Source organism: Rhododendron vialii, chromosome 9a (assembly GCF_030253575.1).
Source record: "Rhododendron vialii isolate Sample 1 chromosome 9a, ASM3025357v1".
NCBI classification, from domain to species: Eukaryota; Viridiplantae; Streptophyta; class Magnoliopsida; order Ericales; family Ericaceae; genus Rhododendron; species Rhododendron vialii.
This window is the reverse complement of record NC_080565.1, coordinates 7,142,121-7,283,391: the sequence shown is the minus strand read 5'-3', so window position 1 is coordinate 7,283,391 and position 141,271 is coordinate 7,142,121. Positions and strand designations below refer to the sequence as shown.

The 141,271-nt window shown below is 37.9% G+C and overlaps 6 protein-coding genes, 1 long non-coding RNA gene and 1 other non-coding gene across 10 annotated transcripts; 3 read left to right on the top strand and 5 right to left on the bottom strand.

Annotated features, from left to right (window-relative positions):
• Positions 1–7,474: 7,474 nt before the first annotated feature.
• LOC131300313 (uncharacterized) lies at positions 7,475–11,304 on the bottom strand. Its single transcript, XR_009190919.1, has 5 exons — positions 11,187–11,304; positions 10,918–11,003; positions 8,315–8,427; positions 7,984–8,079; positions 7,475–7,844 (listed from the first exon to the last, which is right to left on the bottom strand). It is a non-coding gene; the product is annotated as an uncharacterized LOC131300313 (long non-coding RNA).
• A 47,530-nt stretch (positions 11,305–58,834) lies between these two features.
• On the top strand, positions 58,835–59,523 carry LOC131301661 (tubulin alpha-2 chain-like). The gene is made up of 2 exons (XM_058328038.1): positions 58,835–58,923; positions 59,026–59,523. The coding sequence occupies exons 1-2, from the start codon at positions 58,835–58,837 to the stop codon at positions 59,201–59,203; spliced, it is 267 nt and encodes an 88-aa protein (XP_058184021.1). The 3' UTR covers positions 59,204–59,523.
• A 20,596-nt stretch (positions 59,524–80,119) lies between these two features.
• LOC131300733 (histone-lysine N-methyltransferase family member SUVH9-like) lies at positions 80,120–94,845 on the top strand. 2 transcript variants are annotated; one of them, XR_009191045.1, is made up of 3 exons: positions 80,121–81,077; positions 82,249–83,497; positions 94,411–94,845. XR_009191045.1 is itself a non-coding variant. In XM_058326699.1 (2 exons), the coding sequence occupies exons 1-2, from the start codon at positions 80,285–80,287 to the stop codon at positions 83,424–83,426; spliced, it is 1,971 nt and encodes a 656-aa protein (XP_058182682.1). In that variant the 5' UTR covers positions 80,120–80,284; the 3' UTR covers positions 83,427–88,016. The 2 variants fall into 2 exon arrangements, 1 of the variants encoding a protein (XP_058182682.1); XM_058326699.1 differs by lacking the exon at positions 94,411–94,845 and having other exon boundaries at positions 80,120–81,077; positions 82,249–88,016.
• On the top strand, positions 85,082–85,550 carry LOC131299563 (uncharacterized 16 kDa protein in middle repetitive insertion sequence WIS1-like). The gene is made up of 2 exons (XM_058325149.1): positions 85,082–85,123; positions 85,218–85,550. Exons 1-2 carry the CDS (start codon positions 85,082–85,084, stop codon positions 85,548–85,550), a joined length of 375 nt encoding a protein of 124 aa, XP_058181132.1.
• Positions 88,836–88,943, bottom strand: LOC131302143 (small nucleolar RNA snoR100). The gene has a single exon (XR_009191618.1). It is a non-coding gene; the product is annotated as a small nucleolar RNA snoR100 (small nucleolar RNA).
• A 2,454-nt stretch (positions 94,846–97,299) lies between the features above and the next one.
• On the bottom strand, positions 97,300–113,896 carry LOC131301432 (phragmoplastin DRP1C). The gene is made up of 16 exons (XM_058327732.1): positions 113,407–113,896; positions 112,162–112,225; positions 111,345–111,449; positions 108,717–108,818; positions 107,743–107,793; positions 107,583–107,644; positions 106,337–106,427; positions 106,148–106,212; positions 105,737–105,931; positions 105,526–105,645; positions 105,340–105,410; positions 103,169–103,394; positions 102,350–102,400; positions 100,083–100,335; positions 99,649–99,788; positions 97,300–97,920 (listed from the first exon to the last, which is right to left on the bottom strand). The coding sequence occupies exons 1-16, from the start codon at positions 113,536–113,538 to the stop codon at positions 97,795–97,797; spliced, it is 1,854 nt and encodes a 617-aa protein (XP_058183715.1). The 5' UTR covers positions 113,539–113,896; the 3' UTR covers positions 97,300–97,794.
• A 2,468-nt stretch (positions 113,897–116,364) lies between these two features.
• Positions 116,365–125,136, bottom strand: LOC131300904 (microtubule-associated protein 70-2-like). 2 transcript variants are annotated; one of them, XM_058326922.1, is made up of 11 exons: positions 124,683–125,136; positions 123,954–124,039; positions 120,541–120,606; positions 120,280–120,450; positions 119,996–120,166; positions 119,719–119,874; positions 119,451–119,597; positions 119,244–119,315; positions 118,627–119,154; positions 118,361–118,548; positions 116,365–116,919 (listed from the first exon to the last, which is right to left on the bottom strand). In XM_058326922.1, exons 1-11 carry the CDS (start codon positions 124,888–124,890, stop codon positions 116,880–116,882), a joined length of 1,833 nt encoding a protein of 610 aa, XP_058182905.1. In that variant the 5' UTR covers positions 124,891–125,136; the 3' UTR covers positions 116,365–116,879. The 2 variants fall into 2 exon arrangements, with proteins under 2 accessions (XP_058182905.1, XP_058182907.1); XM_058326924.1 differs by lacking the exon at positions 119,719–119,874 and having other exon boundaries at positions 124,683–125,108.
• A 5,212-nt stretch (positions 125,137–130,348) lies between these two features.
• On the bottom strand, positions 130,349–139,125 carry LOC131300078 (alpha-(1,4)-fucosyltransferase-like). The gene is made up of 3 exons (XM_058325736.1): positions 138,470–139,125; positions 132,122–132,295; positions 130,349–131,134 (listed from the first exon to the last, which is right to left on the bottom strand). Exons 1-3 carry the CDS (start codon positions 138,935–138,937, stop codon positions 130,565–130,567), a joined length of 1,212 nt encoding a protein of 403 aa, XP_058181719.1. The 5' UTR covers positions 138,938–139,125; the 3' UTR covers positions 130,349–130,564.
• Positions 139,126–141,271: the final 2,146 nt, after the last annotated feature.

The following is a 141,271-nucleotide window of genomic DNA, read 5'->3' as shown; positions in this document are numbered from 1 at the left end:
GTTTCGAACAGTTTTTTATTGAACGGTTCAAATAAAAATGGCTCAAATCAAGCCTTTCACGGTCATTTTTTTTGCTAATTTTTAGCGAGCACCCTTAAAATCACATTTTGCACACATTGAACGGTTCGGATCATAAAAATTTGATCGGGAACTATGAGATTGAATTTAAGATGTTTTTTTAGGTATTTTTTTGGGTGTCCTTTGAACCGCCCTAATATATATATATATATGTGTGTGTGTGTGTGCGCGCGCGCGCGCGCATGTGTGTGTGTTCACGCTATTTTTTTTTATCGGAGAGATCACTAAATAGTACTCCCTCCGTCCCTAAATAAGTGTCTGGCACGCAAAACTAGACTTTACAAAATATGTATATTTTTATTAAAAAATTTAATTTTTTTTCACAATCTAATAGAACTCATTGCTATCTATTAATTTGTAAAAAAAAATTGATTTTTTTAACAAAATAAATGCTCCTTTTCTAAGGCCTAGTTTTGCGCGCTGAACACTTATTTAGAGACGAATTAAGTATTTTTTTATATATTTTTTATTTAGTCCAAAAATACCCACTTTTCAAAACAACTTGTTTCCTTTATATAAATAGATTAAATGGTATTTTGCATTAAAACAAGTGATATTTTCGAATAGTGTGAACTCAACATACTTCTTTCTTCCTATTTTACATGCTCTAACATACTAGCCAGAATGTCTTTCTCCATTTAAAAAAAAAATGTCTTTCTCTGGACTGAGGGACTGTGTTGTGCAGTTTCGTGCTGCACAGCGTGTTGTGCAGCCGCCGGTGAGGCTATTCCGATATCAATTCGACGATCGGAGACATTCACCACATCGAGCTCATCGAGTACAAATGTGCCAAAAATCAACTTGATCAAATATTGTTAAGTGTCTCATCGGAATACATAACTTGAAAAAAATAAATCCTAATGGATATGAAACACTGGATCAAAACCACTAAATTAATTTTTTTCAGGTTATATATGTTCCGATGAGACACTTAACGACATTTGATCGAGCTGATTTTTGGTGCTCCAGTAGAATTCGATGAGCTCTATGCTGTGAACGTCTCTGATCGTCAGACCGATGCCAGCAAAGCCTCGCTGGTGGTTGCGCAGCACGAAGCTGCACAACACAATCCCCGGACCGTCTTTCTCCATATTCCTCTTGGTGAATCCCACTTTGAGTGACACCAATAATCTAAATAAAAATTCTTACTTAAAATCCATTTACACATTTACACTCATAATAGAGGTGGGTCCTACATATACTAGGTGTATAGTATGTGCATATTTCATCCCTATTATGAGAGTGAGTGCGTAAGATGACGTGTATTTTGGTGTGGAAGTAGAATGATTGTAACCTAAATCGTTTAACCAATGGAACCTGCAACGAACTTTATCCTTGCGAAAAGAAACGTACTAAAAAATTGATTGAAATGTTAGAATAAGAATTAAAAGGAAAATGATCTTAGTGCAGCTGTAATCAACGCCATTATCAACTGACAAAAACTAAAGTTATGAAGGTGACCGGACCAAATAAAAGATAGGGAAAATTTTAAAATAGTACCTGACCTTTTACACAAATTACGAATAGGCATCTGACCTTTTAATATTATCAAAAAAATACCTGATCTATTTAAAAATTTATTAATTTTTCACCCGCCGTTAACTTTTCATCCAAAAACAGATGGAAATGCTGAAATGGCCTATACCTGACCATTTAGAGGGAAACCAATATACATTTTGGAGGAAAAAAATATTACTCTACTAATTTCTCCCTCCAAAACCCACTTATGGGGCCATGGAGTTCCAATAACAATTATTTTTATTTTTTCTATAACTTTTAATTTTGTTTTTCTTTTCTTTTTTTTCGGGTTTGTTACTTTTGCGCCAACCTTTTCTAACTTATTGATTTGTCTCAACAAGACGAATTGAAAAAGTATATATATTTTTTATTTTTGTCCAAATATTTTAGAAAATAACCACTTTTAAGTAAACAAAATTGACTATTTCCCAAAATATTTGGATATATATATATATATTACTTTTCTAATTTGTCTTGACGAGAATCAAGACGAATCAGAAAACAAAAAAAGTGAGGCGCAAAACTAAGAAACACGGAAAAAATTCAAATAAGAACAAAATTAAAAGTTATAGAAAAAGTTAAGTGGAATGGGAATGTCCCAAAATTTCCAAACATCTCCTTCTTCTCCTTCATTTATCTCACACCATCTTAAACTCTGCCAAAAAAAATGGCACACAAATTTGATTCCCAAAATGTGCAATAACTAGTTCAACAAAAATAAACATTTAGAATAACCAAGATGAAGTCTTGTAAGCATTACTCTCATAACAAACCATTGGAACTCCATGACCCCTCAGGTGGGTTTTGGCGGAAGAAATCAGCAGAGTAATGTGTTTTTTTTTCCAAAATATATATTGGTTTCCCTCCAAATGGCCAGATGTCGGCCATTTTAGCATTTCCGTCTGTTTTGGATGAAAAGTTAACGGCGGGTGAAAAATTAATGGGTTTTAAACTAGGTCAGGTATTTTTTTGATGATATTAAAAGATCAGGTGTTTGTGCGATTTGTGTAAAAGTTTAGGTACTATTTTAAAATTTTCCCTAAAAGATATGTCAAGACAAAAATGGGGCCACCGTTTGCAATAATTCACAGTACTGAATACCTTTAACGATTATCAAAATTTTAACCGAGCATCTACACATATCGGATAGAGCTGATGTTTCGCGTTGCCTACTAGGTTTTTTTTAAAAAAATAATTGAACGGCTAGCTCAAATCATCTGTGAATGGGTCCCACACGACATGCGGTAGCTGTAGCTGTAGCTGTAGCACTGCCCTGATCCCGCAGTGAACTTCATCCGTGCGGAAAAAAAAAAAAGTACTCAAAAATTGATTGAAATGTTAGAATTAAAAAGAAAATGGCCTTAGTGCAGCTGTAATGGCCCCGCAACGCCATTACCAACCGACCAAAATAAAGTTATGAAGGTGACTGGACCATATTAAAAAATGTCAGGACAAAAATGGGGCCACCGTTGGCAATAATTCTGTAACAACAGTATTTTTTTTATGATATTATTAATAGCATTAATAATATTATTAAAATTATTTTTTTAATACTATTATTTTCTTTAAAAATACAATTATGCATGCATTTATACTACATGCATGCACGTAGCATGCATGCACCACTCCATCTCCCTCGCCTCACTGTCTCTTGCAGCCCCTCTCTGTCTCTCCCTCTCTCACAGCCCACAAATTTCCATAGCTCACTCTCTCTCCATTTCTTTTCCTCCAAGAAAATCACATTCATTCCCACATGCAAAAACCAAAAAAATCCTTCATCATCAAAGAAAAATCCGAACTTAATTCGTTCTTATCCACCTATTGCTTCATCTTTAACCCCAAACTCGGCTCCAATTCATCCATTCCAAATTCTATGAACCCAACTCTATTAAATTCGATCATATCCTTCCCTTTCAAAATTCACCTATAAATACTCCACACCAATGACCCCCGGGCACACCACGATACTCCCCACACTCCACCAATCCAATAGAAGAGAAAAACGTAAGAAAACCAAGCTCCCATCCATAGAATTTTAGAGAGAGAAGTAGAGTGAGAAAAGTGGGTTTTTATCCTAGACCCAAACGAAATTCAATTCAACACTCCCAATCACTTCCCTCCACTCTTATAGATAGGTTTGAAAAAATTACGCATCGACATGTTTGACCTGTAAAGCCCCGAGACTAACTAAAAAATCACAAAACGTAAAACAAAAGGAAAAGAAACACCGTTACAAGGTACATTTGAAGTATCAACTCTCTGTACTGTAGGTGGGAGTGAGGTAGGAGTTTTGTCTAGAGGTGTCAAATGGGCCATGCCGGCACGACACCACACGGGCACGGGGTAGCACGGCACGTCACAAGCACAGTATTGGTCTGGCACGGCACGACACAACACGATTGTAGTGGGTCCGGGGCACAGCACGGGCACGGAAATGGGCGGCACGGCACGGGCACGGCACGAAAGTTGGCCTGGCATGGTACAGCACGACACGGGCACGGGCACGAAAAGTGGACAAGAACGGCACGGCACGGCACGGTTCTAGCAAGGCACGGGCACAGGCACGAGCATGGGCACGACATGGGCACGAAAGGGCAAGGCACGAGGCACGGGAAAAAAAATTAAATAGGCCAAATGGCTTTTTTTTTAAAATTTTAAAAAAATTAAACAATTTCTATTCCGTTAAAAATATTTGTTTACCTTTTTTTAAAGGTAAACAACTAAGATATTTAATTTTTTTTAAAAACAATTTATTAAAAAATCATGTTTTTAAAAAAATCATTTTTTTACTTTTAAAAAACTATCAAATTTTATTCGGTAAAAATATTTGTGTTGTTTTTGTTAGTAAAATTAAATAGGCTTTGGACCTTTGGTTTGCAAATTTAACATTACAATACAAAATAACAAGTAAAATTAAAAAAACTTATCAAAATATTTATGGTGCAAGAGTAATTTAATATGAAACCAAATGTTAGGGCAGACTAAAACGACATGACTTAAAACGGCACGGCCCGGCCCGATTCGACACGACACGATTAAGTAAATGGGCCGGCACATCTTGACCCGATTGAAAACGACATGGTACGACATGATTTAAGAACACGGGCCGGCACGACACGACATGATTTAAGAAAACGGACCAGCACGACATGACACGATTGAAAATGGCACGACACGACACGATTTAAGAAAATGGGCCGGCACGACACGACACGATTTCAGAAACGGGCTGGCACGACACGACACGATTTCAGAAACGGGCTGGCACGACACGACACGACACGATTGATAAATGGCACGGCACGGCACGACACGATTTAAGTAAACGGGCCGGCACGGCACGACACGACACGATTTAAGTAAATAAAGTAAATGGGCCAGCACGACACGGCATGAAGTACGGTTAGCACGAAGTTAAATGTGCCGTGCCGTGCATGGCACGGCCCATTTGACACCTCTAGTTTTGTCTGGTTGAACTTGTGCTAGCTGAGTAGGGCTACAGGGCTGTGTTGGACCCATGGCAGGTCTTTGGACTCCTGCCCTAGTAACCGGCATAAATCCCCTAGATGCTGGGGTCCGACCCAAAACCTGAGACATCGAACCTACTCGAGATGGAATAGTGCTAGGTGAACCACCAACGCGAGGTCCTTTTTGATTATTTTAGTACGAGAAATTATGTACTCCCCTAGTGGAATTAAACCCAACTATGTAAGTACCTGTTGAATTTGAGGTGCTTGGGATGGCACAAACATTTGAGGCTCCTCTTCCCTATGAATAGCTGAACGATTGTTGGTAATTTTCCCCATAAGGATCCGTTAGAATGCTTTGTTGCTGTTGCGATGGTACTGTTTCCTACAGAATAAATTAAATTAGGGACAAACTACTAAAAAATTGAAAGTACTACTAGAAGCAAAGTAGTACAGATTCTAAAGTTAGAGAGTTGCTGAAAATTAGTAGTTCTGCGAGTCAAAATGATAAAAGATTAAGCATCTAGTAATAATGTTGAGGGGCCTCAACTGTGCCAAAAGTGGATGGACCAGCACCGTATGCGTGTCCTGCTTGTAACTGAAAGTTGTCGAGAGCCAGAGACTTGGGTACTTCTTTCTCTGCCATAACAGTGACACAAAGTCATCAGCTGGAAAACAGGTTGCAGCAATGTAGCCCCACTTCGGACAAATAGTCAAAGAGAGTATTTCACTTTGAAGATCAACGTAGAAAACAAACTATCCATCAAACTCCCTAATATGGAACTAATAAGCCTGAGGTGGGTCTTCTTATCACCTAAAAGAGTACCAAATACAAAACAAGAAGTAAAAGTAGGAATCTATGTAATCTAGTTACAATTGCAATAGGTCAAACAGAGCCAGCCCAGCTGGATATATACCCGGAATTTTCTTTTGAGGCCCAATTTTACGAGTATTCTCGCTCCCACACTCTTTCCTCATGTCGGCTGTACAAAAGCAGTAACTATGATCTATGATCTATCTAACCAGGTACCAAACTCCAAAATAAATTGTAAATCATGACTCGAAAGCCTTCGATGCCCATAATAAAAAAGCTTCAAGTACATTAAAAAATGTAGTGGTTCAGGAATATCAGAATCAGCAATTAAAGAAATTAACATCTATTTCTCTCCTTTTCCCCCTTTTTTGCTTGGTCTTGTTCAAGTCAGTCTCAAAATAATTGCAGTTTAAAGTACATAATCCTACAATACTATGAAAAACAGTATAGGGTTCATGTACATCCATAAACATCTGTTAAGTCTAGCAGATATGCATCACTTCTAAACAAGAGAATCTGTCTGCGTTGTATTTCGATCTCGACTACTATGTAGTACTGACTCCAAGGATCACAAGTTAATGCTCACAGTACGAACCAAAAATAGCTGTTTGCGAGCCTCTTTCTTAGTAAGAATTTGGCTATCCTCTTTCTCGCATATAAAGTGGATTATGAGAGAAACTTAATGTGTCCCTTCGAAGCAAGTACCAAATGTAGAACATTAAGGCTCCGTTTGTTTCGATGTAAAATATTTTCCATGTAAAATATTTTTTTAGAAAACAAATTTCAAACTTTTATTTTTCGGTGTTTGGTTGGCACTTGAAAAATACTTTTAGAAAAGAGACAAAATAGTGTAAAGGGAGAGAAGAGGCTTAAACGGTAGAGAGATCTGAGAATATTGGAATTGAACGTTGGTCAAGATTCATGATCGAGGAAACTGAGCAGTGAAAATTGCAGTAAAAGGCAACGGGATCATTTTGAAAAATAACTTACGGAAGATTTAAGAGTAAGTCATTTTCATCCAATTAATAGAAAATGTTTTACATGTAAAATGTTTTCCTTACTTTTTACACAACCAAATACCAAAAAATAGGTAAAATATTTTACCGGAAAACATTTTACCTCCAAACAAACGGAGCCTAACATCCAAATGGGGGGCCACAATATAATTGCTGCAAAAAAAAAAGGATAGAAAAGAGTAGGCCCATTACGCTTTCACTCCAGCTCATACAAACAGGATTTGATAAAAGCAGAAATCCAAGGAAAATGTTGCTGAATTTGTGATGAGACAAACATAATGATAGCAGCATCTCAAACTTATATACCTAAAAAAATTGTTTCCTCCCTTGCACACTGGAAAGTGGTTTGATCACAATCATGTAATGCCAAAGTGATACGAGCGCTTCCCTCCACAATGTTATAATCCAAACACGACCTAAATGAACCGCCATCACTTCATACAATTTTGGTCACCCAAGATCCGCCCGCCTTTAGAAGCCATGTTGTAAGCTTATATCAAACTAGGTTTTGGCGGTCATGGTCACATGAAGATTTTGTGCCCGTGGAATATCTAAAATAGGATTATTTGAAGGCAAAACTGTGCGCAAAAGTGATTTATCAAAATTTACAAGTACTTGAATAATTTCAAAGTTCAGTAGCTAAAGCAAAAGATTTGTACATATGCTAGATGATGCCTATGCATTGAAAATTGACATAGTGGTAACTTGCAAATTATTCACACCAAAAATTTGCCTTGATGTCTATTTTGCTAAGATTCCGTGATGGCATTAGGTGGGAGCACTATTCTTTCTTGTCTTTGTGTTTCAGAGGCTTCACGGATTCATCTCCTTCCATGTCGCTGTGGCATGTAGACAAACGCCTTTTAAGTTAGACTGTCACAAACTCACCACGCCATCACCTCCGGTGGTTGCTAGTGTCATTCCACCGATGTTCAACTCCATCTTCCAAACCTGATCACGGAAATATAATATTTGTAAGGGACGATTCAACAAGCACATCCTCCCCTACATTATAGGCGACCCTTTTTTAAGCAACTACAAAAAAGAAATTAAGAAAAGAGAGCTCTTCAAGACCAGAGAGCAATGTAACCTTTTCCGTTAGAGCTTTCCATCAAGATTGGGGTTGAATCCAAGGTGCCATATTGCAATTCGCTTGTGAGTCCCAGTTGCTATTACCTCGTATGGCCTAAAAAAGAAATATCAACCCAAGATAAGAGTCATCTCAAATAATGGTGCTTCTAGCTTGTTTCTTTTTTATAAGGAACCAGTAAGAATCAGAATCAGAATCATGGTATGCTCAAGCAAAACATTGCCCTGAAAATATTTTAGTATTTCAAAAGGCCGGAATCGCAGGCATGAGGTTATTTTTACATGTGCCACGCACAAAATAAACTTGTATTAGAAGATGGACCCAATGTTACCTGAAAATATTTGGTGCCTAAGCAACAGCATAAATCGGATTGCCCTTTTCCTCAGGTAAAGCAAACTCAGCAACTGCGAGCCATCTTTGGTGATCCTGATCAAATTCCCAAACCTGCAGACAGATATCAGTCATTAATATTTTTCTGCATCAATCTGAAGATGATTTTTGCCAATATATTCTATATGTCTATTTGATCATGAGCCCAATAAGCATGTCTAATATTTGTGCTCAATATATAACAATGCTCAAGCATCTGATGCGCAATACTTAACAAACACTTGTATTAAAGACTAAGAATATCTACCCTGTTGTGTTGTTTGACAAAGAATTATAAGAATAAGACACTTAGAAAGAGATACGATCACATCACTCAATACCAATACATGTGTTGCGTAAGCCAGCCCGGATCACATCACTCAATACCAATACATGTGTCACGTAAGCCGGCCCAGATACTTGAGTTATAAAAAAAAAAAGAGCCAATACGTGCGTCCGTGAGACATGATACACAAGTGAAGTCACTACGTGACACTTCGTGCCTTTGAATCTGAGCAATCTAGTTTTAAATAATTGTCAATAGTATCCCCAACAGAACATTCACGCCTAAAGTATAAAGGACAGAGAGAAAGAGACAGACTCAACTTCTCAAACCCAGCAAGTTGCAGTCCCAGTTAACTTGCCTAAACATGGTAAGTTGAAAATGAAATTTTAATTTATTGGTTATAAGCCGGATAGAGAGACAAAGAGGAAGTGTACTGAATCCAAAGCGAGACTCATATTCAGTTAATATATGTAGCTCTCACCCAATGAAAGAAAACAGATTAAGACACGAAAAAGAACCAAAGAAAAATCTGAATTCCAGATAATTTACACATCAATCGGCAAAATACAGGAACACATCCCCTCAGTTGTTATTCTCTCTGTTAGGTGCTTTCTTCTTCTCCATCGTCTTTGTGCGTGAACAATAACAAATAAGTAAATTGAATGCATACAAATGTAAATACACGCGCACACACAGTCACACACACACAGAAGGAGAGAAAGAAAGAGAGGACCTCCCACCGCTGGCATAAGTGACTCAAATCACCCGGATCTTTAAGCTATCATGAACATAACAAGGAAATTATATCGGAAATTGCATGCAACCAAACAATGAGGACTAAATCTACTTTAATAAGTGATAAAATCACTGGGAAAAATGCACTCTAAAATTTATCTTTTCGCGTACTTGAATCCATGATGAGTCGCCCAAATCAAAGCGACTTGATGCCAGACAGAAAGCAGAAGAACGCCCGACCAATGAGGAAAACCAAAATCCACCCAAATCAAACCTTAGTCACAACTCATTCTACCCAAAATTGAAAAGAAAGAACTGTAAAAATTAGGCGTGAACAAACCAAATCCTCAATCTACATCAACGAAACGCAACAGAGCTATTGGGATTTGGGAAAGAGACAAGGGGAAAGAGACAAAAGGTTATTCCTAATGCGCATTTACTAAACAGAAACGTACTGCAAGCCTTAAATCGCCGGAAAACTTAATCGATTCACAGCGAAACGATTCAATGTTTCCAGCCAGATAAGACCGATCACCTGAATTTAACGGCATCGGAAGCATGGCAGAAGACCTAGGCGTACACCCAAAGCGTGATCGATAAGAATGGCAGATGAATAGAGTACGGGAGAGCAAGAGAGAGGATAAAACCTAGATCAATCGTTCCCATCATCAAGACCTAAGATTGAAATAAGTGGCGTCATCTGGTACAAAGCAAAAAATATACGGCTCAAATGAAGACAACATTCATCTCTACCCTTTGACAAAAAAAAAAAAACCCTGAAAGCTAGTCTAGAACACCTCCAATCCGGGGGCTCAATTGAAAAAATTGGACAAAAATTCCCTACCCTTTTAACGTTCTTTTATTAGAAGGTTAGAAATAAGCACATATAAGCATATATAATGTGCACAAACATTACTGAGACCTGGAAGAATACACATGCTTTCATTTCATAGATTCAGAAATTGGAAACTCAAGAATGAGCGAAAATGAAGTAGCATAACTGAGTGGGAAAACCTGAAAGTGGACCAATAATCCACAACCGTAAAGACAATTGGATATGAGGAGCACAAAACTTACACTATTTTTTACAAGCACCCTTTTTTTTTAACCCTATAAGATCAAATATGTTGCTATGATACCATTGGCGAAAAAGACATAATCGTAAACTAATAACTATTGATAGAACAAATTCATTGGCACAAAGTCCTTGGAAAATGGGTCCAAAAGCAAATCCAACGTCCAAAAAATTAATAACATTTGTCTACTTTTATAAACAAAAGCATCTAGTTAATTACTTGGCCATAAGGATAGATCCAAACGATAGCAGAATTGGCCATGACAGCAAAAAGCTTCAAATTCTGCAGCAGTGATAACAGCAAAATATGTTATGGTGGTGTTGCTCAAATCAATCAGGTTCCTTACCTATCATAGGAATCAGGCGCCAATTCGAAGGGATATTACATGCAACCAAACAACACGCACAAAATGCACTCAATTAAAAAAAAATCATTAAACCGGAGGAAAAAATTCACTGTAGAATTTACCTTCTCCCGTGCTCGAATCCTTGATCTCAGTTACCCAAATCACAACCGACCCTATGCGAGGGAGAAGGTAAAAGGACCTCCAACAACTGGCACAATACAAATTTCAGCCCGATTACAGCTCAGTCTACGTAAAAGCTTGCACAGAAGGCAACTCCTAATCTCTATATTATGCGACCAACAAAAAGCAACAGGGGAGGGAAAAACAAAACCTTAGCTCACAACGATCTAATTTTTCCAGAGAGAAAAGAGATGAGGTCCAGATCGATTACCTGAACTTAATCACATCAGAAGCATCGCAAAGAGACCTAGCTCACAGGCTTACCGTGATCGAGAAGAATCCCATATCAACAGAGACGAAAAGGGTAGAAGAAAATAAAGCGAGACCTGGAGTCCTGGATCCTCCCGACCTTGAGGATGTAAGGCACGTGTTCCCATCTGGTCCACAATAAAAAATATACAGCTCAGATCTAAACAGCATTCATCCCTGCCCTTTGACATAAATACCCCTGAACACATAACTACAACACCCCAAATGCAGGGACTTAATTGGAAAAATTGGAGCAAAAATTCCCAACCCTTTTAACGTTCTTTTATTACAAGGTTAGATAAAAGCCAGTCAGCCACATGATTGAGATTTTGTGACTGTGAACTTTATGGCCCATTTAGATAGAAAAAGTCTCAAACAAAAAACGAACAATAACTAGAGAAAATGACGGCCTAGGAATCTTAAAAACTAAAAAGGCCGCAAGTGCATGTTTTGAAATCCGCTTGCCTAGTCCTAGCCCATGGGCGAGACTTGGGCTTATATTTTTGAAATGGGTCCATCCGACAACAAAAAAGCCCGAGCCCAAGCCCGAGGGTGGCTTGGGTAGTGACTATGCACACTTTGCCCGGCCCGATGACAAATTGACAATTCAACAAGATGCCGTACTTTTATTTTATCCTATACAATGCTTATGCCCGATCAAATAAACGGATCCAAAAGGCTTGTGGACATTAGCTTGTTCGGTTTACAGAACTAATAGCAAAGGCATATACAGTTCATGGTTACTTAGGTCATCCACAGTGGTATAATCAAAAGTCAGTTGTTGTTAAAGTTAATAATATTTATGCAAAAAATGACTCACAATGGTATAATCAAACTTAACAACATCCTTAGAAATAATCAAATTTTGGGCTTTGGATATTCAAAACTAGCAACCTTTTTCAATAATCAAAATTTGTGAACCCCACACTACATAAGTTAATTGGTTTCAAAATTTATATACGTGTGTATTTCAACTAGAATTTTCTTCTTCTCTTCTTCATTTGCTCTATATCTTCTTCACTTCAACCACAAATTGTTTCTCTTTCTTTTCCTCCAAAAATGAAGCTCATATTTCTCGATCATCTACAATTTAACTCATCGTTGCTGGATTAAGGTATTTCACTCTTTTTTCTGTTTTTATTTTAGGCTGCATTCTTATGAATTTAACTTAAACTTAACTTAAATATGAAAATTGTCTTTATTTGAATTTTTTTTCCATTTGTTAGTTTTGCACCAAATTTTTATGGGTTATTGATTCGTCTCGACTAAAGGAATCAGAAAAGTAATTTTTTTTATTATTTTTACCTAAGTATTTTGAGAAATAATCATTTTTTAGCAAAAAAAGAAGAAGACTTTTTTGACTAAAAAATGGTTATTCTTTTTTTGTTTCTCCTCCTATGGTTGAGCAAATGAAGAACCTTGCAAAAAGAAGAAGAAGAAGAATCTTGCATTCTTTTTCAAATTCAAGAACATGTCTGATTTTTTTTGAAAGATTAAGAAAGTGGTGGATTTGTGATATAGGCCGCAGAAATAGGAAGAAAAAAAAAGTTTCGGTATAGTTTTGATAGATAACACTAGGAAAAACACCATATGTTCGATATATTTTTGCCCAAAAAAACGTAATGGAGGGAAGTGAATGGCAGAAAACAGATGGGGAGAGAGAGATTGTGTGAAATTGTAGTGGACTCCTTATTTTGGTTATGGACTAAAAGTGACCATTGTAAACCTCAACATTGTTAAGCTTAACAACCTCTTAAATGAATAATCAAAAGCTGACGTGTCAACTTTTGGTTATCCATTTTTAATTATACCACTGTGGATGGCCTTAGTCATCAAATTAATAGAGATGGGACGGGATTAACAGTTCAACACCTCCTATGATAGTGTGTGTAAATATATATACAAAATATATCTAATGAGGGATCCTGCATGGGCTTACCGTGCGGGACTCCCCTTTTTCGATCGAATTGAGATGATCCGAGCCGCTCACTGTGTTCAGAATGTGATTTTAAAGGTATCTGCAAAAAATCAGCAAAAAAAATGATCGGGAAGGGCTTGATCCGAGCAGTTTTTTACTGAACCGTTCAATAAAAAACTGTTCGGATCAAGCCTTTCCCGATCATTTTTTTTGCTGATTTCTAACGAGTACCTTTAAAATCACGTTTTGATCACTTTGAGCGGATCGAATCGTCGCAATTCGATCGGGAAAGGGGAGTCCTGCACAGTAAGCCCGTGCGGGAACCCTTAGGAGATCCGGACTGATATACAGAATATATCTAATGAGGGATCCCGCACGGGCTTACCGTGTGGGACTCCCCTTTCCCCATCGAATTGAGATGATCCAAGCCGCTCAATGTTATAGGAGTAAGATTATAAACTGATAGATGTTTAATTAATTCATACTATAAAAACTTTATTTATCTAATCTAATACTTAAGATATCTCAATTATTTCATTAAATTGATGAAAAAGTTGTAAAGATTATGTAGGGAAGTACTTTATTGTTTATCCAAGATGTAGAACATAACGTTTATTGTAACGGATTGAAATAGAGTGAGTATATGACAGTTACATGACAAAAATGAATAAACGATTTACATATATGGCTGATCTTTCAATAGCCAAACTTGGAAATTGAAAAAACATAGAATTTCTCTAAGCTTAATTAATGAAAAATTCTCGTGATTAACGCAATGATGATCTTTGTCCTTTCATAACGCAATCAAATACTCGTAGTTAATTCAAATATTAATGTCGATCAATTACAGTAGCTTGCTTTGCTTAAATGGAAATACTCGTAATTACCACGTGATATATGATACTCGATAAAACAATCAAATAGCGACAGTTAATCTGAATATTCATAACTTCGCCGTTCAAAAAAGAGGAAAAAAATATGAATATTCATAACGGCGTCTAATTGTAGTAAATTAATCATGCGATAGTAATAACGAAGTAAATTTTTTGATACACAGTGATTTCAGTTTATCGCGTTTCGGGAACAATATAAACTCTGTAACCCAGTCTTCTGCACATGAATACGCAAAGTTGGCCGCCAAAAGTAAATTTTGTCCTAAAAAATTTTGACCCATTTTCTTCAAAGAGTACGCAATAAACCACGTATGTTTTCCATCTAAAATAGTATGTGAAATCTCGAGTTTTTTTCTTTCTTCCTCTCTGTCTCTATCCCTTTGGCGCAGTTCACTATGGTCTCATGGGTTTTCTTAAGGGGTTTTCCTTTTCTTGCTCGTCAAGAATTCAGACGGGTTTTCCTTTTCTTGCTCGTCAAGAATTCAGACAAGACAGGAGTGGTTTAAAGCCAATTCTGAACTAAAACTCAAGGTGCAGCTGATTTAGGCCGCCAAAAGCTTACAAATTTTGGGAGCCCGTCTTTAATCTTCGCTTTAGACTCCAAAAAAAACAGTCAGGGTCAGCTTTGGCACACATCGTTCATGTTATTTTTCGTTTTGGTAAGTACGTTGTTCATGTTATATCATCAAGTGTGTACAAAAGTTTTCATTCTCAGTGGGCCTTATATGCAATCCGGGCCCACATTGGCGTTACATAACAAATTGTACAAGGAATGTTAGTAAATAGTTTACCGGTAAGAATCATTTAAACTAGGCCCATTACAGCAAAGCACTTATTTGGTACATTAAATAGGCAAAACAAACCAAGGGCTGTATAAATTGGGACCTAGCTAATCTTTCTGTTGTACAAACTGAAAGAGAGCAGAGAGGGAAAAATGGTTTACGGTCGTTTTTTCGATCTTCTTGTATCGATGATGGGTGGTCTACTCTTCCTCAATCTGTTCGTGAAAGATTTCTGCATCCCGGGGGAAGAAGCGGCTGATGTTCGTGCCTTGACGACAAATACTGATGTTGGCATCTATTGTTTTAGAAAGTTGTAATTTGATCAAATCAATTTGGAATAAAGAGATGCTTTGCTTTGCTCTATAATGTTGCTTTGGGTTTGCTCTATGATTTACCTCAAGTTAGTATCGAATCATTAAAGAAAAAAAATGGAATTGCCTCAATTTTGTGTTGAATCAGCTCCACGCATGCATGTCATATGTATTTTTTTTCGACAAACAAAATCATCCCATTGAAATCAAACAAACTGCTTTACTTGACTCCAGGGCTGCACGTTTGATCCATTCGAGCCGTTCATGCTCGACAATAAACGGTCGAGTTTCATTTCAGCCGAACGGCTAAGATCCGTTTGGTCGAGATAAAATCTGAACCGTCCATTGGAGAGTATGAATGACTCGGATTGGCACAACACGCAACATGCACCGGGGTTCATCATATACGATCAAGTTCCATAACACCAATACTAATAAAACCACTGATATCAAGTAATAAAATTTCGCGTAATGCTTTTCGTTTTTTTAAATGGTAATGGAGTTTTGGCTAGGAGTCCATAGTATAGGAACTTAATAAGGACATCTGCATTTTTCGTGCAGGCAACAGGACTATAGTCACCCGGTTTTACAACAAACAGCAAAGGGGCAAAACCATTTCAGTCGATTCAGAAGAGACAGAAAGAGAGGAAACGATAGGGGAGAAAGCGAACGGTTCGACGACAATGGGAATAATAAGGACGTCAACATCTCAGTTGCTGCGGTTGTGGAAGGGAAGTTACTCGCTCAACTTTGACGACGGCGCGGGGGCATAAACATGTATCTCGGCGGCGGAGCTACTGGTTCAATTGCGATGACGCGAGAGGTCGGTCTGTATTAGAAAAGAACTTGCTGCACTCAGCCGTGAGCTTCATCGTAGAAGAGGTGCCGGCGGTGAGGCAATGTTGGGTGCCGGAGACGGGGACGTGAAGGGGGAGCTTGTGGCGGGGAAGATGATGAGATTAGGTGTGGATCAGAGATGGGGAAAGAGGAGGAGTCACCGGAGATGGAGTTGACATTGGTATGGCGGTGGGTTTTGGGGTTTATGGTTCTTGACTTCTGTTTTCAAACATTTTGTTACTGAATTTGTATAAACTGGAGTATAAGTTATTCACGGATTTTGTTTGTTTACTGGCATTTAATGGTTCTTTCTCTATTTTGTCATTTCTACGTCAAAAATCTGTTGCGCTTGGAAAATGTAGTAGTAGTAATTTTAGAGTGATTCGGACTCTTTTTTTTTTCTTTTTATAATGAACGCGGGAAATGACATTAAACCGAAATAATAAAAGTCTGGGATATTTAACCCCTACAATGTACGTCTTCTTGTAATTGAAACGCCATCACAAACGATGAAATATAAAAAGAAATAAATCCTAAAGCATGATTAAAAACTTCCTTGACAAGGATGATGGCTAACCTGATTTTTCTTAACTCAAAAGATCTATACAAACTATGACTAATCTTTTGATGTGCACTTAAAAAGGAGAACAGGAAGAGATGGCTCATTTTCAGTTTGTTGATTTTGCTATCTGGATCATGGGTGGCTTGCTTTTCTTAAAAGTGGTTTTGAAAGATTTCTGCATTCCAGGGCGAGAATTGGCTGTCGTTCGTGCTTTATCGATGAGTGATGTTGGTGCCTGTGGCTTTGAAAATGTGCAACTTTGGTTTGATCGAATTGAAATAAGGAGATTGCTTTGTTCTGAAATGTTTCTCGCTAGTTGTTCGCGCGCGCGCTTTATCGATCTATGAGTGATGTTGGTGCTTGTGGCTCTAAAAACGTGTAACTTGGTTCGATCGAATTGAAACAAGGAGATTGCTTTGTTCTGAAATGTTTGTTTTGTTTTACCTTGTTCCGCATGTGTAATTCCTTTCTATATTTTTCCCATTTTTTTCCTAATACACTCGAAAACAGTCTAGCAAAAACCAAAAAACAAAGTGGAAGAGCAACAGGACATAAGGGAACATCACATATATATCGGCATAAATTTCGAATCAAGATCCTCTCCTGTTACTGTCCTCGCATGATATCCCATGTGAATCAAAACATGACTAATTACAATCTTAATTTATGACCCAAACCGTACATTTAAGATGGAGAATGATTAGCAAAGCCTGATATAATCTGAGTACATATATATGGCGGTTCTAGAGTCTTGTGAAGATCATCCGAGCAGAAGAGTTGGATGAACAATTGCATTATGTAACACCGGCTAAGCCTTCAAACCATGGCCTAAGCAAATGCGAGATGAAGGCAATTGCTGTGGCACAATAAATTTGTCAAAGGATATCACGATCAAATGCGAGATGAAGTCAGTTCCATTTCTATTCAAGATCTAAGATGGTTCATGCCCATTCAAATATGCAAAGAAGTATTGAAGATCAACGTTGAGGCTCTTCATGAAGATTATTCGGTACACCACCCTGGATGATGAACTACTGCAACTTGGAGGGGAGTTTAGGACTCGACGAGCTTCGAGCAAGGAATTAGCAAAGCTCTTGTCCGTCGTAATTTTCGAGATAGCATCTCTAAGCTCTTTTAATCCTCCTAGGTTTGGTGACACCGAGGAGCGTATAAAAGAGGTAGGGATGCTATGTCGAAAATTACGTCGGATAAGAGCTTTGCTGTTTCCTTGCACGATGTTCGTGCAGCCCTAAACTCCCGTCCAAGTTGGAGTGATTGCAGTTCATCATCCAGGGTGGTGTACTAGATAATCTTCATGAAGAGCCTCAACGTTGATATCTTCCGTACTTCTTTACATATTTGAATGGACATGAATTGAACCATCTTAGGTCTTGAATAGAAATGGAAATCTCGCATTCGATCATGATAGCCTTTGACAAATTTCTTGCACCATAGCAATTGCCTTCATCTCGCATTTGCTTAGGCCATGCTTTGAAGGCTCAACCGGAGTTACATAATGCAATTATTCGTTCATCTCTTCTGCTCGGATGATCTTCACAAGACTTCAGAACCGCCATATAATGTACTTAGATTATGTTAGGCTTTGCTAATCATTCTCCATCTTGAACCAACTCTTGGGTTTTTTTTTTTTTTTTGACTGGTAATAGGGTGAGAGGGGGCGACCAGCGTAGCAACTCCCCTCTGGCGTGACCATATGGGCTCCCTACCAGCCAGTGGAATGTCTGATTGAGCCATAGCTACTGTCCGTGCCGTCACCACGCGTGGCACCACCTAGGTACACTTTGGTGGGAGCACAAATTCCCCAATCTCATGCCACTTGTCCAACTCAAAACCGAGGCATGCCTGCAGAGAGAGGGAGGCCCAACCAACAAGGCCGGCTACCACCTTCGGTGATTGAACCAACTCTGATTGATATGTAGAAAACGAAGGAATTTTGGAAAGAAAGGAAGAGAGGTTTTAACTCCGAATTGAAATTAACTTTTGTAACTGAAGAGGGAGTAGGGGTTTGGATTATTTTCTGATCATATGAGGATCGATATAAATATATATACTCACATTAGCAACCACTTCCATAAAATTAGGACTCGACCGATCAGAGATCAGAGATATCCTCAACTGCCTCCTAGTTAACCTAGTCAAACAACCAAGTGATCGAGCTTATCAAGGACTATTAGTTATCCTCGTTCGATCAAACCTCCATCAAGTTGACTTGGTATAACTCAATCCCTTCAATCTCTCAATAAACTATATCACAACACGACAATATGCCAAGTACTTTGAGGTAACAATGCTTGAGATTTGGCTTATCCATGGAGGAGCTGTGAATAAGTTGTTTCCGGAGCTACACGATCTCAGTCATCTGTTTTGGCATTAGACGGTCTGGATTTTAAAAAAACTATTCGCGAGCAGAGTTAAACTTTTGATTTTAAAAAAACAATTCGCCGGAAGAGTTTAACTCTTTGCGCGAATAGTTCTTTTTAAAATCCAGACCATCCAATACGTACACTTTGGACGCACGCAATTTAGCTCCGTAAACGCTTATTCATAGAAAGCTCCGTAATAAAGTTTCTCTCTTCAGGCATTTCTTCTCTGCCAAACAAACAAAAAGCCCACTCCTTTTGCCTCATCGATCAACGATTGCCCCACCAAAAGCCCACCTCGATCTCAAATTTCATCACCAAAATTAAAAGACCGATCATATACAAGGGTTTTGAATATGATTTCATTTTTGGCTCATCGATCACTTATTGTAATTTAGTTCAAAGTCAGTTGGGCTATTTGGCCACAACAATCCAACAATTCCGATCCATCACGGACCACTCAATCGTCATATGTAATACGCTCCCAAAGCCTTTTTTCCCATTTTGCTTAAGGACTTGACATGCAATAACCCGACTTAGATGATCTTGCACGTCCATTTTGAGGTAGATTAGGTGTTGATTATTTATGACATGAAATGGAGATCTCCATTCCACCCATGAAATGGAGAGGATGTGAATGTGATATTTAGCACATGATGCATAACAATCTTTCGACAATAGATAATTTAAAGTGCTACCCTGACTCCTTCGTAAAAGCTTTATTTGGCAAATCTTCACCGAGCGATGGTAATAATGAACAAAATAGTGTGTGATACAATGACTTCAATTTCTAACGCTCAATGACTTTTTATAAAAGTGACAAGGTTCTACTCCTATCTGTACATCTAAAAGCCGAAGAGGCAAAATTCATCTTGTCGTTTTTATTTTTTTATATCCATTGTATTGTGCATAATACAGCACATTTGGCTTATTGATTAGGCAACATAATAACTGTGAAATCATTTCGCAATACCATGCCTTGAATTTCTTGATCTCCCAAACGCTATATAAACCCGTCACCTAATTTTTCATGTTCTTGAAGAAGAGACAAAGACGGTTTACAACGGGTTCGCGACACACCCCCTTTTCTCAACTCGTTCATCAAATAATCCGTCTGAGAAAAAAAGATTGTTGTTCATGTTATATCATCAAGTTGGAAAGAATTTCAAGTTGTAAGTTGTTGATTGCACTACGTTGAATAACTAAAATTGTTGAAGCAACACAATCAAATGACTTAGGTCGTTTTCATTAAGAAGTTTGGTATGGCACATGAAAACTCATCCGTGAAAGCGTACATGAAAAGAGAATTGACGGTTCAAATTTACAGAAGCCGTTCATTCTCTTTTGATCATGTATACTTTCACGGATGGGTCTTCATATGTCGTTACCATTTTCATTAATATTATCAAATGAGTACGAGTTTCTACTCTGACCAAGTGGGCCCACATTTTCTTGAGACAACCAATCATCTGAAGAATGTTAACTGGTGCTTACATGCATTTGGCGTAGTACAGGTAGGCACATAATTATACATTAAATATGCAAAAGAAACCCACGGTGTATAAATTGGGACCAAGTTTTCTTATAGTGTACACCAAATTTTCTTACAAGAGAGTAAGAGGGGAAAAAAATGGCTAATAGTCGTTTCGTAGATCTTGTTCTCTCTATGATGGGTGGTCCGCTTTTCGTCAATTTGTTCGTGAGAGATTTTTGCATCCCAGGAAGAGAAGCGGCGAACGTTTGTGCTCTATCGACAAGTGAGGTTGCCGATGTTTTGAAGAAATTGTAATTTGTTTAAATCAATTTGGAATATAGAGATTGCCTTTGCTCTATAATGTTGCTTTTAATTGCCGAGAAAAAAACAGTTCCTTTTAATTGGTTTGCTCTCTAATTTCTTTCAATTTTCCTGTCGTTGTCAAAGTGGTTGATGATGACGTTAACTAGGAGTGCGCAAGAAAACCGTCCGAACTACAAAATCGGTCCGATCCGGACTGAACCGTCCTACTTGGTCCGGTTTTGCGATTTATTGATCAGATTATGGTTCCAAAAAAATAAGAACCGTTAATTTTGATTTGATTACTGATTCTCAATTAATAAACCATGGGTAGAACCGAACCGGGCCATTTAGAATTAATATATATAAAAACACACATATGTGTGTAATTAAATATGTATTTAGATTTGATAGTTTAATCTTTTCCTTGCTAAAGTTAATTTATCTAGAGTTGAAATCTTATTTGTTGGGAAAGTTCTTAATAAAAATTTGAATTTTATTTTACTTATGCATTATTTGGTGCTTTAAATTTTAATTTTGCGAGTTCATATGAATAAGTGTTTGGATGCTAATTGGATAAAACCGGAACCGAATCAAAACCGAACCGGTCTTGCATTTTGGTTCTAGTTAGGTTCCACGCATATATTGGTTAGGTTTTGGTTCCCTATTTTCTAGAACCGTTTGAAATGATCCAGTTACTGGTTTTCTAGAGAACGGGACCAATCCGGACCGTGTGCACCCCTAACATTAACTCATGGGGTTTTCGGGATGAGAATAATTCATGGCTCCTCCGTGGAATAAGTTATTTACGGTAGTGCACAATCTCACCCGTCCGTCTCGACAATCAATGGTTGAAATATGTTTTTAAACTTTGACCGGTATTAAATATCTCTGACCGGTAATAGTTTATTTTTAATCCAAATCGTTCAAAACACTTTTAGACTCACGAGATTGAGCGCTGTAAAACATAATTTTTTTTTATAGGCAACAAAATTTTATTGAGAAACTTGACAAATGATACATCAAATTGGAAAAAGGGAAGAGAATTCAACAAAAAGTTGAAAGAAACACATGTTGGGACAGAGCCCAAAACACCCATTGGGCAGAACTCAAAACACCCTGTAGGCCTCAACAAGCCCAGATCAAACATTAAAGATCAAAACAACCAGAAAAGTCCAAACACTCCCAAAATGGGCCAGGCCCCATAAAACACAAACACAAATCAAACATAAGGCCCGACCCAAAGAGACTAAGCCCAACTAGTCTGCCCACAGCCACACCCTAAACCCTACCAACACCAGCCACCAACCACCGCCTACAACCAAACGCCGCCACCCGCCAATCATCCCACCGTTAGATCACCACCATCAACCACCTCCGACACCAAAACAACACCTAAGAGGCAAGGCCCATAGGGAACATAGGCCCCGCCCCAAACGGCGAAGCCCATAGGGTACATAGGCCAAGCCGACAGTAGCAAACCCCAACCCTCTCGGATCCAGATCGCCGACCAACACCCCAAGCACAGATCGCTGTAAAACATAGTTTACGTAGCCTCAGCAAATAAGTTTTTCTCTTTCACGATACATGCTTCTCTCATTCCAAATCGAATAACAGCAAAACACTTGTTAGTACCCAAAATTCTTTGAGAAACTTAGCCTTAATTATCGAATGTGTTTCAATGTAAGATTTGCGCAGGTGAAAAAATGGACTGCGAAATTATATAAATTCGGTCAATTTTCCCTATCTTCTTATCTTATTATTCTTTCTTTTTTTAATCTTATCTTATTATTCTTTACCTGCCTCAAATCAAATCCAAAACATCAATCACGGCCTCGATTTTTTGGCAACAATATGTTCTGCAATCATTGGTTGTTCAACCCTCGTTTAAATTTTTTTTTTTTTGACTCGGTCCAAAGACTATACCCAATTCTAACTAAATCCATTGCTCCAAATAGTTGGAGCACTGTAGAAAACAACCAAAAACACCCAATTGCAACTAAATCCATTGCTCCAAATCGTTGGAGCACTGTAGAAAACAACCAAAAACACCCACACAAGGGTGATAGATGCCCCATAAACAGGGAAAAATCTCATACAGTGGACACCAAAGAAAGAACAAAAAAGAGAAAAACAGATAACAGAACTAGACGGAGCTCGCCATACCAGAGCAGACTTTATCCACCAACCTACATCTCCCACTCCGGCAAGGGAAGATGCCTCCGGCAATCACAATCTGCGAGACACTACCTCCAAAAGCCGTCAGACTACACGGCGGGAGAGGTGGAGGAGGGGCGGCGGATGGTAGTTTGGGGAGGAGGATGGGGGAGAAGGGGGAAGGAGAAAAAACCTTTGAGATCTAAGATGGGGAGATGGAAAAACCCCACGAGAGAGAGAAATCCCTCCTCTCTCGTCACCCATTAGGGCGTAAAACCCTGAGGGAGAGGGGAAGGAGGAGATGCAGGACAACGGCTTCTTTACGATTAGAGAGAGATAGAGACATCCTCGTTTAAATTCAAAAGGAAGAAAAACTCTTGAAATCGAGCCCGTCAGTAGGGTTCCATATTCATGCCGTTACTTGATAGGCGCGTAAATGTTCACATTAGCGCCTCCTAATTTATCTTTGTTACGTCTCATTTATATTATTATTTAGAGTTTAATGCTTAATTTGTGTATTGTAGGTATTTGGAGGATTTAGTGCAAGAAGTGCGAAATTAAAATATTATATGGTGATTGAAGGTGGTCCGTTTGAAGGTCAATACAGAGTCAAGAATTTTGCTATGAACTTAAGTAGTCCATGGGCATGACTACATAGGATAATAATGGCTTTTGGATCAATTGGGAATTAAGTCGGTCAGTAGAAGTGTGGCCCCGACTTGGAATTAGAATTAAAAAAAGGAGAGAAGGGTTTTTGGCTTAATATATATTTATACACATGCCCACATGTGAAAGGAGAAGATTTGGGGGCTGCCGAAATCAAAGAAAAAGGTAGGCAGCAGCTTTAACTTTTGGAAAAAGTCCGCAGCAACTTTTGGAAAAATCGGCAGCAGCTGTTTGAAAAAAAGGGGCGGCTGTCAGCCGAAAAAAATATAAAAAGGAGGCTGCAAAGATCTCTTTAAAAGGAGGGGGAGGAGAGAAAAAAAAAAGGGGGAGACACACGGAAGAAAAAGAAAGGAACGGGGCTCCCATCAGGATTCTTTTTTTCACGCCATCAGAGAACGAAAGGCCGAGACCGGCGGAGATCAAGAGGAACGTGGCTACCGTTCTTTGTTCCCAGTATGGTTTATTTTTCCTCCGATTTTTTTTCTTTCAAGTTTTTTTTTTATGCTTTGTTTAATTACTCATACTTCAGTAACTTATTTTAATTTCCGTTCTTAATAAAAGTTGTATGTTTATTTTTGTTTGGTTTAGATTCTGTGTTTATTTTATATCTTGAGTAATAGAAGCATGATTCAAATTAGGATTTCTTTTATTTCATGCATAATGTTTAGTGAGTAGTCGTTTAGGTAGGGTCGCGGGGTGATTAGCACACCGTGACCAGTTCGGACACTGCTCTTAATTTCAAATAATAAAGAAAACGATTTTAGATTGAAAAATACTTCCCGTGGACGAACCAGGGCATTGTCGGAGCCCATGTGAACGGGGGAATGGGGGTCCAAAACTCATTCTTCGCTGCGCATGGGTAAACGACGACCCTAAGGTCTTGCATCTTGCGGTGTATCTTTTTCAATCTAAAATTAAACGTTTTGAAAAACTCCAAACAGAGCAGGTTAATCCGGACTAGTTATAAGTGCTATGAACCCTACGACCGTACCTTTCTTTTAGTTATCTAAAAAGTACAATCAATTTCGTAGGTTTAGTTTAATCTCAAATCAACCGTCAAAGGGGTGGCTACCTAAGAGCCCGTTTAAATTATAACAACCCGAGTTTTTAGTAAGCACACATCACCGTCTTTGTGGATTCGACTCCGGTCTTACCGGATATTGTGCTACGTCGGTCTCCGCCCTACGCTTGGGGCAACCCATTATTTTAGGTCTAGGAATCGGTCAAGCATTTTTGGCGCCGTTGCCGGGGACGGTAACGTGTGTTAAAGAATTCGGGTAGTTAGTTTTATTTTTTTATTTTTATTTTTTATTTTTAATTTTGTTTGAGCCATCATAGGTAGAGGTGCGCAATCCTCCATTGTAGGAACGCAATCACCACTAAAGCCTAAGTACTACCGAGACAATACCAGGCGTCTCGTAGCCATTGAGAGAGAGCCGAAAGTAATCGTGGAGGGAGAGTCTTTTAGTGGTGATTCTTTTGATATCGGTGCTCTTTTTGTTGATTTAATAATTGAGCCACCAATAGCAGAGCCACCGATGTCGATGCGTGCACACATGCATCCTGAGAGGACCACTCCTCTCAGTCCAATAGTTTTACCAACCGAGACGGTGGAAGCACGTAATGCTTTCACCATTAAACCTGGTACGCATAATGCCCTTCCCTTGTTTCATGGGAAGGAGAATGAGGATCCGTATGAGCACGTCCGTCATTTCGAGGGCTTGGTGCGCACCCTGGCCACCACTACTCAGTGGGAGAATGCTTGCCTTAAGCTTTTCCCAGCGTCGCTCAGGGACAATGCAGATAAGTGGCTGCGGATGCAGAAGCCACAATCTCTCACGACGTGGGCTGCTGTCCGAGATTTATTCTACAAGAAATATTTCTCGGAAAGTAAATCGAAGTACCTGACTCGCCAAATCCAATCGTATAAGCAGAAAGAGGGCGAGTCGTTTTTAAGGTGCTGGGAGCGGTTCAAGGACTTGTTGTTGTCCTTACCGCATCATGGTTTCATGAAACACCAGTTAGTGTAATTTTTCTATTTGGGCTTGAATGTTGCTACGGTCCAACAAATGGAGTACCTCTGTAAAGAGGAGGATTTTCTTGATAAGTCCCCAAACGATGCGTGGGACTTTCTCGAAGAGTTGGCCGAGAAGCACCGAAGTTGGGAACCTTCCGACCTTGGTGATAGGGCCATGGCTGCACAGGGACCCAGTGGGTCTGGCATTTTTCCTTCTAGTGTGCGAGAGCACAATGTCCAGTCTCAGCTGGACAAGATGGCTAAACAATTAGAGGACTTGAAGCTTAAGCAAGTCCATCAGGCGAATGAGGTGAGAGTCGAAGAGGTGTGTGCGTTATGTGAGTGTCCGGGGCATCTTGTCACTGCTTGCCCCGCATTTCCCATTGTCAAAGATGCATACCATAGTAATCAGGCTGAGGTGAACGCGCTTAACCAGCGTTGGGATCCTTATTCAAATACCTACAATCCAGGGTGGGCCCAAAACCCACTTTTGAGTTGGAAGGATCAAAAAGCCCCTGTGCAACCCCAAGCACCACCTCAGCCACAAGTTCAGCAATTCCAGCCTCCTCAAGGCCAAATGACCCAATTTCGTTACCCACCTCAGCAGCAGCAGGGGTTCGGTCCTTCATCTTTTGGACCACCCCCAGGCATAAACCATCCCCCGCGGGATAAGCAGACTGATGAGATGATGAAGGCTCTCATGCAGTCTCAGTTAAGCTTCACTGAACAAACCAAACAGGCAATTGGTGACATTAGGACCCAATTGACCCAGTTGACGGCGGCAGTTGGACAAGTCCAACAGGAGAAGGGAAAGTTTCCTTCTCAACCTTTAGTCAATGCCGCTGGTACCCATTATGTGGGCGATTCTTCTGGCCCAAGTAATCCGAATCTCAGTCTGGAAGATGCTAAGGCGATCACCACTCTCAGAAGTGGGAAGGTGATTGACAAAGATTTGCCCCTAAAGCAGAAATCGGTGCCACCTCCGGTGCCGGTAGCTATTCCAGCAATCATTCCAGATTTGGGAAGTGTTCCTGAGGTAGAAAAAGAGGCGGAGTCTCCTAAAGTGGTGGTGCCTGCTCATGCAGTCCCCACGACTCCAATGCCACCCGTTGCTCCATATCCAAATCGCTTGGTGGCGAAACCTAAGGTCAATGTGAACTTTCAAATGCTTGAATTATTCAAGAAAGTTCAGTTTCCAATCTCTTTGATGGAAGCCATTGACGCAATTCCTCAGTTTGCTAAGGTTTTGAAGGATCTTTGCACGTCAAAGCGGAGAACTAAGGGTCAGGACAAAGTGCTTCTGACGGAGCAAGTGAGCTCCATTCTCCAAACTGAGATCCCCACCAAGTGTAAAGACCCTGGTTGTCCCACCATCCCTATAGCGATCGTAGGCCAAAAGTTTGATAAGGCTTTGCTGGATTTAGGAGCGAGTGTCAACCTGCTCCCCTATTCAGTATACTTGAAACTTGGCTTAAGCGATTTGAAAGCCACACCGGTCACGCTGCAGTTGGCTGACCGGAGTGTGAGAATTCCAAAGGGGGTGGTGGAGGATGTTCTAATTCAAGTGGGCGAGTTTCTTTTTCCAGTCGACTTCATTGTCCTGGATACATGCCCAATACCAGAGGTCTTTGAAAAGACTCCTATCATCCTAGGCCGTCCATTTTTAGCCACCTCCAGTGCTGTCATGAATTGCAAAACTGGACAAGTCCAATTGTCGTTTGGGGACTTGAAAATGGAGGTGAATGTTTTCAACGTGGATAGCCGGGTTGAGGATGATGAGGAGATATATGAGGTGAGTTTGATCGACACGCTGGTACAAGAGCATGTCGATAGTGTGTTATACAAGGATCCTCTGGAGATAACCTTAACCGCCGAAGAGGCGTCATTTTTAGATTCTCCAGAGGTAGGAAGTTTAATGGAGATGCTTGCAGTGGAGGATGTGTGTGGCGCCGCTTGGAACCCAGTTCTTGAGCCGCTGGGCGCCCCACTTCCTACAGCTTTCCCATCGTCTAACCAGCCACCTAAACCAGAGCTAAAGCCTCTGCCGGACACACTTAAGTATGCCTTCCTTAAAGGCGATGATACTTTTCCGGTTATGATCTCTTCATCCCTTGAGGTAGATCAAGAGGCTAAGCTGCTTACCATGTTGAGAAAGCACGTGGGTGCGATAGGCTGGACAATAGCAGATTTGCAGGGTATTAGTCCAACGGTGTGTACACACCGCATTTTTCTAGATGAGGATGTGAAGCCTACTAGGCAACCTCAGCGTCGTCTGAACCCCAATATGAAGGAGGTGGTTCGGGCTGAGGTGCTGAAGCTTTTAGATGCGGGTATTATTTACCCGATAGCCCATAGTGAGTGGGTGAGCCCAGTGCAGGTGGTGCCTAAGAAAGCAGGAGTGACCGTCGTGAGAAACGGCGAGGGCGAACTAGTGCCGACCCGTGTTCAAACCGGGTGGCGAGTTTGTATCGATTACCGGAAGCTCAATGCGAGCACCCGGAAAGACCATTTCCCTCTCCCATTCATTGATCAAATTTTGGAGAGGGTGGCTGGCCGGGCATTCTATTGCTTCCTGGATGGGTATTCTGGCTACAATCAGATTGAGATAGCCATGGAGGATCAGGAGAAGACCACCTTCACGTGCCCTTATGGTACGTTTGCCTACCGTCGCATGCCCTTTGGCTTGTGCAATGCTCCCGGAACCTTTTCAAGGTGCATGATGGGAATTTTTAGCGACATGGTAGAGAAGATCGTGGAGGTGTTTATGGATGACTTTTCAGTTTTCGGGGATTCGTTTGACGAATGCCTCGAGAACTTAGGAAAGGTCTTGCAACGGTGCGAGGAAAAGCAACTTGTGCTTAATTGGGAGAAGTGCCACTTCATGGTGACCCAAGGGATTGTGTTAGGACACATTGTTTCATCCAAGGGTATTGAGGTGGATAAGGCGAAGATTGATTTGATCGCAAATCTTCCCACTCCAAAGTCTGTAAAAGACATTCGATCTTTCCTCGGTCACGCCGGTTTCTATAGGCGTTTCATTAAGGGATTCAGTGCTATCTCCCGGCCGTTGTGCCATTTACTGTCAAAAGACACGCCCTTTGTATGGTCCGAGGCGTGTAAGGAGGCTTTTCAGACATTGAAGCGGAGTCTCACTACTCCGCCGATTGTTCAGCCTCCAGATTGGAGTTTGCCATTTGAGTTGATGTGTGACGCCTCCGACTATGCAGTCGGAGCGGTTTTAGGGCAGAGGCGAGGGAAAGAGCCCTGCGTCGTTTATTATGCGAGCAAGACGCTAAATGAGGCACAGATGAACTACACCACTACCGAGAAGGAATTGCTCGCGGTGGTGTTTGCCTTAGACAAGTTTCGGTCCTACTTGGTGGGTTCGCAGATTGTGGTGTATACCGATCATGCGGCCTTAAAGTATCTGATGACCAAGCAGGATGCGAAGGCTCGCCTTATCCGGTGGATTCTTTTGCTGCAAGAATTCCACCTCGTGATTAAGGATAAGAAAGGGGTTGAGAATGTAGTGGCCGACCACCTGTCTCGTCTGGAGTTTGAGGACCCCACCTCTCATCTCCCCATTGTGGATTCTTTCCCTGACGAGCAATTGTTCGCTGCTAATGTGTGCCCATGGTTTGCAGATATCGCCAATTATTTGGTGACTGGGCAAATTCCACCCCATTGGTCCACAGCTGAGAAGCAGCGATTTTTGAGAGAGGTCCGGCAATATATTTATGATGATCCATATGTGTTCAAGTATTGCGCGGACCAGATAGTGCGCCGGTGTGTCCCCGAAACTGATCAAAGGGGAATTTTAGAGTTTTGTCACACCGAGGCGTGCGGAGGTCATTTCTCCGCAAAGAAGACCGCCGCCAAGGTCAGTGAGTGTGGTTTCTTTTGGCCGAGTCTTTTTAAGGATGCGTACGTCTTTTGTAAGTCGTGTGACCGGTGTCAGAAATTAGGCAAGGTTGGCCCACGGAATATGATGCCCCTACAAAACATTTTTGTGATAGAGGTCTTTGATTGTTGGGGTATTGATTTCATGGGCCCGTTTCCGGTGTCATACGGTTATGAGTACATCCTCTTGGCGGTGGATTATGTTTCCAAGTGGGTTGAGGCAGTCCCCACTAAGACCAGTGATTCTAAGGTCGTGCTAGAGTTCTTACGAACTAATATTTTGTCAAGGTTTGGCATGCCACGTGCCATTATCTCTGATCAGGGTACGCACTTTTGCAATAGGTCTTTTGGGGCGTTAATGAACAAGTATGGCATCTCTCACAAGGTGTCTACTGCCTATCACCCTCAAACCAACGGTCAGGCTGAGCTAGCAAATCGCGAGATTAAGGGGATTCTAGAGAAGACCGTGAACCCGAATAGGAAGGATTGGTCACTTCGGCTGACTGATGCCTTGTGGGCCTACCGCACTGCTTACAAGACCATGTTAGGTGCTTCACCCTACCGGCTTGTTTATGGTAAGGCCTGCCACTTGCCCGTTGAGATGGAGCATAAGGCCTATTGGGCCATTAAAACGCTAAATGCGCGTTTACCTGAGGCGGGTGCCCATAGGAAGCTCCAGTTGTGTGAGCTCGAGGAAATTAGGAATGATGCGTATGAAAGTGCGAGTATTTATAAGGCTAAGGTTAAAGCATATCATGATAGAAATATTCAGCGCAAAACCTTTAGTGTTGGTCAGAAAGTGTTACTGTATAACTCGCGCCTTCATTTATTTCCTGGTAAGTTGAGGTCCCGGTGGGACGGTCCCTACGTTGTGCATAAGGTTTATCCGAATGGGTCGGTAGATGTTTGTGACCCTAAGAATGGTAATATTTTCAAGGTTAATGGACAGCGCCTAAAACCATTTTTGGAATATGTAGAAGTAGGTGAACCAGATGAGGTGTTGGTCGATCCTGTTTATTCGGATGACCATGTTGTGTAGCCGTTGGGCTACGTTCCGACGGGTAGCTTTCGCGTACCACTGTCTTCACTAAGAAGTGGACCCGGCCCCTAGCAATAGGGGTACCCATCATTGACTTGGGTTTTGGGTACAATCTTTGTACACTTTTTTTTTTTTTTTTTTTTTTTATTTCTTGTTAATCTTTAAAATCCAAAAAAAAAAAAAAAAAAAGGAAGTAGAAATTGGAAAAAGGGAAAAATTAGCATAATGGTCTGGTATAGCCACCTGGTCGAAGCTATGTATGTAGTACTTAGGAGGTTGGGTCTGACGGCAGGCGCGTAGTTAGCAGCGAGAATTCTGTCTGAACCATCTGACTTCAATGTCCAAACTCTGTGGAGATTGCTTCACAAACGGAGTGGTGGGTAAGGAATCTGGCAGCCCCAGAGGGAGTGACAGCCTATTAGATGATGGTACCACTTCTCAAGATATCGTTGAATCCTATGCATACTGTCCTTCCAACAAATAGGGAAACACAGTCTTTAGCCAGGGAGAAAAGTAGTACTCGTGTCTTTCGCGTGAAGAAAGTGGATGGTTTAATTTTTTGTCTTTCATTTTATTCCTTGCCTTATTTATTTCTTTTAGTTATTTTTATTGCTGTTTTGGAGGCTAACTTTTTGCAGGTTGTTCGATCTAAGTTGGGGGGTCTCCCTCTTTCTATAATTTTCTCTGCTTAGCCTCTCATTTTCAAGGTGATATCTCTACTCTCTTTTACGTTTCTGTCTTATCTTTATTTTTCATACCTTCAATGCGGACATTGAATAGTTCAAGTTGGGGGGAGGAATCACTTTGTTCTTTATCTTGTTAAAAAAAAAAAATTGAAAATTAAAAAAATACTTGTTGGATCCTGTTTGCTTGAGTCTCGGAGATTGCGATATCTACTTGTTGGTTGCTAGTGTTGAGAATTGTTGGGCATTAATTGAATATTGATATTGCATGGTAGTTCTTTTTGCTAACTTGGCGATAGGAATTTATCCTGGCGTACACTCTTAGCATCTTTACATTGCACGTTTCTTGGACCTTGACTGCTTGTGAGTTGTGACTTGAGTGCTTTCAATGGCTAGATTAGTGGAGACTTATGCCCATGTGAGCTTTAGTGCCTTATCTTTCTTTGGAGCGATGTCACATAAACTCTTCGTTTGTCATAAAAAAATAAAGAAAGAGAAAGAAGCTTAATCGTTGTCGATCTCATTATCTTTGTCGTCAAGTATTGGGACTTAATGCATGCCTATTATGTCTTCTTTTGGGAATGGAAAGTTATATGGTTGTATTGCCCCTAGGAGATGATAGTAGGCCATTTTTGTGCTTTGAGCCGGTTCGTTTCTTTTTCTTAAACACTTTATCCATTGCAAGCCACATTGTGCCTTTTGCATGAGCCTTTTTCTTGTTAACCTTCACCAACCAAATTGTGTCTTGAGAATGGCGAGCTAATCATGTGAAAGTTAATTTTTGAAGAGAATATGATAAGTGTTTTAAGAATGTTGTACTCGAGTTGCGGTATTCTTCCCCATGCAAAAAAAAAAAAAAGAGAGATTGAACCTTGAAAAAAAAAAAAAAAAAAAAAAAAAAAAAAAAAAAAAAAAAAGATAAGGGAAGACACCAATATACTTGTTGCAAGGAAGATACAAGTTGTTTCATTGGGGAATTGTGTGAAGGGTAAAAAATTTGAGAGATATGGTGGAGTTGAAAGAATGATAAGAGGGTGCATATTGGTACACTTGCCCTATGTTATTTTAACCTATTCTCGGACACTTGCTTATGATTTATCCTAACCTTTGAAGCACTTGTCCTTACCCAACGATATAACCGAAAAAGTCCTATTTGATCTTAGGGGTAATGTGTTGTGGATCGATGGATAGATAGTCTTTAATGCTTGACATTCCTTTCATGAGATCATGTGCCTACCTTAAAAAGCTTTCTTTTCGTGTCTAAGTGTGCGAGGTATTTTGGTTTCATATTGCATAACTTCTGCCCGCACACATTGAAAGTTTCATTAAATGCACCATGTTTCGAGCGTTTTCTTTTGTTGAGTGCATAGCACGGTGAGAATTGAAGTCGAGACTCGGTCCGGAGAGAGTACTTAGTTGTGGTTCACTTGTGGTTAAGGTCCTTACTCACACACGCTAAGTTTGGATGCCATGATTTATTTCTATGTTTTGATAGCCTTCAGAACTAGTTTTGCATGTGCTATATTCTTGGCATTGGCATATCAATGAGTCGCATTGCAGGTTTTTGAGTTACAAGTAAAGGGATCCGCGGTGTTTTGTGGATGATCACTGCTGAAAATCCTCACGAGACTTCACTCGTCCTACCGGGGCCACCCGGGGGTTTAAAAGATCTATCTCTTAATCAGTTGTTTTATAAATTTTTTTTTTATTTTCTTTGCTCGAGGCTAGCAAAGTGTAAGTTGGGGGTGTGATAGGCGCGTAAATGTTCACATTAGCGCCTCCTAATTTATCTTTGTTACGTCTCATTTATATTATTATTTAGAGTTTAATGCTTAATTTGTGTATTGTAGGTATTTGGAGGATTTAGTGCAAGAAGTGCGAAATTAAAATATTATATGGTGATTGAAGGTGGTCCGTTTGAAGGTCAATACAGAGTCAAGAATTTTGCTATGAACTTAAGTAGTCCATGGGCATGACTACATAGGATAATAATGGCTTTTGGATCAATTGGGAATTAAGTCGGTCAGTAGAAGTGTGGCCCCGACTTGGAATTAGAATTAAAAAAAGGAGAGAAGGGTTTTTGGCTTAATATATATTTATACACATGCCCACATGTGAAAGGAGAAGATTTGGGGGCTGCCGAAATCAAAGAAAAAGGTAGGCAGCAGCTTTAACTTTTGGAAAAAGTCCGCAGCAACTTTTGGAAAAATCGGCAGCAGCTGCTTGAAAAAAAGGGGCGGCTGTCAGCCGAAAAAAATATAAAAAGGAGGCTGCAAAGATCTCTTTAAAAAGGGGGGGAGGAGAGAAAAAAAAAGGGGGAGACACACGGAAGAAAAAGAAAGGAACGGGGCTCCCATCAGGATTCTTTTTTTCACGCCATCAGAGAACGAAAGGCCGAGACCGGCGGAGATCAAGAGGAACGTGGCTGCCGTTCTTTGTTCCCAGTATGGTTTATTTTTCCTCCGATTTTTTTTCTTTCAAGTTTTTTTTTATGCTTTGTTTAATTACTCATACTTCAGTAACTTATTTTAATTTCCGTTCTTAATAAAAGTTGTATGTTTATTTTTGTTTGGTTTAGATTCTGTGTTTATTTTATATCTTGAGTAATAGAAGCATGATTCAAATTAGGATTTCTTTTATTTCATGCATAATGTTTAGTGAGTAGACGTTTAGGTAGGGTCGCGGGGTGATTAGCACACCGTGACCAGTTCGGACACTGCTCTTAATTTCAAATAATAAAGAAAACGATTTTAGATTGAAAAATACTTCCCGTGGACGAACCAGGGCATTGTCGGAGCCCATGTGAACGGGGGAATGGGGGTCCAAAACTCATTCTTCGCTGCGCATGGGTAAACGACGACCCTAAGGTCTCGCATCTTGCGGGGTATCTTTTTCAATCTAAAATTAAACGTTTTGAAAAACTCCAAACAGAGCAGGTTAATCCGGACTAGTTATAAGTGCTATGAACTCTACGACCGTACCTTTCTTTTAGTTATCTAAAAAGTACAATCAATTTCGTAGGTTTAGTTTAATCTCAAATCAACCGTCAAAGGGGTGGCTACCTAAGAGCCCGTTTAAATTATAACAACCCGAGTTTTTAGTAAGCACACATCACCGTCTTTGTGGATTCGACTCCGGTCTTACCGGATATTGTGCTACGTCGGTCTCCGCCCTACGCTTGGGGCAACCCATTATTTTAGGTCTAGGAATCGGTCAAGCATTACTCAACAATAGTAGCAACCACCAAACAATATTTAACTTCAAAAAGGTTAACCCATGGAGTATTTTCGCTTTTCGCATAAGAGCATGTACACGAGAAGAGCTAAAATGCCAAAATAAGCTATTTTACCGAAGAAAAGTAGGTAAAACGAGTTGCAGCAGATTAGGTAAAAGAGAAGCTAAAATAGCTCTGATGAAATGGTTCGGTAATAATACCGATGCACTGTTCGTGAGCAATCCTTTAAACAATTAGTTTCTCTCTCTCTCTCTCTCTCTCTCTCTCTCTCTCTCTCTCTCTCTCTCTCTCTCCAACGAAGAAAGACTTCAAACTGGAACCAAGAAAGGCGTGGGAGGTCCAACAAAGAAAAACTTGGATCTGGAATCAATTGACTGCATCGGAGGTCTGGCCAAGTCAAATCTATCACGAGAGAGGTCTTCAATGAAGAAAGGCTTGGGTTTCTCTCTCTACTGTTTGCCAGAATCAATCTTCAACAGAGGTCCGGCGATGTCGTCGATCATCGTGAGGTCCGGAGACCTCGATCTTACCCTGCTCGGTATATGTAGATACAGTATATATGAACGTATATGGAAATATATAGTGCTAATGTATTATTTACTAATAGTTAATGGATAGATAGAAGAAGTTGGGGATGCTTCTCAATCTGTGGGTTCAATTTTTGGACTTGATTTGTGCCATTTTCGATGGTTTTGGAGAGAGAGATTTGTGGGTACGTTTTTCAATTTCAAGATTTGGTTGTGATCGAAAATGATAAAAATAAAAGGGGAGAATTTCTTTTATATCCCTTCGACTTTGACCAAAAATTCATTTTGGTCATTCACCTTTCAATTTCGACATAAAAATATTTCGACTTTCCAATTTTTTTCAATGTCATCCTTTAGAAGGAATCTATTTTTTGAGTCCTGCTATAGGGATCGACAGCCGCGCCAGGCCGTCTCTGGCCACCGGACGGCCGATCCGAGCCGTCCAAAAATTCTATAAAAAAAAAAAATCAGGGGGCCAACCTGAAAATCAACGGCATCCGATATGTGTAGGGTGCTTGATCCAAACACCATATTTTTCGTGTATATATGTATATATGGCCGGTCTTGCTATTGTCAGCCCACTGGGCTGACGATAAACACACTAAAAGACAAGAAAAATACGTATTTCTGTGCACTTTTTACATCATTTAATACACATTCATACACCTACTATCGTCAGCTCATTGGGCTGATTTTAGAATTTTCCATGTATATATCCCTAAAGGATGCCATGAAAAAAAATTAGAAAGTCAAAGTATTTTTATGCCAAAATTAAAAGGTAAAGGACAAAAATGAATCTTTGGTCAAAGTCGAAGGGATATAAAAGAAATTTTCTCAAATAAAAGGATAAAGAAAAAGGGTGAGAATTTTAATAAGTGTTATGTAAAATAAATAATGTTGGTATAGTTGTGAAAAAAAAAATTGATAGGTAAATCAGATTTGTGAACTATTCATAAGGTAGTTTAGCTATCCGTTGGTGTACATGCTCTAATTGATCCGACGGTCTATAAGAATGATGAATACAGTGTTACAAATAGCTAATAAAGCAAACCAGCTAATTTATAGAGCTAAAGACATATTAAAAACTGAAAATTTAAGATGTTAATTGATGTTTTAAAGCAAGACAAGCCCATCGAAGTTTTTTTCCTTTTGTCAACATCGTAGAAACTTTTATTGATAAAAAAGAGCGCATAACAGTACATCAAATAAGATGATTATCGTCCCACAAATGATTCAATGTATAACTGATCAGGAGGTCTAGCTACTCAACTACGAATACCAAAACCTAGCAAACCCGAAATTGCCAATGTGTGCACAACTACATTTACCGATTTGCGGAAAAAAATCACAAATCCTAAACGGATCAACTTCTCAATTCTCGAATGACTTTGATGACAATTTCTGCTTCAAAATCTGAACCAATAGTTGCGAGTCCCCTTCTACCGTAAGCGAATACAAACCTAACAACCTAACAAATTGTAAGTCAGCGTACTCGCACGACATGGACTTAGCACACAGAACCGACAACAACCTCCCCAAATAAACCGATCGGGAAGCCAATCAAAACTATTTGATTCATCATCAGACCAGCAATGGGGACCAAATTAAGAACCATCATCATCACTATTGTCAAAAGCTGAAGAGAGAGACTACAGGTTCCGATTTGATCACCGGATGGCCGATTTGAGCTATCTAAAAATTCGGAAAAAAAAAAGTATCAGTGAATTTACGCGAGAATCAACGGCATCCGATGTGTGTAGGTGCTCGATCGAAATAGGCCTACTCTTTTTTTTAAAAAAATTTAGACATCTCGGATCGACAATCCGATGGCCGAAATGGGCCGGGCAGAACGTTGGAATCCCTTTGGAAGGCGAACCGTAGACTTTTCAAAAACTGAAATGGCATCTCGACGATGAAGGAGATCGCCGGTCGAAAGAAAGAAAAAAGAACAAAAAAACACAAAAAAAAAATTGTCAGATAAGAGAAATGTACTTATACGTACAAGTCTGATAGACAAGAAACACGTGATCTGACACGTTTCTATTATCAATGCTTATAGATGTGCGTATCTATAATTGCTCACAGTATCTAATTACCTAGACCTCACTGAGGTGAGATTAGGTGTGATTCACGCAAGACTCGGGGTCAATATTTAAAGGTTTTTTTTTTTTTTCAACTAATAATAAATGATATTATAATTTATAACTTTAATCAGATTACATCAAAATCAAAACTCGTCCTCAGATCAAGGACCAAGTAATCAAGATAGTAGGAATTCATCCCACAGACAATATCCCAAACCAATTAAATTTTTTTTTTGCAAAAACAAGAAACAACCAAAAACAACCCAACTGGGAGAAATCTAGTCGGGAGAAAAACTCACGGCAAGAAACCGGAGAGAAAACCACCACAAAAGGGAGAAGAAGAAGCAAAGAATCGGAAACCTGCAATAAGAAAATGAAAAAAAAAAAAAAAAACACCTTGCAATTATCATTCACCAATACAGATCTCCAACATCGGCAACCCAATTATTCACAAAAGCTCAGCACCCTCGCTGTTAATGGTTGTTCTTTTTTCTTCTGATAAGTACTACATTATTGAGGCCTCGTTTCTACTAACAAAAAACACTAAAATTTTAATGTATTTTACCATCTCATTTTCACTAACAAAAAAGTTTCAGTTTTTATCATCTCGTTTTCACTAACAAAAAAGTTTTTACCAACTTTTTCACTCATATACCAATCAATAATTTATTAACTACCGAAAATAAATTAACATTTTCTCAAATCTTATTCACTACCGAAAACACATAATAACTTTCCAACTACAAATAAAAATTTCACGAAACACCCTTGAGTTGTTTGACTGGTTCGGCCGAATGACGGGCAGTGTTAACAAGATCAGATCCATCTCTAAATTTTTGCAACTTTGCCACGAAACCGACAGGTTAACCAATGGCCACACGGGGTCGTTCCGTACGGATGATCCGAGTTGTTCAATAATTATAAAAAAAAAAAAAACAAATGCGCCCGTGAAAAATCAACTCAAATCCAATATGTTTAGGTACACGATCAAATCTTTTATTTTTTCATGAATCCCAAATCTAAATGAAAAAATGAAAAATTGGATCAAACACCTACACATATCGGATTGAGATAATTTTTCACGAGTCTACTCATTTTTTTTTAAATTATTAAATGGCTCGAATCATTCGTACGAACCTTGAATGGGCCTTTGTGACCATTGGTTCCCACCGTCGGTCTCCCCGGTCACTTTCCTTGGCTTTTTCAAAAATTTTGTAGCACAAACTTGAGTTGTAGTTACTTGGACTATTTTGTAGCACGAAGTTGGGTTGAATAAAATAACCCAACCCTTTTCGTGGCCAAATTTGACTATTTCCCACTAAAATTGGTAGTAAGGAAATTGAGGCCCCGTTTCAGAAAGCCAAATAAGTACTTATTTTTTAAGAAGGTAATTTCAAGCTCAAAAATAATAAGCTTATTGAAATTTAAAAATATGCAATATGAATCTTGTTTAAGAGATCTCAATGAGATCTTTAATACAGTGCAAAAAAAAAATTGAAAATTTATTTTTCTTTTACATTACTTTTGAGTTTGAAAATGTGAAATAAGTACTTATTTTTTAAGCAGGTGTTCTGGAACGGGCTCTGAGAGTACAAAAAAACAAAGATGCCTAACACATTTCTCACTCTTAACTGAGAATTGCTGAATGCATCTTTCTAGCTTCAAAATCTTAAAACCTGGAGTCATTTCTAAATCGGATCGCGTGTTTTTTCAAAAATAAAGTCGTTAGGCTTATGATTATTCTTTCAATTGAATTTACTTGAATTATTCTTTCCGAGCTAGGGTAATTAATTTATGGGACGATCTGGCAAATCTAAACCCCACGCCGGGCGGCTACTCTTTACAAGTTTTCATAAACTCACCCTAGCCGCAACTACAAAAATATTTTTGAACTTCTTCGCATGTATGCATGAATCTCAATTCCTCACTTCCTCCGAAAAAGTGGATCGAACCCAACGCGGACAACCAGCTAGCCAAGGTATCCTTTAGATATACTAGGGGCATGCCGACGTGCAAAGCACGTCATTCATGCCCGTTGTATAGATGCGTTTTGGATTTTCTTTAAATTATGGCTCTTGTTGATGATAGCAAGAGTTATATGGATAAGTTTGATCAAGTGTATCATCAGAAATTGCTAGTTGTATAAGTTATGGTCTAGATAAGTTTTTGCCTTGAACCATGCATAGCACTTAATAGAGAGCCACAGAATACACGAGCTACACCTAACATGTGAAATGAGTGCATAAGGATATTGTGCTCAGCCTAAAAGGTGCGCAAGCGAGATAATGGACCGCTTTCATCACATAGAAAAGCTTATAATGACAACTATTCAAATATCGACATAACCCCACCTACATCGGCTTCTATGTGATAATCAGAAAACATGAAGTATCATGATACTAACTTGACCAACGTTGTAGCTTATGGGAGTAATTAAATGATCTCCAATAGTATAATATTTTGGTTGGAATATAACTGCCTCTGCAAGCTTATTCCCGTTTCTATCATTCCAGTGGACCTTCCGCCATGGCTCGTGGATTCCCCGAATTCTTGCATAATCCACCCCGTCGAGGAGGGCCAGGTGGCAACAAAGACTGCAACTCGCTATACTCATGGATTTCCCCATTCAATTCAAACACAAACTGCAAAAGACTTGCTATCATTGTAAAGTTTATGCAAGTTAGACATACATAAAGTATTTGGAAGGCAAATTCAACACACCAAAAGATTTGTTATCTAGCTGAGATTAGTTTTTGCAAAAAACTAATGCAAAGAGCTATCTATTCTTTTGTGTGTGTGTGTGTGTATGTGATGTCTAGAGCATCTTCATTTTCTGGGGTGTCCTCTGTTGGGTTGGTGTCGCCTGGATAAATTTTAGGAACCGGTTACTTCAGATGCATGTTGTTAAGGGGTATGGACCAAGTTTAATTTCCCATCCTAATAAAAACATTCTCCAGATTTAGACTTCAAGAAGTGGTTCAAGCCTACTTTCAAATTTTTGCATCATAATTAAAATCCTTGAAGCTAACTATTCAGAAATATGTAATAAAAACTGCACACAACCCAAAGCATTTAACCTATACCTGCAGATGAGTGTCCCCGACAAGCACCAATTCCCATATTTGATTAGCGGAAAATCATCTTCAATTGTCAATGGCAGACAAACAGTGCGAAGATTATCTAATGATCAAGAATAATATTAGACACAAAAATTCAGTAAATTATTCTAAGAACTAATGAACTTGTACTCTAAAAGATAAATTGGTTTTTTTTTTTACTAACCTTGTGGAGGGTGCAGTTCCTGCCAATATGGATTGAATAACATTGTCCAATCCCAACACCTATAATAAGATTGGAAACCACTATATGTACATATCAAAATGGACACTCAACGAACTGCAGACCAATATATATAAATGGAATGGCATAACTTTTACTGGCAATACAAATGACAATATTAACTGGAATGGTGGTTCCACACTTTGAATATTCAAACTGATTAAACAGTAAAGCATGTTTTTTTTAATCTACACGAATAACTACCATGAAAAGTAATATATTAAGATATACCTTAGTACGATAGCACATGAATGAGTTATGCACAAGAGCATCCAATCTCCTAACCAGATCACCCTTTAGAGTCCATCTCAAATTATCACTGAGGTCTAAAATATCTTTTTAGTCACACTCAAAGCTACTCTAAGCTTTATAATCCAAGTGACCAGTGCCTTGATGCTTTGCGATAGGCCTTGAAATAGTAAAACCCTCCATGTGTCCTATCATGATAATGATGCTTGACATAAATCCATCAAATAAGTCGGCCATGAATAACCATGGCATTGCAACACAAAACCCAAGATTAAGAATTCTTGAAATAATAAGTACGATGAGGCACGCAAAATGGTTTGCTTGGATGTATAAGAGAAAGATGAGTGCATGAATCCATTGATGCAGTTTTGGGGATCTCCGGTGCATATCTGATAAAGTACAAATAGCGGCTGATGAAATAAACCAGTCCAAGAGAAGCGGAAAATTCCACCCACAATCATCAACATGAAGAAAACAGGCATCATTTCCAGTGAGTTCTAATGCCCTCTCTGCTATCTCCCACCAAAATCACTCTTCATTTGCATCAACAAGATTGGGAAAACCAAAGTATCAAAGAAACAAATCGAATGGAAGAAAAAAGAGAGGTCAAAACCTGACTGCAGTTGAAGAGCTTCGCATCCTTTCTTTCAGATGATACATTGCCGGATAACTAACATTGTACCTTCAAAATCACCAAATTGAATTGATGCAACAGAATAATGAGGCTTTTCAAAGAATTGGTTTCTCTTTGGGTCTAAGATGGCCTAGACACTGCCCATTTCGCCTGCTTATTTGTTTATTTTTTTAAAAATAATATATTGATCGGTTGCATTTTTATTTTCAGTTAGCCCATAGCCAACGGGAGGAATGAAAAGAGTAGACCAAACATTGAAATAAACAAAAACCAAATATGTAATGTTCATCTAACCATTCTAGTCTAACAAAGAAAGTCGAGTTGGAGACATTGAGATGGAGTTGGAGACATTGAGATGGAATGACGGACAACACCATAGCTTTAAAATATTTCCATTGAGTCTCCTATGGTCTTACCAATCATATGTTATAGGATTCCATGACATGCAAATCATAACGATGTGATATTAACAACACTCTAAAGTTATCATATGTACATACACACACATACATAAAGGGCTATGGAAAAATTATTAGGCACTCCTGGTTCAGGCAAAATTATTCAAGCCAAAAAAGCGATGGACATCTTTTATTTCGAGGGGGTGGATACACACACACACATACATAAAGGGCTGTTGATTGACCTGAAATCATTGGCTTAGATGATCTGGTCATGGTTATGTAGAAAGGGTAACCACCCTCAGAAAAATCGCTTCTCTCTCTGCTTATAACCCTCGTTCTTTTGAGTTCAATTTCTAATAAGTGCTTAAAACAGCACATGCAACAAAAAATCAAACCCACATAAGTGCTTAAAACAACACATGCAACCCAAAATCAAACACCACACATGGCTGTAGAAAGCAAAAACAAAAGGAAAACATGCAAGAAGATGCAGGAACAGAACTGATACTCTTATGGAAGCACAAACTAAGAAAACAAATGCACCCCAAAGACAGCATATCCCTCTCCTCCTCCTCCTTTTTTTTTTTTGTGTGATCCAAATCAACACAAAGCCCGTATAAGACACTGAAACCCATAAAGTAAATCCCAACAAAATAAGAAATGAAAAAAAGCGACACCCAAAAAGATAATAAAAAGTAAACCCCCTTCTTTCTTTTGATCTAACTCAACACTAAGGCCTTGCAATTAATTTCATTGTAAGAACAATAGTCGAAAATGGACGCACACAAATAGGTAATCAACACGACCACACACAGAGATACCTGGGTGCTCCGAAATCCCGACCAAATCGAGCTCGCACGCGATCAAAAAGAGAGACGAAGAAATCGCTTCAGATGGAGGACAGAGAAGAAGAAGTCGCAAAGAGAAAAACCCCAACACTACCACACCCAGAGATACCTGGGTGCTCCGAAATCCCAACCAAATCGAGCTCGCACGCGATCAAAAAGAGAGAGGAAGAAATCGCTTCAGATGGAGGACAGAGAAAAAGAAGTCGCAAAGAGAAAAACCCCGTCCGATTTGGGCCTTGTTCCAACCCACCGGATTTCGCTATTTGCGGGTTTGGTTCCTGCTCTTTCAGCTCCACCCAAACACAAATATTCACTTCCTTTTGCCACGTAACCCAGCAAGAACCAGCAAACAAACACGTAGCCTAGCAAGTCCAAAAACTTAAATTACAATTTCATCCAACAATCAACCAACAATAAGCCAAGACTACAAATGGCAAAATTGTCCATCCAAAAAGTGGCAAGCGAAACACGTTCTTATTAAAGAGGAGAGAGGAGAGATATGGTTGCAGATCGATCAATGCAAATGCGTGGACATTTTAGCTAATTTGCACTGGGATGCTAGTTTGGTTTTCAGCATCTTTGATGATGCTCCGGCTTGTATTAATTTACAATTATTCGATGATTTGAATGGGCGTTCACACCCAAGACTCTTGATTCTATATATTCACTCAGATTACCAAAAAAAATAATCCCAAAACTTCAAACCGGGGAAGGTTAATGTGGAAATTCAACACCACTTCAAACTGGGGAAGGTTAATGTGGAAATTCAACACCCATAACATGGTCCCTCTTTCTTTTTGTTTTTTTTAAGGATTTTGTACGTGAATGTTGATTCTATATATACCTTTGTTTCATCTATGCAATTCACCGCTTGAAACATCTCTCTCTCTCTCTCTCTCTCTCTCTCTCTCTCTCTCTCTCTCTCTCTCTCTCTCTCTCTCTCTCTCTCTCTCATTTTTCTTCTTACCATTGAAATGGCAATGAAAATTATGCTTCTTCTGCTTGCAGTTTCCTCATGGGTATGTCCTATATATACTATCACACACATGTGAACTACACACGACATAATCCGGTATCTGACATAGTCGACCGTACTGTCCATCTTTATTTTCTTTTCTTTAACAATTATTTCAAACACATCGAACGTTTTTTTTCCTAAATATAATTTTCATTCAATGTTATGTTTCAGGCCGGGGAAACAAAATCATACGCCGCATTATGTCCTATTTAGATGTTTCATCTTCTCCTTAATTGATTTGCATTCAAAGTAACTAATAAAAATGTGCTTTTGCAGGTTTCATCCTACGTTATAGCACATGACCATGAGGTAATTTCAAACACATATACGTACACGTACTTTTGTTACAGTGGATTCATTCTACATTCACAGAATTTGCTGGCACTATCATACAATGGTGCCTCATATGTTATAAGTTTCTGACATAATTAAACGACTATTGAAATATTTATCAAATTTTTACCCAATAAAACGTTGGTGTTATGTTTAGCATGTTTATCCCCCAGCAAAGGGTCTGGGGCTTGAATACTTTAGAACATTACTTATATATCGTGCCCTTATATATTCATTCACGAGAGGCTCATGATCGATCATCTGTAAAAGAATTAAACATTATGATGAACATTATAAACATTATTCTCATGATTCGATGCATCCAGCCCCCAACAGGCCCAGCCCTAGCTAGGCATTGGCTAAAAAGGCCGGCCGCCAATCACACCATAACATAAGGTTTATGTTCCCCTAATTTCTTGGCCTTTAGCTTTATTTTCCTAATATTTCAGATTTATATATGTTCTCTTCATTTTTCTATGAAGCAACCTTATTCTAATTATTTTGTGAAAAAAATACTTAATTAAGTCTTTTCAAATTGGTTTACAAAACATATAGGGGCTCCATATTACGGTTCCACCTGGGACAACCCCGAAATATTCAATGCCGGCCCTTCCACCAGAAGCTCATGATGAGGATCACCATCATCTTGCTTATATTCCAAGAATCGCTGCTATGCATTCAGAAGTCAAGCTTCGAAGATTAATTGTAAAACCGGGTCCTGTGGATGGTAAACTCTCAATATTTCACTCTCCCCCCTTCTTGCTACAAGAAAAAGCATATAATATTTGAAAAATGATTTTCACACTCACTTTTTCACTATCCACACTCCCTTTTTTTTTTTATCCACATGAAATTATAATATTGCTCGTGGATGTGTGAAAAAGTGTATTAAAAAAATGATAAGATAGTAAATTCAAGTGGATAAAATCAAAAAAAAAAAGAGTGGATAGTGAAGTTGGTTGAAGCCTTACACGTTATACTCTGTCTATATATTAGGCTGAGGTTAGCATTTACCTTTAACTAATTACTATTTTCTCGGATTATCAAGTAGAAAAAGCTACGAACTTTGTATGATTCTGGGTGTCTGGCCCTATCGGCTTTTAATTGAGGCTCTGTCCTTAGTCCTTGATTGCATGTTTACCTCTATTAATGTATTAATCATACGCATGTAAAATCTATAAATATGAGAATTAATTAATACGCACATAATATCTAAATGTAATACACAGATTGCCAAATATACTGTAAGAGGAAATGCCAACAAGCAAAGTCCCAGGGACCGCAATCATGCTTGCAGAGCTGCTATAATGAGCTGTGTTAATGACAAGTCAAAATGGGTGCATGCCTGAAGGTGAAGAGAGGTCGATGCAAGGAGGCGGAAAATCATGTGGTTAAAGACGGTAGAAATGTCAATAGTTCCCTAAATCGGACGTGGATCTGGTCTTGCTTTCTCTATCATCATGTGATTTCATGTTATTGGGTGATGTGTATTCATGTTATTGGGTATTTGTTTTCTCATAGTTTGTTTTTTGAATAAATGGAGTAGTTTGTAGAAGGCTGTTATAGGAACTATCTTTGGTTTATATTGTTGTTAGAGCTAGCATATCTCAAGCCCTTACTTGAATAAAAGGTTCAAAGGGTGTTCCGCTTTTTGAAAAAAGTAACTTTTAGAAAAAGAAGGTAATTTCAAGCTCAAAAATCATGTGTTTACGTAAATAATTTTCCTATCAATATAGATCTTGTTTGATAGATCTCAATGAGATCTTTTAAATAGTGCAAAAAAATTAATTTTTTTTTCTCATTTTCATTATATTTGAGCTTGAAATTACATTCTTTTTCTAAAAGTTCATTTTTCTAGAAATCGGAACACCCCCTCATTTCGCATAAAAGACTCAAATGTACAATCCCAAATCCAAGTCGGATTTGAGTAAAAGCTTCATTAATGATATATAGTAGTACATTATGAATGGCAAAATAAGCCTTCAAAAAGCTGAGTTACAAAGATTGATTTGTTATTTCAAACGGAGCTACTTTTTTTTTTTTTTGTCAATCAATAGAAGATATCATTTTACATCAGATATAGAGTATAAACTTAGGACATTACATCAATTGTGAGAGTTTACTAGATAACTAGGCTCAACAACTCAACCAATATAATAAATAAGCCCATTATAGGGTAGAAAAACAATGAAAAAATGAAAAAATCTTCTAAAGGAAGAACACCCATACGCATGTGAAAATACACGAATTTCTGACCTCCTAATGAGATGAAAGAGTCCTGATTAAGTGAGCTAGTTCTAGTTGGTTAAGGAGTAATATTTTACATATATATTGGATTTGATTTTTCATTGATGAATTTTTATCACTTATATACTTGTGATGATAGGTGGTCTCTTTAAAAGAGTAGTATTCCCCAAGTGGATAGTATTAACGTTAACAAAATCAAAAGTACCAAAAATAAAAGTTAAAATTTATGTGTTACATATTAGATATTTCAAATACATACGAAAAAATGTATGTGGTGAAGTTGGTTGAAACCTTACACGCTAAGAGATGGAGATGCATGTAATTACCTCGTGATATTCAAATCTTCGTCGTTCAAAAAGAAGAAAAATTATGAATATTCATAACGGCGTCTAATTGTAGTAAATTAATCATGCCATAGTAATGACAAAGTAAATTTTTTGATACACAGTGATTCCAAATTATCGCATTTTAGGAACAATATAAACTCTGTAATCCAATCTTCTATACACGAATGCGCAAAGTTGGCTACCATGGTGCTTGACCGATTTCCTAGTCCTAAATTAATGGGTTGCCCCAAGCGTAGGGCGGAGATCGACGCAGCATAATATCCGGTAAGTCCGGAGTCGAATCCACAGAGACGGTGATGTGTGCTGACTAAAAATTCGGGTTGTAGAATTAAAATTAGCTCTTAGGTAGCTACCCCTTGTTGTTTTGTTTGAGATTAACTAAAACTTAAGAAAAATAACTTTTCTTTTCAAATAATTAAAAAGAGGTACAGTCGTAGGGTTCATAGCACTCGTAACCAGTCCAGATCAACCTGCTCAATTTGGTATTCTTAAAAATGTTCAATTTTGGATTGAAAAGATACCCCGCAAGATGCGAAACCTTAGGGTCGCCGTATACCCATGCGCAGCGGAGAATGGGTTTTGGACCCCCATTCCCCCGTTCACAAGGGCTCCGACAATGCCCAGATTCGTCCGCGGGAAGTATTTTTCCAATCTTAAATCATTTTTACATTGTTTGATAAAAAGAGCAGTACCCGAACTGATCACGGCGTGCTAATCACCCCGCGACCCTACCTATATCACTACTCACTAATCATTATGTGATAAACAAAAGAAACCCTAAATTGAAACATGATTCTATTACGCAAGATGAAAAATAAACAAAAAAAATAACAATTAATTAAATACCAATGAATAACTTTAATAAAGAACAGAAATCAATACGAGTTACCGGTGTGCGGAGATCTAAACAAAACTTAAAAGAGAAAAACAAAGCTTCGAAGAAATCAATACTGTAAAATAAAGGTCGGAGTGTGTACTGAAAATACAGTGGGAGAAATTGCAGCCCTGTTCTTTCTTTAACCCTCGATCGCTGCTTGTGTTTTTCTCTGACAACCCTCCGTTCTCCCTTCTCGCAGCTCTCTGTCCTCCCTTTTATATTTTTTTCCGCTGACAGCCGCCCCCTTTTTTTTCAAAAGCTGCTGCCGACCGTTTTTTTTCAAAAACTGCTGCCGATTAGTTTTTTCCAAAAGCTAAAGCTGCTTTTGACTTTTTTTTTTCAAAAGCTGCTTCCCACGTAGACGGTAGGGTAAAAAAAAGTTGTTTTTTTTACAGGCATTGAAGGGAAGAATCACATAGAGGCCCTTGGGTTTCATCTACTTCGCGCTTTGACCCAAAACTTTTGCTACCTTCCGTTTTTACCCAAAATCTTGAAAATCGAGCTCGAGCAACCTTTATACATAACAACAAATAATAACAATCAGTTAACAAAAATAAAAGACTAATAAATATAGATTGGAGGGCGAAAATATACATATTTTAGCACTTATCACATGGGTAAATTTTAATCCTCAAAATTTGACCCGTTTTCTTCCTTAATTAGCAAAGAGCACGCAATAAACCTCGTATGTTTTCGATCTAAAATAGTATGTGAAATCTCGAGTTTTTTTCTTCTTCCTCTGTCTCTCTATCCCTTTGGCACAGTTCACAATGGTCACGTGGATTTTCTTTTTTTTGCTCGGCAAAAGAAAATTTTATTAAACTCGAAATAGGTACATCGAGTAAAAGGGAAGGGAGAACCAGAAAGTTCACCACAACCCTAAACAGGGAAGGAAAATAAAAGGAAAGTTACACCCAAAAAAGACACCTAAATAAAGAGTCTTCTAACACCGTCAAGGTTTGATTTGATATCTTCCACCGTATACACCTTTATATCAAACTTGGCTTTGATCCACATGGCTGCTCTTGATTTGATTAACTCTTCCAAATGATTGCAATCCACAATTTTATTGTTGAAAATAGCGTCATTCCTTGCAATCCAAATAGACCATAGGGTTGCATAGAAACAACACTCCCAAATATGTTTCTCCAAATTTTTGAAATGAGAAGAGAACCACCAGAAAGATAAATCCGCCAAATTTGAAGGAGCCGCCCAAACTATATTCCACCAATCGGCCGGCTATTCTTGACCAGATGACCGTCGAAAAGGGACCACTACAAGAAAAATTCAATTGGGTGACGAATGAAAATCGTCACAAATTGCATGTTTTTCGTCACAAATAATATAGGTGACGAAAAAAAATTTGTCGACTAAAGGTTGTCGAGGATTCCTACCTAGTGACGAAATCTATTTTTCGTCACTTATAGTGCCTTTTGATGACGAAATATTTTGTCACCAAAAAGTGAATAATTGGTGACGAAATTTTTTTCCTCGCTTATTGTGCTTTTTGATGACGAAATTTATTGTCATCAATTATTCCTTTTAGCGACGAAAAAATTCGTCACCAATGTGACACATCGGTGACGAAATTTTTCGTTGCAAAAAATGTTTTCATATGAGAAAAAAAATCATTCTTTCTTGCTCCTGCTGGGTTTCGAACCCGAGTCCATTGAGTTTTTCGCGCAAGTTCCAACCAATTACACTACACACACTTTTTAGTAAACATTTGAAATATCTAATATATAACACATATGTTTAACATGAAAATATATTTCGAATGTAATTTTAAATCTTTAAACATTAAAATTAGCAAATTTGATAAACATGAAAGTTGTAGGCAATTGAATTATTGTTCAAACCCAATTTGAATTATCTCAATCGGAGTTTTTAGGAAAGAGTTACGTCCGAAATACATTTAGTGACAAAGCGCAATTCATAAATTTCGTCACGAAAGGTGCCCATTTGACGACGAAATATATTTTTCGTCGCTGAAAGCGATAAAATGGTGACGAAAAATAATTTCGTCACCAAAGTTAAGCATTTGGTGACGAAATATATTTTTTGTCACCAAATGATTATCTTTGGCGACGAAAAATAATTTCATCACCTTTTTTAAGTTTTCGGCAACAAAAAATGTATTTCGTCACCAAATGGGTACCTTTGGTGACGAAAATATTTTTTTCGTCGCTAAACAGGTATAATTGGTGACGAAATTATTTCGTCACGGAAGTTATCAAAATAGTGACGAATTTATTTTTTCGTCGCCAAATATACTCATTTAGTGACGAAATTAAATTCCGTAGCCACTTTTTCGTCACCAATTTTAATTTTTCTTGTAGTGGACAAGCTAGTAGAACATGCACTGGAGTTTCCAATTCCAACAAACAAAATGGGCAAAACAGAGCTGTTTCATCTACTCCTACCATTATGTTCCTACTACTCAAAATTGATCTAGTTGCAATCTTGCTTTGACATGCCCTCCACAAGAAAATCTCCACTTTTGGAGGGCTAAGACTTCTCCACAAAGAACCAAGTCCGGAATTCTGGGTAAAAGTTTCAGCTTTCCAAAGATCATAGACAGACTTAACAGAAAATAAGTTATTAGAATTCCCAGTCCAGAGCATCACATCCAATCTTGACGGCACCAAAGACACATTTTGTAATCTGCCAATTAAATCATTCATTTGTTCACGTTCCCAATCATGCAATCTCCTTTGAAAAAACAAACTCCAATCTCCATTACCTATCGAGTTGAGCACATTACATACTAGTTCATCTCTTTGCGACGATTTCAAATACAATCTTGGTTCCTCTCGCAGTGTTTGATCCCCCATCCATTTGTGATTCCAAAAAGAAGTGTTATTTCCGGAATACACTTGAATTCTAAACCCATCTTGAATTACGTTCCCCATTGCACTCTCTGTATTCCCAATTGAACATATGTCTCTCCAGATTATAAATGCCCTCCCATACGATGGTAATTGAGGAAGCCAATCTTGATGTGAGAGACCATACTTCCAGCACACTACTCTAGCCCATAGAGAATCCTTTTCTCTACTAATTCTCCACCACCATTTTGCTAACAAAGCATGATTCTGCTCAACCATCCTTTTCACTCCTAAACCTCCATATTTTTTACTCTTTGTTATAGTTTCCCAACTAACCAAATGGATCTTCTTCTTATCAATGGAATCACCCCAAAAAAAATTGTCTTTGAAGTTTTTCAATCTTCCTTGCAACCGAAATTGGCATCTTAAAGAGGGACATGAAGTAAACAGGTAAACTACTTGTATTTGAATTGATAAGTGTCAATTTACCTCCAGACGACATAAATCTCCTTTTCCATACTGCCAACTTCTTCTCTAGCCTATCTATCACAGGTCGCCAAGTTTGAACTCTTCTAGGATTAGCTCCAAGTGGGAGTCCGAGATAGCTTATAGGAAGTGAACCAATACGACACCCCATCACCAGAGCTAGATTAATGACATCCTGATCTTGGCATTTAACCCCACACATCACACTCTTTGAGAAGTTAATTTTCCGGCCTGACATGAGTTGAAATAGCCTAAAAATTCTTTTTAGAGCAACCATTTCCTCCAACTTATTCTGACAGAAAATGAGAGTGTCATCTGCAAATTGTAGGTGAGAAACAATCTCCCCATTTCTACCAACTTTGGTTCCATTTATCAATCCCACTGCAAATTGTATTTGAATTGATAAGTGTCACGTGGATTTTCTTAGGGGGGCTTTCCTAATTAATGATCTATGATAACGCACTTGGGAAAACGGTAATTATTTCGTATATTATCAAAGATTTTATAAGGAAACTAAATATAATTAGCACGTACGCAGTTAATGATAGGAAATAGATTTTGATACTGTAACGTCAATTTAATTCTCGCTCTTGCGACTTATATAAACCTTTGTGACACAATCAAATTTTCATGCGCACCTCAAAAAGAAATATTCGAATGACGCAATCATCTTTTTGATCTGTAGATATTTTTCATTCCGCTCAGAAAATATTTTTTCAACCAAAAGTTTTGATAGAAATCTTTAAAATTTTCTTCTTCGTCTATTCCTTGTCTCATAGATCCAGTATAAAATGGTCTCGTCGATTTTGTTGCGCAGGTCTTCCTTTCTTTTTTCATCAAGTATTTCTTCTCGATAAGAAAATGGTTGTTGTTTATGTTATATCATCGAAAACAAGTGGCCCCTCTATTTGAATTTTGTATTTTAGCCATTAAAGTTGCTTTATTCAACACAACCATAAAAACAAGGTCATTTTGAATGCTTACAGCAGTGTACCTTCTGTTTTAGGTTTTGTACACCGAGGCCATTAAGTGCATTGCTTGGGCAAAACGAAAATTAATGAAAAGGAAAAGATGGCTAACCTGATTTTTCTCAACTCAAAAGATCTATATAAACTGTGACTAATCTTTTGATGTGCACTTAAAAAGGAGAACAGGAAGAGATGGCTCATTTTCAGTTTGTTGATTTTGCTATCTGGATCATGGGTGGCTCGCTTTTCCTAAAAGTGGTTTTGAAAAATTTCTGCATTCCAGGGCGAGAATTGGCTGTCGTTTGTGCTTTATCGATGAGTGATGTTGGTGCCCGTGGCTCTGAAAATGTGTAACTTTGGTTTGATCGAATTGAAATAAGGAGATTGCTTTGTTCTGAAATGTTTATCGCTAGTTGTTCGCGCTTTATCGATCTATGAGTGATGTTGGTGCTTGTGGCTGTGAAAATGTGTAACTTGGTTCAATCGAATTGAAATAAGGAGATTGCTTTGTTCTGAAATGTTCGTTTTGTTTTACCTTGTTCTGCATGTGTAATTCCTTTCTGTATTTTTCTATAATTTTCCCTTTTTTATCCTAATACACTTGAAAATAGTCCAGCAAAATCAAAAACCAAAAAACAAAGCAAAAGAGCAACAGGACATAACGAAACATCACATATATCGGCATAAATTTCGAATCAAGATCCTCTCCTGTTATTGTCCTCGTATGATTTCTCATGTGAATCAAAACATGACTAATTACAGTCTTAATTTATGACCCAAACCGTATATTTAAGATGGAAAATGATTAGCAAAGCCTAATATAATCTAAGTACATATATATGGCGGTTCTGGAGTCTTGTGAAGATCATCCAAGCAGAAGAGTTGGACGAACAATTACATTATGTAACACCGGCTGAGCCTTCAAATCATGGCCTAAGCAAATGCGAGATGAAGGTAATTGATGTGGCACAAGAAATTTGTCAAAGGATATCACGATCAAATGCAAGATGAAGTCAGTTCCATTTCTATTCAAGATCTAAGATGGGTCATGCCCATTCAAATATGTAAAGAAGTATTGAAGATCAACATTGAGGCTCTTCATGAAGATTATCCAGTACACTTTATTTTTGTTTGTGCTGCTGCCCTTGGCTCTTTGAGCTAAGTTGTATCCTCCTCGATGTTCCCCTTCGAGATTTATAAATTCGTTCGTTTTGCCGAGCAAAAAAAAAAAAAAAAAAAAGATTATCCAGTACACCACCCTGGATGATGAACTACTGCAACTTGAAGAGGGAGTTTAGGGCTCGACGAGCTTCGAGCAAGGAAACAGCAAAGCTCTTGTCCGACGTAATTTTCGAGATTGCATCTCTAAGCTCTTTTAATCCTCCTGGGTTCAGTGACATCGAGGAGCGTAGAAAAGAGGTAGGGATGCTATCTCGAAAATTATGTCGGATAAGAGGTTTGCAGTTTCCGTGTTCAAAGTTCGTCCAGCCCTAAACTCCCGTCCAAGTTGGACTGGCTACAGTTCATCATCCAGGGTGGTGTGCCAGATAATCTTCATGAAGAGCCTCAACGTTGATATCTTCGATACTTCTTTACATATTTGAATGGGCATGAACCATCTTAGATATAGAAATGGAACTTCACCTCGCATTCGATCGTGATATCCTTTGACAAATTTCTTGTGCCACAGCAATTGCCTTCATCTCGCGTTTGCTTAGGCCATGATTTGAAGGCTCAGCCGGTGTTACATAGTTCGTCCAACTCTTCTGCTTGGATGATCTTCACAAGACTCCAAAACCGCCATATATATGTACTTATGTTAGGCTTTGCTAATCATTCTCCATCTTGAACCAACTCTAAATTTTTTATTTTTTTTTTACTGGAATAGGGTGGGAGGGGACGACTAGCATAGCAACTCCCCTTCAGCGTGACCATAGAGGCTCCCTACCCGCCAATGGAATGTCTAGTTGAGCCATAGTTACTATCCGTGAGAACAGGCCGTCATCACAACACCACCTAAATACACGTTGGTGGGAACAAAAATTCTCCAATCCCATGCCACTTGCACAACTCGAAACCGAGCCATGCCTGCGGGAAGAGGGAGGCCCAACCAACGAGGCTATCACCTTCGGTGGTTGAACCGACTCTGATTGGCATGTAGAAAACGAAGGAATCTTGGAAAGAAACGAAGAGAGGATTTAACTCGATCCAAACTTTTATAACTGAAGAGGGAGTAGGGGTTTGGCTTTATTAGAAGCTTTCTTATCGATTGGATTATTTTCTGAGTCATATGATGAGGATGGATATAAATATACTCATACTAGCAACCACTTTCCATAAAATTAGGACTCGATCGATCAGAGATCAGAGATATCCTCAACTGCCTCCTAGTTAACCCAGTCAAATTAACAACCAAGTGATCAGCTTATCCTCATTCGATCAAACCTCTAAATCAAACCTCCATCAAGTTGACTTGGTATAACTCAATCCCTTCAATCTCTCAACAAATTATATCACAACAGGACAATATGCCCAAGTACTTAATTTTGAGGTAACAACGTTTGAGATTTGGCTTATCCACAGAGGAGCCGTGAATAAGTCATTTCCGGAGCTACACGATCTCAGTCGTCTGTTTTGGCATTGGACGGTCTGGATTTTTAAAAAACTATTCGCGCGAAGAGTTAAACTTTTGAGATTTGAAAAAACGTCAAATTTTACTCCACTTTTTGGATTGTGAAACTGCTTGATCTATTTTGATGGATGATCAATCTTGAAAAATACTAGGTTTTTATGTGATAGATCCTGTATTAACAAATTACCTACACAAATCCATAATGCAAACACATCCTAAATGAAATTGTTGAAAAAAAAAAAACCATACATTGTGCATGTGGCTTAATTTGTGTTAACGAAAAAAATGTGTGATTATGATTGTTTAAGTAGCATAGTTTTTGTTTGCCATTCGTTAAATATAATCTACTCAATCCTAAGAGACTATGGGAGAGAAATGAGTGCTTACTAAAATCAAACCTTATCAAGTACATGAGAGTATAAAGGAGGCACCAACTACGCGCATTTCACTTCACTTGCAAGTAGCATAGTTTAGAAATGAATTCTATTCTAGAATTATATTCCGCCCGTATCATTCCAACGACCATTTTCATACCTCAAGACATGCTTGCCTGGTCCAAGCCCATGAGTAGTGTGGCTGTCCAGGCGGACCCAAGTCTAAGAGTGGCTTTTCCGGCCTGGATCAGTCTTCATTCTGGACAAGTCAACAGCCCTCAGCTGTCGGTATGAATACCACCGAGGCCGAACCTTGATACCGAGACTATAAGCCACAATTGTAATTTGCTTGAATCAAATCGAAATAAAAGAGATTGCTTGGATCTGTATATAGTCTTGCTAGATTTTGTATGGCTCTATGATTTGGTTCATATTTTCTGTTGTTGTCCTTGTGGTATGGGTCATTATTTAGGTTAAATGTTAAATCTCATAGGATTTTGAAGATCTAAGCCACTCCACCACATAGAGCACAAGAGCAAAAACACCTATGACTACCATGTCCTATTCGAATCCTCTTCGACAACTTAAATTCAGAATAACTTTAGATTAAAGATTTGGGAATTAAGTTGGTGTGTGAAATTACTCTTCTATCCTTCCCCCAAAATAAACAATGTTTTCCCACTTGTTGGGTGCTAATCAGGCTGTCTTCCACGTCGGGAGTTTAGATTGTTGTGTGCTTGTGTATAATGGTCCTCCACCACTTACCTAGTCAGCAATTGCCTAAGTAAGTTAGAGTGTAAAATTATTCTTCTACCCTTCTTAAAAAAGATTTGGGAATAAACAAAAATAAAAAAACAAAAACAAAACTATGGGAATCATTGAATTACTAATTTAATTTAATCTTTTCCTCAGCTTTCCAACTTCTTGTTTTTCCCGAGCTTTCCCCTAATCCAATCCGAAACATCTTAATCGAGGACTCGGGGGGAGGTGCTGTGCAGTGCGCCAAAACGACGTCGTTTTGGCGCACTGTTGTGTATTCCTTTTTTAGCTAACAAGGCCCCGTTTGGTTCCCAACTTTCTCTCTCGAACGGAAATGAGGATTCTCACTCTTCTTTCTCATCTGCCACTTCAACCAAACCCCAAATCTGGTCCCAAACTATACTTTGTAGGAGAACACCTCATCTTCAGCCTTTTTCGCACCATCGTCAGTGAAATGAGAATCAAGAAAAAAACATAAGCGAACTCTAATTTTTCTCTTTGCATTTGTACACAAGTCTATATCACATGAAAATAACAGGATTTGAAAATTTTAAAAATAAAACTAGACAACGTAATGATGTTCTCTTCATCGATCTTCCTCTTGGGACAGAAAAATTAAGTGTTTATGTACGTTCGGAGATGGGGTCAGGGGAGATGGGGTATCTGTACAACTTTCATTTGGAAACTTACATGGAAAGGAGACGTAAATGGCTTAGTATGCAAAATCAATACTCCGTATGTTAAGTAAAAACAATCTGTATGGATATATTTATAAAAATTTGAAGTCTGATGCCTATTTTAGAGCATGAAATTAGTAAAATTTGAATTATGACACTTAATTTGAACTTGAATTCTTGCACCTAATTTCTCTAGCTAACCGATTCCATGATTAATTTGTGCTATTTTTTACGTTGAATGTCCAAAAGAAAATGATTCCAAATTATCTCATCTAGTGATTCCATGATTTGGATATCATCGTATAAGCTATAACGATTAACTATAACGGGGTTTAATTTGTTAGCTTAAACATACGGCAGCATCTGTGTAATTGCCACATGATGATCTTTGTTAAAAACAATCAACGGTACAAATATTTGTATATATAGCTAATTGTAGTAATATTCTAAAGCAAAATAAACATAACTAATCAGGCCATACCCAATTCATATCGAAGTAAATATGTCCTGTGACATTGTGGCTTCGGTTTATCACGTTCCTAGCCTGGACTATATAAACTTACCGATTGGGCGCGCCAATCCGTACATGCACCTAAAACACGCATATGCGAATGCGGGTTACTTTTAACATTAATTTGGTCCGATAGTTTTCAACTCCTTGTCTGATCGAGCAAAAGAGTACGAAACAAATCATGTAGGTTTTCTTTGTCAGACTGCAAAATATTCCTCGATCGATCGAGCTTTTCTTTTCTTCCTCCAACTCTATCTCATTGGTACCATTCACTCCATGGTCTCATCAAGAATTCCTACACGAGATTAAAGAGAGTGGTTGTTGTTCATGACATATCGTCGAGTGACTAATTAATTGGCCAGGTAAGCACCATTTGTATATACAGCGAGGAATACATTTAATGCATTATGTAAGGCAAAAGAAACCGAGGACTATATAAACCTCTCTGGATATGCACTCGATGGAGGAAAAAAGAGAAGAGGAGGAGCCGAGGAGGAGGTAAGTGACAATGGTTTACAGTCATTTGGTGGATTTTGTTGCCTTTATGATGGGTGGTCCGTTTGTTTTCGATACGTTCGCGAAGGGTTTTTGCATCCCGGGGCGAGAAATGGCCGAGGTTCGCCGCGTTTCATCGAAGACGACGAAGAGTGATGGTGGTGCCCGTTACTTGAACCAATTGTAATTTGCTTTCACCTTAAAATTCAGAGTGTGTTGAGATCAATGATTTATTATTGGAAAGAAATACTGTATTGAAAGAGATATCATTGGAATTTGCTCAATTTTGTCCCCCATCTTTCCATTGTCTTCTTCTTGTTCTTTTTTTAACTTTCCTCATCCAATTCAATCCGAGGACACTGTTTGAATACAAAATCACTCAAAGATTGATAGCAACTAGCTAGCAAACTTTTGACAGGCCAAGCTCGTATTTCAAAATTTTGCCCTTGTTACATTGGTGGAATTTAGTCCCACCATTCTCTTTCAGGTTATTCATTTTGAATGCCCGCAATCTCAAGGATCGGGGATCATCTGATGAGCAAGTCAATATAGGGGTGTAGTGATCATCCGGACCGTTGATTTCCCTAATCAGTGGTTTAGATTCATTGTAAAATTTTACCGGTCAAAGTAGAATTAACAAACATATCTGAATTATTGATTGTCGAGATAAACAGCTCGGATTGCACACTATAGGGGTACTGTGATTGATTCGAATACAAGTAATTAATACGGGTAACCTCATTATTCATTTCAATCTTTGGATTATTAGTTCAGAAATTCTATTAATCCAAAAAACTTCTTCTTCTTCTTTTTTGAGAAAATTCATTACCGTGGATATGTAGTTTCTTAGGAAGGGCATGCGTTGGATGTGTGAATGGACTTGTAAAATAGGAAAAGTTACTAATAAAGATTTTTCACTTTCCTCAAAATGGGGCCCACATGCACTACGCGAGAATGATTCATACAGTGCTACCAACAGCTAATTAATAAAACAAAGATGCTAATTTATGGAGGCAAAACAAATGGCAAAAAAACTACCACAATAATAACATGAAGAAGCTAATTTAATTCCTTATTTATTTTATCTCTCATTCACCATAGATTAAACGTTTCCCGATCTTCTTCACCGCGTTTAGCTGTATCGATGTTATCAAGCCGTTCCCGTCCTTGTCGTTCCCAGCGTCGCGTAGTTCGAGTCCAGACGAGGTCGTAGTTCTTGGGCTAGAGGTAGTTGTTGGTATTGAATGGTGGGGTGTGGCTGTTATGGTGGTTGGGGATCCAATCCGTAGTCTTTATTGTGGTGGCAATGATGGTTGTGGTCCTAGTCGACGGTTTGTTCGACCGGGGTGTGTGAATATGTTGTTTCTTGTAGGTTTTTTTGGATTGTTGTTGTTTTTGGGATCTGTTGTTTCTCATTCCTTGTGGATGTCGTTCTCACTCCTTGTGGGTAGGGTTGTTTTTCCTTGTCTGATGAACTCTATGTGAGTTCTTCGAGACTTGTTGTAACTCTATGGCTCAGTATGTGGCTAAGAATTCTGTGTGAGAGAATACTTTCAATAAAAAATTTGTCTAGGGTCCATTATAGCATGTTTGTAACCCCTCTAGTCCATTTCTAAAGTTTATAACCCCTCTAGTCCACTAATTAGGTTTGGTAAGGTCTTTAGTCCACTGTTTTAAAAAAGAAATTAAACCAAGACTAAAATACCCTCTTATACAAACTGTTTTATAGAGAGAAACCCTACACCAAACACAAATCTGGAGCAGAGCAGAGCCTCTCTCTCTCTCTCTCTCTCTCTCTCTCGGCAACATCGTCCAGCGAATATGAGAGAGTGCATTTCGATCCACATCGGACAGGTCAGGATCCAGGTCGGAAACGCCTGCTGGGAGCTCTACTGCCTCAAACACGGCATTCAGGTAAAAAAAACTCAACTCCGTCAAACTTTCCGTTGTCTTTGACGCCATTCTGTTTGGATTTAACCGATTTGTGTTTTTTTGTTTTTGGTTGTTTTTTCACAACCTGATGGGCAAATGCTAAGCGACAAGACAGTGGGCGGCAGCGGCGATGTGTTCAACACCTTCTTCAGCAAGACCGACGCCGGGAAGCACGTACCTCGCGCCGTCTCTGTGGATCTGGAGCCCACCAGCATCGACGAGGTCAGGACCGGCGCCTACCGCAAGCTATTCCTGTAACATCCGTTAATTTTGGATTTAGTAATTTATTGGAAAAAAGAGGAAAAAGATAGTAGATGAGTCGGCAAATTATGCATGGTACTTGTATAGGTGGCAATATGTGAGTTCATGAAGAGAGCTTGGCGTATCCATAGGTCATGTGCTCGAGTCCTCCGTCAAAGAGTGTGGCGGAGCGAGCCACGACGTCCATATGTCTACTATTATATGTATTTGTTTTTTGTTTTTTTCCCGTAGATATACACATATAATATTATATGTGATTGTGTTGGCATAAAACATGTAACACCCCGAGTTTTTTAATAAATACATAAGGTTATATATGTGTTTTTCCTAGGGTTAGAAATCTGAAGTTTTTTGAATAAATATATAAGGTTATATTTGTGTTTTTCATCAATCACTTATTAATTTGGTCAGCGCAGCGGCCTCTCCGACTTGCTTCTGATATATTTAGAGTTTTTTGAATAAATATATAAGGTTATATATGTGCTTGTTCTAAGGCTAGACATATAAAGTTGGAATAGGTTGTGTTTTTTGTAAAAATATATAAGGTTATATGTGTGTTTTTCGAGTCACACAAAAAATATATTTTTGTGTGTTTTTGTTGTTATTTAATGTCATTTTTTTAAAACATTCTTAGTTAGAGAAAGATATAATAATATATAACGTTAAATGTTAAGTTTAGCAAGTTCAATTAAAAAAATCGAGAAAACTGAAAAAATACATTTTTTGTTACACATATAACATTATATGTGGCATGATGGCAGCGGCAACGGCAGTGGTGGCGGCCGCGGTGGCAATGGTGGTTGTGGCTTGATTGCAACAAAAAAGAAAAAAAATGGAAAAAATATATTTTCGTAATAGCCAAACAAGGCCCTTGTTTCTTAGATAGGGTATTTTTGTCATTAAAATTATTGGTGGACTTAGTGAATTATGAAACTTAGAAGTAGACTAAATGGATTTGGAAAGTGCTATAGTAGACTTATGAAAAATTCTCCCTGTGAAATGTTCTTTCCCTCTATTGTAATGTTTTCTTTTCTACAATGGAAATCTTCTAAACTTTGAAAAAAAAAAAACTGATTCCCGGACCAAGTGCGGCTCAAGCATTTTTTTTTTTGGCTCAGTAATGGAAATTTTATTAAGGGTAGGTTTGGATTAAAAAGTTGAGTGATCTATTTTTTTGTCCTTATTCAAATTTTATTTGCATTTGTTTGTTTTACATCAAACTTTTGTTATTTATTGATTAGTCTCGATGAAAGGAATCAGAAATGTAAAAAAATTTGATCGAAACTTATAATTTTTTGAATAAAAACAAAAATAAGTCAATAAGTCAGCTTTTTTTACTTATTCTTGTCTTTTTGAAAAAAAAATTATGAGTTTCAATCAAAAAAATTTACTTTTCCGATTCCTCTCGCCGAGACGAAACAATAAGTCACAAAAGTTTGACGCAAAACTAATAAATGCAATTTTTTTTAATTAAAAAAAACTACTGTTCCACTTTTAAAGCCAAATGAGACCTAAATTCGATACGGGTACAATGAGATGTGGATAAGGATTGACGATAGCGCAATATAACTTATATAAGAATGCCAACAAGAGGGGCCTCCAAATACTACGAAAACAAAAGCCGAAGCCACACCCCCAAGGAAACATCCAACAAGGCAGTTGGATGAAACAGTACAAAGATCGAAATCAGAAAATGATGTACGGAGGACTTAGAGTGTAAGGCTCAACCACTTACTTAGTCTACAATTGCCTAGATAAGTTGGTGTGTAGAGTTACTTTTCTACCATTTTTATAAAAAAATATTGTGGAATAACTACAAAACAAAACTATGATAATCATTGAATTACTAAATTGAATTTAATCTTTTCCTCAGCTTTCCAACTTCTTGTTTTTCCTGAGCTTTCCCCTAATCAAATCCGAATCATCTTAATTGAAACGTCCATTTAGTTTGTATACATTTTCTACGATAACAAGAGTGTCCAAGATCTCTCAATGAATAACCATTTCGCGAGTAACTCTTCAGTATTCTGGAATCCAATCCGTAACATCTTAATTGAATTGAAACGACCTATCAGTTTGCATATATTTTTTACAATAACAAGAGTGTCCATAATCTCTCATTTGAATAACCATTTTGTGAGTGATTTTTCAATGATTATGGAGCACCGCCACGTACTGCTCTAGGGGCCTCCACCACCGCACGTTCACATGGGGTTCATACACCATGTTTTGGGCTCCATGTAGATGTTTTGTGCATGTATGATTGATGCCCTTGAAGAACCACATGGCCGTCCTCAAAGAACAAGCACTATTTTTTTTCCTTTTACACAAGCCAAACTGATCATATCCCAAACAAAATTGCCCTCAGTACTCTTTTTTTTTTTTTTTAATGGCAAAAATAATAGTGATCTATAACTCGAAGAAGGGTTCATCGAATAAAAGGAAAAGGCCAAACCGCTACAGGCATTTCTCATCCAATCTTTTATTGGATGTTTTTTGTTCTGTCTTCGGGCTAGCTTTGGCCAAATCTCCTACAGCCCTTAAGTCAGGCCCGGAATTACCAAATTAGCCCCCAAGCAGCATGCACCCATACCATGCCCTAAAGGATAAAGTAGCCCCACAAATCCCCTAAATATGCCCCTAAACAGTTCCCAGAACAACACCAAACCAGCTCCTAAATGTATCATTGTCCATACCCTTGGCAAATACATAATCCAAACGAGAATAAATTATATCCACTGCTGGTGGAATACTTCACTTTTTTTACCACCGTTCATCTTGTAGGACCTCCAAAGTAGTATTATTAGACAAAAATCAACTTGATCGAATATCGATAGGTATGTCAAAATCTAAATTACATACAACGGTTTCATACATGAACCAAGCCGAACATGGACATCGGACCATATCAGGTATTAATATATAGCTTAATGCTGATCTCCTTCTTTACATGGCAAACCAATGTAAAACTAAAGAATGTCTACTGTTTTGTTTGCTTAAATGAAAATTCTTGTGATTACAAAATTCATGGCCTTGGATAAAGCAATAAGCTAATTAACGATAGTTGACTAGAGAAATAACGTATATATGACGGTTAGTTATAGTACTACTTACTTTGCTTAAATGGAAGTACCTGTAATTACGAACCGATGATCTTTGATACACAGAGAAAATCGAGTAAGGATAGTTAATTCGAATATTCGAGACAGCTAATTGTAGTAATATATCATAAGGGCAAAATAAACGTAATTAATTTCTGACGTACCAAAAATAAATAAATAAACGTAATCAGCCAGAGTAACAATGGAGTAAATATTATCGCATTCGGGGGCTATTTAAACTCTTGAAATCGTATCTTTTCTGCTAAGTCCCGAAGCCGGTTATCACAGGCTTGATCCAGATATCTTCTTGAGAAAGAGTACATAATCAAAATCTTCTTCTTCTTTCAATCAGAAATTTTCGAATTCCTCTATTTTTGTATCTTCTTTTTCTACCGGATCAGCTCATTTCATCGGGGTTTATTTTTTTCTTACTCTATTCCCACGTTAATGATGGTCTCATGGCTTTTTATTTTGGTTCCTCAACAAATTCGATATGACGGTAGAACGATTGTTGTCCATGGCATATCATCTAAAGTGAGTGAGACATGTTGATTTTATTTCCCCTGTTCAAAAAAAGAAAAAAAAAAGTGATTTAAGCCCCGTTCCGGAACGCGAAATAAGTACTTATTTTTTAAAAAGACAATTTCAAGCTCAAAAATGATGGGCTTATTGAAATTTAAAAATATGCATTATGGATCTTGTTTAAAAGATCTCATTGAGATCTTTAATACGGTGCAAAAAAATTAAAAAATTATTTTTCATTTACATTATTTTTGAGTTTGAAAATGTGAAATAAATACTTATTTTTTAAGAAGGTGTTCTGGAACGGGCTCTAAGTTTGCTTAACCTAGTGGGCCCTCTCTGTCTGCATAAGTTTGCTTCATTACAAAACAATTATAAAAGCAAATTTATTGAATGATTACAGCCTGACAGGTATGCATCCCCTGTTACAGGCCAAGTACAGCAATTTGGCTAGTTAATGCCTGACTTGGGGAAGAAAAAACCAAGTGCTATTTAATCCGTGACCTAATCTATTGAATTTCACGAAGAAAGAGCAGACCAAAAGATGGTTTACAGTAATTTTGTCCATCTCGTTGTCTCGATCATGGGCGGTCCGCTTTCGCTCAGTTTGTTCGTCAAAGATTTCTGCATTCCGGGCCGAGAAACGGTTGTTGCTCATGTTTCATCAACAAGTGATGGTGGTACCCATTTTTTTTAAGCAAATGTAATTGATTAAAGCAAATTGAAATAAAGAGATTGTGTAGCTCCAGCTTAAGTTTGCTATTGTTATGTCCTGTAGTTTGGTTATTTGATTATTTGTTGTCCTTGTGCTAGAATCTATTTAGAGATTATTTTCGTACTTAATAAGTTTGGATCTTGGTTTTAATAAAATGATTTTTACCAAAAAAAAAGGTCTGGATCTTCGGTTTATAAAGGTATGAACCTTACAAGTTAAAGTCTCCATGTAATGATCCCTCATGCGACACAAAATTGAATCGATCACAGATTTTTTTGACGATCCGCATAGTTTATTTTTTATGTCTCAATGAGTTTAATGTCTTTGCAGAGAGTCAATTCCATTGGATTATAAATCATCCCGACAACTCTGAGGATGCTCTAATAAAGTTAAAATTGATTTTGATTATTACATTGTGGATGCTCTAATAAAGTTTCATTACGAAGTTTGTGACTTCGCGACAACTCTGTGTTTTTTTTTTTTTTGATCCAAAAAAACGCCCAAAGGGCACTCTGTGTTATTCGATGTAAATGTTAGTATTACACATTGGAGAGATACTTTTTTTTACGAGTTCTCTATCTACTATACTACTATAATAAAATTCATAAAATTACTTAGCTCGAACTTTTAGTATCAAGTGCTAAAATAAATCACTTAAAGGTCAATCAACAAAAGCATGTTCTGTGTTTTGTAGTCGGTACAATTATTTATTTTGAATTTACCTTTGTTTTTTTGAATTCATTAAAAATATGTATAGGGTCCAATAATATATATATATATATATATATATATATATATATATATATATAAACTGCTCAAATCAAGTCCTTCCCAGTCTTTTTTTTTTTTGCCGATTCCTCGCGGGTACTCTTAAAATCACGTTCTGAACACATTGAGCGGCGGCTATATATATATATATATATATATATATATATATATATATATATATATATATATATATATATATATATATATATAAAGAGAGAGAGAGAGAGAGAGAGAGAGAGAGAGAGAGAAATCTTCAAGTAAAGACCTTAAAATGAGGACCTTATATGCAGACCTCCCCATTTCACGCCTTTTCCGATCGGATTTTGATGATCCGAGCCGCTCAATGTGTTTAGAACGTGATTTTAAGGGTACCCGCGAGGAATCGACAAAAAAAAAAAAGAACCTAAAGGGCTTGATTTGAGCAGTTTTTATTTGAACCGTTCGATAAAAAACAACACAAAAACTGCTTGGATGAAACCCTTCTCGGTTATTTTTTTTTGCTGATTCCTCGCGAGTACCCTTAAAATCACGTTCTGAACACATTGAGCGGCTCGGATCATCAAAATTCGATCAGGAAAGGAAGGTCCGCCTTTTATTAAAATAAGGTGGTACTTATAAGAAGAAGGGGATTCTATATATATATATATATATAGAGGAATTTTCAAGTGAGGGATCCCTCATTTTGTTAAAATGAGGGACTTTCATTTCCCGATCAAATTTTGAAAATCCGAACCGTTCAATGTGTGCAGAACGTAATTTTAAGGGTCCTCGCGAGAAATCAGCAAAAAAAATGACCGGGAAGGACGTCATCCGAGCAGTTTTTTTTGAATATATATATATATTGGAAGCTCACAACTACCTCCACCGCCACTCTTCTCCACCTCCTTCCGCCCTTCCTCGGCCGTCTCTCCGCTGGCGCCCTCCACCACACGGCCACATCATAAATCCTCCCCTCTCTCCTCAACCAACATTTCTTCTGAAATTGTTTGTACCCCAAAATGACCGTCCAACCACAACCACATTACGGGTATTTGGTAACAAAAGGGAGCAGCACAGGAATTTTTCCTATGCCAAGTAGCTGTGGCTATAGCAACTTGGTTTCCGGATATGTGGAGGTCGGAATGCAAAGATTGTGGTTTGATTGTCTCCCTGAAATCATGGTTTGGTAAACTGCATGCAAAACATGGCAGTAGTTGGTTACAAATATGGTGCATGATTTCAAGCTACAAATATGGTGCATGATTTCAAGCTCTACGGATGTTGTGCACCATGATCCTAAGAATTGGGTGATAACCGCCCACGGCCGTCTATAAAAGCAAGAAACGGAGAAGAGAAAACCCCTCCAACACAACTTCAAGCTCCTGCTTCAATTATCTTTCTTTTGGCACCGGCCACACCATATTTATTTTTCTGCACTTTCAATTTTGGCAACTTCGTATAGTTGCTTGTAATTTTTATTATTTCCGACAGAGGCGATCCCGAGCATTTCCATTTAAACGGCGTTTTTTACGTCTGCGCACCGCACTCTCTGCTTCTTGTACATCGCTTGAGAACATTATGAAGTCCTCTTTGTTGAGGCAAAAAAGAATCGTCAGTAGATTCCGCGCACAAGCCGAGACGTTTGTTTTGCCTTTTTGAGGGAAACAGAAACGTCTCCATTACATTCTCAACACAAGGCACCACTAGTGGTGCCAAAAGAAACACCCCCATTCCAATCACAACCAAAAACGGTGGTAACTGTCTTGAAATTTTACCGAAACTCGAAATCACTGTGAAAATTCCAGTCCCTATAGTTATGACACAGATCACAACAAACCCACCTCCCTATGACACAGATCACAACAAACCCACCTCCCAATCTCCTTGACACCCCATTATTCGCACACCGGACAATTGGTGTGCCGAAAACACATACAACCAGAGGAGATATAGAGTTCAACAAGAGGTAAGCTTTGGCTGTTCCGATAGGGGAAGAATAAGAAGATGGGAAAAAACCACTAACCAAATCCGTATAGATTTTAGGACTTAACCCCATGTAGCTAGTGGTCAACCCCACAGCGGTGTGGTGGTCGAAGGGGAAGTTGCTTATAGTTATCATGTAACAGACGGTTTTAATCCAACAAATGCTGTTTTCAGACAAACTTGTTCTATATTTGGAACTATATCTATAGATAAAAATTAATTATATCCATTTTGAATAATATGATTAAAAAAATAATATTTTCGCACAGATTCAAACAGATTGAAAATTAGAATATTTAATTTTTTTTTAGACTGTTTTGTTTGGAAACAATATTTGTTGGATCAACACCGTCTGTTACATGATACTATAAACAACTTCCCCTTTGACCGCCACATGGCCGTGGGGTTGACCACTAGTTACATGGGGTTAAGTGTTGAAATTTATATGGATTTGGTGAGTGTTTTTTTCCCATCTTCTTCTTCTTCCCCTGTCGGAACAGCCAAAGCTTACCTCTTGTTGAACTCTGCATCTCCTCTGTTTGTATGCGTCTTCAGCGCACCAATCGCACGGTGTGCGAACAATGGGGGGTCTAGGACATTGGGAGGTGGGTTTGTTGTGATGTTTGTCATAACTAAAGGGATGGAATTTTTACAGTGATTTCGAGTTTTCGATAAATTTCAAGACGGTTACCACCGTTTGTGGTTGTGATTGGAATGGGGGTGTTTCTTTTGGCACCACTGTTGCCTTTGGTTGAGAAATGTAATGGAGATCTTCTTAAATTCGATCACCCATTCTTTGCTTTTGGTCTATTGTTCGTCTGGAAGAAGAAATGATAAAATGAAAACTTGACTCTTGTGATAGCAAATATGTACAAGAATTCTCTAATTTTAGGACCTCGCGCCAAAATGCCTCTTTCTTTCTTTCTTTCTTTCTTTTTTGTCTGTTTTAAGCGGCATAGAAAACTTCACGCAGAATGAAGTAAGAGTTTACAGCAACAAGGGATGTGGCAAGATTGTGAGGTTGTTGTTCCACCAGTACTCGCCCAGCATGCCGTGGTCGACAGCGGATTCCATTTCAGTTTGAGAAGAAAATCTTCATTTACTTTGACGACATTTCCGACCAACACAGCCAGGTGGAAGAGCTCTACGAAGACTAGAGCCTGAGCCCCGACGTAAGCGAGTCACTGTCCAGCTCGTTTTCCTCTTCTCCCGTCGCCGCTACCTGTCCGATTTTTGCCAGTTACTACTTTCCGCCGCCAACGGTGTTCTTCAAGTATAAAGGAAACATAAAATTATTTTGTCCAGGCTGCCACAATTATTCCAGGCTGCCACAATTATTTCATCGGCAATATTTCTCAAGTTCACAAATTGCTCGATTTCATCAGCATTAAAGACAAAGTTCGGCCAGATGTCCTACCACAAAATTTCCTCAAGTTTGATTTTTATTCTGTTCAATCAGATTTATGTAGGAGTAATAATGTTGTGCTTGCTTAGCAGAAAAAAATAATGTTCAATTTGATTTTGATTACTTTTTTTGTTTTTTTTTTTAATTTTTGTTTGTGTGTGTATTTTTTATGAGAACTGTGTATTGTTCATGAGAACTATCTATAAGAATTATATATTTTCTATAAGAACTGTGTATTTTCCAGGAGGACGAAAAAAATCAGATTGATGTTAGTTTGGACGTTGCAGTTCGTACCAAATTGGTCCAATTGATGACGTCTGGCCTCAATCTGATTTTTTCCTTCCAGTTTAGCTAACAGACATTATCAATTGGACCAACTTGGTACAAAAACCAAACTTGAAGGTCAAAAGAGTTGCAATTGATACTTGGAAGACGAAAATGAGACTCAGGTGAAATTAGGAAAACCATTTCTATAAATTTCCCTTAAATACCTAGACACCCTTCGAAGCATACCTATTTGTCTCGCTCACCCCCTCTAAGAATTTCCCCTAGAGAAAGACCTCCTTATGCAATGATTCTACTAATCTGCTTGGGCGTATGCATCTAGTCGTGGTCTTGCGTAGAGTAAGTTTGATGCTGATATGGCTACTGATGCCTTGGAGTTTTGTTTGGGGTTAATTGGTTCTTCTTAATTCCTCTGTTTTTCCTTCTTTCTTTTCATTCATCTTTTCGCTGGATGTATTTTCCCTTTGGTCTCATCTTTTGTCTCATCATGATGTTTTGACTATGAGGCTTGTGGGTGGTTTGTTCTCGATGAACCATTTGTTGAATTTTCTAATAAATTTTGTAGTAGCTGATCAAAATAAAAATAAAAATTCTTTTATTCTCCAGTTTGTACAAGCCAAATGTGGTATATTAGGATTCATGCTATTATTCGATCAAAAGACTCTTTTTTTCGTGGATGATTTACATGTTGGACTCTACAAATCCACGGGTATTGTATCATTAGAATGAGATTCATGGTAAACTCCACTAGCCTCTCAAGTTTCCTCAAGTTCATTTCAAGGATTTGAAAGAAGCCGTGTCCACAGGGAGCGACCTAATTCATGTGATTAGTATTTCCAACCAACCCAACAAACACCTTCACTAGCTACCAACAACCCCCAAAAAAGCCTCATCTTCTTGTCACTCTCTCATCACCAAATCCAAGTGGATTGTATCTACGTACGTTTGCAAGATGTAGTAAGTAAACAGTCTTCAACCCTCATTTTTGGGGATTAAAAAAAAAAAAAAGGAAAATCAAAGGTTAGAAGTACAAGGGGCAAGCAGAAGAAGAAGATAAATGAGTACTATAGATCTTTCTTTTTATTTGATATAAAGGGTAAAGTTACTTACCATAAACTCTCGGGGGAAAGAAAATTAAGGTTTAATTTTCCTCTACCTTGCTCTATTTAGAAAAGAAATCATATCTGCATATCCATCTATACTGTACTGAGTATGTTAGTCCACATGACGCCCTCTCTTTTTGGTAGAGAAAATAAAAAATAAAATTGCATCACTCAGCTACGTACACCTCTCCTATCCATTCCCCAACCTACTTCCTCCAACCTCATTTTTTACCTTTTTCTTCTTGTCCAAAAACAAAGACAGTTGACCACCATTTGAATTTATTGATAAGGTGTTTTCACTAGAAAAAAATACTAAAAACTTAACGCATTTTATCATCTCGTTTTCATTAACAAAAAATCTCAACATTTTACCATCTCATTTCCATTAACAAAAAAATTGTCAACAAAAACTCTTTTTGCTATAATAACTTTACTCACAAATCCATCAACAACTTATTTACTACCGAAAACAATTTGGCATTTCTTAACAACTTTATTCTCTATGGTTGATCATTTGCTCATTTATTGCCTGGTCGTACCATGTGGCTACATACAAATCGCCCGCGGCAGTACCGCCCAAAGCGACCGAAACCGTGTTGTAGAAGATTTTCTCAAAAACAACCGTCAAATGAGACCGCTTCTCTGGAGGGGCTTCTACGCTGCAGAAGCAGTGTTTGAGGATCTCCGTAAGTGGATCGACTCGCAGTGGACAGAAAGACGACAGCGATTTCTTCAACCAGAACTTTATACTGAATTATTCAACCTTTCATTTATGAAAAGTTTCTACTTTAAGCTAGTTTTTGGGATATTTTGGGAACCTTTTGGTCCTTTGTAGGGCTGATTTGTAAGCCATATAAATAGCTTTTTATGCCATATTTAGCCATTATGTACACTTGAAGCTTTAAGACTTTTCTTTTCCTAGCAAGAACTCCATAGCTTTGTTTCAAGTTTTTCTAGTCATTTCCTTCAAAAACTACTCAAGATATTAGTTGTTTATTAATTTGTCAAGTGTTAAAGTTGTAGCTACGGTTTGGATTCTCCTTAATACCTAGTTTATTTCAGTTTTTATCGGTTAAGTAACATGTCTCATTTTTTGTGCTTTGCCTTGTTCTTTAACTATGGTTGAGTAGTCTTCTAGGCTTGGTCATGGGGTGATCTCTCTTCCATAGCTTAGTTGTTTTAATGGTTTTTCTATGACTTGATCATGGTTTTAGTAAGGAAATGGCTTAATCTCTAATTTCCAGCCAAATCAAAGGGCTAATACTTTCTTTGACCGTGTGTTGCCCGGAGTTTTAACTTTTGTTTTGCACACGGGGCCTGGGACTTTTAACGCTCCCAACATTTGAGTTAAATGTCTTCTAAACGAGATTAAGTCATTTCCGAGCTAATACCATGATTATGCTCAGCTTTTAACGTTGAGTGCTTCGGGTTAAGATTGTCTACGTCTTGGCTTGGAGTTATTAGAAAGAAACGGTTAAAATGGCTAAGTCATCGGACGATTTGAGTCCCTAGACCTTGCCACTTGTTTTATCTAAGTTCAAACTTCATTTCTAGTCTTTTTATCATAGTTTTTCACTTTCTAAAGCAAAACTGACCGTTGGCTATCTTAAACGCCGAAAACCTCACATAAAACCTACAATCCGAACAAGCTAAATTTGATCTCCCTGTGGTACGATCTTTAACTTACTGAGTTACTCTGCAAACGACTAAAAGCCCTATGCTTCGAGCTATCACATCCGGGAGTGCATCTTTCCTTCGTAATCATCCGGCTTTCTTGGAGTACCCTCGTGAGGTGCGCGCAGAAGCGCCAAAAGCAAGCCTACAAATTATTCTACGTGGTTGAAACCTCATAAGCAACGGTGCACCATACCTATTTTAGCTTAATTGGACATGTCATTGACCTCGGATTTGACCCTAGCCACTATTTTCCAACGTGTAGAATCCATTTTTGACCTCTAATTTTATAGATTCTTGTTTAAAATTTTTGCTCTCTAATTTTTTAGATTCTGTGTAATTGTGAAAAATTGATAAGTTAAAGTAGAGAAGTGGATTTTGAGGATTAATTTGGTCCAAAATCAGCTGAGGCTGATGCATATGCTTTAACTAACTAATTGCATTTGCTAGTCCCCTGAAGGAGGTGTTGTGCCCCAATTCGTGGGCTTTTCTTGAAAAAAATTTAAAGGTTAGTGTTATTTTATATATATGGAAAATTAATTTTCAAACTCCCATTTTGTTTTTTAGTGGTGAAAGTGTGGATATAAAAAAAGGAAAATGTGAATCAATTTTTATAAATGTAAGTTACAAAAATGTCTTTACATGTAGATTATACTTGACAAAAAAACATACTCTAAAACGTAGAATAGAGGATCCTCTCTGTGAGGATCGTGTGAGGATTTTCATCTAAATTGTCCATCTCAGCAATTAATGATCCGGATATATTTGTTATCTTTGACCGGCAAAAGTTAACTATTACCGGTCTAAGATAACAAACATATCTGGACTATTATATTGACTGTCGAAATGAACGATCCAGAACCTAAAAAAATTCTCACTGAATCTTCACAGAGTAAATTTTCATAGAAGATCCGGATCCTAGAATAGAAGGATATTTTTGTAACTTTATGGTACACAAACAAAATGAACTACTTAAATATCTTTTTCTGCCAGAGATCATAAAGAAAAGGTTTACAGTTCCTACTAAATTCTGCTTTGCTTCTCTCTTTTATATATCTCATTTTACGTCCCAGTCAAATCAAACCAAGCCTTTATGACATGAATCCAAACGTCCAAGCCGATTATTTAAATTCTTCGACTGAAACTTGAATATATATATATATATATATATATATATATACGGAACGATTCAAGGAACACCCAAAAAAAAATCCTAAATCTCAATCTCATAGTACCCGATAAAATTTTTATGATCCGAACCGTTCAATGTATGCAGAATGTGATTTTAATGGTGCCCGCGAGAAATTAGCAAAAAAAATGACCGGAAAATGCTTGATTTGAGTAGTTTTTATTTGAACCGTTTAATAAAAAACTGTTTGAAACTGTTCGGATCAAGCCCTTCTCGGTCACTTTTTTTGCCGATTTCTCGCGGGTACCCTTAAAATCACGTTCTGATCACATTGAGCGGCTCGAATCATAAAAATTTAATCGGGAACTATGAGGTGTTTTTTTAGGTGTTTTTTCGGGTGTCCCCAGAACCTATATATATATATATGTATAGAGTCAGTCTCTCATAAGGTCCACCTCATTTTAATAAAATGCGGACCTCCCTTTTCTGATCAAATTTCGATGATCTGAGTCACTCAATGTGTTCAGAACGTGATTTTAAGGGTTATCGGAAGAAATCAGCAAAAAAAAAGACCGGGAAGAGCTTCATCCGACCAAATTTTTTTTATTTTTTATTGAACAGTTCAAATAAAAACTGCTCAAATCAAGCCCTTCCGGTCTTTTTTTTTGCCGATTACTCTCATATAACCTTAAAATCACATTCTGAACACATTGAGCCGCTCAGATCATCGAAATTCGATCGGAAAATAATAGAAATGAGAAGGTTTGCATTTAACTAAAACGACAACCCCTTACGAGAGACTGACTGGTGTATATATATATACACACATACATAACAAATCTAGATTGTTTAAGTTCGAAACTATTGTCTTCCCATTGAACAACACATGAGATTCCCTATCAAAATTTATATATATTTTAAAAAGATGATGTGTTTCTTGGAGGTCCTACACTGTAGATCAATAAAAGTTCGGATTTAATTTGAACCGTCGGCTTTAAAATAGATGGTCGAATCGACCGCCATATAGTTCTATAGTGCGGACTACAGTACAGGATTTCCAAATTCCCCACGATATCAAGGGCGGTTCACAGCCTTCACTTTTATAGAGGAAAATACCCTAATTAAGTGTTCACTTTTTAAACTCATGAGGTAATTTCTCTCAATTATTTATCAGACTCTTTTGAAACTTATTTTGATGGTTGAAATTTTTGAATCACTACATGTGGGGCACATTTTTAGGTCCCATACGAATAATCAAAATTGTTCATTAACTAGCGGATGTCCATGCCTAAAAGGCACAGTTCGAAGAATTCGGTATTCGATATGGTTTCGAGTGTCGTAAGTAAAAGTGTGAGCAAACTATCTAGCCGTACCTAAAGGCCCGATGCAACTTGATATTGAGTTTTTAACAATTGAATTGTTCAAACCAATTAGAAGACATTTGTGAATCCTAATCATCAATTGTCCATGATAAACACAATTTTCAGCAATTAAACTCTACATATCCAAGCATAGGATTTTCTGTTGCCCGGTCTTACCTAAATTAATTGTCCTTACTATATACTAGCCTCACAAACAAACCTGAATCATCCCAAAAGCTGTTTTATGACATCCATGTTCTATGACATGCCAACCAAATCAAAACATTGATGGTTGCAATATTCTTAGTAGTTTCTCCCAGCCGAAGAAACCATTATCGCAATTAAATCTAATTAATATGATGATATCAAGTTCACAATCAACAATTACCTATAGGGGTTTCTATGATAACCTCATATTATCTATGGAATTCTTATTTTGTTATGGATTTTGTAAAGAATCGGAGAGAGAGAGATTTGGATTCTTCAGCCCAATAAATCAGCTTTTGCAAAGACATGGTTTTGAATTCTCTCAAAGATGGTCCGCCCAAAAAATCAACCGTTGGATTCAAAGAACTACTTTAGACCTTAGATTTATGAATGTACATAAGATTTAAAAACTGAACTCGCTTATTATATAGATAATACATTGGCGTAGAACTATTCGGAATCTCAAGGGAAATGTCAGAGGCAGAAAAGCCTTTTAATTTTTGGAGGCTTTCACATAGCATAGCACTCCTAGTACTAATTAAGCAAGGAAATAAGAGAGCATAATTAAAAACAGAGGAAAAACAAACGTGGAGTACAAAGACGCGGCGCTTGACCTGTGAGACCCTCCTCCTCCTCCTCCGTGTCCAGCTACGACTCCAACACCGCCACGTCTACCACCGCCTCCATGACCGCCGCCACCTTTGGCGACCGCTGCAGTTGACATTGTAGCAACCACTACGACAAGCGCGAGAACAACTTTGCTTGCTGGTGACAAGGACAACTTCATCTCGGTAATCTTTTCACTCAAGCGACTGCCCTCTGGGATAGCTTTAGTATCGATAGGCTAACACCAACAGATTTCTCGACTGTGTTAGCCCACAAAGATTTGAAGTAGTAATTTGGAATGTTCCCTTTTTCCTTTTCCCTTTTTAGCGTTCTTAGATTTGCAGAGGTCTTATTATTATACATATAAATAGCAGCAGATTGTCCATGCCTAGAGGCACGCTCAACGTAAATTTCCTATAATATCGTAATTTGCCTGCATGAATACATTTGTCTCTAAAGTCACATCAATCTTTCCATCTTCTCAAAAATCCAAATCAAAATCTTTCCATGCGCAATAATAAATTCACATAAAGGTGCACCCCCCAAAAAAAATAAGTATAAACAGTCAAAAATCTAACCCGGAGAAAGGCAATTACTATTACCAAAAAAAAAAGAGGCAATTATTGGTATTTACCAAAAATTGAGAAAAGTAACGTAAAGGTTAGGAGAGAGAGATATTTGGTAGAGAAGAAGTGATTAAGTTTTTGTTTTTCCCCAGATCGTACGGCTACAATTTGAACATGAAGTAATCAAGCGGCTGTCGAGATTGCTCTTGTTTGTATGCCTAGATATTTTCAAAAGATTCTGCTCTAGTATATAATATATATTCACACACACTAGCGGATGCTCATGCCTAAAGGCATGTCCAAAGGAAATATAGTCTCAACTTAAATAAGTTGTCTGCTCTACCCGTCCAATATAACCTACTCTCTGACTCACTTTAAAAAGCTCATGCCAAGGTAGAGAATAAATAATAATAATAATAAGGCAATAATTTATAGGTTAATTATCAACCCTCTTGAAATAATATCAACTTAAAATGGAAAAAACCAAAAGGTAATAAATTGGAAAGGAAAGTGTATATATTACCACAATAGCAGGTCAAAGTATAACTTAAAGACATTCACTTAATCGGACGGCTGTGATCTTAGACTTGAAGATGATCAAAGGTGCTCATGTTTGTATGTGTGTAGACAAAAACCGCAATGTTCTATAATATAGATTTTAGAATAATTTTTGAAGTGGCCCTACAAAAAATCAACTCAATTGGATATTTGTAAGTTGTTGATCTAATTTTAAAACTTTTCATTCAGAATTCAAGATCTAAATTATCTTGCAGCGCCTGTATAGAAGGGCATTCATTAAAAAAATTATCTTGATTGGACATCAATAAGCATCATAATAGTTCATACTTTAAAATAATCTTTGTGTTTGGATACCTATCGTTGTCCGACCAACATAATTTTTCTTAGTAAATGATTATTTCAACAAGCCCTACAATGTCTGCGGTTCAGATCAAAGAAATATCGAGCACACAACTGTCTAATATTTTTTAAATATTCATTCAGATTTTGGAATATATCCTAAATTCTATCAAAATGAGAAAATGAAAAATTAGATTAAATACTTGCAATTATTTGATTGAGCTGTTTTTTTTTACTCCTACAAAATGAATCGAACAATTTTTCTAAAGTTATTGAACGGCTTAAATTTTTTGTATAGAATTCCGAAGTGGGTCCCACAAAACCATCAATTTCCTAGAACAAAGAATAGCTCAAATTGACTATTTGTGCTATTTTTTTATTGATTTCTCTTGGAGTACTATTTATAATTAGACCGGTCAATTTTTTTGGGTTAATTGTTCATCTTGTTGTGAGGAATCAAAAAAGTATGGAAATGTAAAGCGAAAGTTAAGAAGGAAAGTCTTTAGTGTCTTGTATGAAGTTTTTTCAACTTTGGTCTATATTATTATATTTTTTTGATTCGCCTCGCCATGGCCAACAATGTGATGTAATAATTATGATAAAAAAATGTAAGAAAAAGTTAAATAATACCGACTATCTTTGAGAAAAAAAAATAATTTAGACCAGAGGAACCTAGCTTTCTTTTTTCTTTGCGCAGAAAGGGAACCAAACTCTCTTGCTTCGATTTCAAGAAAAAAAATTTGACTACTTAACATGAAATATAGAATTAAAGTTGAAAAGAACTGCTAAGCAAATGAGTAAACAAGATGTGAAACCCAACAGACCCTAGTTCACTCTTGCTTCGATTTCAAGAGAAAAATTGACTATTTTACTTAATCTATTATATAAAATTAAAAATTATATTCAGGTAATTATGATAAACTAAAATTTCAAAATGATATAAAATATTATTAATCGTCAAACATAGATTATTTTTTAAGCTACTCGTGTGTTAAAATTAGACAAGGCCTAGTTTTTCCAAAAGTGCTAAAAGTACTAAATGAGCTTTTTTTCATCACTATAGGGATTTTTCCTTCACAAAATACGAAGAAAAAAAAGCCTCTCTAGTTCTTTTAACACTTTTGAGAAATTATGTGTAAATTGACAGACATAATAAAATTTTGAAAGAATATTGAGAGTTTATTGAGCTGTCGATAAACTTAACAAGAAAGTAGAATTTTTTATGTACTAACCGAAAAGTAGAATGAACAGTATTCTAATAATAAACTTCTTACATTTGACGATATATTTTCACACTTTGATGCACTTTTTAAACATTTGAATGCATTTTTTCCAATTTTAACAATAGCCTACTGTACTATCAAAAAAATAAAATACAACAGCCTACTATGTTATCAAAAAAAAATGGCTTATTTTTTTTATCCTTATTCAAATTTTTTTCGCATTTTAAAGTTTTTTGTTAATGTTTCGTCATGACGAGAGAAATCTAAAAAACAATAAAAAATTACGATCAAAACCTAAATTTTTTGAATAAAGACAAAAATAAGCCATTAAGCCAATTTTCTCGTCTTTTTAAAAAAAATTGATTTTTGATTAGTAATTTTTTTACTTTTTAAATTTCTCTTGTCATGACGAAACAATAATGAACACAAAATTGACAAAAAAACTAATAAATGCAATTTTTTTTTAATAAGGACAAAAAGTAAGCCATTTGGCCAAACAATCCCTAAATGGTTTTAGCATTCATTTGGCTTATTTGACCAAACAATCTCTAATTATGTTTTTAGCATTTTCGATTTTCAAATTGAAAAGTTGTAAGTAACCTCATTCATGAGGTGACCCAACTTGGATTTTCGTCACAATTATACTCCATAAACACTCGGACAAATACTTTACACACATTAGGTGTCGTTCCGCTTTCTTTTTAAACTTTATTTTTTAAACAAAAGGTAATTTCAAGCTCAAATATAATGAAAATAAAAAATAATTTTTTAATTTTTTTTGCACCGTTTAAAAATATTTCAATGAGATCTATCAAATAAAGTCCATATTGGTAGAAAAATTATTTACGTAAATACATAATTTTTTAGCTTGAATTACTTTCTTTTTCTAAAAGTTCTTTTTTAAAGAAACTAGAACGGGTATTTTTTGGTGGGTCTCATACACACTACTCTAGTTTTTTTTTTTTTTTTGATCCGCCACTACTCTAGTTTGTGTGGACTCCAAAGTAAATGTAAGTAAGTTTGTATAAGTGTATGTAGTTGGGTGTTCCGGATTCTAAAAATATGAACTTTTAGAAAATGAAGGTAATTTCAAACTCAAAAATTATGTGTTTTGATAAATAATTTTCCTAACAATATGGATCTTGTTTGATAAATCTTATTGAAATCTTTTAAACGATGAAAAAAATTAAAAAATTATTTTTTATTTTCATTATATATAAACTTGAAATTATCTTCTTTTTTAAAAATAATGTTTAAAAAGAAAGCGGAACGGTACCGTAGTTGTTGAATGATTCTTCTTGTCATCTCAAAAATAAAAAGAAAGATGACCCAACTTGACCGCCCGGTTTATAGGGACAGGGTCACAGGAGAGAATATGGTCCAATGTCAAATTCCTCCTCCCCGTGCTCCCTCCCTCTCTCCCATATCCCCAAACCCTCCTCCATTGACAAACTTCCAATTCTCTCTCTCTCTCTCTCTCTCTCTCTCTCTCGAACACGTACGCCACCTTCTTCCCCCTCCAAACTTCCAATTCTCTCTCTCTCTCATGAACAAGCCACCTACTTCCCCCTCCATTTCTCCATCCATAATAACTCCGTCCCTCTCTCCCCATCTAAAAAAATGGGTTCATTTTTTCCCTTCACTATAATCCCCAAATTGAAACCCAAGCTCGAACCCTTCCCACCCCCAGAAAAGCTTTTATTGACCATAAAAATCACTTCTATTGTTTGGTTGAAAGGGAAAGAGAGAAAAAAATAAAAATTTCATGTTTCGTAAATAATAAATTTTTTCAACCATTTTCCTCTCATTTTCAGTTTCTTTTCTTTTCCTTTCCTTAAGCTTCAAACGGAGCCTTAACTATTTTACTTAATCTATAATAATGCAAGTAGAAACTTTCAAATTATTGTTGTTAGTAGTAATACTCTAAAATTAAACGGTTATAAAAAGACTCCGTTCTGCTAAGATTCTTATTTTGTAAGTACTTATTTTTCTTGTTACAAGATTTGTCATTCTCTCACAATACATCACAATCAATTCAAAAAATAAAGTCACTTATTTTTCTTAGCGGAACAGAACCTAATTACTCATTTTGTCACGCCAAGATTGTCTCTTCTGAAAAGTCGTGTAATTTTTAATAAAAAGTAAGATAAAGATTGTCCTTTATTCTTTATTTAAAGAATAACGTACTTTCGTATATGCTTTATTCTTTGTGAGTTCTTCTATTAAAAATTAAAAACACAAACTATAATACACTTACACACTTTTTACATATTTTAATACATTTTTTTCAACATTAACAAAAATCCATTGGGCTCTTTTTAGCATTTTCTTTTGTTTTTACATACCAAATTATCTTAATTAATTTTTTAACTTGATGCAAAGATATTTTAAAAGTATGCGCAAAAGTACCTTTTTCTTTTTATTAAAAACTTATGAATCTTTTCATAGAATACAAGTATCTTTCATTTGACAGCGAAACAAATAATGTTATGGACCCCACACAAAAATGTGAAAGAGAAGTTATTGAGACACCAACGGGCCCGACACCCAACATTTTTTCAACCTTTATTTTTTTATTACAAAAGTATGCATTTTTTCCTAGAATATTACTCTCTCCATCCCTTCTTAAATATTCACTACGATTCTGCGTGTCATTTCTAATTGTATATATCTCTCGATGTATATTGCTAAAAATATATAATATAAATATTGTTTGATAGATCTTAATTATTCATGTAAGACAATGATTTTAAAAATATAATATATAATATATATTGAAAGATATAAAGGGACAGAGGAAGTATTATTTTAATTAATATTCGGGACCCCACATAAATATGTGATAGAGAAGTTATTGCGATGGCGGTGCACCTAATTATTCGCGATGGAGGGTGTTTAAAAGGGACTTATGCTCCAATGCACTTCAATTGTGTAGACGTCTCAATGTGCTCAAATGAAATTTCTTCACCGTGATCTATGTTGTTCAATTTATAGAGCTTGTTGAACACTACGAATCTACAATCATACCAAAAATCAAACTAATCGAACATCGATATCTGGATGATGAATGTAGATTTGTTTCACAATACCTTTTTTAAATCATACCAACCACCCACCCATTTTCATATACTTCATGTTACATGACCAATGAGCTAATGTTATGAAATTAATTTAAATTTTTTTTACGAATGATCTACCCAGCGTAATTTACTAATTAAACAGTTCAGATTACGATGATAAAATTTCGATTAAACACACCGATATGTCTTGCATTGACGCCGTAGTGCATTGCATTGACGCACCACGGGATCCACTTGTCTTTATTTTAAGTAACGTCACTCTTTGAGGTGACCCAAGTGAACCGTCCGGTTCTCCAAGTACAGTAGAGAGTATGCTCCAATACTAAATTCCTCTTCCCACTGTTCTTCTCTCCCACCCCCCAAAGCCTCTTCCACCATTAACAACAACAAACCTTCAACTCTCACTCCAAACTGAAACAACTCTCTCTCTCTCTCTTCCATGACCAATCCACCATTTCCCCTCTCCATTTCTCTACCCAGAACTCTCTCTTAAACAAAAGCCCCAACAACAAAATGGGCTCACTCATCCCCTTCCCAGATCTCAATTCCTTCCCTGACCCCACCACCACCACCACAACCGCCACCGACGCCGCCGCCGCCGCCCCCACCACTTTAATCCCCAAATTAGAACCCAAGCTCGAGCCATTCGACGACCCACACCCAGGCTTCACCCAACCCCTCAATTCCATACCAAACCCTAACCCCAACCACTCCCCTCAAACCCAACTCGACGAAACCAACGTCTACTCCGAATTCAACCGCATCTCCGAGCTCTTCCGCACCGCCTTCGCCAAGCAAAACGTCGACGTTCCGAATCCGAGCGCGGACGACGTTGTGGATCCCAACCCGCTCGCCATCGTGGCCGTACCCGACCAGAACAACCAGGTCGCCGTCGTTCCTCCGAAGCGGCGCCACCAGCCGAGGTCGTCGGAGCTGGTTAGGGTATTGGATTTGGGGTTGGACGACCAGAGGTACTTTCGCGATTTGGTGAGGAAGACGAGGATGATCTACGACTCGCTGCGGGTCTTCGCGGAGGAGAAGCGGCGGGCGCTGGGTCTGGAGCGGCGGACGGCGGCCCGGGGGGATCTGAAGGCGGCGACGGTGATGAGGGATCGGGGGCTGTGGCTGAACCGGGATAAGAGGATCGTGGGGTCCATACCGGGGGTTTACGTCGGAGACTTGTTCTTTTTCCGGATGGAGCTATGTGTTGTGGGGCTGCATGGGCAGTCTCAGGCCGGGATTGATTATGTCACGGCGAGCCATAGCTCCAACGGAGAGCCCATTGCTACCAGTGTTATTGTGTCAGGTGGGCCCAGAAAGTTATTACCCTCTCGAAATGTGTATGTATCTGGGGGTTATATAAATCAGTTGGATTCTCGAGCTTGGTTTGAATCTGGACCATTCATTTCTCATTTCGGGTATTTTGGGTAACTAGCATTGCTCGAAAACTTATCCAGGAAAATTTACGACGTTTTAAAAATATGTTCGGGGTTAAAGGTTTCATAAGCATCCGAGCTGTTGCCCTCTGAAAATGTATATATATCTGGGGCTTATAAATGAGCTTGATTCTCGAGCTTGGTTTTCAAACCAAACTTACCGATGGAAATTTATTATGGTAAGGGGAAGGTGTTAGGCACCCCTCATTTCAGGTATTTTTGGGTACCTACCATTGCTCAAAAACTTATGGAGGAAAATTTACGAAGTTTTAAATATATGTTTGGGGTTAAAGGTTTTCGATAAGCATCCAAGTTGCTGCCCTCTGAAATGTAAATATATCTGGGGCTTATAAATGAGCATGATTCTCGAGCTTGGTTTCAAAACTTACTGATTGAAATTTATTAGGTTTTAAAAATATGTTTTGAGTTTGCAATGTTTTTGATAAGTGGCAATTTAACGATAAAATTTTAACACGGTTTAAAATAGATTTTTAAAGTCTGGCTTATTTATCTGGTGTGAAGTTTTTTTTATCACAGCGAAATCTGGAACTGATGCCTGTGTAGTTTAAAATTTTAGAGATATAGGCTGAACGTGCTACCAATGTGCTTCAAAATGTGTTTACACCGAATTTATTTATGTAATAAAAAGTTAGTTTTTTAATGAGCTGAACACGAGCCCGAATTTGTTTAGATTGGGTGCCTCTTGAAAAATTATTAACACTGGAAAATTAGTTTATGATTTGGAAATGGTCAAGACTCAAGCTGCCTCTTGGAAATTCGTATTGCGTTTGGAGGCCTCTGGCCTTGTACATAGGAGCAAATCTTGTTGTCTTTTAGGTTTCTCATGCTTGATAAGGCGTAATCTAAGAGTTGTTTTTGGCATTTTACAAAATGCAGAAAGCTTTTTAGCAGTTAGAAAATAATTCACAGAAAATCGAATGCAGACATTGAGTTTGTGCTTATTTTTTAGTTGAACAAGGAGGGAAAGTTTGTATTTGGTAGTTGTCCTCACTAACAAACTTTTTTGGTCCGGCATTATAGGTGGCTACGAAGATGATGAAGATGCTGGCGATGTTATAATATATACGGGTCATGGGGGGCAGGACAAGACGCATTCGAGGCAATGCGCCCACCAGAAATTGGAGGGTGGGAATCTGGGACTGGAGCGGAGCATGCATTACGGGATTGAAGTGAGGGTGATTCGCGGGATGAGGTATGCAGGTTCGCCCAGCGGTAAAGTTTATGTTTATGATGGGTTATACAGGATTTTCTATTCATGGTTTGACGTGGGTAAGTCTGGTTTCGGAGTTTACAAGTTTAAACTCGTGAGAATGGAGAATCAACCTGAAATGGGTAGTTCTGTTCTGAGGTTAGCTAAGAGCCTTAGGACCGAACCGTTGTCTGTTAGACCGGTGGGCTATGTTAGTCTTGATATTTCAATGAATAAGGAAAATGTCCCGGTCTTATTGTATAATGATATCGATAGTGAGCATGATCCAATGTATTTCGAGTATATTGCGACGGTCGTGTTTCCTCCTCATGTGTATCAAGGGGGTAATGGTAATGGGTGTGATTGCATTTCTGGGTGTACGGATGATTGTCTTTGTACCTCCAAAAATGGTGGAGAGTTCGCTTATGATCAAAATGGGATTCTCATAAGAGGGAAACCTTTGATATTTGAATGTGGTACTAATTGTCGTTGCCCCCCAAGCTGCCGTAATCGCGTGAGCCAAAATGGCGTGAGGAACAGATTTGAGGTTTTTAGGTCAAGGGAAACCGGTTGGGGAGTTAGGTCGCTAGACTTGATTCAAGCTGGTTCCTTTATTTGTGAATATGCTGGAGTAGTTCTCACTAGAGAGCAAGCACAACTTTTTACAATGAATGGAGATAGTTTGGTGTATCCGAACCGGTTTGCTGACAGATGGACTGAATGGGGGGATTTATCGCAAATATTTTCAGATTATGTGCGTCCAGAACATCCGTCGATTCCTCCTCTGGATTTTGCAATGGATGTTTCAAGAATGAGGAATGTTGCTTGTTACATAAGCCACAGTTCAAGTCCTAATGTTCTGGTGCAGCTTGTGCTATATGACCACAATAATCTATTGTTCCCGCACATTATGCTATTCGCGATGGAGAACATCCCGCCCTTGAGAGAGCTCAGTATTGATTACGGGGTGGCTGATGAATGGACGGGGAAGCTTCGTATCTGTAACTAGCTGAATTTTGAGGAGTTGGTGCTTTTCTGTTTGTGGTGCAATGCAGTGTTCTGGGGTTGCAGTACACTGAGGTAAGCTCAAATTTCTTTGTAGGTAATTGTTCTTTTGAACTTCATAGTTATAGTTACACGAGCTTGTATGCATTATTTATTTATTTTATATGCTTCATTTATTTTATTTTATAAATGAATATTGATGTTGACAGAAAGGGCAAGAAGCGGCCAAATATGGCCTTTTATTGTTTTTTTGATGTAGACAAAAATGTGGGCCTTTTGATGAATTCAAATAGGGCAAGAAGCGGCCATATATGGTCTTGACGCATTTTCGGTGCAAATATGCCCTTACAGAGAATGAATGACCTGTCGGGGCCTCAGATATTCTGGATACGATGGAACTTTTAATGCATTCACATAGATTGTCCTCTTTTATATTGTATCGGCCTTTCCGTTACGTCTTGTCGGTCACTTATGTCTATTGAAGTCAAATTACAATTCAACCATGTAGGTTGAGCCAGGGATATCGTAATTGCCGTCCGTATACCTAGTGCTTATTCCGCTAGATTCATGTTGATATTGGGATTCATAAACCCTTCATTATCACCTTGAGAACTCCAACTTGTCTAGCCGTCGATTTTGTTATATCCCGGAGTTAGCATTCGCCCCGTTTTATCTGGATATTTTTGATAAGTAGCGTGCTTTCCTTCCATGGAGTCGTGTTCATGAAGTGTTGGGCTAGTGCGGTGGTGACACTAGCTGCTGTGGTAGAGCTAAAGTCCATGTAGTTGTTTGCCTATAGTTGTTTGTAGGTTCCAGGTGGGTGTTTATATAGCCTTAGAAGCTTCTCGACTTCTCGTAGAATCCTTTTTGTTTCTCTTGGATGAAGAGGCTTCCGCAGAGCTATTCAATTCTTCATGGTTGGTGTCGTGAAACACATTTTGGTCTGGAGTCTAATCTAGTTTTGTGGTGCGTTGATTGCTTGAAACTTCACCAGGTTTAGTTCGAAAAACTTTACAACTATGACTTTCCCCAAGCTCTTAATTTATTTGGTTTGCACGATGCTACTTCATATATTAAGTGCAATGCTTTCCGGCAGTTCTATTCTGGTGGCTTTATCAGTCCCCTCATCTGACTTGTCTATTTTCTTTTCCATTTGTTGTAAAGCTACTCTGTATTTGTCTTGGGAAATGATTGATTGCTGTTGCCTTAAATGTCAATACTCAGACTTCCAGCATTGTAAAGCAAGTGTTTTTATCGGCAAGCTGATACATCTAGATGGTATAGTTTTCTTAGAATCTTAGTCCTTGTGTATGATTTTCCATTTAGGCAAGCATTGGCTGGTTGCAAGGAGTTTGCTGATGATATCATGTTGTCTCTTATTGCACAATTCCTAGAACTAGGATAAAGTTTTGCTTCTGAAAATATCTTCCTTTTTAGGAATGTATTTGAGATTTCATTCCTCTTATTTAGTCTGACCAGAAATCAAAAGTTGAATCCCCCTTTAGTTTCAAGTAGTGCATGCATGGTCTATGATACATAAAATCTCTATACCCAAGGTCCTAACGAAGCTTTTTTTGCGAGCAGCAAATCTGCATGAGTGTCACTTTCGATTTGCACGGAAAGGGAGTGAAGGAGAGAAATTGAGTTTTTGGTCAACGGATGCAAACAATTGTGATCATGAAGTATGTGTGCGGTAAACAGGTGAGATTAACATAGGAGCTCTCTCTCCTTTCTCTCTTTACTTCATCTGTTAGGGTTTCTCTAGGGGGGTGGGGGCTGCCGCCCCTTGCTCCAGCTCCTCTCCTCCTCCTTTGCCGGCCACCCCCCCTCATCTCACCGCCCGTCATGTCCCTTCCCTAACCAGATCCTCTTCTCGCCTCTGCCATCTCCTTTTCCGACACCGCCTCCTCCACTGCCAGCTCCTCTCCGCCCTCTCTCCACCGCTGCTACCTCCTTTCTGCCACCGCGCCGCCTCCGCCTTCTCCTCACCACCTGCCCACCTCCTCCTCAGCCACCTCCCACTGGTCCGGTGCTCAGGATAGCTCTAACGGAGAGATGGAGTAGGGTGGATCGGCTCCCTCTGGCAATAAGTCGCCAGCTTCCTGGGTGGCATTTCACTGGCGAATGATCCTTGACCGAAGGTTCCTGAACCGGCTGTCTTTGGCTCGGTTTTTTCCCGGCTGGTCTCCCCAGTCCAGTGACTGTACCGGTCTGGTTTTTCCAGATCCGGTGGGCGTGGTAAGTGGGTGAATAAGTTTTCAGTTTGGTTAGGTTGTTTTCTGTTTTGGTTTGGTGTTGATTTCATCTGTGCTTATGGCTAGGGTTTGAACTGAGTGTCCCTTTGAGCTCTACTACTAAAATCGGAGACGGGCCCTATACCCTGCATTTATGTATGGTCTGCTTTTGCAGTATGTGCTTTGGAGCCTCCTAGTGGATGTGTTCCGTTGTCTAGGTTTTAGTAGTTTTGGTTCATTCCTGTATTTTTTGATGAAATCGTTGTAGCCTTCGGGCTTTTACCTTCGGGTATTGTGAAATGAATTGATTGCCTGTTCAAAAAAAAAACATGGGTACAAGAAGAAGGCTACACAAGGATAAAGATACATGACACAAGTTTTAGTTCGATAAAGATACATAATTTTATTTTGTTAAAATCGTGACTAAGAAAAGTTGTAGTTCTTAATTGGATGCATCATTAAAGGAAAATCGTAGACTAAGAAAAGTTTGAGTTCTTAATTGGATGCATCATTAAAGAAAACATTTTCCTACTTCAATGTGAGTGCAGAGGAAACAATGAAAAGGTTCCTTGAAATGGCTTTTGTTCATACACAGATATCGGGTTTATGGAAAAGTTAAGGTTTTAGATTCTTAATTATTGTGGGGAATATTGTTTCTTAAATGCAGAGGAGAATCCTCTGTCGCTAGAAGTTGACAAATCTGCAATTGTAAGGTCTGGGTTGGCATTGTGAAGCCAGAATTGCAAGAGGGTAACTGTAGGGTTGCCAGTGGGAAGACAATGTTAGTCAATTTTGTTCTTTCATGTGACATGGCTGAGTGATAATGGGGGGTTTTTCAAAAAACTTGACGATATTGGTTGCATACATGCATGCGTATAGAGCACCTGTGGATTCTTTTGTGTGGTACCCTGTGGCCTTCATCTACACCCTTCTCGCTGGATTCTCAAGCTGTATGGATTGTTTTCGTAAAATATACTAAGAATTGCCCTAGAATTAATAATAACATGCATATTAATTCTGATGTTAGTGCTCATAATAGATCATTGTTTTTGCATTTATATTACCGTAGTGCTACATGATATCGATTTTAAAACAACAATGACAAAATAATACATATTTTTTCTAACCCAAGACATGAGAGCCCTCATGATCTCCAGCACATTGAAATACACCATATCATAAAGCTGACCACATAACCAACCAGTTTGCAAGAACAAACCTCTGATTACAATTACTTAGAAAATCACCTAGATTAACACCCGAAGATCTAGGTAAGGAAAGAAAGAGAATGGTTCCAAAAAGAGAGAAATGATCTTCTTTCTCGGTGAGATCAATTACAGTCCAGTTCCTGCATTGACTTGTAAAATGCTCTTAAGACCCAACTTGCACTGCATTATTGTGCCTTTAAAAAGTTACTGAAATTTGGTAAGTGGGAAGAGGCAAGTTAAAAAGCTTGTTAAGCGTTAGAATTATTTGATTTGACAAAAAACAAAGCGTCAAAGACCCATAATTATCATTAGGATCTCAAAATTGGAATCAAAGGGAAACTGAAGAATAAGTTGTGAACCTCACAATTCGGAATTTTCATCAGTTAAGAACATTCAATATTCAATTTCATTCTTCTGTAAAACCATCTTCATGGGAAAAGACGATACCAATCAGGAGGTGTCAAAATCACCATATAAAATGTGAGTTTCCTTTCCTATTAATTAGGAACATTCCTTTTAAAGGTTAATCACCATCAAATTGTGATAAATTCATGTGTGTTACTAAGTCAATTGTTCTACATCCTTTTTTGTAAACCATCATGATGACTCTACTCCCTAAAACCATGAAAGGCAGTTTCTCTGTTCTTTCCATGACTTGCAATTCTTTTACCGCATGGGTCACGTGGCACACATGTTAATTTCCTCCAAAATGACTACAATTTACATCTGACATTGGTAACTACCAAATCCAAAAATTAAAATACCTTGAAGTAAATGAGAAGACATCAAGGAATATAAAAGAGGTGAATCTCAACATTTCAAGCCTTGAATGTTTTCCTCTTTCTCGTACTAAGTTTAGTCTCTTATCCCAATGAGGTAAATAAGAAGTGACCACAAAGTGGATTTCAAGCACCAAATACTCTTTTAATTATCTTAATCACAACAACACAAGAAGGAACAGTAGTACCTAATGCATTGTCAATATAGCAATGAACAAATGAGTGGAGAACTTGTTGCAAGTGGAGAGTAGTATTCCCTTCGTTGGAGTTCTCAAAGGCGTGCGTAGGCACACTCCCAGCGCCTTGCAGACCCCCAGGCGAGGCGACTTGAAAAAGGCGAGCAAAAAGCGCAAAAAACCGACAAGGCGGAAAAGTGACAAGGCACAAAAAAGCGCACATAACACCATTGTTTTCAGAAATAAATTTTTTTTTTGCATAGGTGCACCGCTCTTCAAAAAGGCACACACCTCGTCTTGCACCTCTCGGCTCAGGCCTAACAGGACTTTACATCTCGGTGCACCTTTCGCCCTTGACAACTATGCTCTGTCCAAAATGTTGGTCCCTTTCGGGGAATCCAACTTTTTAAGAAAACACAATCATTACACTTCCAAATAAATGAATTTCAAAATTGCCCTCCTTTAGAAAATGTAATGATTACCTTTTAAACTCTAATTCATTTCTCCTCTACTTTTGTGTTTGAATTTGAATATGGGAATGAAGGGTGAACAAGGATATAACTCAATTTTTTCTCCTTGTCTAATTAAAATGGACTAGAATTTTGGGACATCCCAAAATAGAAAGGTGGACCAACTTTTTGGGATGGAGGGAGTAGTTAAGGAAAAAGATGACAAATAAAATAGCGAGTGACCCATAGTGTCTTTGAGTGAGCTAAATGTAGAACGGAAGCGAGACCTTAGTTGCACGAAGCGAGGGCGTGGGAGTGGAGGAACATTGAAGCTTCTCGTTTGGAGCGCTGGGGATCATTTAGGTGTAATTTATAGTGCCAAAGCTTGGCAGCAACAACAACAACAACATAACATAACTCATCTAGTCTCCAATCATTGGAGGTATGGGCGGGGAATGATTGGAGACAGACCTAACCTTTGGCAATATATGCACAAAGTGGCTGCTCTCAGAATACCACTGAAATAGTGGCCCCCCTAAACCTCCTAGAACCGAGGAGCTATAGGGACATTTTGTTGTAGAACCATGCCCCCAAATCAAAGCCAAATGACATCAAAAAGGGCAGGCCTAGAGACCCAAATCAATTTATGTGCACATTACCATGATTCCATCATTGATAGTCCAGAGCATTAGTATGCACATAATGCCGAAGCTTGGTAGATCCACCCAATTAATCAATTGCCAATCATAGAAGCTCCTAGCTTAGACAATCTCTCCACTTAAGAATTGGAGTCAATTGCAAATTCCTTCTTCCGAAATATAATCGAATCTTGTGTTCATACTATCGAAATATAATCGAATCTTGTGTTCATACTAAGTATTTCAGTAAATTTCAGTCAAAGGGAATCTTCGATCTTCAAACCAGACTCCTAGTGTTGCGATTCATGGATATGAACAATGACTCCATTGTGTCTTCCGATTCGTTGATGGTGACTAGCGAAAGGGTGCGGTAGACTTGTCATTCGAACCTCTTCTCTTCCTCCTCACAAGGATATTGCTTAACCGAACTTTGTCTCCATTCGTGCTTCTTGCACAACGTCATCTCGTTCATAAACATCCACAACAGTGGCTTGTCAACCACCTCATCTACCACATTCTTCGGTTCCGGCTCCTTCACAAACCTTCTTGAGGATTGGAACTCGAGCTCTGATAAAAAAATTACCAAAACCAAAGATATGACTCAAGACATAATGCCAAAAGAAATTCCCTAATCAAAGTTATAACTATATCAAATCTTCCTAGAATGTTGGCCTTCATATTATCAAATTGTTGGCATGCATATTCAATTAATAAACTATTTTAGAGTTTTCTTTATGTTCCTTATTCATGGTGATCTATTTCTAATGGATTCAACCCGTTAGCTAGGACAAATCTAACAAAACACGCTATCGAATGATACCTTACTCCTCTGTTTACTAGAACAATAAGTTGTTCTTTAGGCCTGCTAGGACTTACTCCTTGTGAAAATTACATTTTTGGGTTTATTATTTGGAGGCTTCTTTCCCCTCGCCGTAAATATTTCATTAGTCTAAGTTTGATTTGCTTATGATGGGACATTGTCTCCTAGGCTTTTTTAATTTTGCAGGGAAGTGATGCGTGCAATAAATGGTTGATGCTTGTGAGGTTATCTTTGAAAGTTTTAAATCATCCCTTGTCTATCTGCTTTTAATTTCCAAGAGACAGGATAGCTTTGGATAGCAATGCTACGGGGAGAGGTAGACCTAAATTGACATTAGATGCTGTTGTGCGCAAACATATGAGTATAATGGGTTTGTGTGAACAAGTGGCCATTGACAGAGCTCAATGGAGGAAAATGATTCATGTAGCTGACTCCAAGTGATTGGGACATAAGGCTCGGTTTTGGTTTGGGTCTTTTTTTTTGAGGGGGTGGGGGGGTGGGTAATAGTTAGTGTCCCATGTTGAGAAGTTGTTTTGCGATCCATGAAAATTACCTCTTCCCTTTTACGTACTAATTCCGTAGGAGGCTTTACATTGTGTAACAACTTAGAATGATTAGTATTAAGGAAGACTTCCCACATTAAAAGCCTTTTTACGGGGTATAATAGATATTGTAAAGGGAAACGAAGGATACGTGATGAGAAGGAAAATAATTACTTGTGATGCGTTTCTTCTTTATATGGTAAGTTTATTCTTTTCAAGATGTCAATTGATCTTCATGACGAAATCACTCACGTGTAAATATTTTTGCTTTGTAAAATGTGTCCTTAATCATGGATAACAACCTAAACCTCTTTCATTTGCTCGCTTTGATGTGTCCTGGCCCCATTTACTTATCTTTATTCTCTTTAAAGCATCTAGAATTGTTATGCTATTGCTCAGCTTCCATTTCTTGGTGGGGCTTTGTTTGCACCAAGTAGTTTTTTTTTGTTCTCATTGTTATTTCTTGTTGCAAATTTGACAACTCAGAAATGGATTCCATGATGGAAACTGAACTAGTATTTAAGGTGTTTGTTTGTTTCCATGGGAAGCTATGTTTACCGTGGTTTATAAATGCCTTGTTCTCTTGGGCATCTGGTGTCCTGTTATGGCTATCTGAAAAGAAAGAAATTATAGGGGCATTATTTCACCAAATAATAGTCCACACTCTTCTTATTGGATGTCCTGAAGCTATTGTCCACACTCTACTGTCAAGGCGCCAAGTAGTTTTCTTTAAACTTTTTGCCCTGCATTCTGAAATGTTATAGTACTTTAAAGACCCTTTGAATTACTATTTGCATTCTCAAGGTGACCATTTTATGCGCCTTCATTACTATTGGTTTGTAATGCATTTTTCTTGGCCCCATGAATCAGTAGGGTTATGTGTGTGTCTTTCAATTGGATACTTGCTATGGTTTACGGCATTGTATGGGTTATCTGCTTTAGAAGTCTCAAGTAAAGTCCAAAGGTCCAATGCATGGGAAGAAGCCATTTTGGTCTAATGTTTGATAATCATTTTTTGTTTATTAATATCTGTTTAGAATCTAATCAAATAAGTAGGCAGGTTATTTCATAAATGGATTGTCACAAAGTTTTGGCATTGTATTTGTCAGACTTGATCAATTCTCGTAAAGTAGTAATATTGAACTCAGCAAAAAAAGATTAATAAAAGTGAGAGCTGTTTAATGTGTGTCAAGGGTTCCTTGTTTCTCTCTCCCTTTCTCCCTTGCAGTTCTGCATCACATGGTCTTGATGGCGGTGAGACTGTTGGTTGTGTCCGTGTGGAATATGATCCACTATCCGTTTATCCTTTGCTTGATATTTGATTAAGTAGAACATGAGTTAGTTTAACAGAAAAGGCAGACGGGGTTAAATAAGGTGCTTAGCAGTTAGCACTGTATATTTTGGAGTACTACTAGTACTATTCAGGTGGAAGTTCTAAAATGGATTCTTGTGAGTTACAACAGTGGAGGTGGTATGAAGGAAATTTGATCTGTTGAGCAGCTTCAGAAGAGTCAGCAGAGGCCTGGAAATAGGGAAAATGACCGAGAGCTACTACCCGTCTTAGACTATTCAAGAGTCATAAATATTCAATGGATATCCATATGGATTTTTCCCAGAATGTTTTATGATGAGCAAATTCCTTATGAACTGACTACCTCCTGTGGTGGCTTAGGAGCCTTTGTTTGATGAAATTGGGAGCAGGTGCAGAGGAGGTAGAGGATATAGAAGAATTTATGGTTGGGAGTGTCTATAGGAGCTTGTATACGGATACAGGTATCTATAAAGATCAACATATAGAAACACTAAAATATTATTGTATTGTATTTTGCAACTCGGTATCCGGCCCAATGGACGACTAATCGAGGGGTCCAAATCCCATTGTCCACTAGCGAGGGGCTTAATTGAAGGCAGGACAAAGCCTTGTATGGACTGGCCTAACACACGAATTGGTTCCGTGTGGGTGGGAGTCGAACCCCTTATTAGAGGCTTCTTGAGGCTTCTAGTTGCCAGGTGAATACCACTGCACCAACCCGTAGGAGGTTTATTGTATCTTATCATTACTTCATATTTTCCTACTTAGGTTGCTTTTATTTTGTTTCTTTTGGGATTTATATGCTAGATAGGTTCTATCCTAGTTGTGAGCGTGCTCCTTTATTGGTAGAATGAGGTTTCTAGAAGATTTTGACTTCATGGTGCAGGAGCAAGCTTTTGAGGTAGATTTGCCACCTTGAAGGAGGGTCTTGCGTCTAAGCTAAGAACTCCCTTTGATGTACTAGTTAGAACAACTGAACATGCATGCAGTCTACAAGATTGAACATGGGATGAAATGTTGAAAAGTAATGGTTCTACTGCAAAGTTTGTCTGTATATAGATTTTCTTTTTCTTTTTTTTCGGAACGTTCATCTAACCTCCTTGAATTTATGCTCCCTGAAGTTAAAGTTATTTCAAAATTTGGGTTGTAATGATAATAATTATACTCCTTTCCATTGGTCAATTGCGTACTTGTTAAGTTACCCCAAAGGTAAAAAAAAATGTAAGGTTGTTGGAAATACAATGTAACCCTTATCTTCAAAAGTTAAAACGGTCTCAGTTTGATGATGACAAAGTTGGAACAAGCACGCAGAGAGCACTGTACACCAGAGAGTTGTATGGTGTGTTTGTTGGTTAACTTCTCTGTTTTTCGGATTTGGATGCCCCTGCGCATAAAGATATGGATGGGGATGCCGATTCATATGCAGCTAGAAAGGCTCGTTCGAGTGATTCATAAACCGGATAAATAAGCACATCTGGAATGCTACTTCGAGAAAGGCTGCTTCAGGATAAACGAGATATGTTAGTTCGGCTGATGCTGGTTTGGATGCTTACCTTATCTTTTTCCACCGACCTCGGTTCGGTTGGCTCTTTGAGATCAACTGAAAAGGTTGTTAGCCCTCTCTCCTCCGGTTCTAGGCCCTTCGATCTTAGAAATTCAAGAATTCCCTTCGCTATTTAACTTCCCCATAGGGCCTACGGTAGGTGTGTAAATCAGTAAATTAAGGGGCCTTCACGGCTTGATAACCATGTGTTACAGGCCATGGAAATGCCATTATCAATGATTATTGAGTTGATCCTCCGTTCCCATCTTTCAAAGAAGACAAAAGCAATGTGACACTGGCAATATCTCGCACTTGAAAAATAGATGCCATATAGCCGATTAATTGACTATGAAATGAAATAGTTGATTCATTCAATCATGCCCTTCCTTGAATGAAAAGCAGCTGATTGGTAATTAATGTGCGCTCCTGTGGGAGTCGAACCCACCACATAGGCTTTTTCCTTGTTCTACCGAGATGAACTACAGAGCGTGAGGGAGATTAGATTACTTATTCGATTATTAACCGCAAAGCTTTCCACGAGGAGCCCCCTAAGTCACTAATAGCAGAATTAGGGGTATACGAGGCCGTGTTTTACATGGCTGAGTGCAGGGTCACTCTGCTGACCGAAGCCGGCGTAAGTCCCTCCCAAAACAAAAGGGACTGGAACCGCTCCACACATCTCTTTCGGAACGAGCCTTTACTGACGCTGCTGCTGCTACTGGAGCTAGCCTTTGCGAGTTGGCGATTGGTCAGCAACCTTTAACTCCAAACGAGTTAGCATATGATAGAATTGTATTGTCAGGGCCCTTACCGTTCAGATTGAAGAAAGATCAAAGCATATTAAGAAGGAACAACTTTCAAGTAATCTCTGGCGCGGTAGGAGCTTTCTTTGCTGTCCTTCTGCTATTGCGCAGTGTTCCTTTCTTATAGATAGAAAGGCGCTTTCAAATCTTCTTAACCCGAAATGGCTGAGTAGAGGATGGACATACGAAGAGCCCTCTCTCTTAGGATCTTGTGACATAGCTTATTTAGTTGATATTTGTCTATTTAGTAATAAAAGTGCCTTTGGTTGATACATATGGATTCTGGGCGCATAATTGTGAGTGCGCATCATTGTGAGTGCAGGAATATGATGTATCATTGGTGGTTCCAATTGGTTTTGTTTATTTTCTATTCTATGCTAAATTGACTGAAATGCAGCAATGTCTTTTTGTTTCTGTTTTTTCTTTTGTCATTCGTCGTCGAAATTGACCAAACTCTTAATTTTCAATTGATTGCCTTGTGCAGATGGAGTTGCGTCAATCTTTAGGCCGCAGCTTTCTCTGACCCATTTCCCAGACTGTGGTCTCCAGCACAGAATGCTTTATATTTATTGACTAGATTTTACAAAGGAAAAAAAGAAGGAAAAAAAAAAACCTGTTGTGGCTTTACCTTTGCTTTCTTGGTCTTCAGTTCGCCAACGATACGGTTCCCAGATATTGTAGAGAGGGAATCGAGTTGATATGAACTGAAAGCCCTGCAATTCCGCCGGATGGTATCTCTAACACCAACGAATCTCACCAGCTTCAGATGAGTTTGTTGCATGACTGTATAAACTCTCGTAGTTACAACTTGTGTATATATGAATTACATGGCATTTGGATAATGTTTGTACAGGAATTGTAGCATCAATGCATTTGCGGAATGATGAATGCAATCCAATTTTTTTTTTTTTTTAAATAATGTTTGTAGTCATCTTGTGTGCATAAATTGACTCAGATTTGTAGTAGAACACCGATTTGTTGCAGCCTATTGCTTTCACACCGATTTGTTGCAGCCTATTGCTTTTGTCTTTTGTGTGAAAGCGGCTTTGAAGAGCTGGGGAAAATGGGATTGGATCTGGTCAATTTGGCTTTGGACCAATTTGGTATACTTTTAGATGGTTCGGATGTACTACATGGACCAAACTGGTCCGAGACAAATTGAGGGGATCTGGTCCCGAAGTTTGGGGCTTGAGTTTTTAATAGCCACACACCAAACAGCTGGTTCCTTTTTTTGGTTTATTAGTAAATTCTTCACAGAGATTCCGTTAATTCTGGGAAATTCTAACCGCTCTTGGAAAATTCTGCGCACGATCTGGTCATTCACGGGGTTGGATTTACGTAGATCGGTACCGTTTGGGTTTTTTCTGTTTTTCATTTGGTTCTTCCTTGATTTCTTTTTTGGGATGTTAAATTGTCGATTACTGATATAGTCACGTGTTTGTATGGATTGTATTTAGTGGGTTTGGGTAAAAGATTGGTAGAGAGTGCACATTTATTGGTTGATTTTCAGAAATTCGGTGTCTCAGTTTTCCCTACGAATTCAAAAAACATACCTATCGATGTGGGATTGAGTTGATTTTTTAGAAGGTACTGTAAAAAAAAAAATTAAAATTTGAGTAATTTTTTTTTTGTATTTTTGTGGGGTCCGGAGGAAAAAAGGGAGTGACTGTAGCACCTCTGGGGAGAAAAGGAGACGAGTCAGAGATTTTAGTTGTACCTTGTGTGTTTCCTTGTAAGCTTATGTTTGGTCCATTTTCCATTGGTGCTCCGTGTAGAACTTAATCTCGTTCCATAAACACTTGACCTTTTAAGTACTACTCATGTGACGCAGTGCCCAATTTATAAATCAAACAAAAATAAATTTTTTTGAGTCAACAAATAAATATTTTCATGAATGGTTTTAGGAAATTCTTCACACTAAAGCCCATTTGTTACTAATAGGTATGCAAAGCAAATTTTTTTTTTAAAAATTATGCATAGAAGTGTTTTATTTTAATTTTAATATTCCATGAACTATAATTTTGAGACAGAAGGAGTATCAATCTCTCTCTGCTACTATGCGATCGTTGTATGCTTAGTCGTATTTTAAGCTTATAGATAAGAGGGTATTAAGAAAGAACTTAATTTGGAATTGTGTTAGAGTAAAGGAGTTGATGGTAGATTAGATTCAGAAAACTCAATATAATTGAGGTTTTGATCTTGACAATTCTTAGGATTTCTATCAATTAATTGATAATTATTAGTTACAGGTTTGTTGAAATTGTTGAAATATAATAAGGAATTTATAAGGAGTTGTTAGGTAATTCAACGTTGAGTTTTTTTTACATGTAATAATAATAATAATAATAATAATAATAATAATAATAATAATAATACAGCTAGTATAAGATAGTGGTTCTTCTGGAAATGGTGAAACAGTACTGTTTATTTTCTTACTGTCTAAATTTCCATGTGTTTCGTTCACATCCATTTGTAACTAACCAAAATAATATACAAATCTAGGCTCCGTTTATTTGGACATAAAATATTTTCCGATAAAATGTTTTACTTATTTTCCGGTGTTTGGTTGTGTAAAAAATGATGAAAATATTTTACATGTAAAACATTTTCCATCAATTGAATGATAATGACTTACCCTTAAATCCTCCGTAAGTTATTTTCTGAAATGAACCCGCTACCTTCTACTGTAATTGTCACTGCTCAGTTTTCTCGATCATCAGTCCTGACTGACGTTCAATTCCAATAATCTCATATCTCTCCACCATTTAAACTCCCCATCTCCCTCTCTACACTATTTTGTTGATTTCCAAAAATGTTTTCAAGTGCCAACCAAACACCAAAAAATAAAAGTTTAAAGTTTGTTTTCTAAAAAAATATTTTACATGAAAAACATTTTACATTGAAACAAACGCAGCCCTAATGTCAATATATATATATATATATTCCCCTTCTCCTAAGGACCACCTTAACTTAATAAAATAAGGACCTCCCTTTCCCAATAAAATTTTGATGATCCAAGCCGCTCGATGTGTTCAGAACGTGATTTTAAAGGTACTTGCGAAAAATTAGCCAAAAGAAATGACCGGAAAGGCTTCATCCGAGCAGTTTTTGTTTGTTTTTTATTGAACGTTTCAAATAAAAGCTGCTCGGATGAAACCCTTCCTGGTCATTTTTTTTGCTGATTCCTCACGAGCACTCTTAAAATCACGTTCTGAACACATTGAGCGGCTCGGATCATCAAAATTCGAAAGGGAAATGGGAGGAATGGGGAGGTCCTTATTTTAACTAAAATAAGGACCTCCTTATTTGAAAATGACTATATATATATATAGCAAATCGAACTATGGTAACACAAAACCATAACGTTCTTAACTTACCAAAACAAACATAACTTCATTTTTTTTCTTCTGTATACACTCAATTGTAATACACCCAAAAAAAAATGTGTAACATGTAAAAAGTATCGATTCTATTGTACAATACAAACCGTGTAGACCATAGCCTTCTCCCAAACAAATCAAGATTCCAACAACGGTAGTATAAAAGCAAAACCACTGGTGAGACCAAAAGGGCAAATATGGAAGCCCAACTCCACTCTCCTCGTGTACAATGTGGGATTTGATTATTTTGGTGGAAAAAGAATATGGAATCAGCATCTTGAGCTATGGATGCTAATTTTCAAGAGTAATAATGCTAGTAACACTAACATTTTGGACAACAAATATACTCAACATGCTCATGTCGCATAGTTTTATTGGCAATTGAATGAGATGCTATTTTGTTATACAGAGCCACATTAGCATGATGTGCATTTTGGTGCGCAGAATGTCGTGCTTGTAGACTTTTCCAATTTATAGTAGGGCACCAATCACTTCCATGCGACTGAATCAATCTCGTCTCTAGCCGACTTGTAAAGCTCGAGCCTCTTAGCTATTTGCTCTCTTCTTGCCATCAGTGATGGGTCCTCATCCAACATTTTGCCAAGCTGCTCCTTCTGCAGATACCAAGCACAATATTTTCTTTCTTTGGTTAATCTGTCCATGTCGTGTTTAGGGTTCAAAGTGTCTTGTTCTTCCCTGAAACCCCAATTTCTCACTTTAAATCTTATTCTGTTTCAGGTTTGTTAGATTTGTAGAGTTCATTCGTTTTGAGAAATGATAATGCCAAAACTGTTTTTGTTGGTGCCAAAACTCCAATGCATAAAAAGTTTGTACCATGTCCAGCGTACAAGTCTTTTATACATTGGAGTTTTGGCACCAACAAAAGCAGTTTTAGCATTATCACTACCCTTTGTTTTTTGATAAGTATCCGAAAGTCAAACACTTGGCCGGTGTAGTTTTAAAGTAAAGTTTAAGGTGTCCGTATGAGGAGTTCTAGGACTTGTACCACTAAATACTTGCATTACCGACAGTCGATGTTCAATCTTGGCTTCTGTTTACCCATAACTTTTGATTCTAGATATGAGAAAACAAATAAGAGAACCTCGTCGAAATTACCCATCACATTCATTACCGCATCGAAATAACTTGTTGGATCACATTATTTCTACGAGCTTCAGAGGTCTATTTGATAAGAGTGAGTAATTTCGATGTGGTAGGATTAATGTGATCCAACCAATTACTTGTACCCTTTTTTGCAGGTGCTGAATGTTTGGAACTTTCCCATATGGACCTCTTCTAACATAACCAGGTTAATACAAGTATTTTTGTTCATTCTTGCACTTGTTACGTTAGTTTATTGTCAAAGAGGCACTTGAAACAAAAGATGAACCCTAGGCTGTGTCTGGCTATCTAACTAGTTCGTGCCAATGTCAATTGTAAACAAACTAGGACTTGTAATACCGTCAGACTAAGAAGCACAGCCACATAGTGTCTCATGTCGGACACCGATGCTCGCCAGATGCTCTGTCAGACACTCGTCCATAGGTATCTTATTTAGTTTTTTATTAATTCAGAGCTAGACACTAATCAGACACTTCCGGACAAGAGTTCGTATCTTTAAGTGATCCATGAAACACATTACTCGTTTTGGAAAAGTAATTTGTTGTATGATTATAACATAAGGACCGTGTAGATATATACCAATTCACCTCCTGTCATTTAGACTACTTAGTAGTTTTAGGAATGTCGTGTTAGACAATGTGCACCAATCTATGCAACAGCATAATTTCTACATAAATGAATTATGGTTTATATCATTGGTTTCATGATAACGCAATTAATATTTCGCAGATGGTAATGGTCTTTTATGTTATGAAATATAGAGTCTACTTGATATCAGACAGTCTTATGTCTCTATTTCTTAATAAATATTTGTTTTAACTCATATATATCATATGTTCCTACCTAACGTAATGTCAGTGTGTCATGCATTTGAGGAAAATAGCATTGTTGGCATGTCAATATAGTGACCATCTCCATGCTATTTAGCTGTTAGAGGACAAGACTCTACTTCAAGTGTCATCTTTTTTCATTGTTGATATGTATCTTTAGTCTCACCAGCGGTTCAAAGATTATAAGCACAACAGACGACCCAAAGGAGCATATGTAGAATTCTTAAAATGATATCTGTAAGTGTTCAAAAGGTAGTTTCTGGTGGTTCAAGTTGCATACATTTCGAAGAGGCAAGGAGATGCACAAGATAAAGTCTACGGGCTATGCATTGCTTGTGAATAATACTGCAAGTCTGTGCACCACGTGATATAACATTTAAGTAACTTTACCTCTCTCCTCCCAACATTAGCATAAAATTGGTTGAGCAAAGATCTCTTGGCCTGTAGGACTTGACAATAAACAACAGCCTTGGGGATCGAAAGCCTCAATGTATCACAAACCATGTTAACATAAGCTGTGACATTTGATCCTGACAAGAATAAAACATCATATAGCAGAGTCTCGGTTTCCTTTTTTCCATGCATGAAGTAGGATTGTATGCTTGTGTTTTCTATGCATTTTTTTCTAAATTACAGTTAGCTTCTTAAATGACTACAATTGTGCAAGTAATCCAATCATAGTGTACAGGACTATAGTTGTCGGTTAAGCAAAATCATAATTTCAAACATAACAGAAACAGATGCTTGTGTTGTGTATGCATCAGACGAAATAAGAATCATTTCAACAGTGCAACTGATGTCAAAGCAACCAGCAAATTGCTCACCGATTCTCCTAAGATGGTTTTCTGTGAACCGATCCAGATTTGAATTTGCATTTGAATTTGGCTGGTTTGAAGGTGCATTGGTATTCTTCTCTTGTTCAAGATGAAGCTTGCGGAAAAATTCTACCGTCAAATAAGTGGACTCCATCTCAACAAGCCGTAAAACTGTTTTCCGGCTTTCATCCCGAAATTTTTCCAACGAATCATTTGCAGATGTTGCTATATCAGATTGAAGTGATGGGAATCGCTTCAACTCCTACAATTACCATGACGCACTGTTAAGAGGAAGCGTAACAATTTGTATTTCCTCATGCTCTCAAACTTGGCTTTATTGGGCAGATGAACGATGAGAGCTCATACAAAGAAGATCAAATTCATATACCACCCAAAAAAAAAGAATAGAGAAAGAGATATATTAAGGCAAGGCACACGAAACAACTCAGCCCTGTTTTAAGCCAAAGAGGGAAAGATCCACGTAGAATTTTAGGTGTATGTAAATGTCTAGTGCAATTTTTCCTATCCTTTTCCTTAATTGTACATTTTCTTAGTTTGCTTTTTTCCTTTATCGTGTCCATAAAATGAAAACTGCCCATTCTATTGAAGGACACAAATCAGATTATGTGTGTATCTAATAGTAGTGTATGAAAACTAGGGCAAGTTATAACAAGGATACACAACTGCTGCATAAAGAGATACAATAGATATATCAAACTGTCAACAGGTGTCTTCATGTTAACAGAAAAAATGCGGCATGTCGCTGGGAAAAATAAATGAGACGGCAAAAATGGAATCTTAATAAAACTGTCTGATGTCAAAACTAGAAATTTTGAATTACAATTCAAGTAGTATATCCATGATGTGTCATCAGAGAACATCGTATTGATACTGAAAGTTCAGATGCAGTGTTTTAGTGCAGTATTTTTATTTCTTCTAGCCTCGGGAAGGAAAAGACGCTAGTATTATTTTTTCATGTTTGTGGTATCAAAATTCCCAGATACCAACTTTATCCACAATTCATTTGCTTGTTTAAGTTAGTTTACATAACTCCAAAGGTCACTGGGTGTCTATTAGACGTAGCTCCTCTTAGTGTGTTCTTAAAGCCAACGAGAGTGATGTGACAGCATAAGAATTTGAAGCCTCAGTAGAGTCCATGCTTCAATTTGAAGGAGCGTGCATTCATATACTCCTGATATTAGGCTGTATTTGGATCAAGGGTTTGGGTAGGTAGAAGGGGAGAAAATGGAATAGTTCGAGGATCTCATCATCCATTACCAATTAGATCCTTTAAACAGAGCCTTATGAAACTAGATTAAGGCAGTTTTATCAATCTTTCTGGACCTGATCTTCGAGCTAAGGCAAGCCTTCGTTCCTCAGCAAAGTGTTCACTTCTTTTTTGCCAAGTTCCATTCAATTTGTTGTGGGTGACGGAAAAACCAGCAAGCTACGACTTCAAAGCAACCATGTTTATTAAAATGAGAAAGGGCTTTAAATTAGAGGCAGAGAGATTTAGTAAGGCGGGCGGAACTTGAAGAGTGAACCGAGCCGCACTAGCCAATTATGTTTTTCAGTAGCAAGCTACGGTCTAACCCCTAACCTAGGTTGCGATGAAAACTCCAAAAGTCAGGTTCCTTTCCTTAATAATAAGGTAAGCTTTCAAGCCACTTTACTTTCTTCAGTAAAGGACGCAGTGAACTGTAATTGTGAAAAGGTTGGAAGACCAAGACCTGGCCAAAGAAGGTGATAGAACTATGTTCCAATCATATTAAACTCTGGTATACCCCTAAGACAAGTTTAGAAAATATTATGCTAAACAGTTTGCGGATCGCTTACAATGGAAAGCTAATTTTTTTAACAATGAAATTGAAATCATAAACTAGCGTATGCAAAAAAATCCAACGGAAGATATTGGGATGGCCTATAACGTATCTTGACATTCTTGAAGGAAGCTAGTAATTGTTAACTATTCCATAGTAATTTTGGTAATAGGTGAATTAAATTCCCAATGTTGGTTTCTGTTAATGATCAAGTGTGCTGGAAGGGTGCGAATTGATTAAGATACTAACAATGTTATTCGCCCAAGACAATATAACACAGATTCCAACCGAAGTTCCAACACTTGGTCACCTGACATTTTACCACTGTATAAAGTTGAATGTCAAAAATGCCTCGGTTACACTATGTTTTATGCCAAATACCAACCCATTCATATGTTAAACGAGGTAGATTTAAACTGGCCCATACAATGTTGTTACTAACTAAAGATTGTTCACCTCTGTTGCTGCTATTGACTTCCTTACAAGTTCTTTGAGAATGAAGTGTACCTGAGGAAAACAAATTAGAAACTAATCAATGACGAGAACTGGAATTAACTAGGATTTATATTTGATAACAAGATACTTTTGTTTCATTATCTCCTAACAGTGACGATTTTACAGCAAACACAAAAAGGCACTGAATATAGCAGGCAAAAGAAATAGATAATCGTGTAAAGAACTAACGCCTGCATTGCACTATCTTACAAATATCAAATGATCGCATGTCAATCCTCAGAATTGACCTCGAAATTGAACATACAAGCAAGTGTAATATGGGGGGCAGCCATTTTGATTGTACCATTTACGCTGAGCCTGAAAGTTAAATTAACATATGGTTCTGGCTATATTACGTAGATTGTCCTAACTGCATAAGGCAACCCTTAATTCTGACAGACAGGTGGGCATTAAATATTTACCTACACAGTCAACTAGATTTATGATGTTCTAAATTTCCAATTTACCAGGGACTTTGTAGAAAACTTTTATAATACACACGAAACGCCCCAAGACGCTTTGGATCATCATTTCTGTACAAAAATAAAACAAAGATACCGAGCAATACAAATAGTTAAGCGTGTCCCTCTGTTCTTGACATAGAAACTAGATGATTCCCATACTTGGACACATTCCACATCCAACGCCCCTAACGAGTGGTCCAAAAAAAATACAAACTCCCAGCTAACCTAATTAGCATAGATACTCATGTTCAAGAAATCTACATGGCCGTGGAATTAAGAAGATCAAGTAGGATAATGAACAAGTGGAAAACATTACGGCATCAACAGAGGCTTCAGCTGGGCCTTTGAAATAGCCGAGAGACCCGTCGATGAGTCTTCTGTACCCTTGTTCAGGAGCAATCAAATGAGGCTGATAGCCATCTGCCTCTGATATTACTTTTCTGACATTGTTTATTGAAAGATGGCGATCCAACGGAAGCTTTTTAAAAGCAGCTGGTAGTTGATGATCAAAAACCCCATATATCCGATCTCCACCTGGCCGCCTAATAAGCAACTCCTTATGTTATAACAGATTACAAGAAAAGAAATTTTCTTATAAGAAAGCTGAAAATCTGATGTAACCTGGAACCTATAAAGCACAGATACAGGTATGACATGCGGGGGCACTACATTACAGGTACGTAAACAAGGCGAAACCTTTAAAAAAAAGTTACTGGTACAGCTCGGGGAACGTTTATAATATGTTTTAAAGAAACCTATCATTGTTGTATTCTGTATCTAAGAGACAATTTAGCAACAAATGCCATAATACTTCATCTCGATCTAGATAATAGGAACCCTAGTGTTCAATTACCCCCTTTGGCATGGTGTTAGGTACGGTCTGATCTATTTTTCAAATATTTAAGTAAATATGCCTTAACTAAATAGTAGAACATATGCGCTCAATTTCCTAAAGTAGTCCTGACTCTTTACCCTTTTTTTCCTATACCTTTTTTTCGTAGTTCAAGTTCATTGAGAAGTTCTAAAAGCATCGAATCAACCTCTGGTATTCCACCTCTTTCTATGTTTTCAGTTTTATTTTCATAATGAAGTTCCTAAGAAGGATGGCATTCTTCATGCATACATGTCACGCCACTCATTAAACTTAAACTTCCCACGCTAAAAAAATATGGGGGGTGCTCCAAGCTAGTTCTTTTGGAAATATTGAGGTATGTAAGAACAACTGGATAAAATAAGAAATTAGAATTGAAGAACGATAGATGGGGATCAATCCAGAGAGTTTTGCACGAAAGGCTTTGAGAGTACAATATTAGTTTCTACTTTCTAGATATAATAATTAACCAATGTGGGACAAGCTCTAACAATAACGTCATGGCCTTTTGCAAACTCTTTTTTTTTTTTTGAAGATTCTATACAACTTTACAAAGTCATTACGACATGGAAACCTCTTTACCATTCTTACTTTGTTGCCGAGAATTTACATGTTACAAAAATTTTCCTTTTAGCTAGGGAAATACTTGATCTATGTGACTTAGGCTTTACATGGCTGTTGTTTAGCGTTTGAACATAGAGTGTCTTTGTTGTCTTGCGTTAACCGGAAAAATAATGTACAAGAATTTGTCGTACTTGTTGATATTCATGTATTCTTTGTATTTTTGGATTAAACTATCCATAATTTCCAAAATGATCTCCCTCTAACTAGCCATTTCTTGCATCGAGTTTAATTACTATATCAACAATTTTATTACTTCTACAAGTTCTGACTTTTTTTTCTTTTGATAATCGAAAGTCCTGACTTCTGTGATTGGACAGAGAATGCTAATAGTCGTTTTCTTTGAATGGGTACAATGGAATTTAGTAGTGTGCTTTATGAAAAGAAACAAAAAGAGAGATATATGATTCTTCTCAATAGGTTCAGAGGAGATTTTGGTGCACTTGCGAAATTGCCGTCATAGTTTTCAACAAGTGTTTTGAGGTGAGGTACCCCTTCAGATAAATGTGTTCCACTTTTTCTTCAAAGAGAAGTTCTAGGTCCCTCCAAGAAACTATAGACATGACTCACTTGACGGTCTCTATCCACAAAGTCGATTTGGCTTAAAGATACAAGGTCGCGTCAACATCAATTTTGCGTTGGAACCAATTCATATCCGATACTTTGATAGTCCCAGAACCATTGAATCATATGCGATCCAAATAGAGGCTCTTGCTTGAGTACATGATAGTATCTAGTTCCACACATGGGAAAGACTTGTAAGATAAGGATTCAAAATGAATTATCTTTGCTCGATTATGATTCCATTAGCATTTCTTCTCAAACAGCACATGCAATAGCAACCAAAACGCTACCACAGGAGCTTGGGAACAGCATTGAACAAGTTGGAAATACCCAATGCATCCTAAAAGTTGCTATCAATTAATGTCATTATGCTACCAGCAAAGACATGCTTGAAACTTCCTAACAAAAGATAACAAAGAATGTGGAATTACCCTCCATCCAGGTGTTCCTTAAATACTTTGTCAAATGCTCGACACATTTCCAAAATCGTGTAGAGCTGAGCCTGCACATAAAGGTAAGATTTCCCAAGTAACTAACAGGAGCAAAGGAATGTTAAGAATAATAACAAGGAACAAAGCAATCTCTTCATGTGACTGTGACATAAATCCAGTGATTACCCCTCCATCTACCCCGACAGGCCTTCCAATACGATCCAACTCCGCATTAAGCTCATCAATTGTCTTATTGATTAATGCAATAATGCTTGGTATGCGCTGCCTGATAACTGTCTCCAAATGCTGGTCAACATACGAAAAAGTGAAATGTATGAGATGAATGGAGAGATGATTTAGGTAACTATAAGATAAAATGTAACTAAAGTGAGGAGACCTTCGATAAAAGTTTCGCTAGATACTCGGCACCCATTTTGTGTGACAAGTGCCCATACTCAGGGCTAGATTCAAAATACTCCTGCTCCTTTCTACGAGCAGCAAGCATGTCAACATTCTTGTTGATATCTGCTTGTGAACGGTTCACAATTCCAACCCAGGGATGTTGAAGCCTATATGATCTTCCTTCAAGAACCTTAAAACAATTAAATAATTGATTGTTATGTGTTTCCTTTGGCAACTGAAAAACTACATAGAATTCAAAAGAAGAGTGCACCAGAGTTTCAAGGAGTTGAAAAGAAAAAGAGAAGATAACCATGACAAGATAAAGATTCTGGATATTGCACTAATATACAGGAAGTACACATCCTATGTATTGAGAAATTGCCAAAATGGAATATCAAGTACATACATCCAGAGCATTCGTGCCCTTGTCCATTAGATCAAGTTTTGTTACCACTCCAAATGTTCTTTCACCTAAAAATAACAAGTTAACACAAAAGAATAATTAGCTACCGACATTCGGCAACAAAAAAACATGAAATGTTGTAATCCAGCCTTAATATGTAATAGGTAAATACAGCAATAACTGCACAAGTACCTGTTGGATCAACTTCTTTTGCTAGCTTTATAGCATCAGAAGTGGCAATATCTTGATTAGCAGGAGAAATGGCCAGTATAATGCAATTGGGCTACAAAACCAGAATAATACATTAGTTGACACTACTGCAATTGTAATTCAAATATGAGGCTACAACTTGCTTTTGCAGGATATGGTACGACCTGCATTTAATTTAGAGACTCATAATGAACTAATAATTTCCAATTTTTGTCAGTTTGTGAAGCAGGTAGAAGAAATAATAAGTCCCTTCCCTCCCAAAAAAGGACACATATGCATCAACAAATGCAAAGGTGCACCATACTACCCCAAAACACACCAAAAGCAAGACACTTCACTAACCTAACACAATCGGCCCATCCATATCATGTATACATTTCTTAGTGGCTTTCTAGTTTCTCCAGAGATAAGATGCCAATATGGTATCTGTATCTGGTAACCGATGTGTCATTTTTTACTTTAGTGGTTTTCCGTCTCTAGTTAGTCTACCAGGTAACACTTGGTATGTTTCTTTTCAGGGAAATGCCACAGCAGTAGCAAGGGGTCTTAGTGGTGTCATTAGTGTTGAGTAGCTTCATATACATTATTGGGACCATTTCGTAATAGCTTAAGCTCTTGGGACTACTCGTAACTTAACATCTTATTTGATCTCAGGTTGGGAGAGGTCTTGGGTTCAAGTCTATTGTAACCATTTGTTCCCCGTTTGCATTATGCATCTCCCCTTCGTATTCTATTTGCCCTATCTATGAAAATTTGCATCTCCACGTGCCATATGGGGTTGCACGCGAGGGAGGATGTTGAGTAGCTTGATTTGGGCCAATTCCTGATAGCTTAAGCTTCTTTTGGTAGCAGTTGGGTGCCAGGGGATTAAGTGTTGTTGCTGCTGCATTATACGATTGGGACTTCTTATAGACCGAAAGATACAGTAAAGATCAAAATAGCCACAATTGAAGAGGGATAGAATTGAGGATCAACTGAAACTAGGACTGCTTTAATTTCCCATTCCTCTTGGAGGACTGCTGTAAACTAGGAGGAGGATCAGCTGAAAGTCTTCTGAGATATCAACATGTGCAATTTCGTAGGAAGCCATGTGAAGCTTTAAGACAAAGATGAGGTAGATTATAGATTCTGATACTAGCTAGGCTAAGAAATTGCATGTGTAAGTTAGTATTTCTTTTAAATGGAGCAAAAGTTATTAGCTGTTCTTGGAAAGATGAAGAATTCTCACCTTCTCAACATAAGAACGGACCATGTTTTCAATATCCTCAACGATAGACTCTGACTGTCCCTCTGAAAAAAAAAAGTTTTCATTACTCTCCGAAAAGCACAACTAAATGGATTAGTTTCTTTATGTTATGTTGCACAAAAATTGTCATTCTGATACTTACCCACAGCAACCTTTGTCAACCCAGGAAGATCTATGAGAGTTAAGTTTACAACTGTAGAAACCAAATCATGCAGATAAGTCACAAAACCAAACTAAGAGAAACCAACCTTTGGCTTGCAATTTAAAAACCGGAATTGATTTCTACACTCCCCTTTTTTATATTCACACACCCTTTTTTGTCTTTTAGCAAAAAAAACACATACCCTCTGATCAACACTAAAAAACAATAAAAGGGAGTGTGGATATCAAAAAAGGGAGTGCGGATATCAATTCCCTTTAAAAACGCCTAGAAAACAGGAGAAACCTTGAAGAAATTCACTACAAAATTACAAATGACAACATGAAGGTTTTTTTTTTTTTTTGGGCAGATGAAACCATCTCTCAACACTTTTCTTGTCTTGTGCCACATTCTACTACATTTGGACGGGGAAAAACATTGGTTCAAGAGAACTCAAAGAAAATTAAAGCTTATTATCTGAGATAAGATGGAAGATTCCATCTTCCTGCATCAAGGCACATCCCTCCTACTTCTCTAAAAGTGAATTGTGGCCTCCTTCGCTTCAATTAAAAAACAAGAGGTGAAGCATCCAGACCGAGCTTTTGAAAGTTAGCCGTATGAACAATGAACCTTTTCTTTTGGGTAGGTAAGATGAAAATAGCAAATACCTTAAAACTTTAAGAGTGAAAGTAGAACTACTGAGGGGGGTTAAGGTCTCGGTATTCATTTCTCCCTTTTCTGTGTGCTCTAATGACGATATGTGTTCTTCCCTTAGTTGTGTATAGTTTTTAATACGGGGTATAACTGCCCTTAGCTTTGTACGAAATAGTCATTAGTTTGTTATGTAGTCCTGCAAATTCTACCACAATAAAATAAAAAAAGGCAGAATATATGTCATTATGCCAATATATTTCTGCTATCCAAACTAAGGAAATACCTAGACCTAGGAACTAGATAGGGTCAAGGCAATTACAAACCATTTGGAGAATAAATGCTCAGGTGAATTGGAATGTTAGAGATTTGCTTAGACTTCCCTGTAATACGGTCTGTTTCATCCGCGATCTCCTTACGCACTGATGCTGCAAGGGCCAAAAAAAACACTCATCCATTAATGCAAGAGGTAATTATTCAACAAACACTAATTTCTTATAAATTACACGATCAACGTGTTAAGTGTTCCTAGCACCAGAGTTTTAGAAGAAAAGTCTAAAGAGTGATTGCTTAATACATAGTGACAGTCACGGAAAACATGGAAAAGGATGATAACTTTCAACAATTCTCTGGTAACTTCAAGGGGATGATGTACTCTTTATGGTTGGATAGTATTACGAAAATAAGGAAGCCACAACATCAACAGATTGGTGGGGTTCACTTGGAACATCAGTCATTCTCCAGTGCTTCCAAGCGAGAGTGGTGGCAGGGGTAGACTCTATATAGACCTAACCTATGGAATACTAACATGCACAGCTCGTAGTGAACCCATGTCCCATGATTTCCAGGCCCAACCTTTCACGATGCACCATGAAATCGTCCCTGGATATACTAGGAACAGGCAAGATTGGGGTTATATGTGCAAAAGAGATGGAGAACAGATGGCACACCTTCTTTTACATTGTTCGGTGGCTTGGGAATATGGAATTCAGTTCTTTGTTGGTTGGGCAAGCATTGGATGGCAATAGTGGTCCAGTACATCTGGTGGATTTTCTACCCTGCCAGCTGGGGGCAAGGATTGGGAAAAGGAGGAGAAAGGTTTGGGATACAACTACTTTATTTGCCTCACATGGTATGAGAAAATCAGCGCCATTTGACCATAGTGAGAGTCCTTTGCTATGGTGAGAAACAACAGTGACTATCTTGCTTAGTTGCAAATGTAGATCAATTTTTAGAATTTGCAGAGCTTTTACATACATATGGTAGTGCAGAGGCCCTCTTAGGGTGACCATCTATTTGTATATAGGTGGCATTCCCTTAAAAGCACTGTTGTAAAAATTTTGGTTACGTATCAAAACAAAATATGGAAAAACAACCACAAAAGTCGAGCAACTAGAAGCTGTAGCTTCACACAAACCCTAATGTATGTCGTTCTGTAACAAGTGGGAGATTCAGATGAGATGATGTTGGAATCAAGATTTATAATTACACCAAAAAACATGGCAATCAAGGACTTCGAGTGAGGCAATAACAAAGCACAAGGGCTGTTCTCATTCCTTTCAACCATAGCATTTTTGTAATTGCTGCTGCTTCTTTTTGTCTTCCCTCTTTTTTAAACTTTTTGATGTTGGTTACTACATATGCATAAAGAGCACAGGAAGTTGCCATATGCATAAAGAGCACATAATGTTGCAACTGGGCTGACCACCCGCAAAAAGTTGTGGGAGTTAACTAGAAAGGGATTTTGTAAGCTATCCTCATCCATGAATATTCAATTTCTTAGCCAGTTCTTCTAGAAGCGAGCTTTTGAGACCTCTCTCGAAACATGCATAATAGATGAGATTTTCCACCATGAGTGAATGAGAGCTTGCTGATATGCTCATATGGAAGATTCAGTACCCGTAATACATCCATAAAGATGAAAGAGGGAAGAAGGATAGCACCTCTTCCAACCAGCATTCTATCATTAGCTTTCCTTTCAAATGCAGTCTGAATGTTAATCCTAGTAGGGAATAACATATTATTGGAACACAATCAAGTTCATAACATTAAGGAAGCCTCAAAAACCCTTTGATATGACTTCAATAATTTGAGCCTTGTGAGGTTGACTTGGTAATATGAATGACCAAATGAGTCATTACATCTTCTTCGGTGTCCAAATAGGAAAAGGTCTTTCTACCTTCACCTTGAAAGATGGGCACCCACACAACAGTCATGCATAACACATGGAACCGAATAATATACCAGGAAAAGACAGAGGATTATCTACCTTATTGCATGTCAATTTATACATGTTATTCACATTACGGTTACAAAAAGGAAAAGTGTTTTATGGTTCATATAACTCGTCTCCGTCATATATAAGGGCACATAGGAAAAAAAACACAATTCTACATGAGTAACTTCCCACATTGTCCTGTAACTGCCTCAGTTTTTCTTAGTCTTTTCAGCATTTTTTACTTGCTCTTACTTTGCAACCCGAATTTCAAAGACAGTTTTACTCTCCTCATTCTGGTCAACAATTCGGGAAACATAGATCCTTCTACATAACAATACAAAACTAATTTTGAATGACGATTTGTAGAGTTGGTTTAATGTCCACACTTTTGAGTTGGGAAATTTTTATCATACTATTTGGATATAAGTTCTGGAAACATGTGTTATGAAGGGACGAAGGAAGTAAGTGTTCTCTCTATTTAACATCCTGGGTTCTATGTTTTCAAGTAATGATCCCTCTCTATAGGTATTCAATACGCACATTATATGGGTATTTGTGGAAGCCATTGCTCTGTTTGACATTGTTATCAGAGGTAAATTTTCAACTTAAAAATTACAGAGACTACCAGTTTGTTTATTTTCCGAGCAACACGATTGAAAGGTTGTAATGAAGTGCACACTAAATACACCTGACAGAAACCCAAAACAAAAAGAATCATTCGGTAAATCAGACTTACCAAAATCAGTAAATCTCTTCTTTGGTGCATGCAGAAACTCGGCATATTCAGTTCCCCCTTCTATCTTATGCAGCTGTAACACCAATGGCCTCCTAGTAACGATACCTTATAAGTTCAAGGAAAAAGACATTAGCTATGTGTAAAAGAAGGAGTGGATACTGACTATTGGCTCATACTTTGAGCTATAAAACCAATGAAAAAGAAAAAATACCACAAAATTTCCTCTTCAACAAATGGGTTTTGGTTAAAGTTTTCAAGTGCTAACTTGTATCCAATTTCTACCATTTTCCAGCATGAACCATACACATTGGGTAATCACATTAACGTAAGAATGCACAAGGTTGCTTGAGGGTTAAAAATAGCGACTTCTAATCCTTTTTGCCAAAATAGCCAAAATATTCAGTTATATTCCAACTAGGGATGGGTGAAGATGCCATCCAGATGCATATATTCAGTTATATGCTAGTTTGGAGATAACATTTGACCAATGTAGGATAAGCTCTTAATGCCCTTTGCAGGTGCAACCCTGGCTCCCACGGGAAGGAATGAACATCGGATCCTCGTGTCCAAGTTTTAGCACAAATAAGGACAATCGAATCGATCACAAAGAAACAAAGATTCTCAACACCCAACTCCGACATTACTGTAAAACATCCATCCCAGAACCAATGGGCAGCGAGTGGACAGCCGTCCATGACCAGATAAATGTTTGGAGTTAATAATTAAACCAATGTGACCCTACATCTTGACTCTTTAAAAAAAAAAAAAAAAAACTTTTTTTTCAAGCACAAATCCAATCATAGAGAGCTGAAATTACCGGATCCACGAGGCAGAAAATCTCTCCCGACAACACTTTCCAGCACCGATGATTTTCCAGAACTCTGATTGGCACATAAAAGCAAGAAATTGAAGCAGGAAGACAAATAATCAAGGACCCCGTTCGATTGGTCAAAACTGCTAATGACAGTGTATAATCAAAGAGTATAAGTAATTCCATAGGACTAATTGGTCCTTTGGAATCATTTTCAAAAGGAATGAAATAGGCATTCCTTGGTCTCCCAATGGAATGACCACCTATCTAAATCGGTGAATGATGGTTCTAATTCTAGAATTGTACCTATCATTTTGTAGCAAACAAAACATCAGAACGAACATTACAAAGAAATGATCATTCCATTTCAGCTGCATTCCGCTAAACCAAGCACTTACTAATAGTGATTGGACCTTTGCATTATACAGTCCATATTCAGTGCGATTGATATTCCAATAGGTTCATAATCTTTTCACCAAAAATTGTAATCTTTGTTTTTTACTTAAACATCAGAAATTTCATTCATATTGCCCATCTAACTCCATAAATAAGATCCCAAGGCTATCTCAACAAGTTCACGTCTGAATCAGTGAATGATGATTCTATTTGTATCAATCATTTTCTATTTGTATCCCAAATGTTGGAATGAGCATTCCAAAGAAATGATCATTCCTTTCCAGCTCCATTCCACTAAACCAAATACTTCCTACTACTGATTGGAATTAGACATTACATATTCCATATTCAGTGCTATTGACAGTCCAATAGATTTATCATCCTTACATCGGAAATTTCCTTCGTAACACCAATCCAAGTCCATAAATGAGATCTCTATGATACGTGAACATGCAAATTCACTTCAAATACGATCAGTCAAACAGGTCCTAATTGAAAAAACATATACTCCTTCCGTCCTAAAAAGAATGTCCGATCCGCATAAGGAAGCCACAAAATGCCAACAAATTCACGTCCAATTCGATCAATCAAACGGTTCCTAACCGAAAAAGCAAATACTCCTTCCGTCCCAAAAAAAATGTCCATCTGCAAACCAAGGACTCGAAAAGAATATATTTTTTTACGGAAAAAATCAAACTTTTTCTCAAAAACTGAAAAAACTCGTTGATATCTAGTATCTTGCGAAAGAAAGTTTGAAACGTTTTTTGAAGCAAAATGTATTCTAATTTAAGTTCTCGTTTGGGACAATCTTTTTGGGACGGACAGAGTGCAACATTTGGGAGCAAAAGAGGTGACCTGGCCTCCGACGACGGCAACAGAAGGGAGAGCTTCCCAAAGGGACATCCCTTCACCACCATGATCGCCCAATACAGTGCAAGCTCTCTGGATTCTGTTAACCAGTCCAATCAAGCTCTCCATTGTCGCCATTGATGTGGGAATGGGATATGGACACAGGAATGGGAAATGGGATCGAGATCTGATCCGATCTGATCTGGGTTTGTGCAAAAAATATGTTAGTGCGAATGTATATGTATATGTGTTATATGTATAGCCGTATAGGTGTAGGCGTATATAGGAACGGTCGAATCGTGAAGGAAAAAGAGGACTATTAAAGCACCGTTATTAAAGAATGTGGTAAGAAATAGGCTATGAAAATGCAAGGGGACTCTCAGATGGAGGAGAGGCAGAGGTGGGAATGTTAGAAATTTAGAAGTTAGAGAGAGAGAGAGAGAGAGAGAGAGAGAGAGAGAGAGAGAGAGAGAGGGAAAACGGCAAAACGGTTGGAAGGAGTGGGGTTGCATACAGATGTTAAGAATCTTGTCTTTCTTTTGATTTGTTTTATTTTCTGGTTCACTTTGGAGATTTTGGAAAGAGAATAGGAAAATGGTTTGCGCACTTCATTGTTTTATAAATTCACTCGAAATTTTGTCTTTTAATGTGCTTTGAAAAATGAGCAACGTTTATTTTGAAACGCTGAAAGACAAATTTTGGAATGCATTTATCAAAAAGTGAAATGCCAAAATTATATTTCAAGAAAATGTAGTATTGATATTAGGCTCATAAAAGTATTTTCTCAAGAAAACATGAAAATACACTGAAAGAAGATACAAATAAAGTATCCCATGCAATGTATTTAGGCCCCGTTCCGCAACGGGATTTTAGAAGCATAGATCACTAGAGAATATTCATTTTTTTATTTTATATATTTTATTCTGAAACCATAAAATAAAATAATAATAAAAAGTAAAGCTAGCTATCGCATAGGTACCATTTACGATTAAAAAAATTAACTTAATCATCTTCCATAGAAGCAGCTTAAATTATTGAATATATGGTAATTTCAATTATGTGATATAGATATAGAAGTACTACTAGTTGAGAAAGAAATGGGTTGCTGGTGAAGTTCAAAACGTTAAAGCATTACAAATTTTGATTGCTGGAATAATGGATATGATTCATTAGTAAGTGGTATTTTTGCGAGTGTAGTGTTACATGAACTGAAAAAGTGTACCGAGAAATCTACATCCATAGTCATAATATGTGTTTGATCCTACCCCAAATATCTATCAATTAATTAGCACCATTGTTTTGTATTACTTTTAGAGTTAATTTGAATTGAACAATACTATGATGATCTCATTTAAGGATCATATTAGATGAACACGTTTGCGCATCGCGTAATGTATTGCTAATACATTGGTGAAATATATGGCCAATGAGATTTATTCAGCCAACAAATTGTTGACCCATCATATGATATTTAAAATGTGCTCGCCAAATGTGACTCGGTAGTCAAACAGAATTATTGTTATGGTAAAGTAAAAGATTACAGCTTTAATTAATCTTGTGAAGTCACATGTTAAAAAACATAAAAACATTTAAAACTACAATTCACAACATTTTAAAAAATATAAGAGCATATGAACCCTCACAAGTGACGTTTAAAAAAGAGAAGGAAAAAAAAAACAGTTAACAGGCACTTGTCATGTAAGAGCAAGTCCAACGGTGCAAAGGGAAGTTAAATGAAAAAGGGGATACAAAGGAAATTTGGAGAATTAAATGTCCTTGTGGGATTGGGAGATGCTACCAAGTAGAGGTGTTTGGCAATGGTGCCGAGCAGCCGATTCGGCCATTCACCTTAAAAATTGACAACGTGAATCTTAACCGAATAATAAACGATTTAGATATATATGCGCTTAAATTCAATCCGAGCCATCTGTGCCGAGATGAATGGCCGGATGCGGCTCGGCACCAACAATAACATTTTACCATCCATTGCCATTTTCTCTAACCAACCAAACCTTGCAATACATTTGTTAGGTGATAGTGACATGATTGTTAGGTTCCTACTTTAATTAGTATACTTAAATAGCTTAAATAACATTTTATAAAAGTAGGTTTAGCATTGAAACTACACACAAGCATCACTTAAAAGACAGACAAAAGGGTTGAGGTATACACACAAGCATCTGAGGCCCCTTTTCCGCTGGCAAAAACTACTAAAAAAATTAATGCAATTAGCATTTTATTTTCACTAACAAAAATTTTTTCAACATTTTATCATCTCATTTTCATTAACAAAAAAAGTGGTCTAACAAAAATTGTTTTTACTACAATAACTCTACTCATAAACCTATCAACAATTTATTCATTACCAGAAACGACTTGACATTTCTCAACAATTTATTCACTATCGGAAACACCAAACAACTTCTCAACCACAAATAAAAATCTACAAAATTTTCACTACCGGAAACACCCCTGAATACACATACCATAAGCGTGCTTATAACAAAATTGGTACTGATTAAAAAGAAAAATGGTGAGGGCAAACCCCATCTGGCACAAAACATAAGGCCAAAGTGGCACAGAAAGAATAGTTTGATCCAACAAAGACCAGACTATGAGCCCAGATTCATCTTTTTCAATATAACGGTCAACGCAAACAAAACGGATAGAGTTTTATGTTCCAATAAGGGTTTTTAAAAAATAAGTATTTATTTGCAATTTTCAAACTTAAAAATAATTGACTCACTGAGTCCATTATTTGTAAGCTTAAAAATTGCAAATAAGTACTTTTTAAAGAACCTTTAGCGGAACAGATTAGGTCCCGAAAACCTTCCGGACTTGAAAATGCATGATTGAAGTGTGAATCCTGCACGTTCAGGTGAATCTCAAATCCAAGTGAATCTCCATCACATATTTCGAACTCCGGGAGATTTCCGGGGACCAAATTGGAGGACTGTAATGTTCCTGTTCAAGTGTAGACATGTGTATATAACTCAGAAACAAAGTCTATGCTAATCACAGACACAGTCATGGGAACTGTGAGCTTCATCTGATTACCAGAACATTGACAAAACTGAACCAACGACACCCATGCTAGCAGCAGATAACAAATTTAGACCGCAAATGAGAAGTAATAATATTAGGAAACGCCCACAAGCTAACTATACAACAAACGGTTACGACCACGCAAACATTAATCCCCCCAATGGTTAGCTGATCAACATTGTATCCTTGCTTTCGTGCTCTGCTGATTTCTTAGCAAAAGGATAGCAGTCTAAGTCAGAAGCATACCAACATCGTCCACTGGTTTTTTCTGATTTCGAGTTTCCTCTTCTTGCTAAACTCGGAATAAATGACCACTGGCATGCTAGCAGTAGAATCAACCACTAAATAGGAGAAATCGGGGAGAGGAAGAGGGAAATGACCCAAGAAAAGGCCCGTGCTGAATTACTCCTTCCATCTGTCGTTGGGGCTTCTTATTATTGGGTGCTACGCATCAACCCGCCTCGTCCCGTGTTTCTGCACAAGAGAATTGTGTGTTATCGTTAAATTTTTGAAGACAAAATAATCTGAACAAAACAATCACACCACTTTAAGCAGTGTTTGGAAGGTTCAATAAACATGGGATCACAATCCTAAAAAATACAACATGCCAAACATTAGACTATCTTGTCTTGGAAAAGATGAGTACTTTCGCAAATCTCTAATTTGTTCAATAAACTAGAAATTTGTTGTATAACAACACTTTCATAGCTAATTGTTTTGACATTGTCTATGAGCGCCCATATTGCATGACATGAGGGCATTCAGAGAGGGAGAAATTGAGAATCATCGAGACATACAAACGCAACTTCCAGACCAAATTCTAGGATGTTTAGAGCTGTTTCTATGTGTTCACTTCTTTTTTATCCATCTTCATAGGTTTTTGAGCAAACAGTCCAGCAAAATTTTGGGGTTTACACTTTACACAGAATTTTTTTCCTACTATACCATTGAAGTAAACTATGTTTATTCACAAAACGGATGACATATAACTATTGGTAGCCAAAAACCATTATGGAGCAAGACACTAATTTTATTTTACGAGTCTTAACATTATAAAAGAAAATACTAACAACAACCGTTTGTACGAGAACATCATTCGGTACTTGAAACTTCAAACAAGTAGATGCTAAAAGTTCCCGTTCACTAATCAGAATCTCATTAGAGCATCTCCAACCCAACACCCTACGACTCTAGACTCTAGAGGATCAAGATATAATCTTTATTCAAAATGTGAACTAAGAGGATTTTGCTATTCATATTCACTCCAACCATTTTTTGATAAGTATATTCACTCCGACCAAACATCTCCATATCTCTATGTTCCCTCTTCATTTCAAATATAATCTCTTTTTTTATCCAACTGTTGCCTATTTTCATTCCCAATTCAATTACTTCTCTCTTATTATATTCAAAAAGAGAATATGGAGGATCTTCCATTCTTTTCTCCCATACTCCATGTTTGAGGTACCAAATTGCCCTAACAGAAAGAAAGCTAATCATCCAAAATAGGGAGGTGTGTACATGGGCCGGAAAGCCTAAAGGACTTCTTGTAACTTAAGCAGCTCTAACCCCCAGGGCTGCATGCTTCGGTTCTTTTATCTTTCATGCTGCTCAGCTTCAACCATCTCAAGCCTCAACTACTCAACATGCCTTTAAATAATTAAACTTTTCCTCTATGTACCCACGACGTCATTCAACCAGTTGAAGTATTCTTCTCAGTTTATGGGAAGTAATCGACATAAAATAAAATAAAATGCTATGTCTAGTTATAATGGACAAAAAGCAGGGAGAGCTGCTTAAAACTACAAGAAAGCTACTACACTCAAAGACCAACACGAGACATCATGCAATTGGAATCCAAGTGTACTATTTTCCTCCTGTGTCAGCACGTGTGAGGAAAGAAGATATACCATACCTTGCAGGCAGAGCCTGAGAACTGCTTACAGGACCCTTGGAATTCCCAAACCGTTTGGCCCTGTTTTCATGTTCTTTATCCTCGCGCATAGAAGCTACCTCCTTCTCCATGGCAGCAACTTCTCTTCTCATCTTCTTGGCCTCAACCTCCATCGCTTTAGTTAAAGTATCAACCTTCTTTGCCAACATCTGAAAAAGAAGCAAAATCCAACTTCAACCAAGGAAATACAAAGGAGAATCCTGACATCAGTGGGATAGAAAATCAACCTCAATTGCATCGTCCTTGTCTTTAAGACTTTGATCCTTTTCATGACCAGCTTTCCTCAAAGTAATTACTTCTTTTTGTAGCAAATCATACAACACTACAGGCACACTATCCTCCGTATCCGTTGCAGGTAAGTCTTGGGCTTTTTCTTCTGGATTCTCTTTACAGGTATTACTAGTGGTTGCAGCATCCTTCATGCCCTCGAGATCAAAATTTGGAGATGTTCCATTCAAAAGGATTTTACCCCTCTCTAATGACCGTGTACCGCCATCAAATGATTTCGAAGTCCCTCTTGCATTCCTTAATATTGAACTGGAACCAGAAGATGAGGTCGATCTCAACTGAAAGGATGGAGATCTCTTGGGCAAAAAGCCATTGGAGGCCAATTTAGAGATGTTATCAGCTCCACTCAGAGATTGGCGACGTGAAGGGCCACTGTTTATATTACTTCCCTCTAAGGTGAGACGATTGCTACTGTTTGATGATCTCAAAATATCTTCTAGTACTTTGAGTCGCAGTTGATATTTTTCCTACAAAATGCAAGAAATTGTCAAATTCCAAACATGACTACCAAAAATGGTGAACAACTATAGCTACAATAGGGAAACCAGATTCTTACTTTCAACTGAGCTTCGTATTTAGCAGTTCTATCAGCTATAATGAGCTTGTCCCGGAGTTGCTGCATCTCTCCCTGTCACAACACATTTTGGTTATAACTTGTACCTATTAAATCCATATAACCCAATTTTACGTCTCCCAAGATGCTAAAACAAAATATCAGAGAATAACATTTCCACGTAACCATCAATCAGAAACCAGCAAATACCTGCAAAAACCTTCTTTCCTCAAGCCATTGCTTCACGGGCATTACTTTGTCATTAGCATCTTTCCATTCATTAGCTACAACTGTAGCCACCCTATTTGCTGTCACTTTTGCACGTGCGAGCTCCCTATCAAGAGTTTTTCTCTCCTCCTGGAAAACATAACCAAATAAATCCAATTTTGAGAATCATTGACAAGCATCTCAACTGGAAGAATGTTTAGAGGCAAGTATTGACGGAAACCAAGGCTCTTCAATAAACACTGGACATTACATTCATCTCTTGAACTTTGCGCTGGTAATCCCTCACAGCATTTGCAGCTGCACCCCCAGCAAGGACAGCCTCTTCAAGCTCATGCACAGTTTGGGTAAGCTTCTCAACCTCAGCAACCTTTTGGCGGAGCATTTTATCCAAAATTTTATTTTCTTCCTGATATAACAATGCATTAGGCATACTTACATGTACAAGCTAATAAAACACGCTATCCTGCAACTATACACCCAAACATTCAATGAACTTAGAAGAAAATCAGCGCCGTCAACCACCATACCTGGCAAATTTCTATCTGCTTCATCAACTCTTGGTTCTTATTCTGAAGATCGTCCACCATGGAAGCCTTTGCCAAGGCAACCTGAACAGTCCGCTCAGCTTCAAGCAAAGCAGCTTCTTTGGATTTGGTGAGGCGATCTAACGCCTTGTTGTCATCCTGCAGCTTTGCAATCTGAAAGGAAAAATCACATCCAGTCAGTTTACCCTTGGGATAACAACAATTTCAGTTGTTTGCGTAGGGAACACCATCAAGAATCAATGATCAAAAACAGGAACACCCACAACCTCTTGACGGGCAAGTTTGAGTTCAGCCTCCAGCGGTGCAAGGATGGCTTCAATGGGAGGCATATCATCATCTTTTTGGGCAGCATGAACCCTTCGGAGAGTGGCTTCTGCAGCAAACTGAGCTGCCATAGAGGCCTTCTTCTCGTCGTTGATTTTCTTTATCTCAAGATTCTGCAAGAAGAAAATGTCACATTGATGTTAGTATCAGAGTGTTAGACCAAGGAAAAAAGATACAACAAATGGAATGGGTTTTGTGCTTACTTTGCTTTCTAGAAGAGATTCTGCTAACTTGAGCTTTCCTTCAACCTTTGCCAATTCTTCACTTAGCTACAATGAAAAGAAGCACCGAAAATGTCAGCTTCCATTCCACATTAAACGCTGTTAAAAAAAAAAAAACATACTGTAAAGAAAACACTCTGCAACCAAATATTTACCCAAATACTGTCTCTCCGCTCTCTCTCCTCCCAAAGCGCATGTATGCATATTTGATTCTGTTTTCAATTTTTTTCTATGTTTTCTTAACCATCATTCACATTGAAACAGTTTGACCAGAAACTTAATATCTAACTTACATCAATGGATTTATGAATTCAATTTTTAGTGGCTTGTATAAATAGACAATTTGCATAATAATGTCCATCTTCCCTGCAGAAACCCAATCCCTTCTAGTTACGTTGACAGCCACAATCATGTTCATTCCTTCCTAGATAAACACTAGGTCAATTTTGTTGTTGCACTGAAACCATATCCAGCAAATATTGTTTAATGAGAATCACAATTCACAACCACCAACGGAGTATAACCACTAGAGGTGGCACGGCACGGCCCGTTTAACTTCGTGCTAACCGTGCTTCATGCCGTGCCGTGCCGGCCCGTTTACTTTATTTACTTAAATCGTGTCGTGTCGTGCCGTGCCGTTTGTCAATCGTGTCGGGCCGTGCCGGCCCGTTTACTTAAATCGTGTCGTGCCGTGCCGTGCCGTGCCATTTGTCAATTGTGTCGTGTCGTGCCAGCCCATTTCTGAAATCGTGTCATGTCGTGCCAGCCCATTTTCTTAAATCATGTCGTGTCGTGCCATTTTCAATCGTGTCATGTCGTGCCGGTCCGTTTTCTTAAATCGTGTCGTGCCGGCCCGTATTCTTAAATCATGTCGTGCCATGCCGTTTTCAATCGGGTCAAGATGTGCCGACCCATTTACTTAATCGTGTCATGTCGAATCGGGCCGGGCCGGGCCGTTTTAAGTCATGTCGTTTTAGTCTACCCTAACATTTGGTTTCATATTAAATTACTCTTGCACCATAAATATTTTGATAAGTTTTTTTAATTTTACTTGTTATCTTGTATTGTAATGTTAAATTTGCAAACCAAAAGTCCAAAGCCTATTTAATTTTAATAACAAAAACAAAACAAATATTTTTACCGAATAAAATTTGATAGTTTTTTAAAAGTAAAAAAATGATTTTTTAATAAATTGTTTTTTAAAAAAAATTAAATATCTTAGTTGTTTACCTTTAAAAAAAGGTAAACAAATATTTTTAACGGAATAGAAATTGTTTAATTTTTTAAAAATTTAAAAAAAAAAAGCCATTTGGCTTATTTAATTTTTTTTCCCGTGCCTCGTGCCGTGCCCATGCTCGTGCCTGTGCCCGTGCCTTGCTAGAACCGTGTCGTGTCGTGCCGTGCCATTCCTGTCCACTTTTCGTGCCCGTCTACGACCGTGCCGTGCCGTGCCAACTTTCGTGCCGTGCCCTGGGCCCACTACAATCGTGCTGTGTCGTGCTGTGCCAGGCCAATACCGTACCTGTGACGTGCCGTGCTACCCCGTGCCCGTGTCGTGTCGTGCCGGCACGGCACATTTGACACCTCTAATAACCACCAACAAAATCAGCTGGGATACTGACACCGTAACCAACACTAGAATTAGCAATATTGTCGAATGGGAGCTCCCTCAATTTTGATACCAAAGTCAAGACCTTTCGAATAATAAAAAGAACAGTTTTGGAAATTGTCCTACATCAGTTAATTATCTCCTCACATGAGCCTGGGCAGCCTTTTCACTCATTGCTAATTAGTACTGAGTTGGATGCTTTAACATGGTTTCAGAGCTAGGTTTTCGGAGGCTTTTCCCCTTTGTTTGTGCCATAATTGCACTTTGTTTCGTTGTGATCTGTGTGTTCCAAATCCTTTGTTGACCTCTCCGCGTACGAGTCAGGGGTCGCACGTGAGGGAGAGTGTTGGAAATTGTCCCACGTTAGTTAATTATCTCCTCCAAAATTAGTATATGAGCTTGGGCAGCCTTTCCACTCATTGTCAATTAGTATTGAGTTGGATGCTTTAACAAACAGGAATACGCTTGACCCTTTCCAATGAAGGGGAGGGCCATACTTGGCAAAGCACTTAGTTTCCATATCCAGTGGCTATCGACCATTCACTAGAAGTTTGTAACAGAAAGATGACTCGTTTATCTGAGAATTATTGCTGCTCCAGGTTTGGGATACGCAAGTCCAAGTCATATGAAGAAGTCAAATCCAAAACTGGCTGAAACTTTTTGGAATCTGCATGCGAAGGGGAGGTCACCCCATCGGAGCTAAACTATCCCTACCAGCCATCTAACATCTGTCCCATTAGCCATTCGATTTAACTAATTCTAGGGAGAAGGCAATCGGGCAGCAAACAACTGCATAAATATGACACTTGCAAAAAAGACGACATTTGAATCATCTGCAATGATGAATTATGTACATCAGAAACATACCAACTTCAATACAACCTCGTTCGTAAAGTGCCAATGGAAAGACAAAACAACAACAATGGAAGATCCTCTGAAGCGGATATTTTGAGAGAAGTATCAGATAAAATGACAGCTCCTAATGTGTGAAGTTTAAAGAGAAATATGTTTGATAAACTTAAGTTGCACTGAGAACTACATTAGCGAACACCATCAGCTAATTCAGAAAAGCCAAACACAACACCAGCATAAGAACAAGCCTACAGTATGAACACCACCATTAGGTCAACTGCATCAGAAATACAGCAACCTGCATATCTAAACTCAATCTATGAGTTGATCGACTTAAATTCCTTCCCGTCTTTGGTGTATTATCCCTTGATTTGATTTGTCTGGAAAGGAGGCAGCTGCGGCATTTTGATGGACTCAAAGTTCGACTTCAGAAGTCTTTTATTAGTAGCTTGTATAGTTGGAACTCAAGGGTCCTTCCTCGACCAATTTCATAACACGTAACTCTTTCCCACTATAAGGTAGTGTATGTGGCTTTTTTCGGTTATTCGACCTCTTTCTATATACAGGTGGCATTCCTTTAAATGCATCAGTTAATCAAACTATTTACTTGAAAGGGAAATTCTAGTTCATTCATCAACATGGCAACCCCTCAGAAACTAGCAAAACACAACACATCAGCATAAAACCCCAATCTAAGAAAGCCTACAAAATGAAGACCACCACTAGGTCAACTACATAAAATAATACAGCAACCTGCATACGCTAAACTCAATGTACAAGTTCATTGATCGGCACGAAGTCCTTCCGTATGCAGGTGGCATTCCTTTTAAAGCCTTTGTTTATGAAACTACCTACTTGGAAAGAAAATGTGAGTTCATTAATCAACATGGCAATTCCTCATAAACTAAAGCATTTCGAAAGAAAGATACATAACCTCTTCAACTGCCTTCTCTCTTAGGCGATCTGAAAACCTCAGTGCCTTGATCTCCGCATTTGCTTCCCCCAATTCTCGATCCTTATCTGCAAAAAAACAAAACAAACACACCTCAAATCGACAACCAAAAAAAAACCCAAGCATTACTACAATTACGGCTGATAAATAAACCAACCAGTTCGCGTTGGAGTTCGAGCTCATGTTCGCTCGTTAAAAGCTCGTCTATGATCGGTTTGTGACAAAAACAAACTAAGCTTGAACTTCTTTGAAGCTCGTTAAGCATTCAAACTAAACTCAAACAAACTATTTGATCGGCTCGTTCAACATATGATGTTTGGATTTACTAAGTCACTCAAGATCAGTATTCTAAAAGTCGGCCGCCAAGGCCGACTAGTTTGCGTCTAGGTGCTAAGAGGTGGTCTACCGCCTAGATTGGGCAGCATAGGCGCTAGACGGCCGACTGGTTACCGCTAGGTGCCCCTTTCCGTCCGACCAGCGCCTAGCAATTTTTAGAACATTGCTCGAGATCGGTTTGTGGCTCGATTAAGGTTCATTCGAGATCGGCTTGTTTCATAAACAAGCCAAGCTCGAACGTATTTTTACAACTGTTAAAAGATAGATTTCAAACCAAGCATCAACAAATATCTCGTTCGCTTCGTGTATCCGCCCTAACTACAAGTCTACAACACAAAAAGAGAAAGCACAAAGCGAAGGTCCACCGGATCTCACCCCTGACTTCATTCTCCAATCGATTGAGCTCCACCTTGACCGGATCCGACCCGTGGAGCAGGTTCATGAACTCGTCGGCGTCCATGCTCGGCGGCCGCGCCGGAGCTCTCCGCTGCCGCGAACCCCTGAACGATCCCGACGCCGACAATGGCGCCGCCAGAACATCCGCCGGCGACATTCCCCCTCCGTCGCCGGGAACCTCCGCCATCTCGGATCTAATAACACTGTTTCACTGCCACTTCACGACCTCAGTCTATGGTTTCTAATCTGTCATAATGCGCGTAGATAGATGGAGAGAGAGAGACAGAGAGAGAGTCGAGATTTGGAGACGTATATTCTAGTATTCTTTTTGGTGTTGGGATTGTGAGCTTCTTCTCTCTAGAAAATGTGTTTTTCTTCGGGGGGAGAGAGAGAGTGTGTGTGTTTAGGTGTATGATTATAAACAAACAAATTAGTCTCGAGTGTGACAGAGATAATTAAGGAAGTTTAAACAAAAAACAGAGATGATTAAGCAGACAGTGCTGTGTCTGAAGTGGGTGTGTGTGAACTGTTTAACGTAGTACCCCATCTTCCTTCGGTTCCGTTTCAAAAACCTTCTTAAAAAATAAGCAGTTTATTTCACATTTTCAAACTAAAAAATAATACAAATGAAAAATAATTTTTAAAATTTTTTTGCATCGTATAAAATATCTCATCAAGATCTTTCAAACAAGATCTATATTGCATATTTTTAGATTTTAATAAATTCATAATTTTTTAGCTTGAAATTGTCTTCTTAGGGAAATGATATTGGCACTCCAAAAATTGTTGCAGGCACTCCAAAATCAGTGTAATTCCAAAGCCATTTTCTTTTGTTTTTGGAGTGCCTGCATCAATTTTGGGAGTGCCAATATCATTTCCCTAAAAAATAAGCAGCTTATTTTGGTTCTTAAACGGGGGCCTAAGAGCCCGTTCTAGAACACCTTCTTAAAAAATAAATACTTATTTCATATTTTCAAACTCAAAAATAATGTAAACGAAAAATAAATTTTTAAATTTTTTTGCACCGTATTAAAGATCTTATTGAGATCTCTTAAACAAGATCCATATTGCATAGTTTTAGATTTCAATAAGCTCATTATTTTTGAGCTTGAAATTGCCTTCTTAAAAAATAAGTACTTATTCGGCTTTCAGGAACGGAGCCTAAGTAAAGCAAAGGAGGACCTCTCCATAGTTCGGAAATCGTTCTATTAAGAAAAATAAGTATTTATTTTTTAAATTAAAAGTGATATATTATGAAATGAAATAATGATATGTCTCATAAAACGGTAAATTGATACTTAAAAATAAGAATTTTAGTAGAATGGAGCAAATTTAGCGGAACGGGACGTAACTATCTTGTTGGCCTATTTTCAGGTCCAATTTGATGGTCAAAATCGTTTCATTCTTTAGGTTTTATTGAGACCATTAACCGCGTCAAAAATCATGTTATCGAATAATTTGACGTAATTTGAGAGCACATTAATGGGTTGTGATCTTGTGTTGTAAGCCCTTTTGTTTTCTCAATATAACTGTGCTCTGAAATTATATCAAATAATATTTGATTAATGTGATTTTTGACGTAATTATTGATTTTGACGAGATCTAAAATATAAACAATTTCAATCATCAAAGTGGTGGTGGTCCAAAAATGGGCTATTAGAATGTAGAGGTAATGAGTGTTTTTTGAATTGAATTTTTTTTCTTTCTAAATTAGCATCCAAACAACAAACAAGGCTCACTTATAGCATACGAATCTATTTACAAGGATTCGGGAGGACTGTATCCCATTGTAAACTGTGATGATCCGTTTATGAGGGGCACAAACAATAAGTCTGTTGGCACAGACAAACTGAACACAGATCACATATAGATTTTGTGTGGAGTCTACTATGAATTTCACACAAATGATCCGAATCGTTCATTAAATGTAAAATATTTTTCAAGGGTCTCGGTTAAAAATAAGCTTAATCCAATACCTACAGATACTTGATTCAATTGTCTAAATTTTCATTATCCCGAAATCCGAATAAAAAGTTAGATAATTGGATCGAGTACTTATAGGTATTGAATTGAGCTAATTTTTCGTGGGAGCCCTTAAAAAATGTTTTACAATTAATGAACGGCTCGAATTGTTTGTGTGGAATCTGGAATGGACCTCACACAAAATCTGTGCGCGATCTGTGTTCTATTTGTATGTGTGAATAGCACAGTTGGGGGGCACAAAAGGACGATATTTTCCGCCCCCAGTTTCAGCTGGAGTTTTCTTGCAGTGAACCAAAAGGAGGAGGAATTTTAATTTTTTTCAATCGATAGCAGCCAGCAGGGATGATTATATTATGAAGTACTCTATAAAGTATAAATTACGGGACACTATATCAATTGTACGGGAGTTTATGAGATAACTAAAAGTCCAACGACCCAACCACCTATTTCTCATTCCATCAACTACCAAAACTAAACAAAACTAAACTTAAATGCCAAACAAACAAAGCTCTTACCTAACTACAAGTCCTCATTTTAGGAGGAGAAATAATCCCAACTGAAGAACACCCACAAGTGGGTGAAAAGACTCAGACTCCTGGCCTCATAGTGAGATGCAAAAGTCTTGGCCAACTAACTAGGAGGTCAGATGCAGAAGTCCTGACCAACTGGACTAGTCCCAGTTAATTCAATAAACTCAAGTTAGGCAGACACTTTATAATCACTTGACCGGGGTTAATTTGTCTTCAAGTTCATTCTTGAAATCATACTAAGCATCCATTTTTTTAAGAGATATGCCGGTATCCGATTGAAATGATTTTTTACGAAGACTCTAAATCAAATATTTTAGATAAAATGAACGACTTCAATAATGTTTGTGGGACCCGCAATGGGTCCCCAAATCATCTGTGCATGGACTATGTACTCCTTTGTCTTGGCAGGTAGTACAACTCTTGCTTAGCCCACCTCAAGTCCCACAAGGATGATCCGAACCGCTTATTTTTAAAAAAAATATTATTTTATGCATTTCTATAAAAATTATTACAATTGGATATCAGCAAAGGCTTTTTCCAAATTCTTAGGACAAAACTAACTAGTTATTAGCCTTGTAAATTTTGAAAAAGCCTTTATCCATATCCGATTGAGATGATTTCGTACAAGAACACATAAAACAACCTTTTAAGAAAAATGAGCGGTTCGGATCGTTCGCGAGATCCTGAATGAGCCCTATAGAAAGTATGTGTATAATCAGTACTTAATTTACCTGTGCCACTAGCACAGTTCTATCCCCTTTGGAGAAATGTGAAGACTAGTACCAACTACCATGTTAAAATGATCAAATCCAATGTAAGCTAATGCATTGAAGAATTGAAGATGCGGGTATTGGGGGGATGTTAGTAGAAGGTAGAGTTGGTCTCCTCAGAGTAATTGAGGTGTGCATAAATTGATCCGAACTTTCAATTTATTGAAAGAAAAAAGAATTGGAGATGGGTCACCAGCCATCACTACTCGAGCCATGATTCTTCCTAAATTCGGCTCGAAAATTGATCCCAAAAAATGGACGGATATGGAATTACTTTGGTAATGCAGGACCCTAGTCCCTGTCTTGGAACTTAAAAAAGCCGTTAAGCACGGACGATTGGACAGGAGGTTTGCGGGAATTTTTTGCCCTTTCCTTTTTTGTCAAAGCCTTAGGCCTAGGAATCATTTGAGACTTGCATTCTAAGTTAGGAAAAAGTTGATCTTGACTGTAGGTTTACCCTAAATATTTGTTTTTTGGGTTCACCCAATAATCGATAAACCTAACGGAACCGACGAGTTCCCCACCGACAGGAACGCAGGGTCCGCTCTGTGTCCCACATAGATAATCCAAATTATTTAATTTTTTTTTAAAAATAAAGTGGGTCCCATGAAAATTAACTCAATCCGATATGCGTAAGTACTCTATCCAATTTTTTATTTTTTCATTCAGATATCCATGCGGGACTTGGACCAGGCCCTGCGTTCCCATCGGTGGGGAACCCATCAATACGTATAGTGGGGTTCCCCAATAATATAGTCTTAGGATGAGTTCACCTTAAACTCTTTTTTTTTTTGTCACTAATACTATCAAAATACCACTCGTTTTTACAAAAGTACCAAAAATACCATTTAGTTATGGAAAATGTCATTGTTTTGAGTAGTGGGTATTTTTAGACTGAATACCAAAAATATCATTTAGTCCATAGCATGAACTCACTCTAAGCTTAAGGTTAGTTACTTGTAGCACTAAGAATGGTAAAAAGGAAAATGCAACAATTACCGTAAATTAACTTAAACCACAGTTTTCCTAGTTGGAATGTTTTCCTTTGCATTGTGATGCCATTTTGATCTTGTCCCTTTATCCTTGTAATCCTTATCTTTCGTTAACAAAATTTTATTTTCTTAGATGTTAAAAAAAATTAAACCACAGTTTTAGTAGATATTAGTTAATCTTGAATAAAGACGAAACAAAGGGAAACAAATCTAGCTAGGTTATTTTTTTTAATTAGGGGAACTGCTTGAAAACTTTTAAGGCTTTAGAAAATGTAAAAGCGATGTTTTTTTGGACATAACTCATATTGTCTGCACTAGCTTAACTGTGCCACGATTAATTCTTTTACGGAACTATGAAGATGTATTGGCAAATGCAATGGCGTATCCAGCACGTGCCCTCACTGGTTCTTTTTTTTTTTTTTTGTAATTTAACCACCAGCTTTGCTTACAAAAAAAAAGTAACTCTTTGGTTTTAACCTATGCTAAAAAAGTAACTCTTTGGTTTTAACCTATGCTAAAAAAAGTAACTTTTTGTATTCTAAATCATTCATACTGTAGGACTTTGCTAGTATGAAATTGATACAAAATTCAAGTAGATAAGACAACGGTAACATCATGATCGCTTGAAAGTTATTGTAAAGGACATTCTCAAATTTACATTTACCCTCCATTTTATCAGGAATTACGTTCTCTGGTCAGTGACTAAATTGATGTCCAATAGAAATATGTTTTATATAGATGTTCTAATCATTGAGTTCTACATTTTGAACGGCCTAGATTGAATCTTTGAGCTAGGGATGAGTCTCGGACTAGAGGGACAGCAGGCCGCTGTGCCTTAAAGCGGAACCCCTCTTCCTCTCGGACCATCCAAAGTTGCTCAGATGAGATTCAAGGGGAAGAGCCATTAACCAGAAGAAAGAAAAAGAAAAAGATTAGAGGGGTACGGTGGTTCCGGGGACCCTTAAAAAAACCTCTTAAAATTCCTCCAAGTTTTCGATCGAATTTTGATGAACCGAGCCGCTCAATGTAATCAGAACGTGATTTAAAGGATACCCGCGAGAAATCAGCAAAAAAAAAATGACCGGAAAGAATTTCATCCGAACAGTTTTTTATTAAACTTTATTGAACAGTTCAATAAAGAACTGCTCAAATCAAATCCTTCCCAGTTACTAGTTTTTTTGCCAGTTTCTCGCGGACACCCTTAAAATCGCGTTCTGAACACATTGAGCAGCTCGAATCATCAAAATTTGATCGGGAACTGAAATTAAAATTTGGAGGGTTTTTTTAGAGGTTTTTTTAAGGATCTCCGGAACCGCCCTGATCTACGATTAAAAAAAAGAAAAGAAAAGTGAAGAGTACAAGTGCTCACAGAAGAAAACAAACCTGTCAAGATTGTTATTCCAAGCATGAATTCAAGCTTGTTCTTTCATTTATAAGCTGCTCCTAATTCATTTTGCTTCTACAAGAAATCACTATCATTTTATAAAACTCAAAGCTCACTATGTGAACATTCAAAAAACCCGAGCAAGTATTGATCAGTTTTTTTTTTTTTTTTTAAATGTCACTAGTATTGATCAGTTAAAGCTTCACAAGGCTCTAGCATTTCTCCCACCCCTTCTGCTCACTGCCTCACACAACCGACACGGTAATGTGTCCAAGCTTGCCGCACGTGCTTTTACGTAACTACCCATCACACCGCATCTTCTCCACGCGTGGTACTCCGCATAGGCGATAGGGTCATTGGCAAGGCCCTTCACATAAGAAGCTAGTTCTTCCATCGATGCAAATTTAGTCCCGTCTATTATCGAATGTGGAGGGACAAAATCCCACACATTTGGAGCACCAAAATAGATAGGTACTGCTCCAGAGTCCAAGGCGTAAAATAACTTCTCCGTCACATAACTTTCTGTCACTGTGTTTTCGATGGCAAGGACAAACTTGTAGTGGGACATGGCACAGTGTAAATGGTCCCACCATTGAGGGGCAGAGTTTCTATCTTTAACACAGTCTGGGTAGAGAGTTAGGGCCATATCTAGGCCGCCGACGTTGTTCAAGCACTTGCCAAATGAGTGGTGCGGTAGCAGCTTGAGGAGAGCTATGGCAAGTTTGTTTCTTTGAGGAAGACAACGCGACGACGACCAATAAACCAGTGTATCCTGAAATTTTAGGTATCCCAACTTATCTACCAAATAGAGACACAATAGATAACCAAAACCAAATTGTTGCAATCAAACAACTAGTCTGTCTTTGAATCAAAATTTGTGGAAGCATTTTACAAGGGGAGAGGAAAAGATAAGAAACAGTGATACAAAGAAGGTACATTTATCTTTTCGACTTTGGATCATTTTCCTGTCTTTCAGCGTCCATTTGAATACTGAGAAAAAATGATAGAAAATGAAATGATAGAAAATGCAAGCAAAAGGAATTCTTTTTCTTTCGAATAGGATGAAAATTTCTTTTCGAAAAATTACGTTCTATAGTTGGAAAGAATGAGAGTTTCAAAGGATAAGCTGGTTAAGACTAGTTTACAGAAAAATAGGGGCTACTCCCTCCGTCCCCTTTTAAGTGTCCTGCTTCGTAACTCCAACTTATTAAAAAGACATCATCATTACACCTTTCACATCAACTTTTTCCTCCACTTTCCCTACTTACCCATCATCATTACACTTTTACTCACTAACTTTTCAAAATAAAATCTACTTTTAAGGACAAAATAGACAATACACCAACTTTTACCCCCCTAACTTTACAAAATGGACACTTATTAAGGGACAGCCCAAAATGGAATACTGGACACAAAAAAAGGGACGGAGGGAGTAACTTTTAAATTGAATGTTTCACATAATCAATCACATGGAAGTAGTATGGAACTTCTTTTAAAATTTTCTTCCAGTTTCCATTGTCCTCTTGCTAATCCATCAAATAATTTTCCATCATTATTTTCTGATGGGCCCAGAAGGGGCCACGTCATCACTTTCTAATAAATGGGCCCTTAATAAATCCCTTATGAATTCCATGATCCAAACAAATGCAGAAATTCGAAGATATCAAAATGCCCAAGATAAAGAAAGGGGACAAGTTTAGAAAAAGAGAACCCCAAAGGCATTTTAGTAGGGTGTCGGAGGTAGAAGCAGAATGCTTACATTGTTCTTGTAAGAAGACAAATGGTAGTTTCGGTTATTATGAAAGAGGGCACCAGCATAAGTGGCCTGAACATCATCCTCGGCATGATAACTAATAAACAGATCCTCGCGATCTGTTCGCTTTCTGCCAGCCTCAAGATTCATGTATACGCGAAGCGGTTCTCCATTGCGTCTCTAATAACATAAGAAACAGCACGGTATGAGAAGCTCGAAAAGCCGTCAAGTACAATAGAAATTAAGATGGAGTCCAAACATAAAACGCATTATCACCAAGTACAGACATGGCATACTTCTCCATCGGCAGTTTAGGGAACTGAATAGGGGCAGGCATGGGCTTCCTTACACAATGAACTTCTGGAAACATAAGAAAAAATTCTCTGTTTTGCAACTTAAACGTAGACTCATGCTTCTTTGATCATCTCCCCATCGGGGATGTGGTAAAAATTACAAGTCCTCTTTTGTGTGACTGGTTTTAGTTTACTTGCTATTTATATTTGTGCAATTCGACCAAATTCCATTTAACATCAAATACCACACAATCACATGGTTTTCTCAAGTTGAGTCCCCAATAAGTAAGTTGTATGCAACAGAAACTACCAAAGAAAGTCTCGCCTCAAGTGGCGGATATTTTTCAGAAAATATCATGTTTGGTCAAACATTGGGACGTTCAACTAGAAAAATGACAAACAAGAAATGGAGTCTTGGAGATGTGATAAGCGTCCAAGATTGTATAATCTTGATGCTTAAGTCCTTTAGTTTGTAGCGTTTGTACATATAAGTTGTCGTTTTTATTCAATATTGCACGTAAGGTTGTGTTTTGTTACTTTCAGGTACAACGGGGAATTAAGGCGGTTGTTAGCGCCACAGATGACTCTCAAAAGCATCCAAGTATCCGAGGCCGCGTGGCGACTCCCCACTAAGTCCCGAGCGGTGTTTAAATAAGTGTTGAGGAGTGCTCGGGTCGTCAGAGGGCCGTTGGGGCCAAGACCAGAACAAGAACAAGATAGGGGTCTGTCCACCAGTACCGAAAATTCCCAATACCGGTACCAGCTGAATAGAGAGCAGAAGAACTTGCCCGTTGAAGCTTGGTACCGGTACTGTGAAATTGCCAGTACCGGTACCGCCTGGGAAAATATCTACATTTTCCCACCTTTTTCAACTTTCCTCTTAAAGCATACTTGCTACTTTTGGCAAGTTTTTGGATATTTGTGGAGAGAGAGGTGGTTTTGTATAAATACCCCTCTCCTCCCTTCAAGATCCACACTTTTTTTACTTTTATGCTTTTAGTCTTTTATTTTCTTAAGAACTCCATAGCTTTCTAAGCTTTATTTCAAGCTAGCTTCCTTAAGAACTCAAGTATTTGTCGTATGTTAATTTCTCGTTTGTTAATGTTGTAGCCGCGGTTGAGATCCTTCATAATATCAAGTCTATTTTCGTTTCTATCGGTTAAATCTCATGTCTCTATTTCGTAGCATGCTTTATTCTTCAAGTATGGTTGAGTAGTCTTCTAGGCTCGGTCATGGGGTAATTTCTTCCCCATGACTTAGTGGTTTGAATGGTTTTTCTATGACTTGATCATGGTTTAGTAAGGAAAAGACCTAATCTCTTATATTCGGCCAAACCAAAGAGCTGTTACCCTTTTTGATCGTGTGTTGGCCGAAGTTTTAACCTTCGTCTTGCACAATCAATGCTTGGAGCTTTTAACGCTCCCGGTGTTTGAATTAAATGTTTACCAGACAAGTTTAAGTCATTTCCGAACTAAATCCATGATTATCCTTGGCTTTTAACATTGAGTGCTTTGGGTTCAAGATTGTCTATGTCTTGTCCTAGAGTTGTTAGAAAGTAACGGTTAAAACGGCTAAGTCATCAGGTCCTAGACCTTGTAGCCTTTTTATCTTAGTTCAAACCTCATTTCTAGTCTTTTTACATTAGTTTTTCACTTTTCAAAGCAATACCAACAGTTGGCCATCTAAATGCCGAAAACCTCATATAAAGCCTACAATCCGAACAAGCTATATTCGATTCCCTGTGGTACGATCTCAATCTTACCTAGTTATTCTGCAAATGACTAGAAGCCCTACACTCCAGGCTAGACATCCAGGAGTACTATCTTCCGTCGTAAGCAATATGCCAATTATCCTTCTTCAAGCACACAAAAAAAAAATCCTTTTTTCCCTAAATCCAAAGAAACATTTGGGAGAGACTACATGACAGTTCAACTCCACTTCAACGAACTCGCCAAATGCCACAGTTTGGTCGAATTGATAGGAAGAAAGGAACTTACTGAAGCAAAGGCATTCAATGGGATGGAAAGACTGGGTTCGTGGGCAAAATCATAGTTATTGAATCGAGAATGGTTAAGTGAATCAAAAAATTTTAATCCTAATTTTGGGAATCAAGAATCCAATCGCAATGTGATTTGTAAGACTCTGCAAAAGTACTATATATTTGATACTAAACAATCCGCAAATACATTAAAATAACAAAATATGTTTACTCTGACATATATAGTTTAGTATTTCTTCCATAGGGACATATACAACATGCAGTTGTGAAGGCTTTTTCCTTCAACGTAATGAGGTGCTAAAGTGACAAAACATAAAGTTATTTAAAACCACAACATGTTTTTTTGACATTCAAAATATCGTTTTCTCATCCGAACCTTCCAAGAGGAAATACCTTGCTAATTTTCTATCTTCTAAAGCCTCAACAACCTTAAGGACCCATTCATTTGGTGAGAAAGGAAAGGGAAAGTATGGGAACATCTAACTTTCTTGTATTTTCTGCTTGTTTAGTTAGCAATAAACTTGTAGGCAGCCAACATCATTAATTTTTCCACTAGGATTAGTTTTCCCTCAAAACTTGTATCTCATATTAAATTAGTTCTCTCCAAAACTAAACTATATCTTATTTATCCCACAAAATCTTTTTGTCAAATGAACACCTACAAGAAAACAGATTTTACTTCCCGTTACCTCACTTCACTAAACCTTTCTCAGGATTAACTTTGCTGTGCCAAACTCTTGACAACTAAGAAGCCTAATAGGATTCTCAAACTACAAAGTTCATATAGCCAACAGCTAGGGGCTCAAGAGGTTTGCTAGTTTAGACATTTGAATGTAAATTCTAGCAAACAGATGATAAGAAAAAAAAATCCATTTCAGTTCGGAGCTATGTCTTACTGATTTCACAAGCATTACATGTCGATATGTTAGGGAGTGTTCGAATCCTTAGCTATGGTTTTCCAAATTCTCTTGGGCATTACGTCGCTAGAATAGATCTCTTTGTAGTTTAATCTGAAGTATAGAATATGGTTTCGGTTTCCTAGGGAATGATCAATTGCCTGAAGAGAGAAGACTATATCTTGGTGAATTGGCCATCTCATCCAATGTTACCCAAAAGGCAAATAGCCTATTGTTTTGCCAATAGGAACGCAAGTTCAAAACAGGTACATCTTGCATTCCAAAAGGGTGAAATTTTAGTGCTCCCTATTTTCCCGCCATTTGTTTCTTAGAGTAAAAGGTTTAATTCTGATTACATAAAGAGTGATACTATATGAATGGTAATTAATCCTGTTTAGTTCCAATTACTCTCCACACTGGGTAAATTTATTTACAGCATATTAGTCTAAAGTTCAAATGAAACAACCTCATAGGAGCTTTAGTTCAACCTAAGTTTCTGTGACGTGTAAAGTCCATTAATAAAAATATTTTAGAGTCTAGATTCCGTGAAAAGACAAAATTGCCTTTAATGAGACAAAGGCTTTGTTTAGCTAACACAAAAAATATCTTTTTTCATTTAAATTGTCTTAAATGAGACAAGGGCCTTGTTTGGCTAACACAAAATATGTCTTTTTTCGTGTTTTCGATCTTGTTGCACTTTCATAGGGTACCCTAGGATTTTAGGTACTTTCATAGGGTTTTAGGGTGCACTTTCCTATTATAGGATTTTAGCGGTTTAGGCACTTTCATAGGGTACCCTAGGGTTTGAGACACTTTCATATATATAGGGTACCCTAAAATTTTAGGCACTTTCATAGGGTACCATAAGATTTTAGGCACTTTCAACGCCGGTCAGCCTTGGTCAACGCCGATCAATCTTGGGAGGGGTTTTTTTGTAAATCCTGGACAGAATGTCCTTTAGATTTTAGGGAAAAATATTTATGTCCTTATTATAGCAAAAACCCTTATAGTATGTCCTACTTAATTTGCCCATTTATTTAATGTAATCCTTTAATGCCCTCATCTTCAACAAACCCTAAACCTATTTTCTTTTTGAAATGGTCTCTCCTCAACTATTACAATCAGCCGCCGCCCTTTCGTTCTCCTTCACCACTATACCCACCATCCCACACCAGCCCAATATTTTATTTTCGTGCACAAAATACATGGTAAGCTGTTGATTCTCCAAGAACACAATGAGGTTTATAAACCCTTTCCGCAATTAGACATGAAAAGGTTTAATGATGCCATAATTTCTAGTTGCGCTCTGCTAAAGCATCAAACTCAAATCAATTGGCAATGACCGGAGAGGCCGCCCAGGCTCATATACTAGTTTTGGAGGAGATAATTAACCAATGTGGAACAAGCTCTAACACACTCCTTCCTTGTCTCTGTGTAGTGCTATATTTGCCCATTTAAGCAAGCTAATTACTAGCAACTAAAAACTGAACACTTTAATTCTGATCAAAAGATATACAGGAACTGATTTGTATGCATCAGTGATGTTATTTGTCCCTTCCTGATCTTACGGACAAATTTATTTCATTTGATATGTCAACTATGAAATTAAGACTAGTTAACTAGACACAACGTTAAGAAAAAGTCCCTTGAATTCATTCCTCGACAATTATAACGCTAACAAAGTTAGCATTGTGAGTAAAAATGCCATATTTTAGTTTATTTAAACATCAACAAGCATGAAAATGGGTGGCAGACTGGTGGAAGGGTGGAGAGGACTTGGGAGACGGCTGATTTTGGCAGATGGGTATCAAATAAATTAGGTTTAGAGTTGGTCGAAGACAAAGGATATTTTCGCGAATGATTAAACTTTCTTAGTGCAAAAAAAGTGGACTAGAGAAGACAGTAGATCTTGGGAAGATGCATTTAAGAAACAGTTTTCAAGACACACTATTTTCCAATGGGTGCCCATCACTTGAAAAAAGTAAAATTTGAAATTATAATTAGAAGCCTACCCTATTGTACCCAACTATGGAGACGTCGCATACCGCAACCCTATTCTCGGTTCTAGAACTGGAAAGACCCAAAGCCAAGGTAACCTAGCTCTTTGCTGATTAAAAAAAAGGGTAACCTAGCTCTACATCAGTATCCACTAAAAGTCCATAACACGACTTAAGATTTCAGCTCCAAAAGAGAATAACCATGTCAACAAATCATAATAAGCCCATGGGGGGTGACGATTTCTGTGTTCGAGAACTTTAAGCTTGCGAATTCCCTTGTCATGACTCATGACTTAATTAACATGTTTCTATGTTTGAGAACTTTAAGCTTGCAAATTCCCTTGTCATGACTCATGACTTCATTAACAAGATTAGCAACATCGATACTGAACTTGAAAGCTCTAATCCACTTTGACCATTTCTCACCAAAACCCTTCCTCGATAAAATATCCAGAATTCTCCATTCAGAATGACCATGCAACTTCTTTTCACAACTAAATTTCAAATCACCGGCCATAGCCCCTTTTGACTCATTCACTGCGAAAATGGCAAATAACTTACATTCCTCTGATGCAAAAATGGACTGAGAAGAAGAGATAGCCAGGGAAAGTAGAATTATAAGGCGCCTAAGTTAAAGTGCTATAGGTCCTAGATCCTAAATCCTAAGGGCTGAATGAAATACGGAAGAATATCCAGACTTGGTTTCACAGTTCAAAATCACAAAATTTGTGACTAGAAAATTAACATTTTACAACCTAATAGCCAAGTTCAAGAAAATAAAATATCACATTGATATATTTGGGTGTTCCCAAGATCCACATCATCATATGAGTAAAGATCTATATAAGTAATCTGGAAACAACCATATGCACATGGATCCGGCTTCTCTGCAATTGGACTTCAAAGAAGCCTCTGCAGTCTCTATCTTGTTGGTCATCTCAACAATCAATGGCTCATATTTTAAAAAGACTCTTCGCGGGGAGAATAGTTTCAACAAAATCTAACCAATAAAAACACTTTTGGACGGTTGTGATTTCACAAATTGCTCTCCACCGTCTACCGTCCAAAAGCACATACTGCAGAGAAGCCATTTCCAATCAACATAACTCTAATTCCACAAGCGAACCAATTTCAAATACCCAAATAAGTAACAATTGAACAGCATTTACCTGAACCGGCGGCGACACCGTCTCAAACAACAAAGCATCGGGCTTGTCAGCAAGAACAGACGACTTGGTCCACAAACAGCTCAACCCACACCGGCACGAGTACAAATTATCCAAATTATCAGGAACCCAAGTCCACCCTTTCACCAAAACACTCACATGACCCATCTCCACCTCACCACAACCCAACTCACCATCAACTTCTTGAAATGCCAACGACCCATTTTTCACCAACGCCTTGTGTTTATCTCTGAACTGAGAGCAACCCACCTGAGCATCCCATTTCCTAAATGCACCGAACAGATCGCTGAAGGGATCAGGCGTGGAATTAGCTTGCAATCTATAGCCCTTAGCCGATGGGATCAAAGAAGAGACTGATGGGAACTCGAGGATCCCAGATAAGAGAAGGATGAGGAGAGCGAAGCCTGACATTAGTGCGATGGTGTAGGAGTTGAGGGATTTCAATAGCATGGTGGGGTGGGGTCATGATTTTCCCAAATGGGTGCTTGCTCTGTTTCTTCTCTCTCTTGGTAGAGAGAGAATTGGAGAGATTGGTGGTGGGATTTGGCCAGTGCACTGATGGATTTTACATTACAGCTTTTTTGGTAAAACTGCCACTTCTCTGTTTCTTGTTTTCTATTTGTTGAAACCAGTACTTTTTTTCCTACAAAAAAAAGTGAAAGCGGAAAACATGTTTGTGTCAACCTGTCTTAAAAAATATATATATATATATATATATATATTAGAGAGAGAGAGAGAGAGAGAGAGAGAGAGAGACACACACACACACACACACGTGTAAACATGATTTTTTTCCTTTTTCTGAACAGCCGAAACCTCTCATTAACTTCCAAAACTCAACAAATCAGAATTACAAAGATTAGAAAGCTAAATAGGATGGGAACAAACCCAACCGACTGGTAAGACTTCCCTATGAAAAGCTGAAGCTATCCAGTGGGCAGCTCTATTACACTTCCAAATTATTCCAATAGCTTATGGATCTATATTCACATTGATCAACAGTCCAAAGAAGACTGACAAGTCACAGAGCCAAAACACAAGGCACAGAGCCAAAACTGAGTCTGCTTCAAAGGATTCAAATCGATTAGCAGTTAAAGAACATCATCAAATATGAATCCAAGGATTTGGATACCGAATCCAGCGGGCCTGTGAAAGGAACAACCAAAGCCAGCAATGAAGGGAAAAACAAGTACTTTACATCTCTTAATCCAGAGAAAGCATTAACTAATCATCATATTAGATTCGACCCGTCAAGTTTCATTCTTACAAAGATAATAAGGAAAACCAATCCTGTGGCGTTTACTATCAAACTACAGCACTTCCATAAATAAATAAATAATCTATATGCAGTGAACACAAGTGCCAAAATTTCGAAGCCTCAAATGCTCAAACCAATGCCTTTTTCATAAAAGCACAAATACAACAGTGATACTTCTACCCGAATGATACCAAAAACAAAATATCAAGAACATCACCATGCAATACTACTTACCGTACGTATTCCAGTGATCAGAATCCTTGGACACCAAGCATGGGCAAATACTAGTGATACTTCTATGGAATCAAACTGCAGCAAGTCATATTACCAAAATATTAGTAGAAATCATTTGCAATAGATGAAAGGTCAGCTACCCCAATTCAATCCCAAACATGGGACTAATATTTAAGAAAATTATTGCCCAATATAAATGATTTGATTCAAGCAAACTGGAAATTATAAATCTGCCCTAGTTATTGAAAAGAGGCTGATTTCACAGGGAATGAGAAATCATACAATAACCAATAAATAGTACAAAAAGCTCAAATAAGCAACAAAAAGGATGGATAAGCTGTTAGGGTTTGCAAAATCGCATCTACTAAAAGAGTTTTAATCGGAGAGAGAGAGAGAGAGAGAGGGGAGAATCCAAGCCTTGCACGGAGTTCGTCAATCAGATCGAGGGTGAGAAACCAGATCAAGATCAAGATCGAGAGAGAGAGAGAGAGAGAGAGATACCTTCAATGGCGTGGGATTGAGAGAACGTTAGATTTGGAAGATAACCGTTGAATGGCTCTAAAACCGAAAAAGAACTGTTCCTCCCAAGACTTGACCTGCGTCTCCCAGGGGGTGAGAAGATTTTCGGTGCGAGCAGGTACCACGTGCCCGTTTTGCGAATTCGAGTAGTTCATTTCAGTTTTGGATGGTTTGGACTTGGAAAGAGAAAAATGGGAGATAAAGAAGATAGAGTGTTGGGGTGAGAGGAAATAGAGTGTTGAATGGCCCGGATGTGTTGCTCGGATACCACATCGGCCAGGTGACGTAGTACTCACCTGGCACCCAAAACTTTCTCCGTCGGTAAAGGAACTTTCACAAATAGTGAAAGTAATTTCGGACTAGGGGTGCTGCCTCGGGCGAGCGGGATCTGCTTTGGTCTCGCTTTGATGACCGAAAACGTTCACTTCGTAGAGCTCATTGAGTAGAACTATACAAAAAATTAACTCGATCGAATATCATTAAGGGCCTCATTATATATTTTTATCTTGAAAAAGAATGAATCCGAAACACTAGGTGAAATCTATTATTGCCAAGTTATATGTGTTCTAAATAAAGCACTTAATGTCATCCAATTGAGCTGATTTTTACATAGTAGTTTTTTTACTCAACGAGCTCTACAAAGTGAAAGTTTTCAATCATGAGAGCGAGATTGGAGGAGGCTAAGAGACAGCACCTCCCGAGTTAGTTCCGTGATTAAAAGAATTTGTAAGTGAAAGTAATGCACAAAGAAACTTCCACGGTTAATTTTTGAA

What these genes read in the sequence shown, in the direction of transcription:
- LOC131300078 (XM_058325736.1), bottom strand. Translation starts at nt 138,937, where the DNA reads ATGCTATTGAAATCCCTCAACTCCTACACCATCGCACTAATGTCAGGC. An exon ending in CGGTGTCGCCGCCGGTTCAG is followed by an intron (nt 132,296 to 138,469) that starts GTAAATGCTGTT and finishes TTATGTTATTAG; the next exon opens with AGACGCAATGGAGAACCGCT. An exon ending in TGTCTTCTTACAAGAACAAT is followed by an intron (nt 131,135 to 132,121) that starts GTAAGCATTCTG and finishes CTAAAATTTCAG; the next exon opens with GATACACTGGTTTATTGGTC.
- LOC131300904 (XM_058326922.1), bottom strand. Translation starts at nt 124,890, where the DNA reads ATGGCGGAGGTTCCCGGCGACGGAGGGGGAATGTCGCCGGCGGATGTT. An exon ending in TCAAACTTGCCCGTCAAGAG is followed by an intron (nt 120,167 to 120,279) that starts GTTGTGGGTGTT and finishes TTTTCCTTTCAG; the next exon opens with ATTGCAAAGCTGCAGGATGA. An exon ending in AGCAGATAGAAATTTGCCAG is followed by an intron (nt 119,875 to 119,995) that starts GTATGGTGGTTG and finishes TTGTTATATCAG; the next exon opens with GAAGAAAATAAAATTTTGGA.
- LOC131299563 (XM_058325149.1), top strand. Translation starts at nt 85,082, where the DNA reads ATGCAAACAATTGTGATCATGAAGTATGTGTGCGGTAAACAG. An exon ending in AGTATGTGTGCGGTAAACAG is followed by an intron (nt 85,124 to 85,217) that starts GTGAGATTAACA and finishes CCCTTGCTCCAG; the next exon opens with CTCCTCTCCTCCTCCTTTGC.
- LOC131301661 (XM_058328038.1), top strand. Translation starts at nt 58,835, where the DNA reads ATGAGAGAGTGCATTTCGATCCACATCGGACAGGTCAGGATCCAGGTC. An exon ending in TACTGCCTCAAACACGGCAT is followed by an intron (nt 58,924 to 59,025) that starts TCAGGTAAAAAA and finishes GGTTGTTTTTTC; the next exon opens with ACAACCTGATGGGCAAATGC.
- LOC131300733 (XM_058326699.1), top strand. Translation starts at nt 80,285, where the DNA reads ATGGGCTCACTCATCCCCTTCCCAGATCTCAATTCCTTCCCTGACCCC. An exon ending in TACCAGTGTTATTGTGTCAG is followed by an intron (nt 81,078 to 82,248) that starts GTGGGCCCAGAA and finishes CCGGCATTATAG; the next exon opens with GTGGCTACGAAGATGATGAA.
- LOC131301432 (XM_058327732.1), bottom strand. Translation starts at nt 113,538, where the DNA reads ATGGCGACAATGGAGAGCTTGATTGGACTGGTTAACAGAATCCAGAGA. An exon ending in TCCGTTCTTATGTTGAGAAG is followed by an intron (nt 106,428 to 107,582) that starts GTGAGAATTCTT and finishes CTGGTTTTGTAG; the next exon opens with CCCAATTGCATTATACTGGC. An exon ending in CTGAAGCCTCTGTTGATGCC is followed by an intron (nt 102,401 to 103,168) that starts GTAATGTTTTCC and finishes TGTTTTCCTCAG; the next exon opens with GTACACTTCATTCTCAAAGA.